This window comes from Melozone crissalis, unplaced genomic scaffold (assembly GCF_028551555.1).
Source record: "Melozone crissalis strain CALT ecotype California unplaced genomic scaffold, PUWL_Pcris_2 ptg000079l_1, whole genome shotgun sequence".
NCBI lineage: Eukaryota > Metazoa > Chordata > Aves > Passeriformes > Passerellidae > Melozone > Melozone crissalis.
In genome coordinates, this window is record NW_026535856.1 from 5,241,409 (window position 1) to 5,382,547 (window position 141,139).

General features: G+C 54.3%; 2 pseudogenes and 12 gene segments (V, D, J or C); 9 read left to right on the forward strand and 5 right to left on the reverse strand.

Annotated features, from left to right (window-relative positions):
- Positions 1–215, forward strand: part of LOC128946322 (immunoglobulin heavy variable 3-64D-like) — a gene marked incomplete at its 5' end in the record, with an annotated part of 336 nt that extends 121 nt beyond the window's left edge. The window contains 1 exon segment of the V gene segment in view: positions 1–215. This exon segment is cut by the window's left edge and continues 121 nt beyond it. Coding sequence covers positions 1–215 — 215 coding nt within the window.
- Positions 216–7,587: 7,372 nt separating this feature from the next.
- Positions 7,588–11,203, forward strand: LOC128946323 (immunoglobulin heavy variable 3-23-like; the record flags this gene model as incomplete). The annotated part of the segment is given in 2 exon segments: positions 7,588–7,924; positions 11,139–11,203. Coding segments are annotated over 2 exon segments (402 nt in total), but the record flags the coding sequence as incomplete, so codon positions are not given.
- A 1,777-nt stretch (positions 11,204–12,980) lies between these two features.
- LOC128946324 (Ig heavy chain V region 914-like) lies at positions 12,981–14,103 on the forward strand (the record flags this gene model as incomplete). The annotated part of the segment is given in 2 exon segments: positions 12,981–13,331; positions 14,020–14,103. Coding segments are annotated over 2 exon segments (435 nt in total), but the record flags the coding sequence as incomplete, so codon positions are not given.
- A 7,909-nt stretch (positions 14,104–22,012) lies between these two features.
- Positions 22,013–25,762, forward strand: LOC128946325 (Ig heavy chain V region 6.96-like). The segment is given in 2 exon segments: positions 22,013–22,361; positions 25,734–25,762. Coding segments are annotated over 2 exon segments (378 nt in total).
- A 2,720-nt stretch (positions 25,763–28,482) lies between these two features.
- LOC128946326 (Ig heavy chain V region 6.96-like) lies at positions 28,483–44,071 on the forward strand. The segment is given in 4 exon segments: positions 28,483–28,545; positions 29,889–29,910; positions 34,058–34,369; positions 44,004–44,071. Coding segments are annotated over 4 exon segments (465 nt in total).
- A 1,545-nt stretch (positions 44,072–45,616) lies between these two features.
- LOC128946327 (Ig heavy chain V region 914-like) lies at positions 45,617–46,262 on the reverse strand (the record flags this gene model as incomplete). The annotated part of the segment is given in 2 exon segments: positions 45,617–45,690; positions 45,941–46,262. Coding segments are annotated over 2 exon segments (396 nt in total), but the record flags the coding sequence as incomplete, so codon positions are not given.
- Positions 46,263–46,478: 216 nt separating this feature from the next.
- LOC128946328 (Ig heavy chain V region 6.96-like) lies at positions 46,479–47,750 on the forward strand (the record flags this gene model as incomplete). The annotated part of the segment is given in 2 exon segments: positions 46,479–46,788; positions 47,695–47,750. Coding segments are annotated over 2 exon segments (366 nt in total), but the record flags the coding sequence as incomplete, so codon positions are not given.
- A 31-nt stretch (positions 47,751–47,781) lies between these two features.
- On the reverse strand, positions 47,782–51,100 carry LOC128946329 (immunoglobulin heavy variable 3-64D-like). The segment is given in 3 exon segments: positions 47,782–47,795; positions 48,801–49,122; positions 50,966–51,100. Coding segments are annotated over 3 exon segments (471 nt in total).
- A 300-nt stretch (positions 51,101–51,400) lies between these two features.
- Positions 51,401–51,975, forward strand: LOC128946330 (Ig heavy chain V region 6.96-like; the record flags this gene model as incomplete). The annotated part of the segment is given in 2 exon segments: positions 51,401–51,743; positions 51,953–51,975. Coding segments are annotated over 2 exon segments (366 nt in total), but the record flags the coding sequence as incomplete, so codon positions are not given.
- A 2,432-nt stretch (positions 51,976–54,407) lies between these two features.
- LOC128946371 (immunoglobulin heavy variable 3-23-like) lies at positions 54,408–54,715 on the forward strand (annotated as a pseudogene).
- A 20,280-nt stretch (positions 54,716–74,995) lies between these two features.
- Positions 74,996–76,359, reverse strand: LOC128946331 (Ig heavy chain V region 6.96-like; annotated as a pseudogene).
- A 1,256-nt stretch (positions 76,360–77,615) lies between these two features.
- Positions 77,616–78,023, reverse strand: LOC128946332 (Ig heavy chain V region 6.96-like; the record flags this gene model as incomplete). The annotated part of the segment is given in 1 exon segment: positions 77,616–78,023. A coding segment is annotated over 1 exon segment (408 nt), but the record flags the coding sequence as incomplete, so codon positions are not given.
- A 9,160-nt stretch (positions 78,024–87,183) lies between these two features.
- Positions 87,184–89,883, reverse strand: LOC128946333 (immunoglobulin heavy variable 3-23-like). The segment is given in 2 exon segments: positions 87,184–87,516; positions 89,740–89,883. Coding segments are annotated over 2 exon segments (477 nt in total).
- Positions 89,884–96,405: 6,522 nt separating this feature from the next.
- Positions 96,406–96,879, forward strand: LOC128946334 (immunoglobulin heavy variable 3-23-like; the record flags this gene model as incomplete). The annotated part of the segment is given in 1 exon segment: positions 96,406–96,879. A coding segment is annotated over 1 exon segment (474 nt), but the record flags the coding sequence as incomplete, so codon positions are not given.
- Between the last annotated feature and the right edge of the window lie 44,260 nt (positions 96,880–141,139).

Genomic DNA, 141,139 nt, shown 5'->3' on the forward strand with positions numbered 1-141,139 from the left:
AGAGACCCGGGCAGGGGCTGGAATACATCGCCAGTATCAGCAGCAGTGGTGGCAGCACCGACTACGCGCCGTCGGCCAAGGGCCGGGCCACAATCCCCAGGGAAAACGGGCAGAGCTCGGTGACGCTGACCATGAACAACCTCAAGGACGAGGATTCCGCCATTTATTTCTGTGCCAAACGTGGTACTAGTGGTTATGGTGGTGGTGCTGCTTAGAGTGACGATGGCCGTGGTGCATCCATCCCCATCTCTGGGTCCTCACCTGTCCCCAAACTGAGACTCTTCCTTTAAATTCTCCCCCAAACCTCAGCCCTTGACCCTTTGTCCAAAATCTCCCCATTTGCACCAATGGTCAGCACTGACCCCAAACCCTCCACTGCTCCTGCCCCAAAACTCAAACATTGACCCCAAACCTTCACCCCTGGCCTCCAGTTCAGGCCTCCTCCAATCAGGGCCCAGGAGCTGAGGGAGATTTGGGTGAAATTGGCAAACCTGGGTGAAAGTCCAGAGTTGGGGCAAAGATGGTGGACATTCGGGGAGAAGGTCAAGAATGGGGTCAAGGGTTGGGATTTGGGGAAGGATTTGGGGATTTTGGGACATTTACGGAGCCAGGGATGGGGGTTTTGGGGCCACCACCAGCATCATCACCATGTCCAGAGCTCCCAGAGAGGATTCCAGCCCAGCCCCAAGGAGCAGCACCAGACACCGAGGCCGCCGAGGGAGAAGTGAAGCTCCAGGAGGGAGGGGGGGAGGGAGGGAGGAGAAGATGCTGCAATTTTGGGGCTCCGCAGCCTCCCCCCACTTCCTCCCCGGCAGCTGCCGGGGCCCAGCCGGGGCAGGAAAGGAAACAGAAAGTTCCTGGTTTTGTTCATGGTGAACATCTGTGTTTGGCAGAGGGCAGCTCAGCCTCGGGGTGCTGGGACAGAGCGCCAGCTGCACAAAAAGCTTTGTGTGCAAAGGGCCCTGGAGCGATCCCCTTCCACACTGAGACGGAGGGGAACTGGGCGAGATTGGGAAAAATGGGCAAAACTGGGGGAAACCAAAAGCTGTGGCAGCAGGGGTGGAATTTAGGGGAAAATGGTCAAGATTTGAGAAACAGGGGTGGAGATTTTGGTGAAGGATCGGAGAATTCTGAGATATTTTGGAACAGAGAGGAGAGGGCTTGGGACCACAACCACTATCAACACCATAAGCAGCACCACCACTACCACAACCACTAGTGTAACTTTTGGCACAGAAATAAACTGCAGAATCGTCGTCCTTGAGGTTGTTCATGGTCAGCGTCACCGAGCTCTGCCCGTTGTCCCTGGAGATCGTGACCCAGCCCTTGACAGAATCCGTGTAGCCGGTCCAACCACCATTGCTGTTGATGCCCGCGACCCATTCCAGCCCCTGCCTGGGTCTCTGGTGCACTTAGTACATGCCATAATTCCCAAAACTAAACCCAGACCCTTGGCAGAGGAGGCGCAGGGACCCCCCAGGGGGGCTGGAGGTCCCCCCCGCACTCCAGCAGGGTCACGGCCGCTTGGAGCCCTGCGGGACAAAGGGGAGATGGGGATGAGGCCAAAGCTCAACCCTTGACCATAATCCTGACCCTTGCCTCCAAATAGGGACCCTTGGAGTTTATGATCTTTCTGCCCGGTGGGTCCTGAACTTTTTTCCAGCTGGCCACACCCACATTAAGGCTCTCAACCAATCAGATTTCTCATCTCCATCTCCCCTCTTTCCCGCAGGGCTCCGATCGGCCGTGACCCTGCTGGAGTGCGGGGGGGACCTCCAGCCCCCCAGGGGTTCCCTGACGTTGCTCTGCCGAGGGTCCGGGTTCAGTTTCAGGGGTCACTCCATGCAATGGATCCGGCAGAGCCCCGGGCAGGGGCTGCAATGGCTTGCGGGGATCCACAGCTCTGGGTGTTTCACTGACTGCTCCCCGTCGGTGAAAAGCCAGGTCAGGATCTCCAGGAACAACGGGCAGAGCTTCACAGCCCTGACCGTGTTTGACCTGGAGGATGAGGATTCCGGATCCTATTTCTGTGCCAAAGCTGCTGGGGCTGGTGGAGATGACCATGATACCAATGCTATTGACTCCACCCCTATTGTTGTGTCCCCAAATGTCCCCAAACCGCAGACCCTCCCACCAAATCGCAGACCTCGTCCCCACTCTCGGTGACTGGATTCGTGTCCCCAGCCCCGGGCCCAGCGCTGACCTTTGGGGCAGAGTTTGGGGGAAGATAAATGGCCAAGGGTTGGGGTTTGGGGCTGGAGAGGGGAAAGGGAAATGGAGAAATGGTCATGGGCTGGGTCAGGGGCTGGGAGCTGGGGAAGGGTCCGCAGGACATAGACAGCTGGGGGTGCAGTGATGAGGGTGAGACCAGGACTTCGCAGGTCCCCATGTGCAACAGCAACAGGACCACCAGTATTGTAAGATTTCCCGAAGAAATAAATGGCGGAATCCTCGTCCTTGAGGTTGTTCATGGTCAGCGTCACCGAGCTCTGCCTGTTGTCCCTGGAGATCCTGAACCAGTCCTTGACTGACGGGGCGTACCAGGTGCTGCCACCATTGCTGGTGATACTTGCCGGCCATTCCAGTGCATTCTTTGGTGTCTGTCGATACCAGCCCATCCCAAAACTGCCGAAACTGAACCTGGACCCTCGGAAGAGGAGGCGCAGGGACCCCCCCGGGGGGCTGGAGGTGCCCCCCGCACTCCAGCAGTGTCACGGCCGCCCGGAGCCCTGCGGGACAAAGGGGAGATGGGGATGGGGCCAAATCTCAACCCTTGACCGAAATTCTGATTATTGGCCCCAAATTCTGACCCCTGGGCCTTCTCATCCTTCTCCAGTGTGGGTCCCGACTCTTTTCCAACTGGCCAAACACACTTTGAAGCCCTGGACCAATCAGGTTTCTCATCCCCATCTCCCCTTTGTCCCGCAGGGCTCCGGGCGGCCGTGACCCTGCTGGAGTGCGGGGGGGACCTCTAGCCCCCCGGGGGGTCCCTGCGCCTCCTCTGCCGATGGTTCGGGTTCTGTTTTGGGGGTTTTGGCAAGCACTGGGTGCGCCAGAGACCCGGGCAGGTGCTGGAATGGCTTGCAGGGATCAGCAGTGGCGCTTACACCGACTACGCGCCATCGGTCAAGGGCCGGTTCAGGATCTCCAGGGACAACGGGCAGAGCTCGGTGACGCTGACCATGAACAACCTCAAGGACGAGGATTCCGGATCCCATTTCTGTGCCAAGGGTTCTGGTGCAACTGCTCCTGATAATGATGCCTATGCTATTGGGCCCGCCCCCATGGCTGTATCACCACATGCCCTCACTTGTCCCAGACCCTTTCTCAAACCCCAGCCGCTGACCCAATTCCTGTCCCCGTGCCCCAACCCTGCCCTGGCTCTGCCCCGCATTCTCAGCTCCTGGCACCACACCTCAGCTCGCGGCCCACTCGGGGCCATTTTGGCTCCTGAGCTCTTCTTTGCCATTCTGACCCTGCCCTCCACGGATGGAACGTTCCAGGTGACTCCACCCTTGCACCCCTCTGCTTCTCTGATCATGGAGCCCCTGGCTCGAGATCAATTTGAAAAATTCAATTTCCCCAAAATTTCATGTGTAATTTGGGTAAAAAAAAGGGGATTTTCTCCAGAGACAGGATTCCAGCCCAGCCCCAAGGAGCAGCACCAGACACCGAGGCCGCTGAGGGAGAAGTGAAGCCCCAGATGGGAGCGAGGGACAAAGGGAGGGAGGAGAAGACGCCGCGATTTTGGGGCTTCGCAGCCTCCCCCCACTTCCTCCCCGGCAGGTGCCAGGGCCCGGCCGGGGCAGGAAAAGAAACAGAAAGTTCCTGGTTTTGGTCACTTTGAACATCTGTGTTTTGCAGAGGGCAGCTCAACCTCGGGGCGCAGCGGCAGAGCGCAGGCTGCACAAAAAGCTTTGTGTGCAAAGGGCCCAGGAGCGATCCCCGTGCCACACTGGGACGGAGGGGAACTGAGGGAGATTGGGGAGAAATTGGCAAAACTGGGGGGAAATTGGGAATTGGGGAAGTGACGGTCGAGTTTGGGGGAAAGTGGTCAAGATTTGAGAAACAGGGGTGGGGATTTTGGGGAAGGATCAGAGAATTCTGAGTTATTTGGGAAGAGAGAGGAGAGGGCTTGGGACCACAACCACCATCAACACCATAAGCATAAGCGCCATTACCACAGCCACTGGTGTAACATTTGGCACAGAAATAGGATCCGGAATCCTCGTCCTTGAGGTTGTTCATGGTCAGCGTCACCGAGCTCTGCCCGTGGTCCCTGGAGATCGTGAGCCGGCCTTTGATCGACGGCGCGTACCAGTCACTGCCACCAGTGTTGATCTCTGCAACGTACTCCTGTGCATTCCTTGGTGTCTGTTCATACCAGCCCATCCCAAAACTTCCGAAACTGAACCAGGACCCTTGGCACAGCAACGTCAGGGACCCCCCGGGAGGCTGGAGGTCCCCCCCGCACTCCAGCAGGGTCACGGCCACCCGGAGCCCTGCGGGAAAAAGGGGAGATGGGGATGAGGCCAAAGCTGAACCCTTGACCCAAACCCTGACTCTGGGCCCGAAACTTGGACCTTTGGACCACCCCATCCTAGTTGTCCTGCTCCGGCTGCCCCTCTAAGCTGGGTCCCACCCGATTTTCCAGTTTTACACAAGCCACTTTGAGGCCCTCAGCCAATCAGGTTTCCCATCCCCATCTCCCCTTTGTCCCGCAGGGCTCTGGGCGGTCGTGACCCTGCTGGAGTGCCGGGCGCACCTCCAGGCCCCCGGGGGGTCCCTGTGCCTCCTCTGCTGAGCGTCCGGGTTCACTTTCGGGAGCTACGACATGAACTGGGTGCGCCACAGACCCGGGCAGGGGCTGGAGTGGGTCGCGGGGATAAACACCGGTGGAGGCACCTGGTACGCGCCATCGTTCAGGGGCAGGTTCAGGATCTCCAGGGACAACTGGCAGAGATCAGTGACGCTGACCATGAACAACCTCAAGGATGAGGATTCCGGATCCTATTTCTGTGCCATATTTGCTGGTGCCAGTAATTAGTGTGCTGCTCCAGTCTATCCTTTTGGCCTTTTCCCCGTTCCCCACACCCTTCCCCCATACCCCAACCCCTGACGCCACTCCTCACTCTCTGTCCCAGCCCTGCTCTGGCTCTGCCCCCAATGTCCCCTCTGGGCCACACTCAGCGCCCTCGATCCCAAAATGTCACCGAAATGCCTGGATTTGGGCCCAAAGTTTAAATCAGGGATCAAGAATTCAAATTTTAGCCCAAAATTCCCCATGTGAGGCCGACGGCGCAGATTTGGGTCGGTGGCTGTGAATCAGTACCTGCAGGGGAGATTTGGGGTAAAACTGGACAAGTCTGGGGGCAGTGGTTGGAATTGGAGAGCCGAGGCTCAGCTCAGAGTGAAACCGGCCCTGATTTGGGGCCAGGAGCTGAGATTTGGGGCCAAGAGCTGAGATTTGGGGCCAGGAGCTGAGATTTGGGGCCAGAGCAGGGCAGAGCTGGGACACGGAGACAGGAATGGGGTCAGGAGCTGGGGTTTGGGCAAAGAATCTGGAAAATGGGGACAAGTGGGAAAACAGCAATGCGGATGGGGACAAAAGGATGCGCAGCAGGAGCCCAACCAGCACCAGCAGATTTGGCACAGAAATAGGATCCGGAATCCTCGTCCTTGAGGCTGTTCATGTTCAGCGTCACCGAGCTCTGCCTGTTGTCCCTGGAGATCGTGAACCGGACCTTGAATGATGACGCGTATCTGGGAGTGGCGACATCACTGGTGACACTCGCCAAAAGCTCCAAACCCTGCCCGGGTCTCTGGCGATGCCAGCCCATCCCAAAATCCCCGAAATGGAACCCGGACCCTCGGCATAGGAGGCGCAGGGACCCCCCGGGGGGCTGGCGGTCCCCCCCCCGACTCCAGCAGGGTCACGGTGGCCCGGAGCCCGGCGGGACAAAGGGAAGATGGGGATGGGAAACCTGATTGGTCGAGGGACTTAAAGCTGGTGTGGCCTGCTGGAAAATGGGGCAGGACCAACCTGGGATGAGGATGATGAACTCCCAGGGTCCCAGTTTGGGGCCAAGGGTCAGGATTTGGGTCAAGGGTTGAGCTTTAGCCTCATCCCCATCTCCCCTTTGTCCCGCAGGGCTCCGGGTGGCTGTGACCCTGCAGGAGTGCGGGGGGCACCTCCAGCCCCCCAGGGGGTCCCTGACGTTTCTGTGCCGAGGGTCCGAGTTCAGTTTGGGGATTTTGCAATGTTCTGGGTGCGCCAGAGACCCGGGCAGGCGCTGGAATTCATCGCCAGCATCAACAGTGATGGTTCAAGCACCAGGTACACAGATTCAGTGCAGGGCCGGTTCAGGAGCTCCAGGGACAACGGGCAGAACTCGGTGACGCTGACCATGAACAGCCTCAAGGACGAGGACTCCGGATCCTATTTCTGTGCCAAATATGCGGTTTGGGCTTTTGCTGCAAATCCTTTTGTCCCCATCCGCATGGGTTTTTCCCCACTTGTCCCCATTTTCCAGATTCTTTCCCCAAACCCAAATCCCTGACCCCATTCCTGTCCCCGTGTCCCAGCTCTGCCCTGCTCTGGCCCCAAATCTCAACTCTTGGCCCCAAATCTCAGCTCCTGCCCCCAAATCTCAGTTCCTGTCCCCAAATCAGGGCCGGTTTCACCCTGAGCTCAGCCTCGTCCCTCCAAACCCGACCACTGCCCCCAGACTTGTCCAGTTTCAACCCAAATCTGCCCTGCGGGCACCGAGTCAGCCACAGACCCAAATCTGGCCCGGCTGGACTCACATTGGGAATTTTGGGCTAAAATTTGAATTCTTGATCCCTGATCTTAACTTTGGGCTCAAATCCAGACATTTCGGTGACATTTGGGAAGCAAGGGCACTGAGTGTGGCTCAGAGGGGACATTTGGGGCAGAGCCAGAGCAGGGCTGGGACAGAGGGACAGGAATGGGGTTTGGGGGAAGGGTCTGGGGCGTGGCGATGCAGAAAGGGACGCAGTGATTAGATCAGTTTAATCAAGATGAGCAGCAGCATTACAACAACCATCAGTACTGGTTTTGGCAAAGAAATAGGATCCGGAATCCTCGTCCTTGAGGTTGTTCACGGTCAGCGTCACCGAGCTCTGCCCGTTGTCGCTCGTCAATGTGAACCGGCCCTTGACCGAATCCGCGTAAAAGATGCTTCCACTTCGTCTGCTGATCCCCGCCACCACATCCAGCCCCTGCCCAGGTCACTGATGGATCCACAGCATTGCAAATTTTTCGAAATCAAACCCAGAGGTGCGGAAGAGGAGGCGCAGGGACCCCCCGGGGGGCTGGCGGTCCCCCCCACACTCCAGCAGGGTCACGGCCCCCCGGAGCCCTGCGGGACAAAGGGGAGATGGGGATGAGAAACCTGATTGGTCGAGGGACTCAAAGCAGGCGTGGCCAGATGGACAAAGATGCAGGACTCTGCTGGGATGACAGTGATGAACTCCAAGGGTCCCAGTTTGGGGCCAAGGGTCAGGATATGGGTCAAGGGTTGAGCTTTGGCCTCATGCCCATCTCCCCTTTGTCTCGCAGGGCTCCGGGCGGCCGTGACCCTGCTGGAGTGCGGGGGGGACCTCCAGCCCCCCGGGGGGTCCCTGACATGGCTGTGCCGAGAGTCCGGGTTCAGTTTCGGTGGTTTCCACATGAGCTGGTATCGCCAGAGACCTGGGAAGGGGCTGGAGTGGCTCACGAGTATCAGCAACGATGGTGGCAGCACCGAGTACGCGGATTCCGTCAAGGGCCGGTTCAGGATCTCCAGGGACAACGGGCAGAGCTCGGTGACGCTGACCATGAACAACCTCAAGGATGAGGATTCCGCATCCTATTTCTGTGGCAGAAGTGTTGTTGGTAGTGCTGGTTGGGGTGCTGCTGCAGGTATTGGTCACTCTAATGTTTCAGTTGCATTTGGCCGTGTTCCTGTTCCCCGGTCCCCACCTATCTCTATTCTCTGGACCCTTCCCCAAAACCCCAAGCCTGGACCCCATTCCTGTCCCCATGTCCTAATCTTGGAGTGGTTCGGCCTGAAATCCGCTCTCTGCACCTTACCACAAAGTTGACTCAAACCTTAACCCTTGGCTTGAAGTATCCACTTTTATAACAAGGTTTTGGGGCACAAAGTGAAGATTTGGGTCAGGAGTTGTGGTTTGGGGTCAACGGGTGAGAACTGGGGCCGAGGCAGAGCAAGGTTGGGATCGATGGTCAAGGGCTGGGTGTGGGCTGGGGGTTTGGGGGAAGGGTCTGGGAAACGGGGACAGGGGGGACACACAGATGGGGATGGGGACAGCAAGGCCATCATCAATAGGATGAGCACTTTCAGCTCAAACAGCACCAGCACTCTTGGCACAGAAATAGGTGGCGGAATCCTCGTCCTTGAGGTTGTTCATGGTCAGCGTCACTGAGCTCTGCCCGTTGTCCCAGGAGATCCTGAAGCGGCCCTTGACCGATGGATTGTAGTAGGTGGTGCCACCAGGGTTGTAGATCCCTGCGACGTATTCCAAACCCTGCCCGGGTCTCTGACGGATCCAGAACATTCCATAACTCCCAAAATCGAGCCCGGACCCTCGGCACAGTAATATCAGGGACCCCCAGGGGGCTGGAAATCCCCCCCGCACTCCAGCAGGTTCACGGCCGCCTGGAGCCCTGCAGGACAGAGGGGAGATGGGGATGAGGGCAAAGCTCAACATTGACCCAAATCCTGACTCTGGGCCCCAAATTGGGATCCTTGTAGTTCATCATCCTCCCAGTAGTGTTTTACCCCTTTGTTCAGATGGCCACGCCCACTTAAAAGCCCTAGACCAATCAGACTTTCGATTTCCATCATCTCTCTTTTGTCTCGCAGGGCTCCGGGCGGCCGTGACCCTGCTGGAGTGCGGGGGGGACCTCCAGCCCCCCGGGGGGGTCCCTGCGCCTCCTCTGCCAAGGGTCCGGGTTCAGTTTCGGATGAACCAGTCTGATGTGGATCCGACAGCGGCCTGGGCAGGGCCTGGAATACATTGCAGGGATTGACTATGATGGAGACACCAGATACTCGTCATCGTTCAGCGGCTGAGTCAGCATCTCCAGGGACAACGGGCAGAGCTCGGTGACGCTGACCATGAACAACCTCAAGGTCGAGGATTCCGGATCCTATTTCTGTGCCAAAACTCCTGAGAGTTATAATGCTGTTGTTGATGATCGTAGTGACGCTGCTGGTGCTGGTTATGGAGCATTTAGCCCCGCCCCCTTTGTTGCATCCCTAATTGTCCTGAAACCCCAGACCCTCCCCCCGGATACCAGCCCTCGTCCCCGCTCTTGGTGGCTGAATTCCTGTCCCCAGCCCCGGGCCCAGCGCTGACTTTTGGGGCAGAGTTTGGGGGAATGTCAATGGCCAAGGGTTGGGGTTTGGGGCTGGAGAGGGGAAAGGGAAATGGAGAAATGGTCACGGGCTGGGTCCGGGGCTGGGAGCTGGGCAAGGGTCTGGGGAATGGGGACAGGTGGGGATACAGTGACGGGGATGGGGTGAAACAGCAGCACCCAAACCAGCACCAACAGTTTTTGTGCAGAAATAGGATCCGGAATCCTCGTCCTTGAGGTTGTTCATGGTCAGCATCACCGAGCTCTGCCCGTTGTCCCTGGAGATCGTGACCCGGCCCTTCACCAATGGTGCATAGTGGGTTCTGGAAAGATCATAGCTGATCTCTGCCACGAACTCCAGCCCCTGCCCGGGTCTCTGGCGGATCCAGTACATGTTCACATTCCTGAAACTGAACCCTGACCCTCGGCAGAGGAGGGGCAGGGACCCCCCGGGGGCTGGAGGTCCCCCCCGCACTCCAGCAGGGTCACGGCCGCCCGGAGCCCTTCGGGACAAAGGGGAGATGATTAAAAATGAGAAATATGATTAGTCTAGATGGGGAAAAGGTGTGCGTGCTCCAGAAAAAAGGGGCGGAGCCCACCTGGGAGGGGCAGCAGGAGCAGCAGGGACAGGAGCCGGAGGGAGCTCAAGGCCAAGGCCGGGATTTGCTGGAGTTGGGGTCCCAGGGGGGTTTGCAGGTTCTTAACGTGGTATTGCGTTTGAAATCAATGTGGAACCCTGAGGAGAAGGTGCCCAATTAATTAATGAGATTGTTTAATTCCAGCTTTTGAGGAACCTCAGGATAACCAAAAAATCTGCTGGAGATTTGGGACCGAACGAGGGGAGTTATGAGTGAAATTGGTGAAGATTTGGAGATGGGCTCCAAGCGGCCGTGACCCTGCTGGAGTGCGGGGGGAACCTCCACTGACGTTGCTGTGCCGAGGGTCCAGGTTCGATTTCGGGAGTTTTGGGATGGGCTGGATGCACCAGAGACCCTGGCAGGGGCTGGAATTTGTCGCAAGGATCAGTGACAGTGGAGGTTACACCGAGTATGTGCCATCGGTCAAGGGCCGGTTGACGATCTCCAGGGACAACGGGCCGAGTTCAGTGACACTGACCATGAACAACCTCAAGGACGATGATTCTGCCGTTTATTTCTATGTGTCCTGGTGGTGGTGGTGCTGCTCCTGCTGATTATATTGACGGTGCTCATGATGTCCCCATCTCCTCGTGACCCCCCCGTCCCCGTTGCCCAGACCCTTCCCCCAAACCCCCCGCCCACACCCAGCCTTTGGCCATTGATCCCAACTATGCTCTGCCTCCGCCCCAATTCTCACCCGCTGACCCCAAACCACAACTCCTGACCCCAAATCTCCTCTTTGTGCCCCAAAACTTGATTCTGAAAGTGGATACTTCTGGTCATGGGTTAAGATTTCGGTCAACTTTGTGATCGAGAGTGGAGAATTTGGGGCAGAGCCAGGACGGGGTTGGGAGATGGGATCAGAAATGGGGTCATAGCAGAGTTTGGGAGAAGGGTCTGGGGAACCGGGACAGGTGGGGACACAGCCATGGGGATGGGGTCAATACCATCAGCAGCAGCACCCGAAGTATCATAGGCAGCTTTCCCGCAGAAATAGGATCCGGAACCCCCATCCTTGAGGTTGTTCATGGTCAGCGTCACCGAGCTCTGCCCATTGTCGCTGGAGATCCTGAACTGGCCCTGCACTGATGGCGCATACCAGGTGTGGGCACCGCTAGCGTCGATCAGCGCCAGCCTTTCCAGCACCTGCCCGCGCCTCTGGCGGGTCCAGGTGATGGAGTGAGCCCCGAAACTGAACCCGGACCCTCAGCAGAGGAGGCGCAGGGACCCCCCAGGGGGCTGGAGGTACCCCCGCACTCGAGCAGAGTCACGGCCGCCCGGAGCCCATCCCCAAACCATCCTGGTTATTGCCAAACTCCCCTGGTTTGCTCCCAAATCTCTACCAGAGATCTCCTGTATAATAAGTTGCCTCAAATCATACAATTCTCCCCTATCCACTTGTTAGTAATTGGAAACCTCCTCCTGATTCTTCTCCACTGATGGTGCAATTTAAAACTCATTAATGACCGCCAAAATCCACCGGGACCCCAACCCCAGCACAACACGGCCACTGCCTCGAGTTCCCTGGAGCTCCTGGCCGTGCAGCTGCTGATGCCCCTCCCAGGTGGGCCCCGCCCATTTTTCCAACAGCCACACCCCTTTCCCCTTCTGGAGCAATCATATTTCTCATTTTTAATCATCTCCCCTTTGTCCCGCAGGGCTCCGTGTGGCCGTGACCCTGCTGGAGTGCGGGGGGGGCCTCCAGCCCCCCGGGGGGGCCCTGACTGTGCAGTGCTGCACCTCTGGGTTCGATTTCGGGTGTCAGCCCATGAGCTGGGTCCGTCAGAGACCCGGGCAGGGGCTGGAGTGGCTCGCGGGGATCAGCACTGGTGGCAGCACATGCTATGCGCCATCGGTCAAGGGCCGGGTCACGATCTCCAGGGACAAAGGGCAGAGCTCGGTGACGCTGACCATGAACAACCTCAAGGACGAGGATTCCGGATCCTATTTCTGTGCCAAACGTGCTACTAGTGGTTGTTGTAGTCCTGGTGCTTACAGTGAAGATGACAGTTGTGGATCCACCCCCCTCTCAGTGTCCCCCCCTGCCCCCAATCTGAGACCTGCCCCCCAAACGTCAGATCTTCACCCTTTGCTCCCATTTTGCCCCAATGATCAGCACTGACCCCAAACCCTCCTCTGCTCCTGCCCCAAAACTCAACCATTGGCCCCAAACCTTCCCCCCTGGGCTCCAGGTCAGGCCTCCTCCAATGAGGGCTTCGGAAACCTGGAGATATTTGCATGAAATGGGCAAAATTGTGAGAAAGCCGAGAGTTGGGGCAGCAGGGGCCAAGTTTAGGGGAAAATATTGAGCATTTGAAGAGAAAAGCTGGGCTCTGGAGGAAGGATCACTGGGAATGGAGACATCTGTTTACCATATTGGAGGGCGGGACCACTGCCGGAATTGTCAATACAAGCAGCAGAACCATAAGTGTAACCACTCTAAGCATGTTTGGCACAGAAATAGGATCCGGAATCCTCATCCTTGAGGTTGTTCATGGACAGCGTCACCGAGCTCTGCCCGTTGTCCCTGGAGATCGTGACCCGGCCCTTGACCGATGGCGCATAGCATGTGCTGCCACCAGTGCTGATCCCCGCGAGCCACTCCAGCCCCTGCCCGGGTCTCTGGCGCACCCAGAGCATGTCGTAGCTCCCAAAACTGAACCCAGACCCTGGGCAGAGGACGCACAGGGACCCCCCGGGGGGCTGGAGGTCCCCCCCGCACTCCAGCAGGGTCACAGGCCGCCCAGAGCCCTGCGGGACAAAAGGGGAGATGGGGATGAGAAACCTGATTGGCTGAGGGCCTCAAAGTGGGCAAGGCCAGCTAGAAAAAGGAGCAGGATCCACCTGTGAGGAGGATGATGAGCTCCATGGGTCCCAATTTCGGGCCCAGAGTCAGGATTTGGGTCAAGGGTTGAGCTTTGGCCTCATCCCCATCTCCCCTTTGTCCTGCAGGGCTCCGGGCGGCCGTGACCCTGCTGGAGTGCGGAGGGGACCTCCAGCCCCCTGGGGGGTCCCTGACTTTGCTGTGCCGCGCATCTGGATTTGATTTCGGGAATTTTGGAATGATCTGGAAACGTCAGAGACCCAGGCAGACACTGGAATACATTGCCAGCATCAGCAGCAGTGGTGGCGGCACCGGCTACGCGCCGTCGGTCAAGGGCCGGTTCACGATCTCCACGGACAATGGGCAGAACTCGGTGATGCTGACCATGAACAACCTCAAGGACGAGGATTCCGCCGTTTATTTCTGCACAAAACGTGCCAGTAGTAGTTACGGTTCTGAGAGTGCTGCTGCTATTGGGAGCAGCACCGTCAGTGTTCCCACCGCCATGGTTTTGACCAACTGTCTCCACAGTGACCCTTCCACCAAAACCCAGCCCCTGACCCCATTCCTTTCCCCGTGCCCCAACCCTGCCCTGGCTCTGCCCCACATTCGCAGCTCCTGGCCCCACACCTCAGCTCCGGGCCTACTCGGGGCCATTTTGGCTTCTTGGCTCGCCCCGGCCCCTCTGCCAGGATCCCTGGGCTGAACTCGCCCAGCTCTGCCCAAATCTGCGCTGCTGGCCCCGAGCAGCCACCACTCACAAAAATCCCCAATTCTGATCCAAATCAGGGCCCTGGGCCTCAAACCCTAAACTTCAGAGCAAAGTTTTGGGGCACATAGAGGAGATTTGGGGTCAGGAGTTGTAGTTTTGGGTCAGCGGGTGAGAACTGGGGCCGAGGCAGAGCAAGGTTGGGATCAATGGTCAAGGGCTGGGTGTGAGCTGGGGGTTTGGGGGAAGGGTCTGGGCAACGGGGACAGGGGGGGCCACGGGGATGGGGACACAACCATCATAACCATCTTAATTAGCAACAGCACCACCATCACCAGTACCAGCAGATTTTCCGCAAAAATAAACGGAGGAATCCTCGTCCTTGAGGTTATTCATGGTCAGCGTCACCGAGCTCTGCCCGTTGTCCCTGGAGATCGTGACCCTGCCGTTCACTGAATCCGCGTAGCCGGAGTTGCCACCATCATTCCTGATCCACGCGAGCCATTCCAAGCCCTGCATGGGTCTCTGGCGCACCGAGAACATGTCGTAGCTTCCGAAACTGAACTGACCCTCGGCAGAGGAGGCGCAGGGACCCCCCGAGGGGCTGGAGATCCCCCCCGCACTCCAGCAGGGTCACAGCTGCCCGGAGCCCTGTGGGACAACGGGGAGATGGGGATGAGGTCAAAGCTCAACCCTTGACCCAAACCCTGACTCTGGGCCTGAAACTGGACCCTTTGGACCACCCCATCCTAGTTGTCCTGCTCCAGCTGCCCCTCTAAGGTGGGTCCTGCCCGATTTTCCAGTTTGACACATCTACTTTGAGGCCCTCAGTCAATCAGGTTTCCCATCCCCATCACTCCTTTGTCCCTCAGGGCTCCGGGCGGCCGTAACCCTGCTGGAGTGCGGGGGGGGCCCTCCAGCCCCCCGGGGGGTCCCTGCTCCTCCTCTGCCGAGAGTCCGGGTTCAGTTTCCGCAGTTTTGAAATGGAATGGGCTCGACAGAGGGCCGGGCAGGGGCTGGAATGGGTCGCGGGGATCAGGTACGATGGTGCTTACACCGAGTACACGCCATCATTCAAGGGCCGGTTCACGGTCTCCAGGGACAACGGGCAGAGCTCGGTGACGCTGACCATGAACAACCTCAAGGACGAGGATTCCGCTGTTTATTTCTGTGCCAAACGCACTTATGGTGATAATTGGGCCTTTGCTGATGCTTATCATTTTGTCCCTGACCCCGTGCCCTTGCTCCCCTCCTGTCCCCATTCCCCTGGCCCTTCCCACAAACCCCAAGCCCTGACCCCGTTCCTGTCCCCTTGTCCCAACCCTGATAAGACCCAGATATCTGATTTGGGCTGATCCCCGAGCCATGCAGGCCAATCTGGATAAATCTTGGAGACAGAGTGCCCCAAAACCCAATCAGCTCAGAGATGCCACCATCTCAGCAAGCTCAGTGATTTCAGCTCTTTAGTGATTCTCAGCTCCCTCAGGATTTCAGCTATTTAGTGATTTCTGCTCTTTCGTGATTATCAACTCTCTCAGGATTTCAGCTCTTTCGTGATTCTCAGCTCTCAGGATTCCAGCTCTTTGCTCATTCGCTGGGGTGCCTTTGGCTGGGACAGAAACAGACGGACAGAGAGGAGCAGGAGAGGTCCTAGTAGTTCCACAGCCATGGTTCATTGAGGGATCTGTGAGGGGTTGCAGTGACAGCTCTTCTCCTGTCAGATGGGCTAAACCAGCCCATTTTATAGGGTACAAGGGGATCCAAACGTGTCCAACAGCGAGGGTCAGGGAGAAGTCACCAATGGGGTTACAGAGAGAAGCTCTAGTGTGAGAGGCAGAAGACAGGAGATCATTTTGCTGTTCCATCATGACTGAGCAGTTCCAGCTGTTACGTCTCAATCCTGCATGGAGCTCTCGCAATCTCTGTGGACCCTGCTAAAGGACATGGGGTCAACACGATAGGCAACAGTCTCCCAGCCAGTACCATCATCAAGAGATTGGCGCAGAAATAGGATCCGGAATCCTCGACCTTGAGGTTGTTCATGGTCAGCGTCACCGAGCTCTGCCCGTGGTCCCTGGAGATCGTGAACCGGCCCTTGACAGACGGCGCGTAGGCAGTGGTGCCACCACTGGTGATCCCTGCGAGCCACTCCAGCGCCTGTCGGAGTCTCTGGCAGATCCAGAGCATGGTGGAACTGCCAAAACTGAACCCGGACCCTCGGCAGAGGAGGCGCAGGGACCCCCCAGGGGGCTGGAGTCCCCCCCTGCACTCCAGCAAGGTCACGGCCACCCGGAGCCCTGCGGGACAAAGGGGAGATGGGAATGGGACACCTGATTGGTCAAGAGTGCCCAAATTTACATGGCATGCTTCAAAAATGGGGCAGGACTCACATGGGTGGAGGATGATGAACTCCATGGTTCCCAGTTTAGGGCCCAGAGTCAGGATTTGGGTCAAGGGTTGAGCTTTGGCCCCATCCCTATCTCCCCTTTGTCCCGCAGTGCTCCGGGCGGCCATGACCCTGCTGGAGTGCAGGGGGGGACCTCCAGCCCCCCGGGAGGTCCCTGATTTTGCTGTGCCGCGCATCTGGGTTTGGTTTTGGCAGTTTTGGGATGTGCTGGATGCGCCAGAGACCCGGGCAGACGCTGGAATACATCGCCCGCATCAGCAACACTGGTGGATGCACCTACTACACGCCATCGGTCAAGGGCCAGTTCAGGATCTCCAGGGACAACGGGCAGATCTCGGTGACGCTGACCATGAACAACCTCAAGGACGAGGATTCCGCCATTTATTTCTGCACCAAATGCGCTAGTAGTAGTTACGGTGGTAGTGTGGCTGCTTTTAGTGACGATTCCAGCAGTGGCCCCAGCCCTAGAATGGTCACCAGATGTCTCCACTCCCAGTGATCCTTCCTCCAGAGCCCAGCTTTTCTCCACAAGTGTTAAAGAGTTTCCCCCAAACTCGGCCCCTGCTGCCTACACCCTACACTTTCCCCCAGTTTTGCCCATTTCACCCAAATCTCCCCCAGCTCCCGGGCCCTGATTGGTGGAGGCCTGAACTGGAGGCCAGGGGTGAAGGTTTGGGGCCAATGGTTGAGTGTTGGGGCAGGAGCAGGGGAGGGTTTGGGGTCAGTGCTGACCATTGGTGCAAATGGGGACAAAGGGTGAAGATCGGAGTCAATGGGTGAGGTTTGGGAGAATGATCAGAGGGTTGGGGACATCTGGGGACCCAACAACAAAGGCCGGCCTGAAACCAGCACCAATACCATAAGCTTCGTAATTACAACCAGGAAAATAACACTTCGCGCAGAAATAGATGGCAGAATCCTCATCCTTGAGGTTGCTCATGGTCAGCGTCACCGAGCTCTGCCCGTTGTCCGTGGAGATCCTGAACCGGCCCTGCACTCATGGCGCATAGTAGGGGTAAGCAGCAGTGCTGATCCCCGCGAGCCACTCCAGCCCCTGCCTGGGACGATGTCAGACTCAGAGCAGGTCAGAACTGCTGAAACTGAACCCGGACCCTCGGCACAGCAACGTCAGGGATCCCCCGGGGGGCTGGAGGTCCCCCCCGCACTCCAGCAGGGTCACGGCCACCTGGAGCCCTGCAGGACAAAGGGGAGATGGGGATGAGGCCAAAGATCAACCCTTGACCCAAATCCTGACCCTTGGCTCCAAACTGTGAACCATGGACCATCCCATCCTGGTTATTTTGCTCCTGCTGCCTCTCCAAGTTGGGTCCCACACGCTTTTTCTGGCATGGCCATGTTCCCTTCGGGTCTGCAGCCAATCAGGATTCCCATCCCCATCTCCCCTTTGTCCTGCAGGGCTCTGGGCAGCCGTGACCCTGCTGGAGTGCAGGGGGGACCTCCAGTCCCCCAGGGGGTCCCTGCGCCTCTTCTGCTGAGGATCCAGGTTCAGTTTCGGCAGTTTTCCATGCAGTGGTTCCGCCAGAGACACGGGCAGGGGCTGGAGTGGGTCGCTGGGTTCAGGAACGATGGTTCAAGCACCGGGTAGGCGGATTCAGTCCAGGGCCGGTTCAGGATCTCCAGGGACAACGGGCAGAGCTCGGTGACGCTGACCGTGAACAACCGCAACGACAAGGATTCCGGATCCTATTTCTGTGCCAAACGTGCTTATGCTGATAATTGGGGCCCTCCTGCTATTTGTAAATGCACCATTGGTGGATCCATCCCCATCGCTGTGTCCCCACCTGTCCCCAAAGGCGAAGACCCTTCCCCCACACCCCCGTCCCATCATCTGACCCTTTGTCCCAGACCTGCCCCATTTCCACCCATGGTGACCAAAGACGCCAAACCCCGTCTGGTGGTGCCTCAAACTCAACTGAGTTGGTGCAAGAATTTGCAAAATTTCACCCAAAATCTCAGCCCTTTGGGCACTTTTGGGGGACCAGGGTGAGATTTGGGGCTGAGAGTTGAGTTTGGGGCCAGAGCCAGGGGAGGGTCTGTGGCCAATGGGCAGCGTTGGGGCAACGGGGGCGAGGTTGGGACAAAGGGTCAGGGTGAAGGTTTGGGGCCAATGGTTGAGTTTTGGGGCAGAAACAGGCGAGGGTTTGGGGTCAGTGCTGACCATTGATGCAAATAGGGACAAAGGGTCAAGATCTGAGACAAGAGGTGAGGTTTGGGACGAAAATCGAAAATTTGGAGATCCAATGATAGGACAGGAGAAAAAACTAGAAGTTTGACGCTATCAACAGCATTGTAACCATGATTAGCAACAGCCCAACAACCGGCACAAAAAGCCCTGGCACAGAAATAGGTTCCGGAATCCTCGTCCTTGAGGTTGTTCATGGTCAGCGTCACCGAGCTCTGCCCGTTGTCCCTGGAGATCGTGACCTGACCCTTGACCGATGGTGCGTAGCCGATGTTTCCACCAGTGTTGGTGATCCCCGCGAGCAACTCCAGCCCCTGCCCGGGTCTCTGGCGGATCCAGCCCAGCCCAAATTGGCCAAAACTGAACCCGGACCCTCGGCAGAGGAGGCGCAGGGACCCTCCGGGGGGCTGGAGGTCCCCCCCGCACTCCAGCAGGGTCACGGCCACCCGGAGCCCTGTGGGACAAAGGGGAGATAGGGATGAGAAACCTGATTGGTAAAGAGTGCCTAACTTTGCATTGCATGCTTCAAAAATAGGACAGGACCCACCTGGCAGGAGGATGATGAACTCCAAGGGTCCCAATTTGGGCCAAGGGTTAGGATTTGGGTCAAGGGTTGAGCTTTGGCCTCATCCCCATCTCCCCTTATTCCCGCAGGGCTCTGGGCGGCCGTGACCCTGCTGGAGTGCGGGGGACATCTCCAGCCCCCCAGGGGGTCCCTGCGCCTCCTCTGCCGAGGGTCCAGGTTCGATTTTGGCAGTTTTCAGATGGGCTGGATGCACCAGAGACCCGGGCAGGGGCTGGAGTGGCTTGCAGGGATCAACAGCAGTGGCAGCACCTACTACGTGCCGTCAGTCAAGGGCCGGTTCACGATCTCGAGGGACAACGGGCAGAGCTCCGTGACGCTGACCATGAACAACCTCAAGGACGAGGATTCCGGATCCTATTTCTGTGCCAAATGTTACAGCAGTAGTTGGGGTGGTCGTCGTGCTGCTTATGGTGTTGATGGTGGTTGTGGCCCCAAGCCTTTTGTTCTGTGTTCTCAAATATCTCAGAATTCTCTGATCCTTCCCCAAAATCCCCACCCCTGTTTTTCAAATCTTGACCATTTCCCCCAAATGCCACCATCACTTCCCCAATTCCCAGTTTCGCCTCAATTTTCCCCATTCCTCCCCAGCCTGTCCCTTCCCCACCGTCCCAGTGCAGAACAGGGATCGCTCCAGGGCCCTTTGCACACAAAGCTTTTTGTGCAGCCAGCGCTCTGCCGCAGTGCCCCGAGGCTGAGCTGCCCTCTGCAAAACACAGATGTTCACAGTGACCAAAAACAGGAACTTTCTGTTTCCTTTCCTGCCCTGGCCGGGCCCCGGCAGCTGCCGGGGAGGAAGTGGGGGGAGGCTGCGGAGCCCCAAAATCGCAGCGTCTGCTCCTCCCTCCCTCCCTCCCTCCGTCGCTCCCACCTGGGGCTTCACTTCTCCCTCAGCGGCCTTGGTGTCTGGTGCTGCTCCTTGGGGCTGGGCTGGAATCCTCTCTGGGAGCTCTGGACATGGTGACGATGCTGGTGGTGGCCCCAAACCCCCATCCCTGGTTCTCCAAATGTCCCAAAATCCCCAGATCCTGCCCCAAATCACAACCCTTGACCCAATTCTTGACCTTCTCCCCCAGTGCCCACCATCTCTGCCCCAACTTTCTACTTTATCCCAATTGTTCCCATTTCACCCAAATCTCCCCCAGCTCCCCGGGCCCTGATTGGAGGAGGCCTGAACTGGAGGCCAGGGGTGAAGGTTTGGGGCCAATGGTTGAGTTTTGGGGCAGGAGCAGGGGAGGGTTTGGGGTCAGTGCTGACCATTGGTGCAAATGGGGGAGATTTGGGAAGAAGGGTCAAGGGCTGAGGTTCGGGGGGAGGGTCTGGGTTTGGGGACTGGGAGGCTCAAAAAAAAAGACTCAGAAAAAAACCACCATGACCAACATCATCCTAATCAATGTCTTTACCAGCAGCAGGACCACAACAACCAGCCCAACTCTTGGCACCGAAATAGGATCCAGAATCCTCGTCCTTGAGGTTGTTCATGGTCAGCGTCACCGAGCTCTGCCCGTTGTCCATGGAGATCCTGAACGGGCCCTTGACCGATGGCACGTAGTAGATGTAAGCACCAGTGTTGCTGATGTAGGCGACCCATTCCAGCCCGTGCCCGGGTCTCTGTCGAACCCAGTTCATGGCAAAATTCCCAAAATCAAACCCGGGCCCTCGGCAGAGGAGGCGCAAGGACCCCCCGGGGGCTGGAAGTTCCCCCCGCACTCCAACAGGGTCACGGCCCCGCGGAGCCCTGCGGGACAAAGGGGAGATGGGGATCAGAAACCTGATTGGTTCAGAAGGGGAAAAGGGGCGGGGCCACCTGGGAGGGGCAGCAGGAGCAGCAGGGCCAGGAGCCGGAGGGAGCTCAAGGCCATGGCCGTGATGTTCCGGGGTTGGGGATGGTTAATGCTGGTTTTAGTATTGAAATCAATGTGGAACATTCAGGTCAAGGTGTGCAATTAATTAATGAGAATATTGAGTTAACTTGTAGGGTTTGAGGGACCTCAGGATTCCAGAAAAATCTGATGGAGATTTGGGACCAAACCAGTGGAGTTATGAGGGAAATTGGTAAAGATTTGGGGATGTGCTCCGGGCAGCCGTGACCCTGCTGGAGTACAGGGGGGACCTTCAGCCCTCCGGGGGGTCCCTGCGCCTCCTCTGCGGAGGGTCCAGGTTCAGTTTTGGACAATTTGCAATGGGCTGGGTGCGCCAGAGACCCGGGCAGGGGCTGGAATTTGTCGCAGGCATTGACAGCAATGGATACACCAGATACCTGTCTGTGTTCAAGGGCCGCGTCACGATCTCCAGGGACAAGGGGCAGAGCTCGGTGACGCTGACCATGAACAACCTCAAGGACGAGCATTCCGGATCCTATTTCTGTGCCAAATGTGCTTCTGCTGGTTGGGGTGCTTATGCTGCTGGTGCTGCTGTTGGACCCCATTCCCGTCCTTGTGTGCCCCCCTACCCCGTTCCCCCGATCCTTCCCTCCAGCCCTTGACCCCATTGGTGACTACCAGAGACAAAATCTGGCCCATTTTCCCCAAATCTCGGCCATTTGCACCCAGGTTTGGAGACCTAGGCTGAGACGTGGAGCCCAGAGGTGAGGTTTGGGGCCAGGAGCTGAGAATGTGGGGCAGAGCCAGTTCAGAGCTGGGACATGGGGACAGGAATGGAGTCAGGGGCTGGGGATTGGGGAAGGGTCTGGGGAATGGGGACAGGGGGGGACACGGCCATGGCAAGACATCAATGCCATAGGCATCATTAACACCACCATTACCATCAGCACCCCTGGCACAGAAATAGGATCCGGAATTCTCATCCTTGAGGTTGTTCATGGTCAGCGTCACCGAGCTCTGCCCGTTCTCCCTGGAGATCCTGAACCGGCCCCTGAACGATGGCGCGTAGTAGGTGCTGCCATCGCTTTGGATCCCTCCGATGTGTTCCAGTCCCTGCCCGGGTCTCTGGTGCATCCAGCCCATCCCAAATTTTCCAAAATCAAACCCAGACCCTCGGCAGAGGAGGTGCAGGGAACCCCCAGGGGGCTGGAGGTCCCCCCCGCACTCCAGCAGGGTCACGGCCGCCTGGAGCCCTGAGGGACAAAGGGGGGATGGGGATGAGGCGATGCAAAACTCAGGCAGAGCTGTCCAAGTAATTAATGGGTGGATTGGGGCTAACTGCAGGGCTGAAGGAACTTTACAATACTGGAAATCTCTGTTGGAGATTTGGGGCAAGAGAAAGGGAATTTGCGGCAAAACCAGTGAAGGTTTGGGCATATGGGAATGGCCGTGACCCTGCTGGAGTGCGGGGGGGACCTCCAGCCCCCCGGGGGGTCCCTGCGCCTCCTCTGCCGAGGGTCCGGGTTCAGTTTCGGGAGTTACCCCATGTACTGGATCCGTCAGAGACCCGGGAAGGGGCTGGAGTGGGTTGCGAGTATCTACAGTGATGGTGCTTACACCGACTACGCGCCGTCGGTCAAGGGCCGGTTCAGGATCTCCAGGGACAACGGGCCGAGCTCGGCGACGCTGACCATGAACAACCTCAAGGACGAGGATTCCGGATCCTATTTCTGTGCCAAGGGTGCTGATGCTTATACCTGGAATGCTGCTGCTTATGGTGAAGACCCCAGTGGTGGATCCATGCCCCCATATCAGTGTCCCCAGCTGTCCCCAAACCCCCAACAATTCCTCCAATCCTCAGCCCTGGGCCCATCCCCGCCCGGGGGTCTCTGTCCCAATCCCCACCGGACCAGGGTTTTGGGGACCCCTCTGGAGCCGTTTGGTTTCCCACCATCGCTCTCCTCACCGGGCTGTGGCAATGGGGAGGTGCCGGCAGCTCACGGCCCTGGCAGCACACACAGAACTCAATGGCGCAGCTCACCGCGAGAGGTTTGTGGCCAATAACACAAAGCAAAGGCAGATTGACACGGTTCGGCCAGATCGGGACATCCCCGTCAGTTTTGGGGAATTGTTTGGGACGTGGAGCCCAGAGCTGAGGTTTGGGGCCAAGAGCTGAGACTAGGCCAGAACCAGTTCAGAGTTGGGACACGGGGACAGGAATGGGGTCAGGGGCTGGGGACTGGGGAAGGCTCTGGGGAACGGGGACATGGGGAAAACAGCCATGGGGATGAGGTCAAAATGACAGGCAACATTCTCCCAACCAACACGATCATCAACACACTTGGCACAGAAATAGGATCCGGAATCCTCGTCCTTGAGGTTGTTCATGGTCAGGGTCACCGAGCTCTGCCCGTTGTCCCTGGAGATCGTGAACCGGCCCTGCACCGATAGCACGTACCCGGTCAAACCAACATTGTAGCTGACACTCGCGAGCCACTACACCGCCTGCCTGGGTCTCTGGCACACCCAGTTCATGTCGTAGCTTCCGAAACTGAACCTGAACCCTCGGCAGAGGAGGCGAAGGGACCCCGCAGGGGGCTGGAGGTCCCCCCCGCACTCCAGCAGGGTCACGGCTGCCCGGAGCCCTGCGGGACAAAGGGGAGATGATGGAAATCAAAACTCTGATTTGTCAAGGGCCTCCAAGTGGGTGTGGCCAGCTGGTCAAAGGGGCAGCACCCACCTGGGAGGAGGATGATGAACTCCAATGGTCCCAATTTGAGGCCAATAGTCAGGATTTGGGTCAAGGGTTGAGCTTTGGCCTCATCCCCATCTCCCCTTTGTCCCGCATGGCTCCGGGCAGCCGTGACCCGGCTGGAGTGTGGAGGGGACCTCCAGCTCCCCGGGGAGTCCCTGCGCCTCCTCTGCCGTGGATCCGGGTTCGATTTCAGGAGTTACCCCATGATCTGGATCTGCCAGAGACCCGGGCAGGGGCTGGAATATTTTGCGGGGATCTGGAGCAGTGGTGCTTACACCTACTACAGTCCATCGGTCAACTGCCGGTTCACGATCTCCAGGGACAACGGGCAGAGCTCGGTGATGCTGACCATGAACAACCTCAAGGACGAGGATTCTGCCATCTATTTCTGTGCCAGGGGTGCTGAAGATAATGGTGCTGTTAATGATGCCTATGGAATTGATGCCTCGCCATGGCTGTGTCCACCCCTGTCCCCGTTCCCCAGACCCTTCCCCAGCTCCCAGCCCCTGACCCAGCCCGTGACAATTTCTCCATTTCCCTTTCCCCTCTCCGGCCCCAAACCCCAACCCTTGGCCATTGATCTTCCCCCAAACTCTGCCCCAAAGTTCAGCACTGGACCCGGGGCTGGGGACACGAATTCAGTCACCGAGAGCGGGGACGAGCGCTGGGATTTGGGGGCAGGGTCTGGGGAGCCGGGACTGGGGGGGACACAGCCATGGGGCGGCAGGTTCAAAACCATAAGCAACATCAGCAGCATGGTACCAAACATTACCAGATTTGGCACAGAAATAGGTGGCAGAATCCTTGTCCTTGAGGTTGTTCATGGTCAGCGTCACCGAGCTCTGCCCGTTGTCTCTGGACATCCTGAACCAGCCCTTGACTGAGGGTGCGTAGCCGGTGCTGGAACCATCACTCTTAATCCCCCCGAGCCACTCTGTCACCTGCCTGGCTCTCTGGCGGACCCACTGCATCCCTAAATTCCCAAAACTGGACCCGGACCCTCGGCAGAGGAGGCGCAGGGACCCCCCGGGGGGCTGGAGGTGCCCCTCAGACTGCAGCAGGGTCACGGAATCTGACTCCATGAGTCAGAATGCTGAACAATTGCTCTATTAAATCTCTACTATATTACATTAATATTATATTTTATTACAATAATAAAATATTATATCTCATTATTACTATTCTACATCTCATTAATAATATATTATATATCATTAATACTATATTACATCTTTTAATTACTATATTACATCTCCTTAATGGTATATTGCATCTCGTTAATGCTATATTATATCTCATAAATACTATATTATATCTCATTAATTCTATATTTTATCCCATTAATACTATATTACATCTCTTTAATGCTATAGAATATCTCATTAATTCTACATAATACCTCAATAATGCTATATCTCATTAATACTATATTATATCTAATTAATGCTATATTACATCTATACTAAAGAGATACTAAAATAATTCCGTACAAAAGACACGAAAAAATCTTAAAGAATCCCCGTGACAGTCTGACAGAGCCAGGTCACGGCGTGGAGCCCATTGGCCAAGGAAACAAAACAATCTGCAGCAGAACCCAAATGATGAATCCCTGGAGGGGAACAATCCCCCGGACACATTCCACACGCGCAGAAACAGCAGGAGCAGCGATGAGAGATGGGAATTGTTTCATCTTCATCTTCTCTCTGTGCTGCTCCAGGAAAAATCCTGTGACAGAAAGAGAGAGACAGAGAGAGAGGGAGAGAGAGAGAGAGAGACAGAGAGAGAGAAGGAATGGTGTCTGACTCTGTGCTGGGAATGAGAATGGCAGAGCTGGGCCTGGTGCCCATCTCCCCTTTGTCCCGCAGGGCTCCGGGCGGCCGTGACCCTGCTGGAGTGCGGGGGGGACCTCCAGCCCCCCGGGGGGTCCCTGCGCCTCCTCTGCCGAGGGTCCGGGTTCGATTCTGGGGGGTTCTCCATGTTCTGGAGGCGTCAGAGACCCGGGCAGGGGCTGGAATTCGTGGCAGGGATCATGGACAAAGGTGGCAGCATCGCCCTCACGCCATCAGTCAAGGGCCGGTTCAGGATCTCCAGGGACAACGGGCAGAACTCGGTGACGCTGACCATGAACAACCTCAAGGACGAGGATTCCGGATCCTATTTCTGTGCCAAATGTGTTGATGGTGGTTGTGCCAATAGTGATGGTACTGTTGGTGTGGCATTTATTGCTGGTTCTGATCTTGGTCCCAAATCCCTCCACTTTGTTTCCAAATATCCCATAGTCCTCTGATCTCTCCACCAAATCTCAGCCCTTTTCATCAAATCTCGGCCATTTTACCCCAAACTCCACCCCTGCTGCCCCAACCCCCGAATTTCCCCCAGTTTTTCCCATTCCACCCAAATCTCCCCCAGCTCCCAAGACCTGGTTGGAGCAGGCCTGAACTGGAGCCCAGGGGTGAAGGTTTGGGGCCAATGGTTGAGTTTTGGGGCAGGAGCAGGGGAGGGTTTGGGGTCAGTGCTGACCATTGTGGCAAATGGAGAAAAAGGGTCAAGGGCTGGGTCAATGGGTGAGGTTTGGGATGAAAAGCAGAACTCTGGGGACTCAATGATGGGAGTGGGATGAAAGGACAGAACTTGAGACCATCCTGGGCAGCGTCACTATTAGCAGCAGCACTATAACCATCAGCAGCCCTGGCACAGAAATAGGATCCGGAGTCCTTGACCTTGAGGTTGTTCATGGTCAGCGTCACCGAGCTCTGCCCGTTGTCCTGGGAGATCGTGAACCAGCCCTTGACCGATGGCGCGTAGTAAGTGGCTCCACCAATGTTTATGTACGCCACGAATTCCAGCCCCTGCCCGTGTCTCTGGCGCAACCAGTTCATGGCAAAATTGCTGAAACTGAACCCGGACCCTCGGCAGAAGAGGTGCAGGGACCCCCTAGGAGGCTGGAGTTCCCCCCCGCACTCCAGCAGGGTCACGGCCGCCCGGAGCCCTGCGGGACAAAGGGGAGATGGGGATGAGGGGATGGATTGGCTGTGCGGTCAAAGTTGGCGCTGCCATTCCAGAAAAAGGGTGTGGGATCCACCCGGGATGACTGGCCGGAGTTGCAGGAGGAAGATGGTGAGGTCCAAGGGTCCCAATTTTTGGGCAACATCAGGACCTGCATGCAAGAATTTGGGTGATGTTTTCCTTCATCCCCATCTCCCCTTTGTCCCGCAGGGCTCTGGGCGGCCATGACCCTGCTGGAGTGCGGGTGGGACCTCCAGCCCCCCAGGGGTTCCCTGTGCCTCCTCTGCCGAGGGTCCGGGTTTGATTTCGGGAGTGTTGACATGTTCTGGATCCGCCAGAGACCCGGGCAGGGGTTGCAATACGTCGCAAGGATCTACTACACTGGAGGTTACACCGACTACGCGCCGTCGGTCAAGGTCCGGTTCAGGATCTCCAGGGACAACGGGCAGAGTTCGGTGACGCTGACCATGAACAACCTCAAGGACAAGGATTCTGCCACCTATTTCTGTGCCAAATGTTACAGTAGTAGTTGTGGTGGTGGTGGTTCTGGTTATGGTGTTGATGGTGGTTGTGGTCCCGAGTCCTTTCTTCTGTGTTCCCAGGTATCACAGAATTCTCTGACCCTTCCCCCTGGTTCCTGCCCTTTTTATCAAATCTTCACCATTTCCTCCAAACTCCTCCCCTGTTGCCGCAATTTTTGGTTTCCCCCCAATTTTGCCCATTCCTCCCCAGTCTGGCCCTTCCCCTCTGTCCCAGTGTGGCACAGGGATCGCTCCAGGGCCCTTTGCACACAAAGCTTTTTGTGCAGCCGGCGCTCTGCCGCAGCGCCCAGAGGCTGAGCTGCCCTCTGCCAAACACAGATGTTCACCATGACCAAAACCAGGAACTTTCTCTTTCCTTTCCTGCCCCGGCTGGGCCCCGGCAGCTGCCGGGGAGGAAGTGGGGGGAGGCTGCGGAGCCCTTAAATCGCGGCGTCTGCTCCTCCCTCCCTCCCTCCCTCGCTCCCACCTGGGGCTTCACTGCTCCCTCAGCGGCCGCGGTGTCTGGGGCTGCTCATTGGGGCTGGGCTGGAATCCTCTCTGGGAGCTCTGGACGTGGTGACGTTGCTGGTGGTGGCCCCAAACCCCCATCCCTGGCTCCCCAAATGTCCCAAAATCCCCAAATCCTGCACCAAATCCCAACCCTTGACGCCATTCTTGACCTTCTCCCCCAGTGTCCACCATCTTTGCCCCAACTCTCGACTTTCCCCCACTTTTACCCATTTAACCCAAATCTCCCCCATTTCCCGTGCCCTGATTGGAGGAGGCCTGAACTGGAGCCCAGGGGTGAAGGTTTGGGGCCAATCGTTGAGTTTTGGGGCAGGATCAGGGGAGGGTTTGGGGTCAGTGCTGACCATTGGTGCAGAAGGGGACAAAGGGTCAAGGGCTGAGTCAATGGGTGAGGTTTGGGGGAAGGGTCTCGGTTTGGGGACAGGGGGAGACACTGAGAGGGGGCTGGATCCACCACTGTCACCTTCACTATAAGCACCAGGACTGCAACAACCATTATCAGCATGTTTGGCACAGAAATAGGATCCGGAATCCTCATCCTTGAGGTTGTTCATGGTCAGCGTCACCGAGCTCTGCCCGTTGTCCTTGGAGATCGTGACCCGGCCCTTGACCGATGGCGCGCAGCCGGTGTAGACACCATTGCTGGTGTTCCATGCCACCCATTCCAGCGCATGCCCGGGTCTCTGGCGCATACAGCACATGTCAAAACTGCCAAAATCGAACCCGGACCCTCGGCAGAGGAAGCGCAGGGACCCCCCGGGGGGCTGGAGGTCCCCCCAGCACTCCAGCAGGGTCACGGCCATTCCCACATGCCCAAACCTTCACCGCTTTTGCCCCAAAATCCCTTTTTCTGGCTTTAAATATCTAACAGAGGTTTCCTGTATGGAGAAGTGCCTTCAACACTGCAATTAGCCCCAATCCACCCATTAATTAATTGGGCAGTTCTGCCTCAGTTTTGCATCGCCTCATCCCCATCTCCCCTTTGTCCCGCAGGGCTCCAGGCGGCTGTGACGCTGCTGGAGTGCGGGGGGGACCTCCAGCCCCCCGGGGGGTCCCTCTGCCTCCTCTGCCGAGGGTCCGGGTTCAGTTTTGGAAGCTACAACATGAACTGGATCCGCCAGAGACCCGGGCAGGCGCTGGAGAAGGTTGCGAGTATCAGCTACCGGGTACGCGCCGTCGTTCAAGGGTCGGTTCAGGATCTCCAGGGACAACGGGCAGAGCTCGGTGACGCTGACCATGAACAACCTCAAGGACGAGGATTCTGGATCCTATTTCTGTGCCAAACACACTGGTGCTGGTGCTGCTCCTTATGCTGCTGATGTTTGACCTTTCGGCCCCATCCCTGTGTCCCCTCCCGTCCCCGTTCCCCAGACTCTTCCCCAGAACCCCAGCCCCTGACCCCACTCCTGTCCCCGTGTCCCAACCCTGCCCTGCTCTGGCCCCAAATCTTAGCTCCTGGCCCCAAATCTTAGCTCCTGGCCCCAAATCTCAGCTCTTGGCCCCAAATCTCAGCTCCTGGCCCCAAATCCGGGCGGGTTTCACCCTGAGCTCAGCCTCGTCCCTCCAATCCCAACCACTGCCCCCAGACTTGTCCAGTTTCACCCCAAATCTCCCCTGTGGACACAAAGTCACAGCCACCGACCCAAATCTGCGCCATTGGCCTCAGATCAGGAATTTTAAGCCAAATTTGAATTCTTAAGATCCCTGATCTTAACTTTGGGCCAAATCCTGACATTTCGGTGACATTTGAGGAACGAGGGCACTGAGTGTGGCCCAGAGGGGACATTTGGGGCAGAGCCAGAGCAGGGCTGGGACAGAGGGACAGGAATGGGGTCAGGGGTTGGGATTTGGGGAAGGGTCTGGGAACGGGGATGCAGACAGGGACCCAGTGATTGCATCAGTTTGATCAGGAGCAGCAGCAGCTGCACAACAAGTATCACCACTCCTTTTGGCACAGAAATTGCATCCGGAATCCTCGTCCTTGAGGTTGTTCATGGTCAGCGTCAGCGAGCTCTGCCCGTTGTCACTCGGCAATGTGAACCGGCCCTTGACCGAGTCCGTGTAAAAGATGCTTCCACTTCTTCTGCTGATCCCCGCCACCCATTCCAGCCCCTGCCCGGGTCTCTGGCGGATCCACAGCATTGCAAATTTTTCGAAATCAAACCCAGAGGTGCGGCAGAGGAGGCGCAGGGACCCCCCGGGTGGCAGGGACCCCCCCACACTCCAGCAGGGTCACCGCCGCCCAGAGCCCATCCCCAAACCTTCACCCATTTCTCTCATAACTCCCCTTGTTTAGCCCCAAAACCCTACCAGAGTTTTCCATATCTCAACATGTCTCAAATCCTGCAATAAACCCCAATCCATTCTTTAATTACTTAGACACCTCATCCTGAGCATTCTGCATTGATTACACAGTTAATACACTGTTAACGACCCCCAATTCCCCCTGGGATCCCAACCTGGGCACATCCCGGTCTTGGCCTCGAGCTCCCTCCGGCTCCTGGCCCTGCTGATCCTGGTGCCCCTCCCAGGTGGCCCCGCCCCTTTTGCCTGGAAGTCACGCCCCTTTTCCCCTTCTGGACCAATCAGGTTTCCCATCCCCATCTCCCCTTTGTCCCGCAGGGCTCCGGGCGGCCGTGACCCTGCTGGAGTGCGGGGGGGACCTCCAGCCCCCCGGGGATCCCTGACGTTGCTGTGCCGAGGGTCCGGGTTCAGTTTCGGGAGTGTTGCCATGAGCTGGGTCCAACAGAGACCGGGGCAGGGGCTGGAATTCGTCGCCTACATCCGCAGCGGTGGCAGCACCTGGTACGCGGTTTCAGTCAAGGGCCGGTTCACGATCGCCAGGGACAACGGGCAGAGTCTGATGACGCTGACCACGAACAACCTCAAGGACGAGGATTCCGCCGTTTATTTCTGTGCCAAGGATGGGGATGATTGTTGCGACACTGCTGCTGGTGACGATATTGATTGTGGTGATGTTGGTCATGGTGGTTTGTTCTGAGTCCCCATCTTTGAGTACCCCCCCCTGTCCCAAACACCAGACCCTTACTCCCAAACCTCAGCCCTTGACCCTTTGTCCCAAATCTCCTCCATTTTCACCCATGGTCAGCACCTTCCCCAACCCTAACTGGTTCTGCCCCAAAACTCAATCATTGGGCCCAAAACTTCGCCCGCGACTTCCAATTCGCCTCCTCCCAGTGAGGACCCCAGGAGCTGGAGGATATTTGGGTGAAATGGGCAAATTTCGGGGAACGTTGAGAGTTGGGGCAGCAGGAGCAGAGTTTGGGGAAGACCGGTGGAGATTTGATAAAAAGGGCTGAGGTTTGGGGGAAGGATCAGAGAATTCTGTGATATTTGAAAATAGAGAGGGGAGGGTTTCGGACCAAAACTCCCATCAATACCAGAAGCAGAAGCAGGGTAAGCATAACCACCGCTGTAACATTTGGCACAGAAATAGGTGGCGGAATCCTCGTCCTTGAGGTTGTTCATGGTCAGCGTCACCGAGCTCTGCCCGTTGTCCCTGGAGATCATGAACCGGCCCTTGACCGCTGGAGTGTAGCCAATGTTGCCACCGTTGTTGCTGATTCCTGCCACGAATTCCAGCCCCTTCCCAGGTCTGTGACGCATCCAGCCCATGTTGAAACTCCCGAAACTGAACCCGGACCCTCGGCAGAGGAGGCGCAGGGACCCCCCGGGGGGCTGGAGGTCCCCCCCACACTCCAGCAGGGTCACGGCTGCCCGGAGCCCTGAGAGACAAAGGGGAGATGGGGATGAGGAACCTGATTGGTACAGCGCCGCAAAGCGGGTGTGGCAAACTGGAAAAAGGGATGGAATGCACCTGGGAAGAGGATGATGAACTCCAAGGGTCCCAATTTGTGGCCAAGACTCAGGATTTGGGTCAATGTTGAGCTTTGGCCTCATCCCCATCTCCCCTTTGTCCCGCAGCGCTCCGGGCGGCAGTGACCCTGCTGGAGTGCGGGGAGGAATTCCCGCCCCCCGGGGGGTCCCTGCACCTCCTCTGCCGAGGATCCGGGTTCAGTTTTGGGAGTTTTGGGATTGGCTGGTATCGACAGAGACCCGGGCAGGGGCTGGAATTCCTTGCTGAGATCTGGAGCAGTGGCAGGATCAACTACGCGGAATCAGTCAAGGGCCGGTTCACGATCTCCAGGGACAACGGGCAGAGCTTGGTGACGCTGACCATGAACAACCTCAAGGACGCGGATTCCGGATCCTATTTCTGTGCCAAATGTTTTAATGAATATAATCCAAGTTCTGCATTTGGTGACGATGGCATTGGTGGTGCCAGCTCCATCTCTGAGCCCCAAGCTGTCCCCAGCTGTCCCCAGACCCTTCCCCAAACCCCCCTGACCCACCCCTGATCCTTTGTCCAAGCCCCGCCCCCTTTGCCCCAGCGCTGCCCATTGCCCCCAAACCCTGCCCTGGGTCTGCCCCCAAACTCAACTCTCAGCCCCAAATCTCATCCTCGACCCCCAAAAGTACCCCGAGGGCTGAGATTTGGGGGCAGCGGGTGAGGTTTGGGTCAGCGGCTGTGGCTGGGAACCCAGAGTGGGAATTTGGGCCAGAATTGGGCGAGTTTTGGGGCCAAAGCAGGAAGGTTTGGGGCAGAACCAGTTTGGGGGTTTGGGGTCTTTGGTGGAAATGGGGCAGATCTGGGCAAATGGGTCAAGAATGGAGTCAAGGGCTGAGATTTGGGTAAAGGTTCTGAGATTTGGGGACAAGAGAGTCTCAGGCCTTGGGGCGCTGCCACCACCGGCACGGTCAATATAAGTAGCAGCATCCCAAGCAGCACCAGAAATTTCGGCGCAGAAATAGGATCCGGAATCCTCGTCCTTGAGGTTGTTCCTGGTCAGTGTCACCGAGCTCTGCCCATTGTCCATGCAGATCGTGACCCGGCCCTTGACTGATGGCGCGTACCTGGTGCTGGAACCATCGCTCCTGATCCACGCGATGAATTCTGGCGCCTGCCCGGGTCTCTGTCAGACCCAGTTCAGGGCAAAACTGCTGAAACTGAACCCAGACCCTCGGCAGAGGAGGCGCAGGGACCCCCTGTGGAGCTGGAGGTCCCCCCTGCACTCCAGCAGGGTCACGGCCTCCCGGAGCCCTGTGGGACAAACGGGAGATGCGGATGAGAAACCTGATTGGTCAAGGGCCTCATAGTGGGTGTGGCCTGTTAGAAAAAGTTATAAGACCCTCCTGGGAGGAGGATGATGAACTCCAAGGGTCCCAATTTTTGGGCAAGGGTCAGGATGTGGGTCAAGGGTTGAGCTTTGCCCTCATCCCCATCTCCCCTTTGTCCCGCAGGGCTCCGGGTGGCCGTGACCCTGCTGGAGTGTGGGGGGGACCTCCAGCCACCCGGGGGGTCCCTGCGCCCCCTCTGCCAAGGGTCCGGGTTCCATTTCGGTGGTTCTGATCTGCACTGGATCCGCCAGAGCCCCGGGCAGGGGCTGCAGTGGGTGGCCGCTATCGACAGCTATGGTGGCACCTACTACGCACCGTCACTGTGGGGCCGGGTCAGGATCTCCAGGGACAACGGGCAGAGCTCCATGTCCCTGACTGAGAACAACCTCAGGGACGAGGATTCCGGATCCTATTTCTGCGCCAAGGAGTCCAGCACTAACATTGCTGCTTGTGCCCTTGAATCTATTGACCCGTGCCCATCCCCAGGTCCCCACCTGTCCCCATTCCCCAGACCATTCCCTGCAAACCTTGACCCCATCCCTGACCCCCACCAACCCAAGTCTGGCCCATTTTCCTCAAATCTCGACCATTTGCACCCAGGTTTGGGGACCTCGGTTAAGACTTGGAGCCAAGAACTGAGGTTTGGGTCCAGGAGCTCAGATTTGGGGCAGAACCAGCTGAGTTTGGGGCCAATGGTCACAAGTGAACCCCACTGAGATCTGGGGACCAAAGGGCAGAGTTTTAGGCATGAACAGTTGAGATTTGGGTCAATTGCCTAAAGCTGCAAGAGAAATGTGAGAGGTGAGACAATGATGGTGGAGATTCGGGAAAACTGTCACGGTTTAGAGACAAGGGCAAAGATTTGATGGAAGAAAGTAGGAGTTTTTGGGATGTCTGTGAGCCCAGTGTCAGGTGATGGGGCCATCACCGGCATTCTAAATATAATTAGCACCAGCACCACCAGTACCAGGAGATTTGGCACAGAAATAGGTGGTGGAATTGTCGTCCTTGAGGTTGTTCATGGTCAGCGTCAGCGAGCTCTGCCCGTTGTCCCTGGAGATCGTGAACACGCCCTTGAACGATGGCGCGTACTCGAGGTAACCAACATTGTTGTTGACATTCGCGACGTATTCCAGTGCCTGCCCGGGTCTCTGTCGATACCAACCCATCCCATATTGTCCAAAACTGAACCTGGACCCTCAGCAGAGGAGGCACAGGGACCCCCCGGGGCGGCTGGAGGTCTCTCCGCACTCCAGCGGGGTCACGGCCGCCCGGAGCCCTGCGGGACAAAGGAGAGATGGGGATGAGGCCAAAGCTCAACCCTTGACCCAAACCCTGAAACTTGGCCCCAAATTGGGAACCTTGGAATTCATCATCCTCCGCCTACAGGGGTCCCACCCCTTTTTCAATCATGCAATGCCAACTTGGGCACTCTTCACCACTCAGGTTTCTCATCCCCATCTCCCCTTTTTCCCGCAGGGCTCCGGGCGGCCGTGACCCTGCTGGAGTGCGGGGGGGACCTCCAGCCCCCCGGGGCGTCCCTGCGCCTCCTCTGCCGAGCATCCGGGTTCGATTTTGGAGGTTTTGGGATGCACTGGGTGCGCCAGAGACCCGGGCAGGGGCTGCAATGGCTCGCAGGGATCACCAGCAATGGTGCTTACACCGCGTACGCGCCATCGGTCAAGGGCCGGTTCACGATCTCCAGGGACAAAGGGCAGAGCTCGGTGACGCTGACCATGATCAACTTCAAGGACGAGGATTCCGCCACCTATTTCTGTGCCAAATATGCTGGTAGTGGTTGTTGTAGTCCTGGTGCTTATAGTGAAGATGACAGTTGTGGATCCACCCCCCTCTCAGTGTCCCCCCCGTCTCCAATCCCAGACCCTCCCCCCAAACCCCAGCCCTTGACCCTTTGTCCCAAATCTCCCCCATTTGCACCAATGGTCAGCACTGACCCCAAACCCTCCCCTGCTCCTGCCCCAAAACTCAACCAATTGCCCCAAACCTTCACCCCTGGGCTCCAGCTAAGGCTCCTCCAATAAGGGCCCAGGAGCTGGGGGAGATTTGTGTGAAATGGGAATAATTAGGAGAAAGTCGGAAGTTGGGGCAAAGATGGTAGACACAAGGTGAAGGTCAAGAAGGGGATCAAGGGTTGGGATTTGGGGCAGGATTTGGGGATTTTGGGACATTTGGGGAGCCAGGGATGGGGGTTTGGGGCCACCATCAGCATCGTCGCCATGTCCTGAGCTCCCAGAGAGGATTCCAGCCCAGCCCCAAGGAGCAGCCCCAGACACCAAGACCACTGGGGGAGAAGTGAAGCCCCAGGTGGGAGCGAGGCAGGGAGGGAGAGAGGAGCAGACGCCGCGATTTTGGGGCTCCGCAGCCTCCCCCCACTTCCTCCCCGGCAGCTGCCGGGGCCCGGCCGGGGAAGTAAAGGAAACAGAAAGTTCCTGGTTTTGGTCATTGTGAACATCTGTGTTTGGCAGAGGGCAGCTCAGCCTCGGGGCGCTGTGGCAGAGCACCGGCTGCACAAAAAGCTTTGTGTGCAAAGGGCCCTGGAGCGATCCCCGTTCCGCACTGGGAAGGAGGGGAACTGGGGGAGATTGGGGAGGAATGGGCAAAATTGGGGGGAAATTGGGAATTGGGGAAGTGATGGTGGACTTTGGGGGAAATGGCCAAGATTTTAGAAACCCGGCTGGGATTTTGGGGGAGTATCTCTGGGATTGGAAACATTTTTTGACCATCATGGTCACTACCAGACGTGACGCCAAAACCGGCGTCAATAGCATTGCCAGCGTAACCATTGCAGAGTTTGACACAGAAATAAACAGCGGAATCCTCGTCCTTGAGGTTGTTCATGGTCAGCATCACCGTGCTCTGCCCGTTGTCTGTGGAGATCGTGAACCGGCCCTTGAATGACGGCGCGTATCTGGGAGTGGCGCCATCACTGGTGACACTCGCGACAAACTCCAGCCCCTGCCTGGGTCTCTGCCGTATCCAGCCCATCCCAAAATTGCCAAAATCGAACCCGGACCCTCGGCAGAGGAGGCGCAGGGAACCCCCGAGGGGCTGGAGGTCCCCCCCACACTCCAGCAGGGTCACGGCTGTCCGGAGCCCTGCGGGACAAAGGGGAGATGGGGATGAGAAACCTCATTGGTTGAGGGCCTCAAAGCAGGTGTGGCCAGCTGGAAAAAGGGACTGGACAAACCTGGGACGAGGATGATGAACTCCAAGGGACCCAATGTGGGACCAAGAGTCAGGATTTGGGTCAAGGGTTGAGCTTTTCGAATCCCCTTTGTCCCGCAGGGCTCCAGGCGACCGTGACCCTGCTGGAGTGCAGGGGGGACCTCCAGCCCCCCGGGGGGTCCCTGACGTTGCTGTGCCACGCATCTGGGTTCAATTTTGGGACTTTTGGAATGTTCTGCGTTTGCCAGAGACCGGGGCAGGGACTGCAATTCGTGGCATACATATACAGTGGTGGCACCATCACCTGCTCAAAGTCGGTCAAGGGCCGGTTCACGATCTCCAGGGACAACGGGCAGAGCTCGGTGACCCTGACAATGAACAACCTCAAGGTCGAGGATTCTGGATCCTATCTCTGTGCCAAACGTTCCAGTGATTACGCTGGCAATGGTAATGCTGCTGGTTTTGGCATCAATCCTGGTAGTGACCAGGGTGGTTTCCAAATTTCCCCAATCCTGGCAATCCTTCCCCCAAATCCCAGCCCTTCTCCTCAAAACTGTCGGTGGAAGGAGACCCAGACACCAGTGTGTTCATCCAAGTCCAATTTATTGATCGAATACGGCGGGTTAAATATAGTTCTTAATAAGCTTCATACATATTGCAAAAGTTGAGCTCAGGATTGGTTAGTTACATATCAGCGACTACACCTACTTCTACATTCTTGTGCTTATTCTTCTGTTACATTCTGCAGATATTCAGGACTAATCTCACCTCCCTTTCCTCATGTTGCAGCAAGGCCATCCGGCATTCTTGCTTGTCAGCAGTCACTGAATCAGAGACTGCTGATCTCCCTCTTTCAGCTTAACCAGTGGCATTATGTCAGTATGGCTTTTCTCACTAACCAACTCTTAATAAAATCCTCCACATTTCCCCCGTTTTCTTCTTGAGCAAGAAGACTAGTCTGCATTTTTGCTATCATACGACTGACCATGTTTTGAATACAATTAAAGACACAAGGCAAAATAAGCAAAAACAGTAAAACTACACCCAGTAGTCCTATAGCATAGATCACAGGGTTCCTCAGCCATGGCCCAAGTCCTAAGTTTTTAAGCCATTCGTCAATTCCTAAACCTTCTTCTTCTTTGAGATTGTGAAGTCCCTGTTGTAGTTCTTTTATCTTAGTGTGAATGGACACCGAATGATCAGACAAATTCATGCAACACATTCCCTCAAACTCTTCACATCCATGCCCTTGTGCTAAGAGCAAAAAATCTACAGCAGCTCTATTTTGTAAGACAGCATGGTTAACACTCTGCACATCTGCAGTTAACATGTCTAGAATTTGGGATGTCTTGTTTAGCTCATTTCTTGTCCAGCACCCTAACTGCTTTGCTAAATTCATAGCCTTATTGGCAGATCCTCCTGGCAATATAGTGGAAACTACTACTTGTTTGAATGTACCCCAAAACTTTGGATCTCCTATCTGGCTGCAGTCCAAGTCATGTATACTACGCTTTTTCCTGTTTGATGTTTGACTGAGCTGCATTAGCAAGGATACATTAGGGTGAAACAAGGACAATTTTCCCAAATAACAGGGTCCACCCTATGGCTTAGCTGGTACACCATTCCACGCCCTGTCTCCACAAATTAAAAATATTCCTGTAGGTAATTTCATTGGTGCCGTGATTTTTGTACTGTTACATTGACTGTAATACTGTGGAGAGAATTCACTCAAATTCAGGGATGAATCTAAGGTGGCCCATGTGTCTTTAGGTTGATTTCAATTTTGAACATCCAAGGGTTTGAAACTAAACTATCCTCCAGCTGTAGTGTTAGGCATACTGGCATTTGCACTTCCAAAAAGATCCAGTTCCTCAGGAGGAGAATGCAAAGAAGTGTTAAGTGATTGGATTAGTAAGCATTGGCGATAGCCATCACTCTGACCTGCAGTATACCCTTGCTGCACTGGCAATGTGATGTTTGACATGTTAGACATACATAAGGTTCGATTATTTATCAAACCACAAAATTCTCCTGGAGACCACACCGGAAGTCCTACCAGGCATGTTCGAAATGGGTTAGTAATTCCTCCAAGACTAAGACAAAGCGATGATTGGTTAATCTGTTTAGCAAGTGTTACCCATAGATTTTCTCTTGGCTGACTGAAACGTGTTATCCCTATCGCTTCACTTACTACAGCATTGAGCAGTATAAAAACAAACTTCATTCTTCTTTCTGCTTTCTCTGTTTTTCCTTTCTTCGTTGTCTTTTCCCTGGTTTGTTAGAATGTCTATTGTGAGGCTGAGTCAATTTCTGAATACACTGATCTAATTCCAAATCAGCATCTTTGCTTACAGGTATAGCGTGAGGTAAGTTTAAAAGCAAATCAGCTTTACAGCGAGCTGCTATGATGCGTGAGGATGTAGTAATTTCAAGCTCTCTAAGTACTTGCTGTAATTTCCACCTTATATATGCTATGGCCACTTGTTCTGCACTCTCATAAAGTTGTAATCCTGACCTTCCTGGTAGACCAGTACTTTGCTCAAGAGCTCTATACCAGGAAGAATATCGAATCCACTTCCCAAAACAAGGGTGACACCATAAAATTCCTACTGTCCTCTGTGAATACCAGTAAACCTTATTGCAATCAGCACAATGCAAAGCTACCCAAGCATAGCACTTATCATTATCCTTTTTGCAAACATAACAAGGAAGTGTATATAGGAAAGGATCAGTATTAAAATTTGTCTGTGTGATCCAATCCAACCAGTTCAATGGTGGTGATTGCAAAGCCTCTTCAGCTTTCTTACTATATACGGCTACCAATTCAAGCTCCTTCTTTAATACAAAATGTATCTTATCTCGTAATCGCTGTTCTTGTTCTTCAACACCTATAGCATGCCACGAAGCAGGGTCCCATGGAGCTAGAGCATCCCACAAGGCAGGGTCCCATAGATGTGAAATTGCCCTAATCATAGAAAACTAATTAGCAATCACTAATAGCCTTATTTAGATGAGGTTGTTCCCCATCTTACCTTCTTTTTCTTATCTGTTTTCAGTTTTGCTGCTCCTAATTTCACTGGTCCCGTCACTTTCAAACTTAATTTTTGTAATTTTTCAATGCAATGATGCAATGCTCTTTCAGGATTCCCCCTGAAGGGCCCTACAATAGAATGTTGTGTTAAAGGTACTAATTTTCTACACCTTACAGAAATTATACGTGATTTACTTTGAACCTTAATTCTACTTACAACACATTGTACTTCCCAACGATAATAAGCAAGAATTTTCTGTTCAGGAGACTCATAAAGATTTAAAGCTACATATGCATTTAGCCCCGTTTGTCTCCTTAATTCATCTTGCCAGTTTTTACCCCATGTGTGCTCATGCTCACAAGTGTGACACCATAAATCCCATAATAATGATTGTTCTATCCAAAAAGTTCTATCACAACCCCCACAACGTAGAGCTATCCAGGCAGCACAATGTGGATCATAACAGTCAAGGCAATGTTCCTTTGCTGGATTTGTTAAACGAAAAGTTGATAATGAGTCAATAAAACCAATCAGCTCCTGGGCCGTCCGATAGTGACGTGTCAGTGCTCTGTCCAACACTTTTGAGTGTCCCTTCAACTATAACAGTAGTGGTCGTAGGACTAGAAACAGTTTCTTCCCCAGTAGCTCCTTGTCCTCCTCCGTGAGGCAGTCCACCAGAGGCTGCATCAAAAACAGGTTTAGTCCACTTAGCAGGCACCCACAAAGGTCCTGTAGGTGAGGAAACACAGAGATATCCCTGACCCCAGTATAATACTTTTGCAGGTTTTTCCCATAATCCTGTAGTCGAGTTTTAATTTCCTGACCTGACCTCGGATGATGTTTAATTGCAGGAGGGATATCGCCTTCCCCAAAAATACATAAATGATTGATCACATACAGAACCTTAGCTAAACATGATTGTGGGTCCTTTATATCTTGATGCTTTTCAATATACTGCTTAAGGGTACCATTTGCTCTTTCCACTATTGCCTATCCAGTAGGAGAGTGTGGAATACCTGTCACATGCTTAACAGACCACTGATTCAAGAATTTCTGGACCCTAGCACTCACATAAGCTCGACCATTATCCGTTTTGATACTCTTTGGGACTCCCATGACAGCAAAACAACTTAACAGGTGCCTGATAACATGTGTAGCTTTTTCTCCTGCCTGAGCCGTAGCCCATATGTAATGACTATATGTATCTATAGTGACATGCACACACTTAACTTTACCAAATCTAGCGATATGTGTAACATCCATTTGCCATTTCTCATTTATTTCTAAACCTCGAGGATTAACTCCAAAGTCTAAACCTATTCCACCATTATGATAACTACATGTTGGACATGCTCTAACAATAGCCTTAGCTTCTGATAAACTCAGCTCAAAGTGCTTTGCTAATCCTTTTGCATTTTGATGATATTTACTATGTGCTTCTCTGGCCAATGTATGCTTATCAATAGGACAAGAGTTATCAATGGGTAAGGTAACCAATTTATCTGCACGTTCATTCCCTTCTCCTAAACCTTCAGACCATTTATGGCTCTTAATATGAATCACAGAATACGCTGCATTTCTTTCTCGTAAAGCTTTCCTTAATTGTATCAATAGCTCATACAATCGTTTATTATTCACTTCCTTAATTGCTGCTTCCTCTATTCGTCTGGCTACTCCGGCAACATCCATAGAGTCTGTGACCACATTTAAAGGCTCCTGTAAGTTGGACACTGCCCATACTACTGCCAACAATTCCAAAGTTTGTAAGCTATCTGCAGGATCTGCTGTAAGAAGTTGATGCTTCCATTGTCCTTTTTCTTGCCAGGTGACAGCAGCACGCCTTGATTTCTTTCCTGCATCTGTAAAAGCAGTAATAGTTCCTGTATCCAATAATCCATAAAGGGTTATGCTTTGATGCCCATGGGTAATTTCCACTTTTTGTTTTGGTCTATTTTGTAAATCCACAGTTAAAAGTGTAACACCAGTAGAGCCAAAACCCTTTTCATCCCGCGTTTGTCCAGTAAATGATGGTATACCAGATGTCATTTGTGATAGTGGTATTAATTGTGCAATGCGTTGTCCTTTTGTTATTCTAATAGGAGGATTAAGGGTGTAAACCATAATTTGTATTTCCCCTGTATAATCCGCATCGATAACACCAGGCAATACAAATAATCCCAGCATAGTTATTGAAGAACGTCCTAATAACCATGCTCCACATCTTTATCGATTTAATATAAGAGGACCCTTTACTCCAGTTTGTATCCTCTCAGGCTGGTTCGTCATTAGTGTGACGTCTACTGCTGCTGATAAGTCCAAGCCGAGGCTCCCTGCTGTGGCTGGTTGCAGACAGGAGGTGACAGCGATGTTGCGTCGGCAGCTGGTGTCTCCGATGTCACGGCGGCAACTTGTGTCTGGGCGCGTATGTCCCTCATTGCCGCATCAGTAACACTCGATGAATGGTCTCGAGCTCTGCGTGTCTGCCAGTGAGCCGCTTCGGAGAGGAGCAAGAGCAGCTAACACCTGATTCTGAGCAGCTAACACCTGACTTTGAGTAGACTCTGCTTGCTTTTGTAACCCTAATCCTAATTCCTTTAAAGTTTCTGCTAGAAATGCCTGTGAAGCTGTTGGCATTAATGCCATTCGCTCTAATGCTTCCTCAATAGTCCAATTTGCCCCTAAAGTAGCTAACACTCTTGCATTTGCCTAACAGGTTCACTTTTTTACTCCAAACTGACTAACCGTAGAACGTAACTGGGCTAACAACTTCCAATCTAAGGGACTATATGCCGCTATATTATGTGTAAGGTTCCCCTGTGCATCATACTGTGGTGTGTATGTAACCGGACATGCAAGATTAGAAGCTACTTCCACCGCCTCGCCATCCCCCATCTGCATTACTTCTTTTGCCACAGCAGCCCAAGCTTCCCTCCTCTGTTTAGCCATCTCCCCCCATAGGTCACTGTGTGCCCCCGGGATGGGATCTGACTCTTTAAGGGTGCTATGCTGCTGGCACTTCGGTACCGAGACCGAGTTCTAGCACGGGGAAGGCGGTGGAGCAGGAGCTGACTCGCGCGGGGGAAGCGGCCCCCCTGCTGAGGCGGGCTCGCGTGGGGCAAGCGGCCCCCCCGCTGCTGGAGCTGACAGTGAAACCGGAGACGACTCGCGGGGGGGAAGTGGCCCCCCGGGAGTCGGCCCGCTCAGGGGAAGCGGCGGAGGCAAAGGTGGCGGCGGCGGCGAAGCTGGCTTGCTCCCACTTTAACCATCCGACCCGCCTGAAGCTGGCGGCGGAGGCAAAGCTGGCTTGCTCTTACCTCCACCATCCAACTCGCCTGAAGCTGGCGGCGGAGGCAAAGCTGGCTTGCTCTTACCTCCACCATCCAACTCGACCTCCCCCTCTGACAGGAAGGGTGCAGATGGTTCCACTGTATCTAAGGGAAAATTTTCCACACCATTTTGCTGGGGACCCTTAAGCATAAGTATCTGAGTTACAGAAGGTGCTAAGGGATCATCCTCACGACCATACCCTATATTCCTCTTATGAGCTTCTGTCGCCCTTTCTGCTGCCTTTCTCTCAGAGACCTGCTGAAGTAACGTATTATACACCACCCGCCATAACTTGCCAAATTTCTTTGCTGACTTATCATCATCTAACACTGCATCCCACAGGATATCCCCAAACTTTTTCCACTCTGCTATCTCATGAACTGTATGTGGGTTAGCAAAAATTCCTTTAGAATGACCATAAGCTAATAACCCTGGTAATTCCTTTTTTAAATCTATCCCTTTTACTCCTCGCCTTTCTAAATATGAGGAGAAGGAATCGTATGTCGTTTGCCTATCCATACCTATATATCAGCGCGTGCTGTTGCAGCCCTTCCAGGCTCCTGCGACACGTAGAGACTTGAGATACCTTTTGTAATCCTCAAGGGTGCTTTTAAAATCCGGCACCGTCCCGGCTGCAAGGACTCTCACCCAACTTCCCCGACCGTGGCGAATTTATAATCCAAGAGAGCGAACGTTCAGAGTGCTGCCTTTGCCCGCATTCTCCAGCATTTGTCGGAGGAAGGAGACCCAGACACCAGTTGGTTCATCCAAGTCCAATTTATTGATCGAATACGGCGGGTTAAATATAGTTCTTAATAAGCTTCATACATATTGCAAAAGTTGAGCTCAGGATTGGTTAGTTACGTATCAACAACTACACCTACTTCTACATTCTTGTGCTTATTCTTCTGTTACATTCTGCAGATATTCAGGACTAATCTCACCTCCCTTTCCTCATGTTGCAGCAAGGCCATCCGGCATTCTTGCTTGTCAGCAGTCACTGAATCAGAGACTGCTGATCTCCCTCTTTCAGCTTAACCAGTGGCATTATGTCAGTATGGCTTTTCTCACTAACCAACTCTTAATAAAATCCTCCACACAAAACTTCACCATTTTCCCCCAAACTCCACCCCTGCTGACCCAAGTCTGGACTTTCCCCCAATTTTTCCCATTTCCCCCAAATCTCGCCCTTCACCTCACCCTGGGGCTGTTTGCCCAGAACCATCCCCCAAACCTCAGCCATTCACCCCAGATTTCCGCTCCCTTCCATTGTGACCACGGGCCTGAAAATCCCTCTGGGGCAGCCCCAAATCTGCACCCCTGGCCCCAAACCCGCACTGGGGGCACCGAATCCTGAGGGTTTGGCACAAAAATTTCATAGAGTCAAGATGTGGGTCCGAGAGTAAAGAATTTGGGGGAAAATGGGGGAGATTTGGGGCAGAGCCAGATCAGAGCTGGGACACGGGGACAGGAATGGGGTCTGGGGTTGGGGATTGGGGGAAGGGTCTGGGGAACGGGGACAGGGGGGGACACAGGGACGGAGACGGGATCAAATGATAAGCAGCAGCCTGATTTTGGTAACCATTATAAGCAGCCTTGGCACAGAAATAGGATCCGGAATCCTTGACCTTGAGGTTGTTCATGGTCAGCGTCACCGAGCTCTGCCCGTTGTCCCTGGAGATCGTGAACCGGCCCTGCACCGATGGCGCGTAGTAGGTGCTGGAACCATCCTTGTAGATTCCTGCGAGCCACTCCAGCCCCTGCCCAGGTCTCTGGCGGACCCAGTTCATGGCAACACTCCCGAAACTGAACCCAGACCCTCGGCAGAGGAGGTGCAGGGAACCCCCGGGGGGCTGGAGGTCCTCCCCACACTCCACCAGGGTCACGGCCGCTCGGAGCCCTGCGGGACAAAGGGGAGGTGATGGAAATGAAAAACCTGATCGCTTGAATGTCTCATAGTGCATGTGGTCTGCTGGAAAACGTGATGGGACCTGCTGGGAGGTGGATGATGAACTCCAAGGGTCCCAGTTTGGGGCCCAGAGTAAGGATTTTGGTCAAGGGTTGAGCTTTGGCCTCATCCCCATCTCCCCTTTGTCCCGCAGGGCTCCGGGCGGCCGTGACCCTGCTGGAGTGCGGGGGGGACCTCCAGCCCCCTGGGGGGTCCCTGCGCCTCCTCTGACGAGGGTCCGGGTTCGATTTTGGCCGTTTTGGCGTGGGCTGGTATCGACAGAGACCAACAAAGGCACTGGAATGGCTTGCAAGTATCACCAGCAGTGGTGGCAGCACCAGGTACGCACCATCCGTCAAGGGCCGGTTCACGATCTCCAGGGACAACGGGCAGAGCTCGGTGATGCTGACCATGAACAACCTTAAGGACGAGGATTCCGCCACCTATTTCTGTGCCAAAGAGAGTGGTGCTGGTGGTAATGCTGCTGCTTATATTGACCATTCCGGTGGTGGCACCACCCCTGTCTGAGCCCCCCCTGTCCCCAACCCCAGACTCTTCCCCCAAACCTCAGCCCTTGACCCTTTGTCCCAAATCTCCCCCATTTGCACCAATGGTCAGCACTGACCCCAAACCCTGCCCTGCTCCTGCCCCTAAACTCAACCATTGACCCCAAACAATCAAACACGTCCCCCAATTCAGGCCTTGCTCTCCAAGAGTTCCCATTTTTGACTGTGCCCAATCAGCCAATCAGAGTTCAGGGAGCTGGGGGAGATTTGAGTGAAATGGGCAAAATTGGGGAAACTCCAGTGCTGCGGGAACAGGGGCAGAGATTGGGGGAATATAGCCAAGATTTGAGGAGAAGGGTTGGGATTTTGGGGAAGAATCTGTGGCGATTGGAGACATTTAGAGACCATCAAGGGCATGGGATCGCTGAGAGCATCGGCAATAAAAACAAAATCAGCGCCCCAATATTTGTGATGTCTGGCACAGAAATAGGATCCGGAATCGTCGTCCTTGAGGTTGTTCATGGTCAGCGTCACCGAGCTCTGCCCGTTGTCCCTGGAGATTGTGAACCCGCCCTGCACCGATGGACTGTAGATGGTGTAACCTCCACTGCAGGTGATGTGGGCGACCAACTGCAGCCCCTGCCCGGGTCTCCGGCGGATCCAGAACATGTCGTGATTGGCCAGAGTGAAGCCAGAGCCGATGCAGAGCAACGTCAGGGACCCCCCGGGGGGCTGGAGTTCCCCCCCGCACTCCAGCAGGGTCACGGCCGCCCGGAGCCCTGCGGGACAAAGGGGAGATGGGGATGAGAAACCTCATTGGCTGTGGGCTCAAAGCGGGTGTGGTCTGCTGGAAAAAGGGGCAGGACCCATACGGGAGAAGGATGATGAAATCCAAGGGTCCCAATTTGGTGCCAAGAGTCAGGATTTGGGTCAGGGGTTGAGCTTTTGTCTCATCCCACCTCATCAGCGTCATTCTCACCCGCTGACCCCAAACCACAACTCCTGACCCCAAATCTCCTCTTTGTGCCCCAAACTTTGCTCAGAGGGTCGGGGTTTGAGGCCCAGGGTCCCGATTTGGGGACAAAGGTTGAGGACTCGTTTCAGTGGCTGTGGCTGGGAGCACAAAGTGGGGATTTCGGGAAGAATCGGGGGAGTATTGTTGCCAAGTTAGTTGGGTTTGGGGCAGAACCAGTTTGGGGGTTTTTGCTTCCTGGTTGGTGGTGTTGGTAATGGGGGAGATCTGGGACAAAGGGTCAAGAATGGGGTCAAGGGCTGAGATTTGGGGGAAGGGTCTGGGAATTGGGGACAGGAGGGGACACTGAGATGGGGAGGAATCCAGCATGGGCGTCCTGAGCAGAAGCACCAGGACTCCAATTATCAGCATAAGCACGTTTGGCACAGAAATAGGATCCGGAATCGTCGTCCTTGAGGTTGTTCATGGTCAGCGTCACCGAGCTCTGCCCGTTGTCCCTGGAGATCCTGAACCGGCCCTTGACCGAATCTGCATAGTAGGCGCTGCCACTGCTGGTGATACTTGCGACTGCTTCCAGCCCCTGTCCGGGTCTCTGTCGATACCAGCCCATCCCAAAACTGCTGAAACTGAACCTGGACCCTTGGCAGAGGAGGCGCAGGGACCCCCCGGGGGGCTGGAGGTGCCCCCCGCACTCCAGCAGGGTCACGGCCGCCCGGAGCCCTGCGGGACAAAGGGGAGATGGGGATGAGAAACCTGATTCGTCAAGGGACTCAAAGTGGGCAAAGCCAGCTGGAAATAGGGACAGGACCCACCTGGGAGCAGGATGAAGAACTCCAAGGGTCCCATTTTGGGGCCAAGTTTCAGGGTTTGGGTGAAGGGTTGAGCTTTGCCCTCATCCCCATGTCCCCTTTGTCCCTCAGGGCTCCGGGCGGCCGTGACCCTGCTGGAGTGCGGGGGGCACCTCCAGCCCCCCGGAGGGTCCCTGACGTTGCTGTGCCGCACATCTGAGTTCAATTTTGGGAGTTTTGACATGTTTTGGATCCGTCAGAGACCCGGGCAGGCGCTGGAATGGGTCGCAGGGATCAACACTGGTGGAGGCACCACCTACTACGCGCCATCGGTCAAGGGCCGGTTCAGGATCTCCAGGAACAACGGGAAGAGCTCGGTGACGCTGACCATGAACAACCTCAAGGATGAGGATTCCGGATCCTATTTCTGTGCCAAATTTTCTGGTGCCGGTAATTGGGGTGCTGCTCCAGTTTATCCTTTTGGCCTCTTTCCTGTTCCCCAGACCCTTCCCCCAATCCCCAGCACCTGACCCCATTTCCTCACCCTCAGTCGCAGCTCTGCTCTGGCTCTGCCCTAAATGTCCCCTCTGGGCCACACTCAGCACCCTCGTTCCCCAAATGTCACCGAAATGTCTGGATTTGGGCCCAAAGTTAAGATCAGGGATCAAGAATTCAAATTTGGCCCAAAATTCCCATTCTGAGGCCAAGGGGCAGATTTGGGTCAGTGGCTGTGACTCGGGGCCCGCAGGGGAGATTTGGGGTGAAACTGGACAAGTCTGGGGGCAATGGTTGGGATTAGAGGGACGAGGTCGAGCTCAGGGTGAAATCGGCCCTGATTTGGGGCAGGAGCAGAGATTTGGGGCAGAGTTAGTTCAGAGCTGTTACACGGGGACAGGAATGGGGTGACAGGTTGGGGTTTGGGGAAAGAATCTGGAAAATGGGGACAAGTGGGGAAACAGCAATGCGAATGGGGACAAAAGGATTCACAGCAACAGCCCAAACCGCATATTTGGCACAGAAATAGGTGGCGGAATCCTCGTCCTTGAGGTTGTTCATGGTCAGCGTCACCGAGCTCTGCCCGTTGTCCCTGGAGATCGTGAACCGGCCCTGCAGAGACGGCGCGTAGTAGATGGCACCACTGCTCCAGATCCCTGCGATCCACTCCAGTCCCTGCCCGGGTCTCTGTCCATACCAGCCCATCCAAAAACTGCAAAAACTGAACCCGGACCCTCGGCAGAGGAGGCGCAGGGACCACCCGGGGGGCTGGAGGTGCCCCCCGCACTCCAGCAGGGTCACAGCCACCCAGAGCCCATCCCCAAATCTTCACCCATTTCTCTCATAACTCCCCTTGTTTAGCCCCAAAACCCTACCAGAGTTTTCCATATCTCAACATGCCTGAAAACTGCAATTAACCCCAATCAATTATTTAATTAATTACATACCTCATCCTGAGCATTCTGCATTGATTACACAGTTAATACACTGTTAACAACACCCAAAACCCCCCGGGATCCCAACCCAGGCACATCCCGGCCACGGCCTCGAGCTCCCTCTGGCTCCTGGCCCTGCTGATCCTGCTGGACCTCCCAGGCGGGCCCCGCCCTTTTTTCCTGGAAGTCACGCCCCTTTTCCCCTTCTGGACCAATCAGGTTTCTCATCCCCATCTCCCCTTTGTCCCACAGGGCTCCGGGCGGCCGTGACCCTGCTGGAGTGCGGGGGGGACATCCAACGCCCCGGGGCGTCCCTGCGCCTCCTCTGCCGAGGGTCCGGGTTCAGTTTTTGCAGTTTTGGGATGGGCTGGTATCGACAGCGACCCGGGCAGGGGCTGGAATTCATTGCACAGATCAGCAAAGGTGGCAGTACCGACTACGCGGATTCGGTGCAGGGCCAGTTTAGGATCTCCAGGGACAACGGGCAGAGCTCGGTGACGCTGACCATGAACAACCTCAAGGACGAGGATTCCGGATCCTTTTTCTGTGGGAAAGCTTCGTGCTCTGGTTGTGTTCCTAGTGCTGGTTATGTTGACGATGCCCGTTATGGCCTCCAGCTCCTGGTTCCGATACCTCTCCCAGCACTGAGTCCCAAGAGTTCTGATTTTCGTCCCAAATCTCACCTCTTCACCCAGCCCTTGGCCCTTTGTCCCCATGTGCCCAAATGGTCAGCACTGACCCCAAACCCTCCCCTGCTCCGGCCCCAAGTCTCAGCCATTGGCCCCAAACCTTCACCCCTGGCCTCCAGTTCAGGGCTCCTCCAATCAGGGCCTGGGACTTGGTAGAGATTAGGGAGAAATGGGCAAAATTGGAGGAAAGCACAGAGTTCAGGCAACAATGGCAGAGTTTGGGGGAAAATGGTCGAGGCTGTAGAAGGGCTGCAACTTGGGGGAAGCATTGCTGGGATTGGGGAAATTTCACGACCCTCATGGTCACTACCAAAAGTGAAGGCAAAAACAGCAGCAGCATTACCACCAGCATAACCATTGTCACGTTTGGCACAGAAATAGGACCCGGAATCCTCGTCCTTGAGGTTGTTCATGGTCAGCGTCACCGAGCTCTGCCCGTTGTCCCTGGCGATCGTGAACCGACCCTTGACCGATGGCACGTAGTTGGTGCTGCCACCATTGTCACTGATCCCTGCGAGCCACTCCAGCCCCTGCCCGGGTCTCTGGCGGATCCAGTGCATGCCAAAATTGCCGAAACTGAAGCCGGACCCTCGGCAGAGGAGGCGCAGGGACCCCCCGGGGGGCTGGAGGTCCTCCCCGCACTCTAGCAGGGTCACGGCCACCCGGAGCCCTGTGGGACAAAGGGGAGATGGGGATGAGAAACCTGATTGGTCCAGTGCATCTGAGTGGGCTTACCCAGGTGGAAAAAGGGGCGGGACCCACTGGGGAGGAGGATGATGAAATCCAAGGATCCCAATGTGGGGCCAAGGGTCAGGATGTGGGTCAAGGGTTGAGCTTTGGCCTCATCCCCATCTCCCCTTTGTCCCACAGGGCTCCGGGCTGTAGTGACCCTGTTGGATTGCAGGGGGCACCTCCAGCCCCCCGGGGGGTCCCTGCACCTCCTCTGCCGAGGGTCCGGGTTCAGTTTCGGGAGTGTTGCCCTGCAATGGCTCCGACAGAGACCCTGGCAGGGGCTGGAGTGGGTCGGGAGCATCAGGAGCCATGGTTCTGGCACCAACCTCGCGCCATCCTTCAAGGATCGAGTCAGGATCTCCAGGGACAACGGGCAGAGCTCGGTGACTCCGACCGTGAGCAACCTCAAGGACGAGGATTCCGCCGTTTATTTCTGTGCCAAAGAACCACGCACTGGTGGTTGGAATGATGCTGCTGGTTGTCCTTTCAGCTTCGTTCTTCTCCCCTTGCCCCAGACCCTTCCCTCCAACCCCTGATCCCACTCCTGACCCTTTGTCCCAACCTTGCCCTGCTCTTGCCCCAGATCTCAGCTCCTGGCCCCAAATCAGGGCCGGTTTCACGCTGAGCTCACCTTCGTCCATCCAATCCCAACCATTTTTGCCCAACTGGACCCGTTCTGTCCCAAAACTGCAGTGGTGGAACTGAGTCACAGCCACGGAAAAAAATCTGGCCCATTTTCCCTAAATCTCGACCATGTGCACCCAGGTTTGGGGACCTTGGTAGAGCCTTGGAGCCAAGAGCTGAGATTTGGTGGCAAGAGGTGAGATTGGGGCAGAGCCAGTTCAGAGCTGGGACAGGGCGACAGGAATGGAGGAAGAGTCTGGGAAATGGGGACGGATGGGGACCCGATGATGGGATCAGATGGATCAAGAGGAGCACCAGCACTGCAGAAATTATTATCAATATTTTTGGCACAGAAATAGGATCCGGAATCCTCGTCCTTGAGGCTGTTCATGGTCAGCGTCACCGAGCTCTGCCCGTTGTCCCCGGAGATCGTGAACCAGCCCTTGACTGATGGCGCATAGCAGGCGCTGCCACCATTGCTTTACCTCCCTGCGAGCCACTCCAGCGCCTTCCCGGGTCTCTATTGGACCCAGTTCAGGGCAAAACTGCCGAAACTGAACCCGGACCCTTGGCAGAGGAGGTGCAGGGAACCCCCGGGGGCCTGGAGGTCCCCCCCGCACTCCAGCAGGGTCACGGCCGCCCGGAGCCCTGCGGGACAAAGGGGAGATGGGGATGAGGCCAAAGCTCAACCCTTGACTCAAATCCTGACCCTTGGCCCCAAACTGTGACCCTTGGAGTTCTTCATCCTCCTCCCAGGCAGGTCCTGCCCCTTTTACCAGCAGTCCACACCCAGTTTGGGGCCTTCAACCAATGAGGTTTCTCAGAACCCTGGGCCTCAAATCCCGACCGTCTGAGCAAAGTTTTGGGGCACAAAGAGGAGATTTGGGGTCAGGAGTTGTGGCTTGGGGTCAGCGGGTGAGAATTGGGGCCGAGGCAGAGCAAGGTTGGGATCAATGGTCAAGGGCTGGGTGTGGGCTGGGGGCTTGGGGGAAGGGTCTGGGAAACGGGGACAGAGGGGGACACGGAGATGGGGACACGACCATCATCAACACCCTAATTAGCAAGAGCACCACCATCACCAGTACCAGCAGATTTTCCGCAAAAATAAACGGTGGAATCCTCGTCCTTGAGGTTGTTCATGGTCAGCGTCACCGAGCTCTGCCCGTTGTCCCTGGGGATCGTGACCAGGCCCTCGACCCATGGCGCGTAGTAGGTGTAGGCACTATTGGAGTAGATGCTTGCGACATATTCCAAACCCTGCTCGGGTCTCTGGCGGATCCAGAACATTCCATAATCCCGAAAACTGAACCCGGACCCTTGGCACAGGAGGCGCAGGGACCCCCCGGGGGGGCTGGAGGTCCCCCCCGCACTCCAGCAGGGTCACGGCCGCCCGGAGCCCTGCGGGACAAAGGGGAGATGGAGATGAGGCGATGCAAATTCGGGTGGTGCTGTCCAATTAATTAATGGGTGGATTGGGGCTAATTGCAGGGTTGAAGGCACTTTACAATACTGGAAATCTCTGTTGGAGATTTAGGGCCAGACAAAGGGAATTTGGGGCAAAACTGATCAAGGTTTGGGGATGGGGAAGCGGCCGTGACCCTGCTGGAGTGTGGGGGGGAACTCCAGCCCCCCGGGGGGTCCCTGCGCCTCCTCTGCCGAGGGTCCGGGTTCGATTTTGGGGATTATGGAATGTACTGGATCTGCCAGAGACCCGGGCAGGGGCTGGAATTTGTAGCAAGTATCTACAACAATGGTGGCAGCACCGAGTACGCGCCCTCGGTCAAGGGCCGGTTCACGATCTCCAGGGACAACGGGCAGAGCTCGGTGACGCTGACCATGAACAACCTCAAGGACGAGGATTCCGGATCCTATTTCTGTGCCAAAGATGCTTATGGTGGTGGTTCTAGTAGTGCTGGTTATATTTACGATGGTTATGATGGCCCCACCCTGCCTTTGATCTCACAGACATCCCTAATTTCCCACATTCTACCCTCAAATCTTTACTCTTAAAACTGAATCTTGACCCTTTTCCCTCAATCTCTACCATCACTGCCTTACCTCTCCCACTTCTCTGCACCTTGCAGCCTTTCACCCAAATCTCAAATGTTCATGCCCAAAACTCTGCCCTTTGTGCCCCAGATCTCAGCGGGGATCACTTCTGACCGTTGGCCCCAAACTCAGCCGGTTCTGCCCCAAACCTCAGCTCTTGGCACCGAGTCTCAGCCAAGGTCCCCAAACCTGGGTGCAAATGGTTGAGATTTGGGGAAAACGGGCCGGATTTGGGTCTGTGGGGGTCACCAATGGGGTCAAGGGTTGGAGGGAAGGACCTGGGGAATGGGGACAGGTGGGGACCCAGGGATGGGGTCAAGTCAATAGATTCGAGGGCACCAGCAGCAATGTTACTGCTGGACTCCTTGGCGCAGAAATAGGATCCGGAATCCTCGTCCTTGAGGTTGTTCATGGTCAGGGACATGGAGCTCTGCCCGTTGTCCCTGGAGATCGTGACCAGGCCCCGCAATGATGGCGCATAGTTTGTGCCACTTTGGCTGTCGATGGCGGCCACCCACTGCAGCCCCTGCCCAGGGCTCTGGTGCATCAAGTGCAGATCAGAATGACCGAAATGGAACCCGGACCCTCGGCAGAGACAGCGCAGGGACCCGCCGGGTGGCTGGAGGTCCCCCCCGCACTCCAGCTGGGTCACGGCTGCCCGGAGCCCAGCGGGACAAAGGGGAGATGGGGATGGGAAACCTGATTGGTCCAGAAGGGGAAAAGGGGCGTGACTTTCAGGAAAAAGTTGTGGGACCCACCTGGGAGGGGCAGCAGGAGCAGGAGGGCCAGGAGCCGGAGGGAGCTCAAGGCCGTGGCCGGGATGTGCCAAGGTTGGGAATGGTTAATGGTGGTATTAGTTTTGAAATCAATGTAGAACACTCAGGGCAATGTGTCCAATTAATTACTGAGAATATGGAGTTAACTTGCAGGATTTGAGGAACCTTAGGATACCAGAAAAATGTGATGGAGATTTGGGACCTAATCAGTGGAGTTATGAGTGCGATTGGTGAAGATTTGGGGATGGGCTCTGGGCGGCCGTGACCCTGCTGGAGTGCGGGGGGACCTCCAGCCCCCCAGGGGGACCCTGGGCCTCCTCTGCCGAGGGTCCGGGTTCAGTTTCGGCAGCTCTGACATGTTCTGGATCCGCCAGGGACCCGGGCAGGGGCTGGAATTTGTCGTGTGGATCAGGAGCGATGGTTCCAGCACCATCTACACGCCGTCGGTCAACGACCGGTACACGATCTCCAGGGACAACGGGCAGAGCTCGGTGACGCTGACCATGAACAGCCTCAAGGACGAGGATTCCGGATCCTATTTCTGTGCCAAAGCTGCTGGTGCTGCTTGGGCTGCTGCTGCTTACATTGACCCTGCCGGTGGTGGCAGCGCCCGTGCCTGAGCTCCTCTGGTCCGCAAATCTCAGAACCTTTACCCAAATCTCAGCCCTTGACCTCATTCTTGCACCTTCTCCCAGGTCTCCCCTATTTCCCCCAATGCTGACCAAAGACCCCAAACCCCCAAACTGGTTCTGCCCCAAACCGTCCTGCGTTGGCCGCAAAACTCGCCCGATTCTGCCCCAAATCCCCACTCTAGGCTCCCAGCCACAGCCGCTGACCCAAACCTCACCCGCTGCCCCTAAATCTCTACCCTTGGGGCACTTTTGGGGCACGAGGGGGAGATTTGGGGCCGAGAGTTGAGTTTGGGGCCAGACCCAGGGGAGGGTTTGGGGCCAATAAGCAGCGTTGGGGCAAAGGGGGCGGGGCTGGGACAAAGGGTCAGGGAGAAGGTTTGGGGCCAGTGGTTGAGTTTTGGGGCAGAAACAGGCGAGGGTTTGGGGTCAGTGCTGACCATTGATGCAAATGGGGACAAAGGGTCAAGATCTGAGACAAGAGGTGAGGTTTGGGATGAAAATCGAAGATGTGGAGATGCAATGATAGGACAGGAGCAAAATCTAGAAGTTTAACGCTATCAACAGCATTGTCACCATGATTAGCAACAGCCCAACAACCAGCACAAAAAGCCCTGGCACAGAAATAGCATCCGGAATCCTCGTCCTTGAGGTTGTTCATGGTCAGCGTCACCGAGCTCTGCCCGTTGTCCCTGGAGATCTTGAACCGGCCCTTTACCTATGGCGCGTAGCTGGTGCTGCCACCAGTGTTGGTGATCCCCACGAGCCATTCCAGTCCCTGCCTGGGTCTCTGGCGCATCCAGCCCATCCCAAATTTTCTGAAACTTAACCCGGACCCTCGGCAGAGGAGGCGCAGGGACCCCCCGGGGGGGCTGGAGGTCCCCCCCACACTCCAGCAGGGTCACGGCCGCCCGGAGCCCTGCGGGACAAAGGGGAGATGGGGATGAGGCCAAAGCTCAACCCTTGACCCAAATCCTGAATCTTGTCCCAAAACTGGGACCCTTGGAGTTCATCATCCTCCTCCCAGGTGGGTCCTGACCCTTTTTTCCAGATGGTCATGCCCACCTCGAGGTCCTCAACCAATCAGGTTTATGATTTCCATCATCTCCCCATTTTCCCACAGGGCTCTGGGTGGCCGTGACCCTGCTGGAGTGCGGGGGGGACCTCCAGCCCCCCGGGGGGTCCCTGCGCCTCCTCTGCCGAGGGTCCGGGTTCAGTTTCAGCAGTTTTGGGATGGGATGGGCTGGGTTCGTCAGAGTCCCGGGCAGGGTTTGGAATTCGTCGCGGGGATCAACGGTGATGGTTCCACCCCCAGATACGCGCCGTCGGTGAAGGGCCGGTTCAGCATCTCCAGCGACAACGGGCAGAGCTTGGTGACGCTGACCATGAACAACCTCAAGGACGAGGATTCCGGATCCTATTTCTGTGCCAAAAACGCCTATGATGGTTGGGGTTGGGAGGCTCATGCTGCTGGTTCTAATTTTGGTCCCGTCCCCATCCCCGTTCCCCAGGTCCTTTTCTCAAACCCTTGACCCCATTGTTGACCCCCACGGACCCAAATCTGGCCCGTTTGCCCCAAATCTCGACCATTTGCACCCAGGTTTGTGGACCTTGGTTGAGCCTTGGAGCCAAGAACTGAGGTTTGGGGCCAGGAGCTGAGATTTGGGGCAAAAGGTTGAGATTTGGGGCCAAGAATGAAGATTTGGGTCCAGGAGCTGAGATTTGGGACCAAGAGCTGAGATTTGGGGCCAAGAATGAGGATTTGGGGCCAGAAGTGAAGATTTGGGGCCGAGATTGAGGATTTGGAGCCAAGAGGCAAGATTTGGGGCCCAGAACGAAGATTTGGGGCCCAGAACGAAGATTTGGGGACCAGAATGAAGATTTGGGGCCGGGAGTGGAGATTTGGGGCCGGGAGTGGAGATTTGGGGCCCAGAACAAAAATCTGGGGCCAAGAACGAAGATTTGGGGCTAAGAACAAAGATTTGGGGCCAGGAATGAAGATTTGGGGCCACAGGCTGAGATTTGGGGCTACGAGTGCAGATTTGGGGCCAGGAGCTGAGATTTGGGACCAGGAGTGGGGATTTGGGGCCAAGAACGAAGATTTGGGGCGGGAGTTGAGATTTGGGGTGTAAGGTTGAGATTTGGGGTGAAGAAGCAAGATTTGGGGCAAAGAGCTGAGATTTGGGGCCAAGAATGAGGATTTGGGGTGAAGAATTTTAATTTAATTTAATTTTATTTTATTTAATTTTATTTTATTATTTATTTTATTATTTTATTTTATTTTATTTTATTTCGTTTTATTATTTTATTTTATTTTATTTTAATTTCTTTTCTTTTATTTTATTTTAATATATTATTTTATATTATTTTCATTTATTATTTGATTTTATTTTCCTTTATTTTATTTTATTTTATTTTATTTTATTTTATTTTATTTAACTTTATTTTATTTCATTTTATTTAATTTTATTTTATTATTTTATTTTATTTTATCTGATTTTATTTTATTTTTTTTTTATTCCTCTTTTATTTTAATTAAATTTTTATTTTATTTTAATATTTTATTTTATTTCATTTTAATTCATTATTTTATTTTATTTTTCTTTTTTTATTCCTATTTTAGTTTCATTTAATTTTATTTTTCTTTTATTTGTTTTTTCTTTTATTTTCTTTTTCTTTTTTTATTCTCATTTAAGTTTGATTTCATTTTATTTTTATTTTATTTCCATTTTCTAACTTAATTTTATAGTGATTTTATTTCTCAATGTAGTTTAAAATTTAATTTCAATATAATTTTATTTCTATTCGTAATTTTTATTTTGGATTTTCATTTTAAACGCATTTGAACTTTTTTAAATTTTAATTACAATTGAAAGTATAATTTTATTCTTTAATTTCATATTAAATTTATTTCTCTTTTCATTTTCTTGTTCTTTTCCAATTAAATTTCAATTAAATTGAAATTTCAATTAAATTGAAATGAAATAATCATTTTATTTTAATGAATATTTTATTTGGAATTTTAATTTTTACTATAATTCACTTTGCATTTTTTTCATATTTTTAATATCAATTTTAATTTTCTTTTTTCTCTTCATTTTAATTTCTTATTGCATTTTCCATTATAATTTTATTTCTAAATTTATTTGAAGTTAATTTCCTTTTTCCTATTCACATCATTTTAATTTTATTTTTTTATTGTGTTTTCAATTTTATCTTAATTTCAAAAGGGAATTTCAGCCTCAATTTTACCTTTAAGTTCCTTTTTAATTTATATATTTATTTTATCTTGTTTAATTTTATTTTACTTTAATTTTATTTTTATTTCTTTTTTATTTTTAATTGATTTTCGATTTTGATTTATTTCACTTTAATTTAAAATGATATGTTTATTGATAACTTTAATTTTATTTAAAAATTTATATTTTTATTTCCATTTTTAATTAAGTCATATAGTAAATTTTGTCGGTAAGTTTATTTTTATTTAATTTCATTTAAAGTTTAATTTTAATTTTAATTTTCCTTTTAATTTTTTTTTTTATTGAATTTTAATTCTTGCCAATTTTGGAACTTTTAATTCCGATTTTTGTGATTTTCTGGTTTTGGTTTCCAGGTGAATTTTTTAATTTAATTACGATTTTATTTAATTTAACTTAATTTAATTAATTTTAGTTTAATTTAGATTATTTCTATTTTATTTTATTTTAATTGAGTTTATTTTCGTTTAATTTAATTGATTTGAAGTTTTATTTTGTTTTATTTCCTTTTTGTTTAACAAAGTTTAAGTAAATTAAATTATTATAAATTTAAATGAATTTCAATTTAAAGCAAATTTATTTTATTTTATTTCTTATTTAATTTTATTTTATTTTTATTGAGTTTATTTTAGTATAATTTTATTTATTTGAGGTCTTCTTTTGTTTTATTTCCTTCTTATTTTACAAAGTTTCGGTAAATTAAATTGTTTTAAATTTAAATGAATTTAAATTAAATTTATTTCATTTTATATCTTATTTTAGTTTATTTTATCTTTATTGAGCTTATTTTTGTTTAATTGATTTGAAGTTTTATTTTGTTTTATTTCCTTTTTATTTAACATAGTTGAAGCAAATTAAATTATTTTAAATTTAAATGAATTTCAATTTAAAAGAAATTTATTTTATTTTATTTTTTTTTTTATTTTATTTTTATTGAGTTTATTTTAGTTTAATTTAATTGATTTGAGGTCTTATTTTGTTTTATTTCCTTTTTATTTAGCAAAGTTTCAGTAAATTAAATTATTTTTAATTGAAATGAATTTGAATTTAAAGTCAATTTATTTTTTTTTATTCAATTTTAATTAATTACTTCCATCATTAATTTGTTAACTTTGTTTATTTGAGGTTTATTAATGACAATATTTTTAATTTATATTTTTATTTTTATAATAATAACAGTAATAGTAATAAAAACAACAACAATTATAACATTCAAAATAATACTAATAATAGTAATAATAAAAAAATAATAATTATATTAATAATAATATAATACTAAAACAATAAAATATTTATTTTATTTTATTATATTTTTATTTTTTTAAATTCTATTTTTAATTAATTACTTCCATCATTAACTTGTTAACTTTGTTTATATGAGGTTTATGAATGGCAATATTTTTAATCTATATTTTTATTTTGGTAATAATATTAATAATAATAATAATAATAATAATAATAATAATAATAATAATAATAATAATAAATTAATAAAATATAATAATAATAGTAGTAACAATAATAATGAAATACAATAATAATAATAATAATAAATAATTATAATAATAAATATAGTAATAAATATAATAATAGTAAATATTATAATAATAATAATAACACAGTAAAATATTATTTTTTATTTTATTTTTTTATTTTTATTGTTTTTATTTCTATTTTTTTTTATTTCTTATTCTAATATTTTGCCAGGTTCCTTCCTCGCTAACATTTATTAACATCGATTAAAGTCAATGACCGTTTATTAATGGCTATTAATTAATATTATTTCAATCAAAAATTAAAGAATTCCATTTTCTTCTGGGTTTTCTTCGTTCTTTTCGTTTTTTCCCTTTGGGGATCAATGAAAGAAAATGGAATTAACGGGAATAAAAGAATTGTAATCAAATAAATGGAACATTGAAAAAAAAATCAAAATTAAATAGAAAATTCAGTGAAATAAAATAAAATAATTCAATGTAATTGATGTTGTTTTTATTTTATTTTACTTTATTTTATTACAAGCTATTCGTTTATCATTATTCGCATTTTGATTTAATTGATTTTATTAAGATTTATTTTTATTATTTTCATTAATCACAAAGAATTTATTTTATTTATATTTGTTTTTATTCATTACAGCGTATTCTTTATACGCGTTTATGCGAATGGATTTTTAAAATATTGAAATTAAAATGAATTTGAATTAAAATTAAAATGAAATCATTAATTTAAATTTTAAAAATTTTGAATTTTAAATGGACCAAAATTGAATCTAGAATTAATTTTAAATGAAATTAAAATGAATAAAAAAAATAGAATAGAATAGAATAGAATAGAATAGAATAGAATAGAATAAAACAATGTAAAATAAAATAAAATAAAGTTAAAAAAAAATTAAAATAAAATAAAATAAAATAATGAAATAAAAATATAATACAATAAATTATAAAAAAAAATAAAATAGAATAACGTAAAAAAAATAAAATAATAAATTAAAATAAAATAAAATAAAAAAAATAAAATAATATAAAATAAAATAAAATAGAATAAATGAAAATAAAATAAAATAATAAATTAAAATAAAATAAAATAAAATAAAATAAAGTAAAATAAGATAAGATAAAGTAAAATAAAATAAAATTATACATTAAAATAAAATAATATCTTAAAATAAAATAAAATAAAATAAAATAAAATAAAATAAAATACGATTAAAAATAAATGGGAGAAAACAAAGTAATCAGAAAAAAACAATGAAATAAAAATGAAAAAAAAGAAATCTAATAGGAAATAAACAGAATAAGTGGAATTAATAATTTGTATTTTTAAAATAAAAAATTGAATTCAATCTGAAAGAAAGGGCGAGATTAGGAATTGAAAAAAGGGAATGAAAATAAATTTATAAAAATAGAAAATGGCAAAAACAGAGGCAGGAAATTGATGCAAATTAGGGAGGAAATGGGGGGAAAAGAGAAATAAAAATCAATTAAAGCAGAGGAATTAAAAACAAATAAAGGAGATTAATTGAAATCAATTTGATAAAATAAAATTTATTCAAGGAAGGGATGAAAATCCAGGAATTAAATCCCAAAATTCGATAAAATACAAGAATAGGAATTTAATTTAATTTAATTTAATTTAATTTAATTTAATTCGATTTTATTTTTTAAATAAATTTTAATCTTATCAGTGATTTATTATTATAAAAAATTAAAAATCAATTTATAGGAAATTGAATTATTAGAAAATTGATATTGAGAGAAATTAATTTATAACAATATTTAGATTTTTAAAAAATGAAAATACAAATTTATATTGGTAGAATTTATTAATTTATGATAATCGGAATAAATAGAATAAATTGGTATATCCTTATTAATTTAAAATTTTATAGTTTTTATTTAAAAAATGTATCAACTTATATTAATGGAAATTAATGCAATAAATTAATTGGCTTTAGTAATTGAAGTAAATTTTTAATTCAAACATTTATAAATGTATATTAATTTGAAACAATAAAATACATTTATAGGTTTTTATTGATCGAGAAAATTTATAATTGTTTATTCATAAAATTAATGCATTTTTATTTTTTTAAACGTATAAAACATATTAATAGGCTTTCATTAATTGAAATAATATTTTATTGGAAAAATTATAAATTGATATTAATTGAAATAAATAGTTAGAAAAATTAAAATTTGTCTTAATTAACAATAAGTTTATATTACTTGAAATTAATTTAATTACACTAAACAAACCCCAATTAAACGAAATAAAACTGCAGTTGATTCCAATTAAACTAAACAAACCAAACGCCAAAAAAAGGAATCAAAATAGCGATAAAATCCCAAATCAATTAATTATAATTTAAAAATTAATTAAAATAAACCCAAATCCGCAGTTTCCCGCCTCCTCCTCACCAGCGGCAGCTGATTGGTCGAGAGAAAAGGGCGGAGACCAATCAGCGCCGTGCGCGGGAAGAGCGCCCTTCGGGGGGAAAATCTGCCCAGCGACGGCTTCTGATTGGTCCGGAGGCGCCCCGGGGAACCAATCAGAGGCAGGGATCCCCGAGACACGGCCGCCAATTCACTGAGGGCGCCCCCAAACCCCCCGAAAATCGCCCCAAAATCCCTTTTAGGACCCTTAAAATCCCCTCACAACTCACAAAATCGCCCCAAAATCTCTTCCAGGAGCCCAAAATTTCCCTCAGAGTCCCAAATTCCCCTTAAAAATCCCTTCAGAAACCCCAAAATTCGCCCAAAATGCTCTCAGAGCTCCAAAATCCCCTAAGAAATCCGAAATCCCCTAAAATCCCTTCAGAGCTCCCAAATCGCCCCAAAATCCCCTCAGAGACCACCCAAAAAAAAATCCCCGAATCACTTCCTGGACTCCAAAATCCCCCCAGAAACCTCAAATGACAAAAAAATTCCTTTCAAGACCCCAAAATCCACTCAGAACACCCAAATTTGCCCCAAATTCCCCTCAGAGACCCCAAATCGCCCCAAAATGCCCCCAAAAATTCCCTCAGAGACCCCAAAACCGCCCCAAAATCCCTTCCATGACCCCAAAATCCCAAAATCCCTTTCAGGACCCCCCAAAATCCCACTCAGAACCCACAAAATCCACCCAAAATCCTCCTGGGACCCCCTCAAAATCCCCAAACCTCCCCAAAATCTTCTGGGCCCCCCCAAAACAATCCCCCAAAATCACCCAAAAACTGCTCGGGACCCCAAATCTGCCCAAAATCCCCCGAAATTCCCCCTGAAGGCACCCCAAAACCCTCCTGGGACCCCCTAAAAATCTCCAAATCTCCCCCATAAATCCCAAAACGCTCCAAAAAAACCCCAAACGCCCCCCAAAACCCCCTCCCAAATGCCCCCAAAATTCAAAACCCCCCCAATATCCCAAATTTCCCCCCAAATTCCCCCCCCCCAAAAAAATTGGGAAAAATCCCAAATCCCCCCCAAAATTCGCTAAAATGCCCCCCAAAATCACCAAATTCCCCCAAATTTTCCCCCAAAATCCCCCTCAAAAAATCCCAAATCCCCCCCCCAAAATTCGCTAAAATCCCCCCCAAAATCACCAAATTCCCCCAAATTTCCCCAAAATCCCCCCAAAATCCCCCCGAAAAATCCCAATTCCCCCAAAATTCGCTAAAATCCCCCCCAAAATCACCAAATTCCCCCAAATTTCCCCAAAATCCCCCCCAGAATTCCCCCCGAAAAATCCCAAATACCCCCCAAAATTCGCTAAAATCCCCCCCAAAATCACCAAATTCCACCAAATTTCCCCCCAAAATCCCCCCAAAATCCCCCCAAAAAATCCCAAATTCCCCCCAAAATTTGCAAAAATCCCCCCAAAATCACCAAATTTCCCCCCAAAATCCCCCCAAAATTTCCCCCGAAAAATCCCAATTCTCCCCCCAAAATTGGCTAAAATCCCCCCAAAATCACCAAATTCCCCCAAAATCCCTGCCCCCCAATTCTCCAAAATGCCCCAAATCCCCCCAAAACCCGCGGATTTCCCCCCAAAATTCCCGGAATCCCCCTCAAATCCCCCTTACACATTTCCCTCTATCTCATGTCTGTGTGGTTTGATGTACGGACAACAGCAGCAACACCCAAGGAACGGTGACATTTCCAAATCATTCTCACCCCACAATCAGATCTCCCTGAACAACAACACCGTGTTGTTCCATCTTTTTGCATTACCCACCACGTGCAACCGGTTTGCTGAGCAAAGACAACCCCACCAATGGGTTTGTCTGTATTTGAGGCAGGATTGATCCAAACTGTCTTCCCTAACAAACCTCTGACATGAACCACCGGTGTGGGATCTCAGCGCCTCAGGACTGGGGTGCAGAGTGACCGAGACCACCCTTGGGGGGCTCGGGGGTCCTGGAATGTCGCCAGAAGCGTCTGGTGGCTGGACTTTGATCCTGCACGGGAGACGACGCCTGTGTGAGGACGGGAGGATCTCACCGGGGTAAATGGGGAAGGGATGAGTTAATTAGAGTGTAAAACACAGGGTTTAGGATTTCTGTACAGGGGGGTCTGGAGAAGTAAGATGGAGGAATTGGGGCGTGTCCTGTCCTTCTTCTTCTTCTTCTTCTTGGCCTCCATCTTCTGTGGTGGCGGTGGCACTTTGGGATTGGTTCTTACTAAAAGTGCACCGGTCAATAAGGGTGAAAGGTATTGGAAAGAAGAGGTAAATATTGTATACGTAATTTTGAGCATAAAGATAAGTGACCGCCCCGGGGGCTCGCGGTGTGCACCCGTATGAGGATGGGAGGATTTCACGGGGATAAATGGTGAAGGGATAAGTTAATTAGAGTAGTGTGCACCTGTATGAGGAGGGGAGGATTTGAGTAATTTTGAGTATAAAGATAAATGACCGCCCCGGGGGCTCGCAGTGTGCCCGTGGCCGGCTTGCTGTGCGGACCTCTGTCAGGCAGAGAGAAAAATCTTTTAGATAAACAACCAATAAACACTGAAGTCCGAGAAAGACCTGAAGCCTCTTCTCGTCCTTTGGAGCGCGGGCTGCCCAAGGCCATCTCTGAGCCTTTCTAGGCCATAAAACAGCCGAGGAAGGGACAACTGGGACTTTGTCTCCTTCTATTCCATCCAGGGACTCAGACTGGGCAGGACCTGCTCGGTTGGTTGAACCTCGGGTGTTGACTAACCAGGCGGCCTTTGCCAAATGCTGCTCCCAATTTTTGAAAGATCCCCCACCCAAAGCTTTTAGTAGTCCATTGTACCTCTCCACTTTCCCTGCAGCTGGTGCATGGTAGGGGATATGGTACACCCACCCAATGCCGTGTTCCCTAGCCCAGGTGTTGGTAAGGCTGTTCTTGAAATGAGTCCCGTTGTCCGACTCGATCCTCTCAGGGGCGCCATGTCTCCACGGAACTCGCTTTTCCAGGCCCGGGATGGTGTTCCGGGCTGTGGCATTGTTGGAAAAGAAAATGAAATTTAGCAAAATGCGTAGTTATAGTTTAGTTATGAGTTGTGTGTGAATCGGTTCGTTAAAAGCAGTTTTGTAGCCGTTGATAGTGTGTGTGTGTTGGGTTTGTGTGTAACCCAGCAGGTAGTCTTAGGAATTTAATAAATATTTGAACTAGTGCAGGAACTCTTAGGGATTTAATAAATATTTAAACTAGTGCAGGAACTCTTAGGAATTTAATAAATATTTTAACTAGTGCAGGAAATCTTAGGGATTTAATAAATATTTACACTAGTGCAGGAAATCTTAGGAATTTAATAAATATTTTAACTAGTGCAGGAAATCTTAGGAATTTAATAAATAATTAAACTAGTGCAGGAAATCTTAGGGATTTAATAAATATTTTAACTAGTGCAGGTAGTCTTAGGAATTTAATAAATATTTAAACTAGTGCAGGAAATCTTAGGGATTTAATAAATATTTAAACTGGTGCAGGAAAGTAAGAATGCTAACCTGTCTGGGGGCAGCGTACAATGCTCTTAGAATGAGATAAGCAGAAGATTTATGATTTTGTTTGTGAACTAAGGAATGTATCGCAAGGGGACTGTGGCTACGCAAGGGGAAGGGGAACTGTTTTTTGGAGACCCTGTTGTGAATCGCATGTATAAGATGGAAGCACCCATACGTGAAATCGGGGGCTCGGGTTTTTGGGACGTCAGTCCCCCAGTTCCCCGGGCCCGTAATAAAGCACCCACAAAACTTGTCCGAGTTTTGTGTCATTTACCAATCGGGCTGCAGCATGAGACACAGGGTGGGTTTCCAACCATCCGGTGGCGGCTTCCACCATGGTCAGCACGTAGCGCTTGCCCTGGTGTTGCGGTGTGCTGTAATGTCCCATTTTAGACTTCCAAGTCACCTCCCAGGTGTGCCTGTACCTCTCTCCCTTCCCCCTCGCCCCCTTGCTGAGTGAGTCCTGTCAATCAGGCTTAACATTCCAGCAAGACGTTGTGTGGTTGGTCAAGTTCAAAGGATGCCCCTCAGGCCTGGGGGTCATTGGCCTGTCTAGGTGTCATCCCCCCCCTGAGACCCCGCCCCTCTCACCTGGTTGGGTGGCTCACCTGTTCCCTCCCCTCCCCCTGTCCCTGAGCTTAAAAAGGTAATCAGTCCATGCGGTCGTGATTCTGTTGGAGCAGTTGCCCCCGTTCAGACCTCTGTAACCATGGAATAAACCTCTGGACATCAAACCCTCCAGCAGAATCCATCTCCTTTTTCTCTTCACCATCGCCTGAAGCTCTTCCTCCTGAGGTAAACGGAGTTCCTGACAAGCCTGGACTTTTTCAGTGCCCAGCTGCAACCTCCAGCAGCCAAGGTATCTTTGGGGTGATTTACACCACGGCTGCTGCCTTTGGCCCAGCAGCAAGGGACAGACTGGCCCAGGCACTAACTGGTAATATTGGGATTCGTATTCCAATACCCTGGCGTGTCTGGGGCAGTGTGATGGAGTCAATCTGCCAGGCCTCCCCATACTTGTACTTGGACCACCGCCCACCGTACCACAGGGGCTTCACTCGCTCGGCCTGCTTGATGGCAGCACGCGTCTCACAGTCATGGATAACCTGAGAAATGCTGTCCATGGTTAAATCCACCCCTTGGTCTCGTGCCCATTTATAGGTGGCATCTCTGCCCTGGTGGCCTGAGGCATCATGGGCCCATCTAGCTAGGAATAACTCTCCCTTATGTTCCCAATCTAGGTCTATGTTGGACACCCCTATCTTTGCAGCTTGGTCTACCTGCTCATTGTTCTGGTGCCCCTCATTGGCCCTGCTCTTGGGGACATGGGCATCTACATGGCAGACTTTCACAGGTAGCCTCCCTACCCTGGTAGCAATGTCTTTCCACTCATCAGCAGCCCAAATTGGTTTCCCTCTACATTGCCAGTTGGCCTCTTTCCACCTCTCCAGCCATCCCCACAGAGCATTGGCCACCATCCAGGAATCAGTGTAGAGGCAGAGCTTTGGCCACTTCTCTCTCTCAGCAATGTCCAGGGCCAGTTGTGTCGGAGAGTGACTTAAAGAAAAGGCCATGAGACATACAATTGAGAGAAAAGTATAAGGGAAATGTAAAGCAGTTCTCAGCCTTCTGATTTCTATAAACAACTCGACTCTCTTTATAAACAATAAAGTTCTCGGACTGTCTTCCCATAATAAGCAGAACACCGTCTCTGGGAAAAGCTGGCACCCTGGGAACAGATGCAGAAGTTTGGGAACACTGGTTCTGTTTTTGATAAACAATTGTAGGTATTCTAAAACAAAAGTAGTGGTTAGAGTTTTCTCTCTTAGCCTATCATGAACTTGGATTGCAGAATATGCACGAAGTTCGTTAACTTTGTTATTTAAAGTGACTGATTGATCAATAAACCTGAGTTCGATGCATTAAAGGATGGTCGTTCTCCCTTCATTCTCTAACACCTACCCTGGTAGCGATGTCTTTCCGCTCTTGAGCAGCCCAAATTGGTTTCCCTCTACATTGCCAGTTTGCCTCTTTCCACCTCTCCAGCCATCCCCACAGAGCATTGGCTACCATCCAGGAATCAGTGTAGAGGCAGAGCTTTGGCCACTTCTCTCTCTCAGCAATGTCCAGGGCCAGCTGAACAGCTTTGAGTTCAGCCAGTTGGCTCCATCCACCTTCTCCTTCGGCAGCTTGCGCAACCTGTCCTGCGGGGCTCCATACGGCTGCTTTCCACTTCCGGTTCATCCCTACGATGCGACAGGAGCCGTTGTCGAGGGATGGGCAGTTATAAGTCCAATTGTGTCAGGAACTCACGTCTTAAAAAGGAACTCGCTAGGCCGCGGCGAAATATTTAGTATGGATAACATTGCAACTGGACCAGCGAAGAGATTTTTGCTCTTATTTCCAGCACGTCAGTCTCAGAACGCAAAAAGGAGACATGAACAGCTCACTGATCCGCCCCAAAATGTCTCCTCTAAGAGGGCTCATACAGCAACACATGAAATCATCTCAGTCTGCGTTTTCAGCCAATCACACAGAGAAAACACATATTGACGAGCATTCTATCTAATCTTATAAAACACACGTAATGGTAGCTAAAACAAAGACTGGTTCATAAGAGACGAAGAACAGAGTTCTATTCATGCTAACCTTCTGAAGATATATATGAAATAACTTTGCTGCCATCTTAAAGCCAATTCTACAGAGGCCTGTTGTTGTTTGTCACGTCTACTGCTTGGGAAACTGTTTTGCTTGCATGACAAACTTTTCTGCAGTGCTAACAAAACTCCAATCTAAAACCCACATACCTTTCTTTAACCACTTCTTAAAAATCCTCTAACCTTATAAATTCCAACGACCGTCAGTGAAAAGAGCGCAGCGCGTTTCCTCCGGGAAAGCTTGGTTATACGGAGGAGCTTCTTCGGTCCGTGTCGCCGGTCTCGTTCTCCATCTGTGACGCCAAAATTTTCACCTTCGGGCCAATTTGTGATGACCTCCAAAACCCCAGGGCTGTTCAGTTTACCTGTCTCTGTTACAGTGTCTCTGTCCCTCTGGGAGCCTCTCAGGCACCCCCAGCCAGTCCCGAGTTGGCAACCCCGACGCGGCCGACGGCGGGGAGACGCTGTCCCAAGCCCCAAGGGTATGGTGGTCACCTTTGCAGCAGGAGAGACGCCAGAGACATGGTGTCCTGGTTTAGGGCAGATTTGTTAAAGGATCTTGAAAGGAGGGGGCCCCTCCAGAAAGCAAAACCCACACGGCCCCTCCGCCCAACCGGTTCGGGAAAAAATTCCTTGGAGAGAGGTGAAAAGAACCTGTTTATTTCAGGCGCAGCACCCCCCCGCAAGCAAAATGAACAATACCCGATGACACCGCTCTGAGAAAGATGGCAAAATCAGAAAGTCTCTTTCGGGGGTGGTCGCTCTGTTCTCAGTCCCTCCGGCGCTGGGCCAGCTGCTGCAGCCGAACCTTCGGTGTTCCCAGGTCCCAGTGCGGAGCAGGTTCGAGATGGTCACAGGAACAGGAGAGGAGAAACAGTCCGGGAAGGGATTTGGACTGTTTAGCTGAACCAGCTAATGAGCAGAAGCAGAAGCGAGAGCAGAAAAGGGGGCGAGCAAAGCAGCAAGCTGAAAGCAAGAAGTGAAAACAGCCGCAAGTACTGCTCGTCTCTGTGTCCCTGATAAGAGAAACCCAAACAAAACTTCCACTCTTCAGAGCCGCTCTTGAAGGCACAGAACAGATGGATGGGGATACGAGCATCGTGACGTCACCCCAGGACAATCTGAAAATGAGGGCCCCCCTCCAGAAAGCAAAACCCACACGGCCCCACCGCCCAACCGGTGCGGGAAAAAATTCCTCGGAGAGAGGTGGAAAGAACCTGTTTATTTCAGGCACAGCACCCCCCAGCACACAAAATGAACAATACCCGATGACACTGTGTCGCAGACGCTTTTCCACAGAAATCCTTTCTTTCAGATTTCTGCATTTTCTGGGAAGCTGAGGGCCCCCAGAAAGAGAATGTAAACAATTGTTATCAGCTGCTGTGAAATGCAATGGGATGCACCTGTGATTGGCTCATGTTCCCGTGTTTATAATTAATGGCCAATCACAGGAGCAAGCTGGGGACAGAGTCCCTGGACACAACTTTGTTATGTTTTCTTTCTTGCTATTCTTAGCTTAGCAAGCATCTGCAAACCTCCCTTTTTATTCTTTTTAGTACAGTCATAATGTATTATGTATCACATATCAATAAATCCAGCCTTCCGATCAAGAAACAAGATTCTCGTCTTTCTCTCGCCGTGGAGACCTTCAACAGGTTCGCTGTAATAACGCCGCTCTGAGAAAGATGACAAAATTGGAAAGTCTCTTCTGGGGGTAGTCGCTCTGTTCTCAGTCCCTCCGGCGCTGGGGCAGCTGCTGCAGCCGAACCTTCGGTGTTCCCGGGTCCCAGTGCGGAGCAGGTTCGATGTGGAGAGTTTAGTTCAAGAATCGCTTAAAGAAAAAGGCCATGAGAGATACGATTGAGAGAAAAGTAAAAGGGAAAAGTAAAGCAGTTCCTAACGCAGTTCTCAGCCTTCTGATTTCTATAAACAATTCGACTCTCTTTATAAACAATAAAGTTCTCAGGCGGTCTTCCCATAACAAGCAGAAGACCTGCTCTGGGAAAAGCTGGCACCCTGGGAACCGATGTGGAAGTTTTGGGAACCCTTCATATCACAGTGGGAACGTTGGTTCTGTTTTTAATAAACAATTGTAGGTATTCTAAAACAAAAGGAGTGGTTAGAGTTTTCTCTGTCAGCCTATCATGAACTTGGATTACAGAATACGCATGAAATTCGTTAACACTGTTATTTAAGGGGATTGATTGATCAATAAATCGGAGTTCGATGCATCAATCGGATGGTCCTTCTCCCTTCACTTCAATAGTTCGAGATGGTCACAGGAACAGGAGAGGAGAAACAGTCCAGGAAGGAATTTGGACTGTTTAGCTGAACTAGCTAATAAGCAGAAGCAAAAGCGAGAGCAGAAAAGGGAGCATGCAAAGCAGCAAGCTGAAAGCAAGAAGTGAAAAACAGCCCCAAGTACTGCTCGTCTCTGTGTCCCTGATAAGAGAAACCCAAACAAAACTTCCACTCTTCAGAGCCGCTCTTAAAGGCACAGAACAGATGAATGGGGATATGAGCATCATCACGTCACCCCAGGACACCTGCGAAAGTCCGCCATGCAGATGCCCATGCCCCCAAGAGCAGGGCCAATGAGGAGCAGCAGAACCATGAGCAGGTGGACCAAGCCGCAAAGATAGGGGTGTCCAACATGGACTGAAGAAGCTCCTCCATATAACCAAGTTTTCCCAGAGGAATTGTGCTACGCTCTTTTCACCGACGGTTCCTGTCGCATCGTAGGGATGAACCAGAAGTGGAAAGCAGCCATATGGAGCCCCGCAGGACAGGTTGCACAAGCTGCCGAAGGAGAAGGTGGATCGAGCCAACTTGCTGAACTCAAAGCTGTTCAACTGGCCCTGGACATTGCTGAGAGAGAGAAGTGGCCAAAGCTCTGCCTCTACACTGATTCCTGGATGGTAGCCAATGCTCTGTGGGGATGGCTGGAGAGGTGGAAAGAGGCCAACTGGCAACGTAGAGCGAAAACCAATTTGGGCTGCTGATGAGTGGAAAGACATTGCTACCAGGGTAGGGAGGCTACCTGTGAAAGTCTGCCATGTAGATGCCCATGTACCCAAGAATAGGGCCAATGAGGAGCACCAGAACAATGAGCAGGTAGACCAAGCTGCAAAGATAGGGGTGTCCAACATAGACCTAGAGTGGGAACATAAGGGACAGTTATTCCTAGCTAGATGGGCCCATGATGCCTCAGGCCACCAGGGCAGAGATGCCACCTATAAATGGGCACGAGACCGAGCGGTGGATCTAACCATGGACAGTATTTCTCAGGTTATCCATGACTGTGAGACGTGTGCTGCCATCAAGCAGGCCGAGCGAGTGAAGCCTCTGTGGTACGGTGGGTGGTGGTCCAAGTACAAGTATGGGGAGGCCTGGCAGATTGACTCCAACACACTGCCCCAGACACGCCAGGGCAAGCGCTACGTGCTGACCATGGTGGAAACCACCACTGGATGGTTGGAAACCTACCCTGTGTCTCATGCCACAGCCCGGAACACCATCCTGGGCCTGGAAAAGCAAGTCCTGTGGAGACATGGCACCCCTGAGAGGATCGAGTCAGACAACGGGACTCATTTCAAGAACAGCCTTATCAACACCTGAGCTAGGGAACATGGCATTGAGTGGGTGTACCATATCCCCTACCATGCACCAGCTGCAGGGAAAGTGGAGAGGTACAATGGACTACTAAAAACCCAGTTGAAAGCCTTGGGTGGGGGATCTTTCAAGAATTGGGAGCAGCATTTATCAAAGGCCACCTGGTTAGTCAACACCCGAGGTTCCACCAGCCGAGCAGGTCCTGCCCAGTCTGAGTCCCTGAATGTAATAGAAGGAGACAAAGTCCCAGTGGTACATATCAGAGGTTTGTTAGGGAAGACTGTGTGGATCAACTCTGCCTCGAGTAGAGACAAACCCATTCGTGGGGTTGTCTTTGCTCAGGGACCAGGTTGCACGTGGTGGATAATGCAAAGAGATGGAACAACACGATGTGTACCTCAGGGAGATCTGATTGTGGGGTAAGAATGATGTGCAATATCACTGTTCATTGGATGTTACTGCCATTGTCTGTACATTAAACCATACAGACATGAGATAGAAGGAAATGTGTAAGAGTTGAAGGTCTGGGCAAGTGGAAGATGGAGAAGGAAATGTGTAAGTGTCGAAGGTCTGAGCAAGTGATAGATGGAGCTTAAAGTTACTAAAGTGAAAAGGGGGAATCCTGCAGCTCTGTAATATAGGGCCTGGATTCAGTGGTCCAGTGTGGGGATGTGATGAAGGCATGATGGGTATTGCTTGTAATTTTGGGGAAACAGATGGAAATTTTGTATGAATAATGCATGATGTGTTGTAGTATGTTGATGATATGGGGATAACGGGTGGAATGTCCTGGGGTGACGTTATGATGCTTGTATCCCCATTCATCTGTTCTGTGCCTTTAAGACTGGCTCTGAAAAGTGGAAGTTTGTTTGGGTTTCCCTTATCAGGGACACGGAGACAAGGCAGTACATAGGGCTGCTTTTCCCCTTCTAGTTGGCAGCTTGTTGCTTTTGCTTGCTTGCTTTTCTGCTCTTGCTTCTGCTCTCACTTTTGCTTCTGCTTATTAGCTAGTTTAGCTAAACAGTCCAAATTCCTTCCCGGACTGTTTCTTCTCTCCTGTTCCTGTGACCATCTCGAACCTGCTCCGGACTGGGACCCGGGAACACCAAAGGTTTGGCTGCAGCAGCTGGCCCAGCGCCGGAGGGACTGAGAACAGAGCAACCACCCCCGAAAGAGACTTTCTGATTTTGTCATCTTTCTCAGAGCGGTGTCAGCTGGTATTGTTCATTTTGTGTGCGGGGGGTGCTGTGCCAGTCAAATAAACAGGTTCTTACCACTTCTGTCCGAGGAATTTTTTCCCGAACCGGTTGGGCGGAGGGGCCGTGTGGGTTTTGCTTCCTGGAGGGGCCCTCCTTTGCAGATTCTTTAACAAATTTGCCCTAAACCAGTACAGAGGCTCATCCGGCTGGTTCTAATTTTGGTCCCATCCCCATCCCTGTTGCCCAGGTCCTTCCCTCCTACCCTTGACACCATTGTTGACGCCCACACACCCAAATCTGGACCATTTTTCCCAAATCTTGACCATTTGAACCCAGGGTTGAGAGCCTTGATTGAGCCTTGGAGCCAAGAGCTGAGGTGTGGCGCCAAGAGCCGAGATTTGGGGCAGAACCAGCTGAGTTTGGAGCCAATGGTCACAAGTAGACCCCGCTGAGATCTGGGGCACAAAGGGCAGGGTTTTGGGGATGAACCTTTGAGAATTATTTAAAATTATGAAAGCACCATGGAAATGAGTGGGGTGAGACAATGATGGGGAGATTGGGGAAAATGGTCAAGATTTGTGGCCAAAGCTAAAGATTTGGGGGTAGAATGTGGGGTTTTGGGGTGTTTGTGGGCACAGTATCGAGGAGGGGCCACCACTGGCATCGTCATCATAACCAGCATCAATATTAGGACCACAACCACTGCTGTAACATTTGGCGCAGAAATAGGATTCGGAATCCTCGTCCTTGAGGTTGTTCATGGTCAGCGTCACCAAGCTCTGCCCGTTGTCCCTGGAGATCGTGACCGGCCCTTGACTGAATCCGCGTAGGTGGAGTTTCCACCATCGTTGCTGATCCACGCGACCCTCTCAAGCCCCTGCCCAGGTCTCTGGCGCACCCAGTTCATGTCGTAGCTCCTGAAACTGAACCTGGACCCTCGGCAGAGAAGGCGCAGGGATCCCCCGGGGGGCTGGAGGTCCCCCCCCGCACTCCAGAAGGGTCCCGGCCACCCGGAGCCCTGTGGGAAAAAGGGGAGAGGATGGAAATTAAAAGTCTGATTGGTCAAGGGCCTCCAAGTGGGTTTGGACAGCTGAAAAAAGGGGCAGGACCCACCAGGGAAGAGGATGATGAACTCCAAGGGTCCCAATTTGGGGCCAAGAGTCAGGATTTGTGTCAAGGGTTGAGCTTTGGCCTCATCCCCATCTCCCCTTTGTCCCGCAGTGCTCTGGGTGGCCGTGACCCTGCTGGAGTGCGGGGGGACCTCCAGCCCCCCGGGGGGTCCCTGCGCCTCCTCTGCCGAGGGTCCGAGTTCAGTTTTGGAAATGTCGACATGAGCTGGGTCCACCAGAGACCCGGGCAGGGGCTGGAAGGGGTTGGAGTGGTCAACAAGGGTGGTTCCAGCACCTTCTACGCACCATCGTTCAAGGGCCGGGTCGCGATCTCCAGGGACCACGGGCAGAGCTCGGTGACGCTGACCATGACCAACCTCAAGGACGAGGATTACGGATCCTATTTCTGTGTGAAACATGCTGCTGGGAGTTCGGGTACTCTTACTGGGTTTGGTGTTGTTGATACTGACCCTGATCTCATCTCTGTGTCCCCACCCATTCCCAAAACCCCAATCCCTGACCCCGTGTCCCAACCCTGGAGTGGCTCTGCCCAAAATTCTCACACTGATTTTGGCTACAAGGTTCAAACAAACCTTAAACCTTGGCCTGAAATATCCGCATTCAGTATAAAGTTTTTGGGCACACAGAGGAGATTCGAAGTCTGGAGGTATGGTTGGGGGTCAGTAGATGAGAACTGGGATCAAGGCAGAGCAAGTTTGGGATCACTGGTCAGGGGCTGGGGACGGGTGGGGACTTCAACAAGGGAGTAGGGCTGCTCTGTTGTCATTGTCACCATGGCCAGCACTGTTACCTCAACTGCCATCAGCAGATCTGGTGCAGAAATAGGATCCGGAATCCTCGTCCCTGCGGTTGTTCATGGTCAGCGTCACTGAGCTCTGCTTGTTGTCCCTGGAGATCGTGATCCGGCCCTTGACCGATGGCGCATAGAATGTGCTGCCACCAGTGCTGATCCCCGCGAGCCCCTCCAGCCCCTGCCCAGGTCTCTGATGGACCCAGCTTATGGACTGACTCCCAAAATCAAACCCAGAGGCGCAGCACAGCAAAGTCAGGGACCCCCCGGGGGGCTGGAGGTGCCCCCCGCACTCCAGCAGGGTCACGGCCACCCGGAGCCCTGCGGGAAAAAGGGGAGATGGGCATGAGGCCAAAGCTCAACCCTTGACCCAAATCCTGACTCTTGGCCCCGAACTGGGACCCTTTGTCATTCTCTTCCTGATCCTGGTCACCCTCCAGAATGGATCCTTTACAATTTTTCAACTGGACAGGATGACTTGGGGACTCTCAACCAATCAGGTTTCTCATCCCCATCTCCCCTTTGTCCCGCAGGGCTCCGGGCGGCCGTGACCCTGCTGGAGTGCGGGGGGGACATCCAGCCCCCCGGGGGGTCCCTGTGCCTCCTCTGCCGAGGGTCCGGGTTTGATTTCGTGAGTTTCTCCATGTTCTGGATGCGCCAGAGACGCGGGCAGGCTTTGGAATACGTCGCAAGCATCTACTACAATGGTGCCAACACATACTACGCGCCATCGGTGCAGGGCCGGTTCAGGATCTCCAGGGACAACGGGCAGAGTTCGATGATGCTGACCATGAACAACCTCAAGGACAAGGATTCTGCCGTTTATTTCTGCGCCAAACGTAGCAGTAATGCTTATGGTTCTGCTGGTCCTGCTAGTATTGACAATTCCTGCAGTAGCCCCAGGCCCATTGCAGTCCCACATACCCACAATCGCCAGAGATCTTTCCCTGACTCCCGGCTCTGTTACTCAAATCTTCACCTGTTCCTTCCACACCCTGCCTCTGCTGCCCCAACTCTCGGCTTTCCCCCAGTTTTGCCCATTTCACCCAAATCTCCCCCAGCTCCCCGGGCCCTGATTGGAGGAGGCCTGAACTGGAGCCCAGGGGTGAAGGTTTGGGGCCAATGATTGAGTTTTGAGGCAGTAGCAGGGGAGGGTTTGGGTTCAGTGCTGACCATTGGTGCAAATGGGGGAGATTTGGGACAAAGGGTCAAGGGCTGAGGTTTGGGGGACAATTTGAAGGAATGGTCTGGGTTTGGGGACAGGTGAAGACACTGAGATGGGGATGGATCCACCACAGCCATCGTCACTATAAGCAGCAGCACCAGCACCATAACCACTTGTAGCACGTTTGCACAGAAATAGGATCCGGAATCGTCGTCCTTGAGGTTGTTCATGGTCAGCGTCACCGAGCTCTGCCCGTTGTCCCTGGAGATCGTGACCCGGCCCTTGAAGGATGGATTGTAGTAGGTGTTCCCACTCCTGGCGATCCCCGCGAGCCACTCCAGAGTCTGTCCAGGTCTCTGGCGCATCCACATCCTCCCAAAACTGCCCAAACTGAACCCGGACCCTCGGCAGAGGAGGCGCAGGTACCCCCCGGCGAGCTGGAGGCCCCGCCCACACTCCAGCAGGGTCACGACCACCTGGAGCTCTGCGGGACAAGCTCCCCGGCGGATCCCTGCGCCTCCTCTGCCGAGGGTCTGGGTTCAATTTCGGACAAACCAGTTTTACTTGGGTTCGCCAGAGGCCTGGACAGGGGCTGGAATGGATTGCGAGCATTGACTACGATGGAGACACCTTCTATGGGGATTCGGTGCAGGGCCGGTTCACGATCCCCAGGGGCAACGGGCAGAGCTCGGTGACGCTGACCATGAACAACCTCAAGGATGAGGATTCCGCCACCTATTTCTGTGGAAAAGCTCCAGAAGGAAAATATGCTCAAGCTGCTGTTTATGGTTTTGACCCCTTTCACATGCCTGTGTCCCCCCATGTCCCCGTTCCCCAGACCCTTCACCAATCCCCAGCCCCTGGCTCCATTCCTGTCCCCGTGTCCCAGCTCTGAACTGGCTCTGCCCCAAATCTCAGCTCCTGGCCCCAAACCTCAGCTCTTGGCCCCACGTCCCGACCACATTCCCCAAAACTGACGGGGATGTCCCAGATCCGGCCCCACCGTGTCAATCTGCCTTTGCTTTGTTTGATTGGCCACAAACCTCTTGCGGTGAGCGGCGCCATTGAGTTCTGTGTGTGCTGCCGGGGCCGTGAGCCGCCGGCACCTCCCCATTGCAACAGCCCGGTGAGGAGAGCGATAGTGGGAAACCAAACGGCTCCAGAGGGGTCCCCACAACCCCGTCCCGGTGGGGATTGGGACAGAGACCCCCGGGCGGGGATAAATCCCTCTGGGGAACCCCCAAATTCGCACGCCTGGCTTTAAACCTGTCCTGGGGGCACCGAATCCTGAGGGTTTGGCACAAAAATTGGCACCAAGGGTGAAGGGGTGGGGCCGTGAGTTGGGAATCTGTGGGGAAAATGGGGGAGATTTGGGGCAGAGCCAGTTCAGGGCTGGGACACGGGGACAGGAATGGGGTCAGGGGCTGGGGACTGGGGGAAGGGTCTGGGGAATGGGGGTAAGGGGGAAAAAGTGATTGGGATGAGGTCAAAACTACAGGCAACATTCTCACAACCAGCACGATCATCAACACAGTTGGCGCAGAAATAGGATCCGGAATCCTCGTCCTTGAGGTTTTTCATGGTCAGCGTCACCGAGCTCTGCCCGTTGTCCCTGGAGATCCTGAACCGGCCCTTGACCGATGGCGCGTAGTAGATGCTGGAACCATCTAAACTGATCCCCGCCAGCCACTCCAGCCCCTGCCCGGGTCTCTGGCGGATCCAGTACTTGGAGGAACCCCCGAAACTGAACCCAGACCCTCGGCAGTGGAGGCGCAGGGACCCTCCGGGGGCCTGGAGGCCTCCCCCCCACTCCAGCAGGGTCACGGCCGCCCGGAGCCCTGCGGGACAAAGGGGAGATGGGGATGAGGGGATGCAAAAGTCAGGTGGAGCTGTCGAATTAATTTATGGATGGATTGCAGCTAATTGTAGGGTTTAGGGAACTTTTCCATACAGGAAATTTCTGTTGGATATTTGAGGCCAGGCAAAGGGAATTTGGGGTAAAACCAGTGAAGGTTTACGAATGTGGGAGCGGCCGTGACCCTGCTGGTGTGCGGGGGGGACCTCCAGCCCCCCGGGGGGTCCCTGCGCCTCCTCTGCCGAGGGTCCAGGTTCGATGTCGGGAGTTACCCCATGTTCTGAATGCGCCAGAAACCCGGGCAGGGGCTGGAATGTGTGGCAGCGATCTGGAGTGATGGTGGCACCATATACGCCTCATCGGTGCAGGGCCGGTTCACAATCTCCAGGGACAACGGGCAGAGCTCGGTGACGCTGACCACGAACAACCTCAAGGACGAGGATTCCGCCGTTTATTTCTGTGCCAAATTTTATTCCAGTGGTTGTGGTGGTGGTGCTGCTGCTCATGGTGTTGATGGTGGTTGTGGTCCCAAGCCCTCTCCTCTCTCTTCCCACATATCTCAGAATTCTCTCATCCTTCCCCAACATCCTGGCTCTTTTTCTCACATCTCAGATATTTTCCCGCAAACTCCACCGTCACTTCCCCAATTCCAAGTTTCCCCCCAATTATGCCCATTTCTCCCCAGTCTGGCCCTTCCCCTCAGTCCCAGTGCGGAACGGGGATCGCTCCAGCGCCCTTTGCACACAAAGCTTTTTGTGCAGCCGGCGCTCTGCCGCAGCGCCCCGAGGCTGAGCTGCCCTCTGCCAAACACAGATGTTCACAATGACCAAAACCAGGAACTTTCTGTTTCCTTTCCTGCCCCGGCCGGGCCACGACAGCTGCCGGGGAGGAAGTGGGGGGAGGCTGGGGACCCCAAAATCACGGCGTCTTCTCCTCCCTCCCTCCCTCGCTCCCACCTGGGGCTTCACTTCTCCCTCAGCGGCCTCGGTGTCTGGTGCTGCTCCTTGGGGCTGGGCTGGAATCCTCTCAGCGAGCTCTGGAGAAAAAACCCTTTTTTTTTTACCCAAAAACACCTGAAAGTTAGGGGAGATGAAACTGTTGAAATTGATCTCGAGCCAAGGGCTCCAAGCTGAGAGAAGCAGATGGGTCCAAGGGTGGATTCACCTGGAACGTTCCATCGGTCAAGGGCAGGGTCACCACGGCCAGGGACAGCGGGCTGAGCTCGCTGACGCTAGCCAGGTGTGATCACAGGGTAAAAAGGTCTGGGGACAGCTGAGGACACGGGGATGGGGACAGGCCCAAAAGCACCGGCAGTGTCAGCATTTCCACTAGAAATATGCTTGGCACAGAAATGGGATCCAGAATCCTCGTCCTGGAGGCTGTTCATGGTCAGCGTCACCGAGCTCTGCCCTTTGTCCCTGGAGATTGTGAACCGGCCCTTGACTGACAGCGCGTAGAAGGTGTTGACACCATCAGCGTTGATCCCAGCAATGAATTCAGGCGCCTGCCCGGGTCTCTGGCGGATCCAGTACATTCCATAATCCCCAAAAGTGAACCCGGACCCTCTGCAGAGGAGGCGCAGGGAACCCCCGGGGGGCTGGAGTTCCCCCCCGCTCTCCAGCAGGGTCACGGCCGCCTGGAGCCCTGCGGGACAAAGGGGAGATGGGCAGAAGAAGCTGGATTGGCTGCGTACCCAAAGTGGGCACCGCCATGCCAGAAGAAGTGTGCGGGATCCACCTGGGAGGATTGGCAGGTGCTGCAGGATGAGGATGGTGAGGCCAAGTGTCCAAATTTAGGGCCAGTATCAGGATCTGCATGCAAGAATCAATATCTGGGTTGATTTTTTTCCCCATCTCCATCTCCCCTTTGTCCCGCAGGGCTCCGGGCGGCCGTGGCCCTGTTGGAGTGCGGGGAGGACCTCCAGCCCCCCGGGGGGTCCCTGACGTTGCTGTGCTGAGTGTCCAGGTTCAGTTTTGGTAGTTTTGCCCTACAATGGGTCCGACAGAGACCCAGGCAGGGGCTGGAATTCATCGCTTACATCAGCAACACTCGTGGAACCATCTAATACGTGCCGTCAGTCCAGGGTCAGTTCAGGATCTCCAGGGACAACGGGCAGAGCTCGGTGCCGCTGACCATGTACAACATCAAGGATGAGGATTCCGGATCCTACTTCTGTGCCAAAGCTGCTGCTGATGGTTGGGCTGCTCCTGATCATTTTGACCCCACCCTTATCGCTGTGTCCCCCCTGTCCCCGTTCCGCAGCCCCTTCCCCCAATCCCCAGCCCCTGACCCCATTCCTGTCCCCGTGCCCCAACCCTGCTCTGGCCCTGCCCCACATTCTCAGCTCCTGGCCCCACACCTCAGCTCGGGACCCACTCGGGGCCATTTTGGCTTCGGGGCTAGCCCTGGCCCCTCTGCCAGGATCCCTGGGCTGAACTCGCCCGACTCTGCCCAAATCTGCGCTGCTGCCCCAGAGCAGCCACCACTGACACAAATCCCCAATTCTCACCCAAATCGAGGCTCCGGGCCTCAAACCCCGACCGTCAGAGCAAAGTTTTGGGTCACAAAGAGGAGATTTGGGGTCAGGAGTTGTGGTTTGGGGTCAGCGGGTGAGAACTGGGGCCGAGGCAGAGCAAGGTTGGGATCAATGGTCAAGGGCTGGGTGTGGGCTGGGGGATTGGGGGAAGGGTCTGGGCAACAGGGGCGGGGAGGGGACACGGGGATGGGGACACAACCATCATCATCACCTCAATTAGCAGCAGCACTACCAACACCTATACCAGAAGATTTCCCGCAAAAATGAATGGCGGAATCCTCGTCCTTGAGGTTGTTCATGGTCAGCGTCACCGAGCTCTTCCCGTTGTCCCTGGAGATCGTGAACCGACCATTGATTGATGGTGCGTGGTGGGTGGTGCCAACACCATTGATACTTGCAGGGTATTCCAGTGTCTTCCCAGATTTCTGGCGAATCGAGAACATTCCATAATTTCCGAAATCGAACCCGGACCCTCGGCAGAGGAGGCGTAGGGACCCCCTGGGGGGCTGGAGGTCCCCCCCGCACTCCAGAAGGGTCACGGCTGCCCGGAGCCCGGCGGGACAAAGGGTAGATGGGGATGAGGCCAAAGCTCAACATTGACCCAAATCCTGACTCTTGACCCCAAACTGGGACCTTTGGACCACACCATTCTTGTTGTCCTGCTCCTGCTGCCCCTCTCAGGTCCGTCCCGCCCCATTTTCCAGTTTGACACACCCACTTTGAGGCCCACAGCCAATCAGGTTTCTAATCCCCATCTCCCGTTTGTCCCGCAGGGCTCTGGGCGGCCATGACCCTGCTGGAGTGCGAGGGGGACCTCCAGCCCCCCGGGGGGTCCCTGATGTTGCTCTGCCGAGGGTCCGGGTTCGATTTTGGGAATTATGGAATGTACTGGATCAGCCAGAGACCCGGGCAGGCACCCGAATTCATTGCTGGGATCATCGCTGATGGTGCCAACACATTCTACGCGCCGTCGGTCAAGGGCCGGTTCACGATCTCCAGGTACAACGGGCAGAGCTCGGTGACGCTGAGCATGAACAGCCTCCAGGACGAGGATTCTGGATCCTATTTCTGTGCCAAGTGTATTTCTGGTTGCAATGCTGATATTGCCAGTGCTTTTGGCCGGGTCCCTATCCCCGTGTCCTCAGCGGTCCCCAGACCTTTCCCCTGTGATCACACATGGCCAGCGTCACCGAGCTCATCCCGCTGTCTGTGGCCCTGCTGACCCGGCCCTCGACCGATGGAACGTTCCAGGTGACTGCACCCTTGCACCCATCTGCTTCTCTTAGCATGGAGCCCTTGGCTCGAGATCAATTTAAACAGTTTCATCTCCCCTAACTTTCAGGTGTTTTTGGGTAAAAAAAAGGGTTTTCTCTCCAGAGCTCCCAGAGAGGATTCCAGCCCAGCCCCAAGGAGCAGCACCAGACACCGAGGCCGCTGAGGGAGAAGTGAAGCCCCAGGTGGGAGCGAGGGAGGGAGGGAGGAGGAGAAGACGCCGCGATTTTGGGGCTCCGCAGCCTCCCCCAACTTCCTCCCCGGCAGGTGCCGGGGCCCGGCTGGGGCGGGAAAGGAAACAGAAAGTTCCTGGTTTTGGTCATTGTGAACATCTGTGTTTGGCAGAGGGCAGCTCAGCCTCGGGGCGCTGCGGCAGAGCACCGGCTGCACAAAAAGCTTTGTGTGCAAAGGGCGCTGGAGCGATCCCCGTTCCGCACTGGGACGGAGGGGAAGGGCCAGACTGGGGAGAGATGGGCAAAATTTGGGGGAAACTTGGAATTGGGGAAGTGATGGTGGAGTTTGCGGGAAAATATCTGAGATGTGAGAAAAAGAGCCGGGATTTTTTGGAAGGATCAGAGAATTCTGTGATTTGTGGGAACATAGAAGAAAGGGCTTGAGGCCACAACCACCATCAACACCATGCGCATAAGCAGCATTACCACAGCCAGTGCTGTAACATTTGGCACAGAAATAGGATCCGGAATCCTCGTCCTTGAGGTTGTTCATGGTCAGCGTCATCGAGCTCTGCCCGTTGTCCCTGGAGATCCTGAACCGGCCCTGCACCGATGGCGCGTACCAGGTGCTGCCACTGCTGCTGATAGCTGCGATGTATTCCAGTGTCTGCCCGGGTCTCTGGCACACCCAGCTCATCCCAACACTGCCAAAACTGAACCCAGATCCTCGGCAGAGGAGGCGCAGGGACTCCCCGGGGGGCTGGAGGTCCCCCCCCCCGCACTCCAGCAGGGTCACGGCCGCCCGGAGCCCTGCGGGACAAAGGGGAGATGGGGATGAGAAACCTGATTGGCTGAGGGCCTGCAGTGGGTGTGGCCAGCTGGAAAAAGGGATGAGATCCACCTGGGAGGGTGACCAGGAGCAGGAGGAGAATGAACAAATTGTCACAACCAGGGGCCAATAATTGGGATTTTGGCGTGAAGGGTTGAGCTTTGGCCTCATCCCCATCTCCCCTTTATCCCGCAGGACTCCGTGGTGCCGTGACCCTGCTGGAGTCCGGGGGGGACCTCCAGGCCCCCGGGGGTCCCTGCGCCTCATCTGCCAAGGGTCCGGTTTCAGTTTCAGGAGCTACGACATGTTCTGTGTGCGCCAGAGACCCGGGCAGGGGCTGGAGTGGCTCGCGATGATCAGGAACGATGGTGGAAACTCCACCTACGCACATTCAGTCAAGGGCCGGGTCACGATCTCCCGGGACAACGGGCAGAGCTTGGTGACGCTGACCATGAACAACCTCAAGGACGAGGATTCCGGATCCTATTTCTTCGCCAAATGTTACAGCAGTGGTTGTGGTCCTAATTTTGATGCTGGTTATGATGACGATGCCAGTGGTGGCCCCTCCTCGTTGCTGTGCCCACAAACATCCCAAAACCCCACATTTTACACCCAAATCTTTAGTGTTGGCCAAAAATCTTGACCATTTTCCCCAGTCTCCCCAATCATTGTCTCAGCTCACACATTTCCATGGGGCTTTCAGAATTTGAAATAATTCTCAAAGGTTCATCCCCAAAACCCTGCCCTTTGTGCCATCTCAGCAGGGTTCACTTGTGACCATTGGCTCCAAACTCAGCTGGTTCTGCCCCAAATCTCAGCTCTGGGCCCCAGACCTCAGCTCTTGGCTCCAAGGCTCAACCAAGGCTCTCAATCCTTGGTGCAAATGGTCAAGATTTGGGAAAAATGGTCCAGATTTGGGTCTGTGGGCGTCAACAATTGGGTCAAGTGTAGGAGGGAAGGACCTGGGGAACAGGGGTGGGGATGGGACCAAAATTAGAACCAGCAGGATGAGCCTCCCAACCCCAACCATCATAGGCGTTTTTGGCACAGAAATAGGATCCGGAATCCTCCTCCTTGAGGTTGTTCATGGTCAGCGTCCCCGAGCTCTGCCTGTTGTCCCTGCAGATCCGGAACCGGCCCTTGACCGATGGCGCATATCTGCAGGTGGAACCATCACCCTTGATGCCCGCGACGTATTCCAGCCCCTGCCCGGGTCTCTGGTGCATCCAGAACATTGCAGATTTTGTGAAATTGAAGCCAGATGTTTGGCACAGCAACGTCAGGGGCCTCCCCGGGGGGCTGGAGGTCCCCCCCGCACTCCAGCAGGGTCACGGCGCCCCGGAGCCCTGCAGGACAAAGGGGAGATGGGGATGAGGGCATGGATTTGTTTTGGACCCAAAGTGGGCACCGCCATGCCAGAAAAAGGGTGTGGGATCCACCTGGGAGGGCCAGCAGGTGCTGCATGAGGAGGATGGGGAGGTCCAAGGGTCCCAATTTGAGGCCAACATCAGGATCTGCTTGCAAGAATTAAAATTCAGTTAGTTTTTTTCATTCCTCACCATCTCCCCTTTGTCCCGAAGGGCTCCGGGCGACCGTGACCGTGCTGGAGTGCGGGGGGGACCTCCAGCCCCCCGAGGGGTCCCTGACGTTTCTGGGCCGTGCCTCTGGGTTCAGTTTTGGGAGTTATGGAATGTTCTGGATGTGCCTGAGACCCGGGCAGACTCTGGAATTCATCGCCAGTATCAGCAGCAGTGCTGGCAGCACCGGCTACGCGCCATCGGTCATGGGCCGGGTCACGATCTCCAGGGACAATGGGCAGAGCTCGGTGACGCTGACCATGAACAACCTCAAGGACGGGGATTCCAACTTTTTTTTCTGTGCCAAACGTTCTACTAGCGGTCATGGTGGTGCTGCTGCTTGTAGTGACGATGGCCGTGGTGAATTCACCCCATCTCTGTGTCATCACCTGTCCCCAAACCCAGACCCTTCCTTCAAATTATCCCCCACACCTCAGCCCTTGACCCTTTGTCCCAAATCTCCCCTATCTGCACCAATGATCAGCACTGACCCCAAACCCTCCACTGCTCCTGCCCCAAAACTAAACCATTGGCCCCAAACCTTCACCCCTGGCCTCCAGTTAGGGCCTCCTCCAATCAGGGCCTGGGAGCTGGGGGAGATTTGGGTGAAATGGGCAAAACTGGGGAAACATCAGGAATTCAGACTGCAATAGTGGAAACTGGGGAGTAAGGTCAAGAATGGGATCAAGGGTTGGGATTTGGGAGAAGTAATTTGGGAAATTTTGGGAACTTGGGCTGCAGCCTTGGAGCGATGCTGAGGATTGCCACCTTAAGAAACAGCAGCTCCATTCCAACCACCATCACTGCATCTGGCACAGAAATAGGATCCGGAATCCTCGTCCTCTAGGTTGTTCATGGTCAGCGTCACCGAGCTCTGCCCGTTGTCCCTGGAGATCGTGACCCGGCCCCTGAACGATGGCGCATAGTAGGTGCTGCCATCACTTTGGATCCCTACGATGTGTTCCAGCCCCTGTCCGAGACTCTGGCGCATCCAGCCCATCCCAAATTTTCCAAAATCAAACCCAGACCCTCAGCAGAAGAGGCGCAGGGACCCCCCGGGGGGCTGGAGGTCCCCTCCGCACTCCAGCAGGGTCAAGGCCGCTCCCCCATCCCCAAACCTTCACTGTGTTTCTGCCCCTAACTCCCTTTGTCTGGCCTCAAAACTCCAACAGAGATTTCCAGTATCGTAAAGTGCCTTCAAATCTGCAATTAGCCCCAGTCCACCCATTTTTTAATTGGGAAGCTGTGCCTGACTTTTGCATCTCCTCATCCCCATCTCCCCTTTGTCCCGCGGGGCTCCGGGCGGCCGTGGCCCTGCTGGAGTGCGGGGGGACCTCCAGCCCCCCGGGGGCTCCCTGCGCCTCCTCTGCCGAGGATCCGGGTTCATTTTCAGCGGTTTTGACATGCTCTGGATCCGCCAGAGACCCAGGCAGGGCCTGGAGTGGCTCGCGGTGATCTACAGCAGTGGTTCCAGCACCAGATACGCACCCTCGGTTCAGGGCCGGTTCAGGATCTCCAGGGACAACGGGCAGAGCTCGGTGATGCTGAACATGAACAACCTCAAGGACGAGGATTCTGCCACCTATTTCTGTGCGAAAACTTCTGGTAGTGGTTACTATAATCACGCTGCTGCATATCGTGTAGCCCTGCCCATGCCCCCAGGTTCCCCCCCGTCCCCGTTCCCCAGACCCTTCCCCCAAACCCCAGCCCCTGACTCCTTTCCTGTCCCTGTGCCGCAACCCTGCCCTGGCTCTGCCCCACATTCTCAGCTCCTGGCCCCAAACCTCAGCTCGGGGCCCACTCGGGGCCATTTTGGCTCCTGAGCTCTCCTTAGCCATTCTGACCCTGCCCTTCACCGATGGAATGTTTCAGGTGACTCCACCCTTGCACCCCTCTACTTGTCTCAGCATGGAGCCCTTGGCTCGATATCAATTTGAAAAATTCAATTTCCCCAAAATGTCATGTGTTTTTGTGTAAAAAAAAGGGTTTTTTCTCCATAGCTCCCAGAGAGGATTCCAGCCCAGCCCCAAGGAGCAGCACCAGACACCGCGGCCGCTGAGGGAGAAGTGAAGCCCCAGGTGGGAGCGAGGGAGGGAGGGAGGGAGGAGAAGACGTCACGATTTTGGGGCTCCGCAGCCTCCCCCCACTTCCTCCCCAGCAGCTGCCGGGGCCCAGCCGGGGCAGGAAAGGAAACAGAAAGTTCCTGGTTTTGGTCGTTATGAACATCTGTGTTTGGCAGAGGGCAGCTCAGCCTCGGGGCGCTGCGGCAGAGCGCCGGCTGCACAAAAAGCTTTGTGTGCAAAGGGCCCTGGAGCGATCCCCGTGCCACACTGGGACGGAGGGTATCTGGGGGAGATTGGGGAGAAATGGGGGAAATTGGGGGGAAACCAAAAGCTGTGGCAGCAGGGGTGGAGTTTAGGGGGAAATGGTCAAGATTTGAGAAACAGGGGTGGGGATTTTGGGGAAGGATCGGAGAATTCTGAGATATTTGGGAACAGAGAGGAGAGGGCTTGGGACCACAACCACCATCAACACCATATGTAGCACCACCACTAACACAACCACTAGTGTAACATTTGCCACAGAAATAAAGGGCGGAATCGTCGTCCTTGAGGTTGTTCATGGTCAGCGTCACCGAGCTCTGCCTGTTGTCCCTGGAGATCGTGAACTGGCCCTTGACAGAATCCGCGTAGCCGGTCCAACCAGCATTGCTGTTGATCCTCGCGAGCCATTCCAGCCCCTGCCCGGGTCTCTGGTGGATCCATTGCATGGCGTGACCCCCGAAACTGATCCCGGACCCTCGGCACAGCACCGTCAGGGACCCCCCGGGGGGCTGGAGTAACCCCCCACACTCCAGCAGGGTCACGGCCGCCCGGAGCTCTGCGGGAAAAAGGGGAGATGGGGATCAGGGAAAGAATCCACTCAAATGTTGATTCTTGTAGGCAGATCCTGATGTTGGCCCCAAATTGTGGCACTTTCTCGTCATCCCGATCCTGCTGGCCCTCCCAGGTGGGTCGAGGTCCCTTTTTGGATCTGGTCACCCCCAGCCCAGCCCACGCCCGGATCCGGGGCCCCATCCCCATCCCCATCTGCCCTTTGTCCCGCAGGGCTCCGGGCGGCCGTGACCCTGCTGGAGTGTGGGGGGGACCTCCAGCCCCACGGGGGGTCCCTGCGCCTCCTCTGCCGAGGGTCCGGGTTAAGTTTCGGCAGTTTTGGGATGGGCTGGATGTGCCAGAGACCTGGGCAGGGGCTGGAGTTTTTGGCAAGTGTCAACAGTGATGGCGCTAGTCCCAGTACGCGCCGTTCCAAGGGTCAGTTCACAACCTCCAGGGACAACGGGCAGAGCTCAGTGACGCTGACCATGAACAACCTCAAGGACGAGGATTCCGCCATTTATTTCTGTGTCAAACTTTGCAATGTTTACGCTGGCAATGCTATTGACGCCGGTTTTGGCATCAATCCTGGCAGTGACCATGATGGTCAACAAATGTCTCAAATCCCAGAGATCCTTCCCCAAAATCCTGGCTCTTTTTCTCACATCTCAGATATTTTCCCGCAAACTCCACCGTCACTTCCCCATCTCTCCGTTTCCCCCCAATTTTCCCCATTCCTCCCCAGTCTGGCCCTTCCCCTCCATCCCAGTGCGGAACGGGGATCGCTCCAGGGCCCTTTGCACACAAAGCTTTTTGTGCAGCAGCCGCTCTGTCGCAGCGCCCAGAGGCTGAGCTGCCCTCTGCCAAACACAGATGTTCACCATGAACAAAACCAGGAACTTTCTGTTTCCTTTCCTGCCCCGGCCGGGCCCCGGCAGCTGCCGGGGAGGAAGTGGGGGGAGGCTGCGGAGCCCCAAAATCACGGCATCTTCTCCTCCCTCCCTCCCTCGCTCCCACCTGGGGCTTCACTGCTCCCTCAGCGGCCTCGGTGTCTGGTGCTGTTCCTTGGGGCTGGGCTGGAATCCTCTCTGAGAGCTATGGACATGGTGACGATGCTGGTGGTAGCCCCAAAACCCCCATCCCTGGCTCCCTAAATGTCCCAAAATCCCCAAATCCTGCCCCAAATCCCAACCCTTGACCCCATTCTTGACCTTCTACCCGAATGTCCACCATCTTTGCTCCAACTCTGGACTGTAACCCATTTTTGCCCATTTCACCCAAATCTCCCCCAGCTCCTGGGCCCTGATTGGAGGAGGCCTGAACTGGAGGCCAGGGGTGAAGGTTTGGGGCCAATGGTTGAGATTTGGGGCAGGAGCAGTGGAGGGTTTCGGGTCAGTGCTGACCATTGGTGCAAATGGGGGAGATTTGGGACAAAGGGTCAAGGGCTGAGGCTTGGGGGATAATTTGAAGGAGGAGTCTCAGTTTGGGGAGACGTGAGGACCCAGAGATGGGGATGGATGCACTACGGCCATCGTCACTCTAAGCAGCAGCACCACCATAACCACTAGTACCACGTTTGGCACAGAAATAAACAGCCGAATCCTCGTCCTTGAGGTTGTTCACGGTCAGCATCACCGAGCTCTGCCCGTTGTCCCTGGAGATCGTGGCCCGGCCCTTGGCCGACAGCGCGTAGTCGGTGCTACCACCACTGCTGCTGATACTGGCAATGTATTCCAGCCCCTGCCCGGGTCTCTGGTGCACCCATTGCATGCCAAAACTCCCGAAATCAAACTCGGACCCTCGGCAGATGAGGCGCAGGGAACCCCCGGGGGGCTGGAGGTCCCCCCCGCACTCCAGCAGGGTCACGGCTGCCCGGAGCCCTGCGGGACAAAGGGGAGATGGGCACGGGGCCTGGCTGTGCCATTCCCGTTCCCTGCACAAAGTCAGACACCATTGTCTCTCTCCCTCTCTCTCCCTCTCTCCCTCTCTCCCTCTCTCCCTCTCTCTCTCTCTCTCTCCCTCTCTCTCTGTCTCTCTCTCTCATTATTTTTCCTGGAGCAGCACAGGGAGAAGAAGAAGATGAAACAATTCCCATCTCTCATCGCTGCTCCTGCTGTTTCTGCACATGTGGAACGTGTCGGGGGGATTGTTCCCCTCCAGGCATTTACCAGTTGTGTTCTGCTGATTGATTCTTATTCTTTTTCAATTTAATTGCTCACAGGTTTTCTATAGGATATTTTAGTGTCTTTTGTACTGAATTCTTTTAGTATCTCTTTAGTGGAGTGGTAATATAGCAGAAATGAAATAGAATATGTTATTAATGAGATATAATAAAGTATTAAGTAGATATAGAATTAATGTAATATAGTACAGATTGAATGCCGCAATTGTGCAGCATTCTGAGTCATGGGGTCAGATGCCAATCAATTCTAGTTTCCAAAATAAACTGGGCGTAGCCAGATCTGGAGGTGGGCGGAACCCACCTGGGAACGCCAGCAGGAGGAGGAGCTGGAGGATGGGGAGGTCCAAGGGTCCCAATTTGGGGCCAAGAGTCAGGATTTGGCTCAAGGGCTGGGGTTTTCCCTCACCCCCTTCTCCCCTTTTTCCCGCAGGTCTCCGGGCGGCCGTGACTCTGTGGGAGTGCGGGGGGGACCGCCAGCCCCCCGGGAGGTCCCTGTGCCTCCTCTGACGAGGGGCCGGGTTCGATTTTGGACAATTTGGGATGGGCTGGATGCGCCAGAGGCCCGGGCAGGGGCTGGAACACGTTGCGAGTGTCAACAACAATGGAGGTTACACCGAGTACACGCCATCAGTCCAGGGCCGGTTCAGGATCTCCAGGGAGAACAGACAGAGCTCGGTGACGCTGACCATGAACAACCTCAAGGACGAGGATTCCGGATCCTAATTCTGTGGGAAATCTGCTAATGCTGGTTGGCCTGCTGCTCCTACTCATATTGACCATGCCAGTTTTGGCATCACCCCTGTCTGAGCCCCCCGTCCCCAAACCCAGACCCTTCCCCCCAAACCTCAGCCCTTGACCCCTTGTCCCAAATCTCCCCCATTTGCGTCAATGGTCAGCACTGACCCCAAACCCTCCCCTGCTCCTGCCCCAAAACTCAACCATTGGCCCCAAACCTTCACCCCTGGGCTCCAGTTCAGGCCTCCTCCAATCAGGGCCCGGGACTTGGAAGAGATTAGGGAGAAATGGGCAAAAATGGAGGAAAGCACAGAGTTGGGGCACAATGGCAGGGTTTGGGGGAAAATGGTTGAGGTTTTAGAAAGGCCGAAACTTGGTGGAAGCATCACTGGGATTGGAGAAATTTCACGACCATCGTGGTCACCACCAGAAGTGAAGGCAAAAAGAGCAGCAGCATCACCACCAGCATAACCATTGTCACATTTGGCACAGAAATAGGATCCGGAATCCTCGTCCTTGAGGTTGTTCATGGTCAGCATCACCAAGCTCTGCCCATTGTCCCTGGAGATCCTGAACAGGCCCTTAACTGACGGCGTGTAGTACGTGCTTGAACCATTTCCGCTGATCCCTGCAAGCCACTCCAGGCCCTGCCCAGGTCTCTGTCGGACCCATTGCATGGAAAAACTCCAAAAATCAAACCCGGACCCTCGGCAGAGGAGGCGCAGGGACCCCCCGGGGGGCTGGAGGTCCCCCCTGCACGCCAGAAGGGTCATGGCCGCCCGGAGCGCTGCGGGACAAAGGGGAGATGAGGATGAGGCCAAAGATCGACCCTTGACCCAAATCCTGACTCTTGGCCCCAAATTGGGATCTTTAGAGTTCATCATCCTCCCGCCAGGAGCATTCTACTCCTTTGTCCAGCTGGCCACAACCACTTGGAGGCCCTTGACAAATCAGAGTTTTGATTTCCCTCATCTCCCCTTTGTCCTGCAGGGCTACGGGCGGCCGTGACCCTGCTGGAGTGTGGGGGGCATCTCCAGCCCACCGGGGGGTCCCTGACATTGCTGTGCCGAGGGTCCAGGTTCAGTTTCGGGGGTCACTCCAAGCAATGGATCTGCCAGAGCCCCGGGCAGGGGCTGGAATGGCTCGCGGGGATCCACAGCTCTGAGGGTTACACCCACAACGCCCCGTCGGTCACGGGACAGGTCAGGATCTCCAGGGACAACGTGCAGAGCGACACTGCCCTGACCATGATCGACCTGCAGGACGAGGATTCCGGATCCAATTTCTGTGCCAAAGCCGCTGGGGCGGATGGCGATGACCATGATGCCAATGCTATTGACTCCACCCACATCGTCGTGTCCCCAAATGACCCCATTCCCCAGACCCTCCCCCAAATCCCAGCCCTCGTCCCCACTCTCGGTGACTGAATTCGTGTCCCCAGCCCCAGGCCCAGCGCTGACCTTTGGGGCAGAGTTAGGGGGAAGATCAACGGCCAAGGGTTGGGGTTTGGGGCCGGAGAGGGAAAAGGGAAATGGAGAAATGGTCACGGGCGGGGTCAGGGGCTGGGAGCTGGGGAAGGGTCTGGGGAATGGGGACAGGTGGGGGTGCTGTGTTTGGTGTGGGGCAATCACTGGGAAGGTCCCCATGAGCAACAGCAACAGGAGCACCAGTATTGACAGATTTCCCACAGAAATAGATGGCGGAATCCTCGTCCTTGAGGTTGTTCATGGTCAGCGTCACTGAGCTCTGCCCGTTGTCCCTGGAGATCGTGAACCGGCCCTTGACGGATGGCGCATACCAGGTGCTGCCACCATTACTGATATCTGCAATGTCCTCCAGCCCCTGCCCGGGTCTCTGGCGATACCAGCCCATCCCAAAACTGCCAGAATCGAACCCGGACCCTCGGCAGAGGAGGCGCAGGGATCCCCCGGGGGGCTGGAGGTCCCCCCTGCACTCCAGCAGGGTCACGGCCGCCCGGAGCCCTGCGGGACAAAGGGGAGATGGGGATGGGAAACCTGATTGGTGAAGAGTGCCCAACTTCGCATAGCATGCTTCAAAAATGGGGCAGGACCCACCTGTGAGCAGGGTGATGAACTCCAATGGTCCCAATTTGAGGCCAATAGTCAGGATTTAGGTCAAGGGTTGAGCTTTTCCCTCATCCCCATCTCCCCTTTGTCCCGCAGGGCTCCGGGCAGCCGTGACCCTGCTGGAGTGCGGGGGGCCACCTCCAGCCCCCCGGGGGGTCCCTGCGCCTCCTCTGCTGAAGGTCCGGGTTCAATTTTGGACAATTTGGGATGGGCTGGTGTCGTCAGAGGTCCGGGCAGGCCCTGGAATGCGTCGTGAGTGTGAACAACAATGGTGGTTACCCCAAATACGCGCTGTCGGTCAAGGACTGGTTCACGATCTCCAGGGACAACGGGCAGAGCTCGATCACGCTGACCATGAACAACCTCAAGGACGAGGATTCTGGATCCTATTTCTTTGTGAAATCTGTCAATACTGGTAACCCTGTTGCTGCCTATATTGACCATTCCGGTGGTTGCACCACCCCATCAGAGCCCCCCTTGTCCCCAAACCCAGACTCTTCCTCCCCAAACCTCAGCCCTTGACCCTTTGTCCCAAATCTCCCCCATTTGCCCCAACGGTAAGCACTGACCCCAAACCCTCCCCTGCTCTTGCCTAAAAACTCAACCATTCGCCCCAAAACTTCACCCCTGGGCTCCAGTTCAGGCCTCCTACAAACAGGACCTTGGACTGGGTTGAGGTTATGGAGAAATGGGCAAAATTGGAGAAACGTACAGAGTTGGGGACACAATGGTAGAGTTTTGGAGAAAATGGTTGAGGTTTTAGAAGGGCTGAAACTTGGGGGACGCATCGCTGGGATTGGAGAAATTTCATGACCCTCATGGTCATTAGCATAAGTGAAGGAAAAAGAGCATCAGCATTACCACCAGCATAACCATTGTCACGTTTGGCACAGAAATGGGATCCAAAATCCTCGTCCTTGAGGTTGTTCATGGTCAGCGTCACCGAGCTCTTCCCGTTGTCCCTGGAGATCCTGAACAGGCCCTTGGCCGATGGCACATAGTTGGTGGTGCCACCATTTTCACTGATCCCTGCGAGCCACTCCAAGCCCTGCCCGGGTTTCTGGCGGATCCACTGCATGCCGAAACTGCCAAAACTGAACCCGGACCCTCGGCAGAGGAGGCGCAGGGAACCCCCGGGAGGCTGGAGGTACCCCCCCCGCACTCCAGCAGGGTCACGGCTGCCCGGAGCCCTGCGGGACAAAGGGGAGATGGGGATGAGAAACCTGATTGGTCCAGAGCCTCCTAGTGGGCAAGGCCAGCTGTAAAAAGAGGCGGGACCCACCTGGGAGGAGGAGGATGAACTTCAAGGGTCCAAGTTTGGGGACAATAATCAGGACTTGGGTCAAGGGTTGAGCTTTGGGCTCATCCCCATCTCCGCTTTGTCCCACAGGGCTCCGGGCGGCCGTGACCCTGCTGGAGTGTGGGGGGCACCTCCAGCCCCCCGGGGGATCCCTGCGCCTTTTCTGCCGAGGGTCCGGGTTCAGTTTTGGGAGTTATGAAATGTTCTGGATCCGCCAGAGGCCCGGGCAGGGTTTGGAATACGTCGCAGGGATCTACAATCCTGATGGCACCACCTACTACAATCCATCGGTCACGGCCCGGTTCAGGATCTCCAGGGACAACGGGCAGATCTCGGTGACGCTGCCCATGAACAACCTCAAGGATGAGGATTCCGGATCCTATTTCTGTGCCGAGAGTGCTGGTGCTGGTTGGGCTGAAAGTGCTCATCTTATTGACGATGGCCTTGCTGTCCCCATCCCCATCTCCGTGTCCCCGCCCTGTCCCCGTTGCCCAGACCCTTCCCCCACAGCCCCAGCCCACACCCAGCCCTTGACCATTGATCCCAACCTTTCTCTGCCTCAGCCCCACTTCTCACCTGCTGACCCCAAACCACAACTCCTGACCCCAAATCACCTCTTTGTGACCCAAACCTTTGCTCTGAAGGTCAGGGATTGAGGCCCAGGGTCCTGATTTGGGGCCAAAAGTTTAGGATTCGTGTCAGCGGCTGTGGCTGAGAGCGCAAAGTGGGATTTTGGGGCAGAATCGGGCGTTTTTGGTGCAAACTTAGTTGGATTTGGGGCAGAACCAGTTTGGGGGTTTGGCTCCATGGTTGGTGTCGTGCAACTGGGGGAGATCTGGGACAAAGGGTCAAGAATGCGGTGAAGGGCTGAGACCCAGGGGAAGGGTCTGGGGATTGGGGACAGGAAAGGACACTGAGATGGGGGCTTGGATCCACCATGGATGTCACCTAAATTAGCACCAGGACCCACATAACCAGCATAAGCACTTTTGGCACAGAAATAAGATCCGGAATCCTCGTCCTTGAGGTTGTTCATGGTCAGCGTCAACGAGCTCTGCCCGTTGTCCCTGGAGATCCTGGACTGGCCCTTGACTGATGGCGCGTAGAAGGTGCCGGAACCATCCCAGCTGATCCCTGCAAGCCACTCCAGGCCCTGCCCGGGTCTCTGGCGGATCCAGTTCATGTCGTAGCTCCCGAAACTGAACCCGGACCCTGGGCAGAGGAGGCGCAGGGACCCCCCGGGGGTCTGGAGGTCCCCCCCGCACTCCAGCAGGGTCACGGCTGCCCGGAGCCCTGCGGGACAAAGGGGAGATGGGGATGGGGCCAAAGCTCAACCCTTGAACAAAATTCTGATTATTGGCCCCAAATTCTGACCCCTGGGCCTTCTCATCTTCCTCCAAAGTGGGTCCCGACTCTTTTCCAGCTGGCCAAACCCACTTTGAAGCCCTGGACCAATCAGGTTTCTCATCCCCATCTCCCCTTTGTCCCGCAGGGCTCCTGGCGGCCGTGACCCTGCTGGAGTGCGGGGGGGACCTCCAGCCCCCCGGGGGGTCCCTGCGCCTCATCTGCCGAGGGTTCTGGTTCTTCTTTGGGGGTTTTGGCATGCACTGGGTGCGCCACAGACCCGGGCTGGGGCTGGAATGCCTTGCAGGGATCAGCAGTGGTGCTTACACCGACTACGCGCCATTGGCGCAGGGCCGGTTCAGGATCTCCTGGGACAACGGGCAGAGCTCGGTGACGCTGACCATGAAAAACCTCAAGGACGAGGATTCCGGATCCTATTTCTGTGCCAAGGTTGCTGGTGCTACTGCTCCATATAATGATGCCTATGCTATTGGGCCCGCACCCATCGCTGTGTCACCACTTGCCCTCACCTGTCCCAGACCCTTCCCCAAACCCCAGCCCCTGACCCCATTCCTTTCCCCATGCCCCAACCTCAAGGACGAGGATTCTGGATCCTATTTCTGCGCCAGGGTTGCTGATGGTTATTGTGCTGGTTGGGGTGCTGCAAATATTGTTTATGTGTTTTTCCCTCTCTCTGTGCCCCAAGCCTTCCCTCCACTCCTGACCCTTTGTCCCAACCCTGCCCTGCTCTGGCCCCAAATCTCAGCTCCTGGCCCTAAATCAGTGCCGGTTTCACCCTGAGCTTGGCCTCAGCCGTAAAATCCCAACCATTGCCCCCAGACTGGACCCATTCTGGCCCAGAAATTCAGTGGTGGATCTGAGTCAAAGACACAGACCAAATCTGGCCCATTTTCCCCAAATCTTGACCATTTGCACCCAGTTTTGGAGACCTAGGCTGAGACTTGGAGCCCAGAGCTGAGGTTTCGGGCCAAGAATTGAGAATGTGGGGCAGAGCCAGCCCAGAGCTGGGACACGGGGACAGGAGTGGGGTCAGGGGCTGGGGATTGGGGAAGGGGATGGGGAATGGGGACAGGTGGGGACACAGCGATAGGGATGAGGTGAACACCATCCATACCAGCAGCAGCACCCCAATTATTATAGGCAGCTTTGGCACAGAAATAGGATCCACAATCCTCGTCCTTGAGGTTGTTCATGGTCAGCGTCACCGAACTCTGCCCGGTGTCCCTGGAGATCCTGAACGGACCCTGGGCGGATGGCGCGTAGTTGGTGCTGCCACCACCACTGCTGATACTTCCAACCCCTTCCAGCCCCTGCCAGGGTCTCTGGCGGATCCAGCACATTTCAAAACTTCCAAAATCAAACCCGGAACCTCGGCAGAGGAGGCATAGGGACCCCCCGGGGGGCTGGAGGTCCCCCCCGCACTCCAGCAGGGTCACGGCCGCCCGGAGCCCTGCGGGACAAAGGGGAGATGGGGATGAGGGCAAAGCTCAACCCTTGACCCAAATCCTGACCCGTGGCCCAAACTGGGACCCTTGGAGTTCATCATCCTCCTGCCAGGTGGGTCCTGTCTGATTTTTGAAGCATGCCATGCAAAGTTGGGCACTCTTTACCAATCAGGTTTCTCAATCCCATCTCCCCTTTGTCCCGCAGGGCTCCGGGCGGCCGTGACCCTGCTGGAGTGCGAGGGGCACCTCCAGCCCCCCGAGGGGTCCCTGCGCCTCCTCTGCCGAGGGTCCGGGTTCGATTTTGGCCAATTTGGGGTGGGCTGGATCCGCCAGAGACCCGGGCAGGCGCTGGAGTGGCTCGCGGAGATCACCAACACTGGTGGAAACATCGGCTACGCGCCATCGGTCAAGGGTCGGTTCACGATTTCCAGGGACAACGGGCAGAGCTCGGTGACGCTGACCATGAACAACCTCAAGGACGAGGATTCCGGATCCTATTTCTGTGCCAGGGCTTTTTGTGCTGGTTGTTGGGCTGTTGCTAATCATGGTGACAATGCTGTTGATAGCGTCTAACTTCTAGTTTTTGCTCCTGTCCTACCATTGCATCTCCAAATTTTCGATTTTCCTCCCAAACCTCACCTCTTGTCTCAGATCTTGACCCTTTGTCCCTATTTGCATCAATGATCAGCACTGACCCCAAATCCTCTCCTGTTTCGGCCCCAAAACTCAGCCATTGGCCCTAAACCGTCACCCTGACCCTTTGTCCAAGCATCGCCCTCTTTGCCCCAACGCTGCCCAATTGGCCCCAAACCCTGCCCTGGGTCTGGCCCCAAACTCAACTCTTGGCCCCAAATCTCATCCTCGACCCCCGAAAGATCCCAAAGGGCCAAGATTTGGGGTGAAATTGGGCAAATTTTTGCACCAACTCAGTTGGGTTTGGGGCAGAACCAGTCAGGGTTTGGGGTCTTTGGTCACCATGGGTGGAAATGGGGGAGATATTGGACAAACGGTCAAGAGCGAAGATTATGGAGAAGGACCTGGGGGTTGAGGACAGGAGGGGACACTGAGATGGGGGTGGATCCAACTCAGGTCTCTTCATAATTAGCACCAGGACTGCAATCATCACCAGCAGATTTGGCGCAGAAATAGGATCCGGAATCCTCGTCCTTGAGGTTGTTCATGGTCAGCGTCACCGAGCTCTGCCCGGTGTCCCTGGAGATCCTGAACCGGCCATGGACTGATGGCACGTACTCGGTGTTGCCACGGCTGTGCCACTCGCTGCGAGCCACTCCAGCCCCTGCCAGGGTCTCTGGCGCGCCCATTGCATGGCATCACTGCCGAAACTGAACCCGGACCCTCGGCAGAGGAGGTGCAGGGACCCCCCGGGGGCTGGAGGTCCCCCCCGCACTCCAGCAGGGTCACGGCCGCCCGGAGCCCTGTGGGACAAAGGGGAGATGGGAATGAGGTCAAAGCTGAACCCTTGACCCAAATCCTGACCCTTGGCCCCAAACTGGGATCTTTAGAGTTCATCATCCTCCTCAGAGGTGGATTCCACCACTTTTTCCAGCTGGCCACACAAACTTAGGGGCCCTTGACCAATCAGGTTTCTCATTTCCATCATCTCCCCATTTTCCCGCGGGGCTCCGGGCGGCCGTGACCCTGCAGGAGTGCGGGGGGGACCTCTCGCCCCCCGGGGGCTCCCTGCGCCTCCTCTGCCGAGGGTCCAGGTTCAGTTTCAGCAGTTTTGAAATGGAATGGGCTCGCCAGAGGCCCGGGCAGGGGCTGGAGTGGGTCACGGTGATCAGGAACGATGGTGCTGACACCTACTATGCGCCATCATTCAAGGGCCGGTTCACGATCTCCAGGGACAACGGGCAGAGCTCGGTGATGCTGACCATGAACAACCTCAAGGACAAGTATTCCGTCGTTTATTTCTGTGCCAAACGTGCTTATGGTGATTATTGGGCTTATGCTGATGCTTATCAGTTTTTCCCCATCCCCGTGCCCTTGCTCCCCTCCTGTCCCCATTCCCCAGGCCCCTCCCCCAAACCCCAAGCCCTGACCCCGTTCCTGTCTCCTTGTCCCAACCCTGATAAGACCCAGATATCTGATTTGGGCTGATCCCTGAGCCATGCAGGCCAATCTGGATAAATCTTGGAGACAGAGAGCCCCAACACCCAATCAGCTCAGAGATGCCACCATCTCAGCAAGCTCAGTGATTTCAGCTCTTTAGTGATTCTCAGCTCCTTGAGGATTTCAGCTATTTAGTGATTTCAGCTCTTTCGTGATTATCAACTCTCTCAGGATTTCAGCTCTTTCGTGATTCTCAGCTCTCAGGATTCCAGCTCTTTGCTCATCCGCTGGGGCGCCTTTGGCTGGGGCAGAATCAGACAGACAGAGAGGAGCAGGAGAGGTCCTGGTGGTTCCACAGCCATGGTTCATTGAGGGATCTGTGAGGGGTTGCAGTGACAGCTCTTCTCCTGTCAGATGGGCTAAACCAGCCCCTTTTCTAGGGTACAGGGGGATCCAAACGTGTCCAACAGTGAGGGTCAGGGAGAAGTCACCAATGGGGTTACAGAGAGAAGCTCTGGTGTGAGAGGCAGAAGACAGGAGATTATTTTGCTGTTCCATCATGACTGACCAGTTCCAGCTGTTACATCTCAATCCTGCATGGAGCTCTCGCAATCTCTGTGGACTCTGCTAAAGGACATGGGGTCAACACGATAGGCAACAGTCTCCCAGCCAGTACCAACGTCAACAGATTTGGCGCAGAAATAGGATCCGGAATCCTCGTCCTTGAGGTTGTTCATGGTCAGCGGAACCGAGCTCTGCCCGTTGTCCCTGGACATCCTGAACCGGCCCTTGACAGACGGCGCGTAGGCGGTGGTGCCACCACTGGTGATCCCCACGAGCCATTCCAGGGCCTGTCGGGGTCTCTGGCGGATCCAGAGCATGGTTGAACTGCCAAAACTTTACCCGGACCATCGGCAGAGGAGGTGCGGGGACCCCCCGGGGGGCTGGAGGTCCCCCCCGCACTCCAGCAGAGTCACGGCCACCCGGAGCCCTGCGGGACAAAGGAGAGATGGGGACGGGAAACCTGATTGGTCAAGAGTGCCCAACTTCACATGGCATGCTTCAAAAATGGAGCAGGACTCACATGGGTGGAGGATGATGAACTCCATGGTTCCCAGTTTGGGGCCCAGAGTCAGGATTTGGGTCAAGGGTTGAGCTTTGGCCCCATCCCCATCTCCCCTTTGTCCCGCAGGGCTCCGGGCGGCCGTGACCCTGCTGGAGTGCGGGGGGACCTGCAGCCCCCCAGGGGGTCCCTGACGTTTCTGTGCCGCGCATCTGAGTTTTATTTTGGCAGTTTTGGGATGGGCTGGATGCGCCAGAGACCCGGGCAGACGCTGGAATACATCGCCAGTATCAGCAACACTGGTGGTTGCACCTACTACACGCCATCGGTCAAGGGCCGGTTCAGAATCTCCAGGGACAATGGGCAGAGCTCGGTGACGCTGACCATGAACAACCTCAAGGACGAGGATTCCACCATTTATTTCTGCACCAAATGCGCTAGTAGTAGTTATGGTGGTGGTGTTGCTGCTTTTAGTGACAATTCCGGCAGTGGCCCCAGCCCTAGGATGGTCACCCGATGTCTCCACTCCCAGTGATCCTTCCTCCAGAGCCCAGCTTTTCTCCTCAAGTGTTAAAGAGTTTCCCCCAAACTCCACCCCTGCTGCCTCAACCCTACACTTTCCCCCAGTTTTGCCCATTTCACCCAAATCTCCCCGAGCTCCCTGGGCCCTGATTGGAGGAGGCCTGAACTGGAGGCCAGGGGTGAATGTTTGGGGCCAATGGTTGACATTTGGGGCAGGAGCAGGGGAGGGTTTGGGGTCAGTGCTGACCATTGGTGCAAATGAGGACAAAGGGTGAAGATCTGAGTCAATGGGTGAGGTTTGGGAGAATGGTCAGAGGGTTGGGGACATCGGGGGACCCAACAACAAAGGCCGGCCTGAAACCGGCACCAATACCATAAGCTTCATAATTACAACCAGCAAAATAACACTTCGCGCAGAAATAGATGGCAGAATCCTCGTCCTTGAGGTTGTTCATGGTGAGCATCACTGAGCTCTGCCCGTTGTCCATGGAGATCGTGACCCGGCCCTGCACTCACGGCGCATAGTAGGGGTAAGCAGCAGTGCTGATCACCGCGAGCAACTCCAGCCCCTGCCTGGGTCTCTGTCAGACTCAGAGCAGGTCAGAACTGCTGAAACTGAACCCGGACCCTCGGCACAGCAATGTCAGGGACCCCCTGGGGGGCTGGAGGTCTCCCCCGCACTCAAGCAGGTTCACGGCCCCCCGGAGCCCTGCAGGACAAAGGGGAGATGGGGATGAGGCCAAAGATCAACCCTTGACCCTAATGTCCCAACTATCGGCCTCAGGATGTGACAATTTGTTTTTCTCCTCCTGCTCCTGGTCACCCTCCCAGGTGGGTCCCGTCCCTTTCTCCAGCTGGCCACACCCACTTTGGGTCCTCAGCCAATCAGGTTTCTCATCCCCATCTCCCCTTTGTCCCGCAGGGCTCTGGGCGGCCGTGACCCTGCTAGAGTGTGGGGGGGACCTCCAGCCACCCGGGGGGGTCCCTGCGCCTCCTCTGCCGAGGGTCCGGGTTCGATTTTGGGAGTTTTGGGATGGGCTGGTATCGACAGACACCAAAGAATGCACTGGAATGGCTCGCAAGTATCACCAGCAATGGTGGCAGCACCTGGTACGCGCCATCGGTGCAGGGCCGGTTCAGGATCTCCAGGGACAACGGGCAGAGCTCAGTGACACTGACCATGAATAACCTCAAGGACGAGGATTCCGCCGTCTATTTCTGCGGGAAATCTTACAATACTGGTGGTCCTGGTGCTGCTGCTCATGGGGACCTGCGAAGTCCTGGTCTCACCCTCATCACTGCATCCCCCCCTGTCCCCATTCCCCAGACCCTTGCCCAGCTCCCAGCCCATGACCCAGCCCATGACAATTTCTCCATTTCCCTTTCCCCTCTCCAGCCCCAAACCCCAACCCTTGGCCGTTGATCTTCCCCCAAACTCTGCCCCAAAGGTCAGCGTTGGGCCGGGGCTGGGGACACGAATTCAGTCACCGAGAACGGGGACGAGGGCTGGTATCATGGGGGAGGGACTGGGGTTTCAGGACAATTAGGGATGCAACAAAGGGGGCGGGGCTAAATGCTCCATAACCAGCACCAACAGAGTCAGTACGATCAGCAACAACAGCATTATAACCCTCAGGAGTTTTGGCACAGAAATAGGATCCGGAATCCTCATCCTTGTGGTTGTTCATGGTCAGCGTCACCGAGCTCTGCCCGTTGTCCCTGGAGATGCTGACTCGGCCGCTGAACGATGACGGGTATCTGGTGTCTCCATCATAGTCAATCCCTGCAATGTATTCCAGGCCCTGCCCAGGTCTCTGGCGGATCCACATCAGACTGGTTCGTCCAAAACTGAACCCGGACCGTTGGCAGAGGAGGCGCAGGGACCCCCCGGGGGGCTGGAGGTCTGCCCCGCACTCCACCAGGGTCTCAGCCGGCCGGAGCCCGGTGGGACAAAAGGGAGATGATGGAAATCGAAAGTCTGATTGGTGTAGGGCTTTTAAGTGGGCGTGGCCAGCTGGACAAAGGGGTAGAACACTCCTGGGAGGAGGATGATGAACTCCAAGAATCCCAATATGGGGCCCAGAGTCAGGACTTGGGTCAATGCTGAGCTATGCTCTCATCCCCATCTCCCCTCTGTCCCGCAGGGCTCCGGGCGGCCGTGACCCTGCTGGAGGGCAGGGGGGACCACCAGCCCCCCGGGGGGTCCCTGACGTTGCTGTGCTGAGGGTCCGGGTTAAATTTTGGGAGTTATGGAATGTACTGGATCTGCCAGAGACCCAGGCAGGGTTTGGAATATGTTGCAGGCATCTACAACACTGGTGGCACCACATTCTACAATCCATCGGTCAAGGGCCAGTTCAGGATCTCCAGGGACAACGGGCAGAGCTCGGTGACGCTGACCATGAACAACCTCAAGGACGAGGATTCCGCCACCTATGTCTGTACCAAGAGTGCTGGTGCTGCTTGGGCTGAAAGTGCTCATCCTATTGACGATGGCCTTGCTGTCCCCATCCCCCTCTCTGTGTCCCCCCTGTCTCCGTTGCCCAGACCCTTCCCCCAAACCCCCAGCCCACATCCAGCCCTTGGCCATTGATCCCAACCTTGCTCTGCCTCGGCCCCAGTTCTCACCCGCTGACCCCAAACCACAACTCCTGACCCAAATCTCCACTTTGTGCCCCAAAACATTGTTATAAAAGTGGATACTTCAAGCCAAGGGTTAAGGTTTGAGTCAACTTTGTGGTAAGGTGCGGAGAGCGGATTTCAGGCCGAACCACTCCAAGATTAGGACATGGGGACAGCAATGGGGTCCAGGCTTGGGGTTTTGGGGAAGGGTCCAGGGAATGGAGATAGGTGGGGACCAGGGAACAGGAACACAGCCAAATGCAACCGAAACATGAAAGTGACCAATACCTGCAGCAGCGTTCCAACCAGCACTACCAACAACACTTCTGCCACAGAAATAGTATCCGGAATCCTCATCCTTGAGGTTGTTCATGGTCAGCGTCACCGAGCTCTGCCCGTTGTCCCTGGAGATTGTGAACAGGCCCTTGACTGAATCCGCGTACCTGGTGCTGCCACCATCGTTGCTGACACTTGCGACTGCTTCCAGCCCCTGCCCGGGTCTCTTCCGATACCAGCTCATGTGAAAACCACCGAAACTGAACCCGGACCCTCGGCAGAGGAGGCGCAGGGACCCCCGGGGGGGCTGGAGGTCCCCCCCGCACTCCAGCAGGGTCACGGCCGCCCAGAGCCCTGTGGGACAAAGGGGAGAAGTGTGGAGAGCTTTGTGGACAGCTGGTTGGCTGTTAAAGGTCACGTCGACATAATGCCGCTGGTTAAGCTTGAAAGGGACAAGTACAGGAGCCAGCAGCCAGTGTCCAATGACAGGCAAGGACATTGTGCCCTTGGTGCCACAGCAGGATAGGGGACAGCATCTTTGGAAGGAATACGAAGAGAAGTTTAAATAAAATATCCACAAGAATGCAGAAGGAGGCGCAGTTGGCTGATGAGTAACCGACCAATGGTGAGCTTGCCTTTGCAATATGCATGAGCCTCATTAACACCAATATAAAGATGCGTGCCTACCAATAAAGATTTGAGACTTGCTGATCACTCATATCGCGTGCCGCATTTCTCCAACCCATCCAGACAGAGATGGGGATGGCCAAAGCTCAACCCTTGGCCCCAAAGTCCCAGTTGTTGGGCCCAGGTTGTGACAATTTGTTCTTCTCCTCCTGCTCCTGGTCACCCTCCCAGGTGGGTGTCATCCCTTTTTCCAGCTGGCCACACCCACTGCAGGCCCACAGCCAATCAGGTTTCTCATCCCGATCTCCCCTTTGTCCCGCAGGGCTCCGGGTGGCCGTGACCCTGCTGGAGTGCGGGGGGCACCTCCAGCCCCCCGGGGGTTCCCTGCGCCTCCTCTGCCGAGGCTCCGGGTTCAGTTTTGGGAGTTACCCCATGTACTGGGTGCGCCAGAGACCGGGCCAGGGGCTGGAATGGTTCACGCGCATCTACAGCAATGGTGGCTACACCTATGACGCGCCATCGGTCAAAGGCCAGGTCACAATCTCCAGGGACAACGGGCAGAGCTCGGTGACGCTGACCAAGAACAACCTCAAGGACGAGGATTCCAGATCCTATTTCTGTGCCAAGGGTGCTGATGCTTATACCTGGAATGCTGCTGCTTATGGTGAAGACCCCAGTGGTGGATCCACTCACCCATCTCAGTGTCCCCACCTCTCCCCAAACCCCCAACAATTCACCTAAACCTCAGCTGTGGGCCCATCCCCGCCCGGGGGTCGCTGTCCCAATCCCCACCGGGACGGGGCTGTGGGGACCCCTCTGGAGCCGTTTGGTTTCCCACCATCGCTCTCCTAACCGGGCTGTGGCCATGGGGTGGTGCCGGCGGCTCACGGCCCCGGCAGCACACACAGAATTCAATGGCGCAGCTCACCGCGAGAGGTTTGTGGCCAATCACACAAAGCAAAGGCAGATTGACACGGTGGGCCCGGATCTGGGACATCCTCGTCAGTTTTGGGGAATTTGGTTGGGACGTGGAGCCCAGAGCTGAGGTTTGGGGCCAAGAGCTGAGATTGGGGCAAAACCAGTTCAGAGCTGGGACACGGGGAAAGGAATGGGGTCAGGGGCTGGGGACTGGGGGAAGGGTCTGGGGAATGGGGACATGAGGGAAACAGCCATGGGGATGGGGACAAAACGACAGGCAACATTCTCCCAACCAGCACGATCATCAACACACTTGGCACAGAAATAAACGGCGGAATCCTCGTCCTTGAGGTTGTTCATGGTCAGCGTCACCGAGCTCTGCCCGTTGTCCCTGGAGATCCTGAACCGGCCCTGCACCGATGGCACGTACCCGGTCAAACCAACATTGTAGCTGATACTCGCGAGCCACTACAGCGCCTGCCTGGGTCTCTGGCACACCCAGTTCATGTCGTAGCTTCCGAAATTGAACCTGGACCCTCGGCAGAGGAGGCGAAGGGACCCCGCAGGGGGCTGGAGTTCCCCCCAGCACTCCAGCAGGGTCACGGCCGCCCGGAGCCCTGCGGGACAAAGGAAAGATGGGGATTGGGAACCTGATTAGTCGAGGGCCTCAAAGTGGGCAAGGCCAGCTAGAAAAAGGGGCAGGACCCATCTGGGAGGAGGATGATGAACTCCAAAGGTCCCAATTTGGGGCCCAGAGTCAGGATTTGGGTCAAGGGTTGAGCTTTGGCCTCATCCCCATCTGCCCTTCGTCCCGCAGGGCTCCTGGCGGCCGTGACCCTGCTGGAGTGCTGGGGGGACCTCCAGCCCCCCGGGGGGTCCCTGCACCTCCTCTGCCGAGGGTTTAGGATGAGTTTTGGGGATTATGGAATGTTTTGGATCCCCCAGAGACCCGGGCAGGATCTGGAGCGGCTCGCGAGTGTCCACAGCAGTGGCAGTACTTTCTATGCATCATCATTCAAGGGCCGGTTCACGATCTGCAGGCACATCGGGCAGAGCTCGGTGACGCTGACCATGAACAACCTCAAGGACGAGGATTCCAGATCCTATTGCTGCGCCAAGGGTTTTGCTACTTATGCTGGTGATAACGATGCCTGCTGTATTGACCCCTTCCCCATCACTGTGTCCCTACCTGTCCCCGTTCCCCAGACCCTTCCCCAGCTCCCAGCCCCTGACCCAGCCCGTGACCATTTCTCCATTTCCCTTTCCCCTCTCCGGCCCCAAACCCCAACCCTTGGCCATTGATCTTCCCCGAAACTCTGCCCCAAAGGTCAGCACTGGACCCGGGGCTGGGGACACGAATTCAGTCACCGAGAGCGGGGACGAGCGCTGGGATTTGGGGGCAGGGTCTGGGGATCCGGGACTGGGGGGGACACAGCCATGGGGCGGCAGGTTCAAAACCATAAGCAACATCAGCAGCATCGTACCAAACATTAGCAGATTTGGCACAGAAATAGGTGGCAGAATCCTCGTCCTTGAGGTTGTTCATGGTCAGCGTCACCGAGCTCTGCCCGTTGTCCCTGGAGATCCTGAACTGGCCCTTGACTGAGGGTGCGTAGCCGGTGCTGGAACCATCGCTCTTAATCCCCCCCAGCCATTTCGTCACCTGCCCGGCTCTCTGGCGGACCCACTGCATCCCAAAATTCCCAAAACTGAGCCCGGACCCTCGGCAGAGGCGGCGCACGGAACCCCCGGGGGGCTGGAGGTGCCCCCCGCACTCCAGCAGGGTCACGGCATCTGACTCCAGGAGTCAGAATGCTGAACGATTGCTCTATTAAATCTCTACTATATTACATTATTATTCTATTTTATTACATTAATACAATATTATATCTCATTATTACTATATTACATCTCATTAGTAATATATTATATCTCATTAATACTATATTACATCTCTTTAATACTATATTACATCTCCTTAATGGTATATTACATCTCATTAATGCTATATTATATCTCATTAATATTATATTATATCTCATTTATTCTATATTATATCCCATTATTACTATATTACATCTCATTAATGCTATATTATATCTCATTATTCTATATAACATCTCATTAATGCAATATTATATCTCATAAATACTATATTATATCTCATTAATGCTATATTACATCCATACTAAAGAGATACTAAAAGAATTCCGTACAAAAGACATGAAAAATCTTAAAGAATTCCCGCGAGAGTTTGACAGAGCCAGGTCATGGCTTGGAGCCCATTGGCCAAGGAAACAAAACAATCTGCAGCAGAACCATAATGATGAATCCCTGCAGGGGAACAATCCCCCCGACACATTCCAACATGCGCAGAAACAACAGGAGCAGCGAGGAGAGATGGGAATTGTTTCCTCTTCATCTTCTCCCTGTGCTGCTCCAGGAAAAATCCTGTGACAGAAAGAGAGAAACAGAGAGAGAGAGGGAGAGAGAGAGACACAGAGAGAGAGAGGGAATGGTGTCTGACTCTGTGCTGGGAATGAGAATGGCACAGCTGGGCCTGGTGCCCATCTCCCCTTTGTCCCGCAGGGCTCCGGGCGGCCGTGACCCTGCTGGAGTGTGGGGGGGACCTCCAGCCCCCCGGGGGGTCCCTGCTCCTCCTCTGCCGAGGGTCCGGGTTAAATTTCGGGAGTTTCTCCATGTTCTGGGTGCGCCAGAGACCTGGGCAGAGGCTGGAATTCGTGGCAGGGATCAAGGACAATGGTGGCAGCATTGCCTATACACCATCGTTCAAGGGCCGGTTCAGGATCTCCAGGGACAACGGGCAGAGCTCGGTGACGCTGACCATGAACAACCTCAAGGACGAGGATTCCGGATCCTATTTCTGTGCCAAATGCGTTGATGGTGGTTGTGCCTATAGTGATGGTACTCTTGGTGTGGCATTTATTGCTGGTTCTGGTCTTGGTCCCAAATACCTCCACTTTGTTCCCAAATATCCCATATTCCTCTGATCTCTATACCAAATCTCAGCCCTTTTCATCAAATCTCGGCCATTTTACCCCAAACTCTGCCCCTGCTGCCCCAACCCCCGAATTTCTCCCAGTTTTTCCCATTCCACCCAAATCTCCCCCAGCTCCCAAGACCTGGTTGGAGCAGGCCTGAACTGGAGCCCAGGGGTGAAGGTTTGGGGCCAATGGTTGAGTTTTGGGGCAGGAGCAGGGGAGGGTTTCGGGTCAGTGCTGACCATTGTGGCAAATGGAGACAAAGGGTCAAGGGCTGGGTCAATGGGTGAGGTTTGGGATGAAAAGCAGAACTCTGGGGACTCAATGATGGGAGTGGGATAAAAGGCAAGAACTTGAGACCATCCTGGGCAGCGTCACTATTAGCAGCAGCACCATAACCATCAGCAGCCCTGGCACAGAAAAAGGATCCGGAGTCGTTGACCTTGAGGTTGTTCATGGTCAGCGTCACCGAGCTCTGCCCGTTGTCCTGGTAGATCGTGAACCGGCCCTTGACCGATGGCGCGTAGTAAGTGGCTCCACCAATGTTTATGTACGTCACGAATTCCAGCCCCTGCCCGTGGCTCTGGCGCACCCAGTTCATGGCAAAATTGCTGAAACTGAACCCGGACCCTCGGCAGAAGAGGTGCAGGGACCCCCCGCGAGGCTGGAGTTCCCCCCCGCACTCCAGCAGGGTCACGGCCGCCCGGAGCCCTGCGGGACAAAGGGGAGATGGGGATGAGGGGATGGATTGGCTGTACGGTCAAAGTTGGCGCTGCCATTCCAGAAAAAGGGTGTGGGATCCACCCGGGATGACTGGCCGGAGTTGCAGGAGGAAGATGGTGAGGTCCAAGGGTCCCAATTTTTGGGCAACATCAGGATCTGCATGCAAGAATTTGGGTGATGTTTTCCTTCATCCCCATCTCCCCTTTGTCCTGCAGGGCTCTGGGCGGCCATGACCCTGCTGGAGTGCGGGTGGGACCTCCAGCCCCCCGGGGGGTCCCTGCACCTCCTCTGCCGAGCGTCCGGGTTTGATTTCGGGAGTGTTGACATGTTCTGGATCCGCCAGAGACCCGGGCAGGGGTTGCAATACATCGCAAGGATCTACTACACTGGAGGTTACACCGACTACGCGCCCTCGGTCAAGGTCCGGTTGAGGATCTCCAGGGACAACGGGCAGAGCTCGGTGACGCTGACCATGAACAACCTCAAGGACAAGGATTCCGCCACCTATTTCTGTGCCAAATGTTACAGTAGTAGTTGTGGTGGTGGTGGTGCTGCTTATGGTATTGATGGCGGTTGTGGTCCCGAGTCCTTTCTTCTGTGTTCCCAGGTATCACAGAATTCTCTGACCCTTCCCCCTGGTTCCTGCCCTTTTTATCAAATCTTGACCATTTCCTCCAAACTCCTCCCCTGTTGCCGCAATTTTTGGTTTCCCCCCAATTTTCCCCATTTCTCCCCAGTCTGGCCCTTCCCCTCCGTCCCAGTGTGGCACAGGGATCGCTCCAGGGCCCTTTGCACACAAAGCTTTTTGTGCAGCCGGCGCTCTGCCGCAGCGCCCCGAGGCTGAGCTGCCCTCTGCCAAACACAGATGTTCACAATGACCAAAACCAGGAACCTTCTGTTTCCTTTCCTGCCCCGGCCGGGCCCTGGTAGCTGCCGGGGAGGAAGTGGAGGGAGGGTGCGAAGCCCCAAAATCGCGGCGTCTGCTTCTCCCTCCCTCCCTCGCTCCCACCTGGGGCTTCACTTCTCCCTCAGCGGCCGCGGTGTCTGGGGCTGCTCATTGGGGCTGGGCTGGAATCCTCTCTGGGAGCTCTGGACGTGGTGACGATGCTGGTGGTGGCCCCAAACCCCCATCCCTGGCTCCCCAAATGTCCCAAAATCCCCAAATCCTGCCCCAAATCCCAACCCTTGACCCCATTCTTGACCTTCTCCCCCAGTGTCCACCACCTTTGCCCACACTTTCGACTTTCCCGCAGTTTTGCCCATTTCACCCAAATCTCCCCCAGCTCCCCGGGCCCTGATTGGAGGAGGCCTGAACTGGAGGCTTGGGGTGAAGGTTTGGGGCCAATAGTTTAGTTCTGGGGCAGGAGCAGGGCAGGGTTTGGGGTCAGTGTTGACCGTTGGTGCAAATGGGGGAGATTTGGAACAAAGGGTCAAAGGCAGAGGTTTGGGGAGGGAGAGTCTGGGCTTGGGGACAGAGCGGGACATGGGGACGGGACTCGATCCACAACTGTCATCTTCACTAAAAGCACCAAGACTGCAACAACCACTATCAGCATATTTGGCACAGAAATAGGATGCGGAATCCTCGTCCTTGAGGTTGTTCATGGTCAGAGTCACCGAGCTCTGCCCGTTGTCCCTGGAGATCCTGAACCGGCCCTTGAACAATGGCGCGTAGCTGGTGCAACCACTAGGGTTTATGCTGGACATGTATTCCACTCCCTGCCCGAGTGTCTGGCGCACCCAGTGAATGGTGTAACTCCTGAAACTGAACCCAGACCCTCAGCAGAGGAGGCGCAGGGACCCCCCGGGGGGCTGGAGGTCCCCCCGCACTCCAGCAGGGTCATGGCCGCCCGGAGCCCTGCGGGACAACAGGGAGATGGGGATGGGAAACCTGGTTGGCTGTGGCTCAAGGTTCACATGTTGAGATCCAGACGTGGGTGGGACCCACCTGGGAGGTCCAGCAGGAGAAGAAGGAGGAGGATGATGAACTCCAAGGGTCCCAGTTGGGGGCCAAGAGTCAGGATTTGGGTCAAGGGTTGAGTTTTGGCCTCATCCCCATCTCCCCTCTGTCCCACAGGGCTCCAAGCGGCCATGACCCTGCTGGAGTGCGGGGGGGACCTCCAGCCCCTCGGGGGGTCTCTGCGCCTTCTCTGCCCAGGGTTCGTGTTCAGTTTCCGCAGTTTTGGGATTATCTGGGTCCGCCAGAGACCTGGGCAATGTTTGGAATGGGTCACGGGCATCTACAGCGATGGTTCCTACATCTACTACGCGCCATCAGTGAAGGGCCGGTTCACGATCTCCAGGGACAATGGGCAGAGCTCGGTGACTCTGACCATGAAAAATCTCAAGGACGAGGATTCTGGATCCTATTTCTGTGCCAATGGTGCTTATCGGGGTTGGTTGGATGGTTCTGGTGTTGAACATTTTGACCCCACCCCCATCTCCTCATCCCCCCTGTCCCAGTTGCCCAGACCCTTCCCCCAAACCCCCAGCTCACACCCAGCCCTTGACCATTGATCCCAACCTTGCTCTGCCTCGGCCCCAATTCGCACCTGCTGACCCCAAACCACAACTCCTGACCCCAAATCTCCTCTCTGTGCCCCAAACTTTGCTCTGAAGGTCGGGGTTTGAGGCCCAGGGCCCCAATTTGGGTTGGAATTGGGGATTTGTTTCAGTGGTGGCAGCTCAGGGCCAGCAGCGCAGATTTGGGCAGAGTCGGGCGAGTTCAGCCCAGCGGTCCTGGCAGAGGGTCCGGGGCCAGCCCAGGAGCCAAAATGGCCCTGAGTGGCCCCCGAGCTGAGGTTTGGGGCGCAGAGCTGAGAATGTGGGGCAGGTCCAGGGCAGGGTTGTGGCCCGGGGACCGGAATGGGGTGAGATGCTGGGGATTGGGCAAAGGGGATGGGGCAGATGGGGACAAGTGGGGACACAATTGTGCGTGTGGGGCCAAAACCATGGGTGTCATTATCACTAGCAGTGCCACCAGCGCCCATGGCACAGAAATAGCATCCGGAACCCTCGTCCTTGAGGTTGTTCATGGTCAGCGTCACTGAGTTCTGCCCATTGTCCCTGGACGCTGTGAAGCGTCCCCTGACTGATGGCGCGTAGAAGGCGCCGCCACCACTCCAAATCCCCACAAGCCCTTCCAGTCCTTGCCCTGGTCTCTGGCGGATCCAGTACATGGCAACATTCCTGAAATCAAACCCGGAACCGCGGCACAGCAACGTCAGGGACCCCCCGGGGGGCTGGAGGTTCCCCCCCGCACTCCAGCAGGGTCACGGCCACCCGGAGCCCTGCGGGACAAAGGGGAGATCATCAAAAATGAGAAATATGATTGCTCCAGAAGGGGGAAAGGGGTGTGGCTTTTGGAAAAATGGGCGGGGCCCACCTGGGCGGGGCAGCAGGAGCAGCAGGGCCAGGAGCCGGAGGGAATTCAAGGAATTGGCCGTGTTGTGCTGGGGTGGGGTCCCGGGGGATTTTGGCAGTCATTAATGAGTTTCTAATTGCACCATCAGTGGAGAAGAATCAGGAGGAGGTTTCCAATTACTAACAAGTGGATACGGGAGAATTGCACGATTTGAGGCAACTTATTATATAGGAGATCTCTGGTAGAAATTTGGGAGCAAACCAGGGCAGTTTGGTAATAACTGGGAAGGATTGGGGATGGGCTCCGGGCTGCCGTGACCCTGCTGGAGTGCGGGGGGTACCTCCAGCCACCCACAGGGTCCCTGTGCCTCCTCTGCCGAGGGGCCGGGTTCAGTTTCGGGGCTCACTCCATCACCTGGACCCGCCAGAGGCCCGAGCAGGGGCTGGAATGGCTGGCGCTGATCGACGTTAGCGGTGCCCACGCCTGGTACGCGCCGTTGGTGCAGGGCCGGTTCAGCATCTCCAGGGACAGCGGGCAGAGCTTGGTGACGCTGACCATGAACAACCTCAAGGACAAGGATTCTGGATTTTATTTCTGTGCCAGGGGTGCTGATGACGACGCCGATGATATTGATGCCTGTGGGATTGGCACCACCACCATGGCTGTGTCCTCAAATGTCCCCATTCCCCAGACCCTCCCCACATTCCCAGCCCTCGTCCCCGCACTCGGTGACTGAATTCGTGTCCCCAGCCCCGGGCCCAGTGCTGACCTTTGGGGCAGAGTTAGGGGGAAGATCAAGGGCCAAGGGTTGAGGTTTGGGGTTCAAAGAGGGGAAAGGGAAATGGAGAAATGGTCACGGGCAGGGTCCGGGGCTGGGAGCTGGGGAAGGGTCTGTGGAACAGGGACAGGTGGGGATGCAGTGACGGGGAAGGGGCCAATACAGCAGGCATCATTATCAGCAGCATAACCAGCAAAACCCTTGGCACAGAAATAGGATCCGGAATCCTCGTCCTTGAAGTTGTTCATGGTCAGTGTCACCGAGCTCTGCCCATTGTCCTGGGAGATCGTGAACCAGCCCTTGACCGATGGCGTGTAGGCAGTGCTGGAACCACTGCTGTAGATCCCTGCGACGTATTCCAGCACCTGCCTGGGTCTGTGGCGGATCCAGAGCATGTCAGAGGTGCCAAAACTGAACCCGGACCCTCGGCAGAGGAGGCGCAGGGACCCCCTGGGGGGCTGGAGGTTCCCCCCACACTCCAGAAGGGTCACGGCCGCCTGGAGCCCTGCGGGACAAAGGGGAGATGGGGATGGGTCCAAAGCTCAACCCTACACCCAAATCCTGACTCTTGGCCCCAAACTGGGACCCTTGGAGTTCATCATCCTCCTCCCAGGTTGGTCCCGCCACTTTTTGAAGCATGCCAGGCCAACTAGGGCTCTCTTCACCAATCAGGTTTCTCATCACCATATCCCCTTTATCCCACAGGGCTCCGGGCGGCCGTGACCCTGCTGGAGTGCGGGGGGGACCTACAGTCCCCCGGGGGGTCCCTGCGCCTCCTCTGCCGAGGGTCTGGGTTAAACTTTGGGAGTTTTGAAATGGAATGGGCTTAACAGCGTCCCGGGCAGGGGCTGGAGTGGGTCGTGGGGATCAGGTACGATGGTGCTGACACCTACTATGCGCCATCATTCAAGGGCCGGTTCACGATCTCCAGGGACATCGGGCAGAGCTCAATGACGCTGACCATGGACAACCTCAAGGACGAGGATTCCGCCGTTTATTTCTGTGACAAACGTGCTTATGGTGATAATTGGGCATATGCTGATGCTTATCAGTTTGTCCCCGTCCCCGTGCCCTTGCTCCCCTCCTGTCCCCATTCCCCAGGCCCCTCCCCCAAACCCCAAGCCCTGACCCCGTTCCTGTCCCTTTGTCCCAACCCTGATAAGACCCAGATATCTGATTTAGGCTGATCCCCAAGCCATGCTGGCCGATCTGGATAACTCTGGGCGACAGAGTGCCCGAACAGCCAATCAGCTCAGAGATGCCACCATATCAGCAAGCTCAGTGATTTCAGCTCTTTAGTGATTCTCAGCTCTCAGGATTCCAGCTCTTTTATTGATTATCAACTCTCTCAGGATTCCAGCTCTTTTATGGATTATCAGCTCTCAGGATTTCAGCTCGTTAGGGATTCTCAGCTCTCAGGATTCCAGCTCTTTGCTCACTCTCTGGGGCACTTTTGGCTGGGGCAGAACCAGATGGACAGAGAGGACAAGGAGAGGTCCTGGCGGTTCCACAGCCATGGTTCATTGAGAGATCTGTGAGGGGTTCCAGCAACAGCTCTTCTCCTGTCAGATGGGCTAAACCAGCCCCTTTTTATAGGGTACAGGGGGATCAAAACGTGTCCAACAGTGAGGGTCAGGGAGAAGTCACAAATGGGGTTACAGAGAGAAGATGTGGGGCGCTGGGCAAAAGACAGGAGATTATTTTGCTGTTCCATCATGACTGAGCAGTTCCTGCTGTTACGTCTCAATCCTGCATGGAGCTCTCGCAATCTCTGTGTACTCTGCTAAAGGACATGGGGTCAACACGATAGGCAACAGTCTCCCAGCCAGTACCATCATCAACAGATTTGGCACAAAAATCGCATCCGGAATCCTCGTCCCTGAGGTTGTTCACGGTCAGCGTCACCGAGCTCTGCCCGTTGTCCCTGGACATCATGACCCGGCCCTTGACAGACGACGTGTAGGCGGTGGTGCCACCACTGGTGATCCCCGCCAGCCACTCCAGCCCCTGTCGTGGTCTCTGGAGGATCCAGTACATGGTGGAACTGCCAAAACTGAACCCGGACCCTCGGCAGAGGAGGCGCAGGGACCCCCCGGGGGTGTGGAGTTTCCCCCCGCACTCCAGCAGGTTCACGGCCCCTCCCCATCCCCAAACCTTCAGTGGTTTCGCCGTTTTGCCACCAATTCCCTTTGTTTGTCCCCAGACATCCAACAAAGGTATCCTGAATGGTAAAGTGCCTTCACCCCTGCAATTAGCCCCAATTCATCCATTAATTATTCTGACAGCTCTTCTGACTTTTGCATCTACTCAGCCCCATCTCCCCTTTGTCCCGCAGGGCTCCGGGCGGCCGTGACCCTCCTGGAGTGCGGGGGGGGACCTCCAGCCTCGCAGGGGGTCCCTGCGCCTCCTCTGCCAAGGGTCCGGGTTCAGTTTCGGGGCTCACTCCATCACCTGGACTAGCCAGAGGCCCGGGCAGGGGCTGGAATGGCTGGCGCTGATCGACGCTAGAGGTGCTCACGCCTGGTACGCGCCGTCGGTGCAGGGCCGGTTCAGGATCTCCAGCGACAACGGGCAGAGCTCGGTGACACTGACCATGAACAACCTCAAGGACAAGGATTCCGAATCCTCTTGCTGTGCCAGGGGTGCTGATGATGACGCCAATGATATTGACGCCTGTGGGATTGGCACCACCACCATGGCTGTGTCCGCAAATATCCCCATTCCCCAGACCCTCCACCAAATCGCGGCCCTCGTCTCCGCTCTCGGTGACTGAATTCATGTCCCCAGCCCCGGGCCCAGCGCTGACATTTGGGGGAAGATCAACGGCCAAGGGTTGGGGTTTGGGGCCGGAGAGGGTAAAGGGAAATGGAGAAATGGTCACGGGCCGGGTCATGGGCTGGGAGCTGGGCAAGGGGCTGGAGAACGGGGACAGGTGGGGGTGCTGTGTTTGGTGTGGGGCAATCACTGGGAAGGTCCCCATGAGCAACAGCAACAGGAGCACCAGTACTGACAGATTTCCCACAGAAATAGATGGCGGAATCCTCGACCTTGAGGTTGTTCACGGTCAGCGTCACCGAGCTCTGCCCGTTGTCCCTGGAGATCGTGAACCGGCCCTTGACCGATGGCGCGTATAAGGTGCTGCGACCATTTCTGATATCTGCAAAGTCCTCCAGCCCCTGCCCGGGTCTCTGGCGATACCAGCCCATCCCAAAACTGCCAAAATCGAACCCAGACCCTTGGCAGAGGAGGCACAGGGAACCCCCGGGGGGCTGCAGATCCCCCCCGCACTCCAGCAGGGTCCCGGCCGCCCAGAGCCCTGCGGGACAAAGGGGAGATGGGGAGAGAAACCTGATTGGTCAAGAGTGCCCAAGTTGGACTAGCACGCTTGAAAAAGGGGTTGGACCCACCTGGGAGGAGGATGATGAACTCCAATGGTCCCAGCTTGGGGTCAATAGTCAGGATTTGGGTCAAGGGTTGAGCTTTGGCCTCATCCCCATCTCCCATTTGTCCCGCAGGGCTCCGGGTGGCCGTGACCCTGCTGGAGTGCGGGGGGGACCCCCAGCCCTCCGGTGGGTCCCTTCGCCTCCTGTGCCGAGGGTCCGGGTTCGATTTCGGGAGTTACCCCATGATCTGTATCCGTCAGAGACCCGGGCAGGCGCTGGAATACGTTGCGGGGATCTGGAGCAGTGGTGCTTACACCTACTACAGTCCATCGTTCAATGGCCGGTTCAGGATCTCCAGGTACAATGGGCAGAGCTCGGTGATGCTGACCATGAACAACCTCAAGGATGAGGATTCCGCCATCTATTTCTGTGCCAGGGGTGCTGATGATAATGGTGCTGTTTATGATGCCTATGGAATTGATGCATCGCCATGGCCGTGTCCGCCCCTGTTCCCCTTCCCCAGACCCTTCCCCAGCTCCCAGCCCCTGACCCGGCCCGTGACCATTTCTCCGTTTCCCTTTCCCCTCTCCGGCCCCAAACCCCAACCCTTGGCCATTGATCTTCCCCGAAACTCTGCCCCAAAGTTCAGCGCTGGGCCAGGGCTGGGGACACGAATTCAGTCACCGAGAGTGGGGACGAGGGCTGGGATTTGGGGGGAAGGTCTGGGGAGCTGGGACTGGGGGGGACCCAGCCATGGGGCGGCACATTCAAAACCATAAACAACACCAGCAGCATCATACCAAACATTAGCAGATTTGGCACAGAAATAGGTGGCGGAATCCTCATCCTTGAGGTTGTTCATGGTCAGCGTCACCGAGCTCTGCCCATTGTCCCTGGAGATCCTGAACCGGCCCTTGACTGAGGGTGCGTAGCCGGTGCTGGAACCATCGCTCTTAATCCCCCCGAGCCACTCTGTCACCTGCCCGGCTCTCTGGCGGACCCACTGCATCCAAAAATTCCCGAAACTGAACCCGGACTCTCGGCAGAGGAGGCGCAGAGACCCTCCGGGGGGCTGGAGGTGCCCCCCGCACTCCAGCAGGGTCACAGCATCTGACTCCATTATGCAGAATGCTGAACAATTGCTCTATTAAATCTCTACTATATTACATTAATATTATATTTTATTACATTAATACAATATTATATCTGATTATTACTATATTACATCTCATTAATAATATATTATATCTCATTAATACTATATCTCATTAATTCTATATTATAACTCATTAATACTATATTATATCTATAATACTGTATTATATCTCATTAATGCTATATTACATCTATACTAAAGAGATACTAAAAGAATTCCGTACAAAAGACACGAAAAAACCCGAAAGAATCCCCGTGAGAGTCTGAAAGAGCCAGGTCATGGCTTGGAGCCCATTGACCAAGGAAACAAAACAATCTGCAGCAGAACCCAAATGATGAATCCCTGGAGGGGAACAATCCCCCGGACACATTCCACACGTGCAGAAACAGCAGGAGCAGTGAGGAGAGATGGGAATTGTTTCATCTTCATCTTCTCTCTGTGCTACTCCAGGAAAAATCCTGTGACAGAAAGAGAGAGACAGAGAGAGAGAGGGAGAGAGAGAGAGGGAGAGAGAGAGAGGGAATGGTGTCTGACTCTGTGCTGGGAATGAGAACGGCACAGCTGGGCTGGGTGCCCATCTCCCCTTTGTCCTGCAGGGCTCCGGGCGGCCGTGACCCTGCTGGAGTGCAGGGGGGGACCTCCAGCCCCCCGGGGGGTCCCTGCGCCTCCTCTGCCAAGGGTCCGGGTTCAGTTTCGGGAGCTACGACATGTTCTGTGTGCGCCAGAGACCCGGGCAGGGTCTGGAGTGGCTCACGTGGATCAGGAACGATGGTGGCAACTCCGCCTACGCGGATTCAGTCAAGGGCCGGGTCACGATCTCCAGGGACAACGGGCAGAGCTCGGTGACGCTGACCATGAACAACCTCAAGGACGACGATTCCGGATCCTATTTCTGCGCCAAATGTTACAGCAGTGGTTGTGGTCCTAACATTGCTGCTGGTTATGATGACGATGCCAGTGGTGGCCCCTCCTCGATACTGTGCCCACAAACATCCCAAAACCCCACATTTTACCCCCAAATCTTTAGTGTTGGCCAAAAATCTTGACCATTTTCCCCAGTCTCCCCAATCATTGTCTCAGCTCACACATTTCCATGGGACTTTCAGAATTTGAAATAATTCTCAAAGGTTCATCCCCAAAACCCTGCCCTTTGTGCCATCTCAGCGGGGTTCACTTGTGACCATTGGCTCCAAACTCAGCTGGTTCTGCCCCAAATCTCAGCTTTTGGCCCCAGACCTCAGCTCTTGGCTCCAAGGCTCAACCAAGGCTCTCAATCCTTGGTGCAAATGGTCAAGATTTGGGAAAAATGGTCCAGATTTGGGTCTGTGGGCGTCAACAATTGGGTCAAGTGTAGGAGGGAAGGACCTGGGGAACAGGGGTGGGGATGGGACCAAAATTAGAATCAGCAGGATGAGCCTCCCAACCCCAACCATCATAGGCATTTTTGGCACAGCAATAGGATCCGGAATCCTCCTCCTTGAGGTTGTACATGGTCAGCGTCACCGAGCTCTGCCTGTTGTCCCTGGAGATCCTGAACCGGCTCTTGACCGATGGCGCGTATCTGCGGGTGGAACCATCACCGTTGATCCCCACGACGTATTCCAGCCCCTGTCCGCGTCTCTGGTACATCCAGAACATTGCAGATTTTGTGAAATTGAAGCCAGATGTTTTGCACAGCAACGTCAGGGACCTCCCAGGGGGCTGGAAGTCCCCCCCGCACTCCAGCAGGGTCACGGCCGCCCAGAGCCCTGCGGGACAAAGGGGAGATTGGGATGAGAGCATGGATTTGTTTTGGACCCAAAGTGGGCACCGCCATGCCAGAAAAAGGGTGTGGGATCCACCTGGGAGGGCCAGCAGGTGCTGCAGGAGGAGGATGGTGAGGTCCAAGGGTCCTAATTTGAGGCCAACATAAGGATCTCCTTGCAAGAATTAAAATTCGGTTAGTTTTTTCCATTCCTCACCACCTCCCCTTTGACCCGCAGGGCTCCAGGCGGCCGTGACCCTGCTGGAGTGCAGGGGGGACCTCCAGCCCCCCGAGGGGTCCCTGACGTTTCTGTGCAGCGCATCTTGGTTCAGTTTTGGGAGTTATGGAATGTTCTGGATGCGCCAGAGACCCGGGCAGACGCTGGAATTCATCGCCAGTATAAGCAGCAGTGCTGGCAACACCGGCTACGCGCCATCGGTCATGGGCCGGGTCACGATCTCCAGGGACAATGGGCAGAGCTCGGTGACGCTGACCATGAACAACCTCAAGGACGGGGATTCCGACTTTTTTTTCTGTGCCAAACGTGGTACTAGCGGTTATGGTAGTGCTGCTGCTTGTAGTGACGATGGCCGTGGTGAATTCACCCCATCTCTGTGTCATCATCTGTCCCCAAACCCAGACCCTTCCTTCAAATTGTCCCCCACACCTCAGCCCTTGACCCTTTGTCCCAAATCTCCCCCATCTGCACCAATGGTCAGCACTGACCTCAAACCCTCCCCTGTTCCTCGCCCAAAACTCAACCTTTGGCCCCAAACCTTCACCCCTGGCCTCCAGTTAGGGCCTCCTCCAATCCGGGCCTGGGAGCTGGGGGAGATTTGGGTGAAATGGGCAAAACTGGGGAAACATCAGGAATTCAGACAGCAATCGAGGAAACTGGGGAGTAAGGTCAAGAATGGGGTCAAGGGTTGGGAATTGGCAGAAGTAATTTGGGAAATTTTGGGAACTCGGGCTGCAGCCTTGGAGCGATGCTGAGGATTGTCACCATAAGAAACAGCAGCTCCATTCCAACCACCATCACTGCATCTGGCACAGAAATAGGAGCCGGAATCCTCGTCCTTGAGGTTGTTCATGGTCAGCGTCACCGTGCTCTGCCCGTTGTCCCTGGAGATCGTGACCCGGCCCCTGAACGATGGCGCATAGTAGGTGCTGAGATCACTTTGTATCCCTCCGATGTGTTCCAGCCCCTGTCCGAGCCTCTGGCGCATCCAGCCAATCCCAAATTTTCCAAAATCAAGCCCAGATCCTCAGCAGAGGAGGGGCAGGGACCCCCAGGGGGGCTGGAGGTCCCCTCCGCACTCCAGCAGGGTCACGGCCGCTCCCCATCCCCAAACCTTCACTGTGTTTCTGCCCCTAACTCCCTTTGTCTGGCCTCAAAACTCCAACAGAGATTTCCAGTATCGTAAAGTGCCTTCAAATCTGCAATTAGTCCCAATCCACCCATTTTTTAATTGGGAAGCTGTGCCTGACTTTTGCATCTCTTCATCCCCATCTCCCCTCTGTCCCTCAGGACTCCGGGCGGCCGTGACCCTTCTGGAGTGTGGGGGGGACCTCCAGCCCCCCGGGTGGTCCCTGTGCCTCCTCTGCTGAGGGTCCGGGTTCATTTTCAGCGGTTTTGACATTCTCTGGATCCGCCAGAGACCCGGGCAGGGCCTGGAGTGGCTCGCGGTGATCTACAGCAGTGGTTCCAGCACCAGATGCGCGCCCTCGGTTCAGGGCCGGTTCAGGATCTCCAGGGACAACGGGCAGAGCTCGGTGATGCTGACCATGAACAACCTCAAGGACGAGGATTCTGCCACCTATTTCTGTGCCAAGGCTTCTGGTAGTGGTTACTATAATCACATTGCTGCATATCGTGTAGCCCTGCCCATGCCCCCAGGTTCCCCCCCTGTCTCCGTTCCCCAGACCCTTCCCCCAAACGCCAGCCCCTGACTCCTTTCCTGTCCCCGTGCCACAACCCTGCCCTGGCTCTGCCCCACATTCTCAGCTCCTGGCCCCACACCTCAGCTCGGGGCCCACTCGGGGCCATTTTGGCTCCTGAGCTCTCCTTGCCCATTCTGACCCTGCCCTTCACCAATGGAACGTTTCAGGTGACTCCACCCTTGCACCCCTCTGCTTCTCTCAGCACGGATCCCTTGGCTTGATATCAATTTGAAAAATTCAATTTCCCCAAAATGTCATGTGTTTTTGTGTAAAAAAAAGGATTTTTTCTCCATAGCTCCCAGAGAGGATTCCAGCCCAGCCCCAAGGACCAGCCCCAGACACCGCGGCCGCTGAGGGAGAAGTGAAGCCCCAGGTGGGAGCGAGGGAGGGAGGGAGGGAGGGAGGAGAAGACGCAGCGATTTTGGGGCTCCGCAGCCTCCCCCCACTTCCTCCCCGGCAGCTGCCGGGGCCCAGCCGGGGCAGGAAAGGAAACAGAAAGTTCCTGGTTTTGGTCGTCATGAACATCTGTGTTTGGCAGAGGGCAGCTCAGCCTCGGGGCGCTGCGGCAGAGCGCCGGCTGCACAAAAAGCTTTGTGTGCAAAAGGGCCTGGAGCGATCCCCGTGCCACACTGGGACGGAGGGTATCTGGGGGAGATTGGGGAGAAATGGGCAAAATTGGGGGAAACCAAAAGCTGTGGCAGCAGGGGTGGAGTTTAGGGGGAAATGGTCAAGATTTGAGAAACAGGGGTGGGGATTTTGGGGAAGGATCAGAGAATTCTGAGATATTTGGGAAGAGAGAGGACAGGGCTTGGGACCACAACCACCATCAACACCATATGTAGCACCACCACTATCACAACCACTAGTGTAACATTTGCCACAGAAATAAAGGGCGGAATCGTCGTCCTTGAGGTTGTTCATGGTCAGCGTCACCGAGCTCTGCCTGTTGTCCCGGGAGATCGTGAACCGGCCCTTGACAGAATCCACGTAGCCGGTCCAACCAGCATTTTCCCAGACCACCGCGATGAATTACAGCCCCTTCCCGTGTCTCTGGCACATGCAGCCCATGGCAAAATTCCTGAAATTTAACCCGGACCCTTGGCAGAGGAGGCGCAGGGACCCCCCGGGGGGCTGGAGTTGCCCCCCTCACTCCAGCAGGGTCACGGCCCCCCGGAGCTCTGCGGGACAAATGGGAGATGGGCACGTGGCCCGGCTGTGCCATTCTCGTACCCTGCACAGAGTCAGACACCATCCTCTCTCCCTCTCTCTCTCTCTCTCTGTGTCTCTCTCTCTCATTGTTTTTCCTGGAGCAGCACAGGAAGAAGAAGAAGATGAAACGATTCCCATCTCTCCTTGCTGCTCCTGCTGTTTCTGCACGTCTGGAATGTGTCTGGGGGATTGTTCCACTCCAGGGATTCACCCGCTGTGTGCTGCTGAGGATTGTTTTGCTTCCTTGCCCAAAGGGCTCCAGGCCGTGACCTGGCTCTGTCAGACACTCGCGGGGTTTCTTCAGGATATTTTAGGGTCATTTGTACAGAATTCTTTAATATCTCCTTAGTATAGGTGTAATATCGCATAAATGAGATATAATAGAGAATTAAAGAGATATGATTTAGAATTAATGAGATGTAATCCAGTATTAATGAGACATAGTATAGTAATACTGAGATATAATATAGAATTATTGTGATATAATACAGTATTAAAGAGATATATTATTAACGAGATGTAATATAGAAATATTGAGATATAATGCAGTATTAATGTAATAAAATATAATATTAGTGTAATATAGTAGAGATTTATTTGCAATTGTTCAGCATTCTGAATCATGGAGTCAGACGCCGTGACCCTGCTGGAGTGCGGGGGGATCTCCACCCCCCCGGGGGGTCCCTGCGCCTCCTCTGCCGAGGGTCCGGGTTCAGTTTTGGCAATTTTGGGATGGGCTGGATGTGCCAGAGACCCAGGCAGGGGCAGGAGCGGGTCGCATCGATCTGGAGCAATGGTGCCACCTACTACGCGCCGTCTCTGCAGGGTCTGTTCAGGATCTCCAGGGATAACAGGAAGAGCTCGGTGACGCTGACCATGACCAACCTCAAGGATGAGGATTCTGCCATCTATTTCTGTGCCAAAGAGATTGGTGCTGGTGATAATGCTGCTGCTGCTTATATTGACTATGCCGGTGGAGGCACCACCCCTGTCTGAACCCCCCTGTCCCCAGTCCCAGACCCTCCCCCCAAACCTCAGCCCTTGACCCTTTGTCCCAAATCTCCCCCATTTGCACCAATCTCCCCCATTTGCACTGAGCCCAAACCCTCCCCTGCTCCTGCCCCAAAACTCAACCATTGGCCCCAAACCTTTCCCCCTGGCCTCCAGTTCAGGCCTCCTCCAATCAGGGCCCGGCAACAGGGGGAGATTTGGGTGAAATGGGCAAAACTGGGTGAAAGTCCAGAGTTGGGGCAAAGATGGTGGACATTCGGGGAGAAGGTCAAGAATGGGGTCAAGGGTTGGGATTTGGGGATTTTGGGACATTTGGGGAGCGAGGGGTTTGGGGCCACCACCAGCATCGTCGCCATGTCCAGAGCTCTCAGAGAGGATTCCAGCCCAGCCCCAAGGAGCAGCACCAGATACCGCGGCCGCTGAGGGAGCAGTGAAGCCCCAGGTGGGACAAAGGGAGGGAGAGAGGAGAAGACGCTGCGATTTTGGGGCTCCGCAGCCTCGCCCCACTTCCTCCCCGGCAGCTGCCGGGGCCCGGCCGGGGCAGGAAAGGAAACAGAAAGTTCCTGGTTTTGGTCGTTATGAACATCTGTGTTTGGCAGAGGGCAGCTCAGCCTCGGGGCGCTGCGGCAGAGCGCCGGCTGCACAAAAAGCTTTGTGTGCAAAGGACCCTGGAGCGATCCCCGTTCCGCACTGGGACGGAGGGGAACTGGGGAAGATTGGTGAGAAATGGGGAAAATTGGGTGAAAACCAAAATTTGGGGCAACAGGGGAGGAGTTTGGAGAAAATGGTCAAGATTTGATAAAAAGGGCTGGAACCAGGGGGAAGGATCAGAGAATTCTGTGATACCTGGGAACACAGAAGAAGGGGCTTGGGACCACAACCAACATCAAAACCATAACCAGCAGTAGCATTACCACAACCACTGCTGTAACATTTGGCACAGAAATAGGTGGGGGAATCCTCGTCCTTGAGGTTGTTCATGGTCAGCGTCACCGAGCTCTGCCCGTTGTCCCTGGAGATCGTGAACCGGCCCTTAACCGACGGCGCGTAGTAGGTGCTGCCACCAGTGTAGTAGATCCTTGCCACGTATTCCAGCACCTGCCTGGGCCTCTGGCGGATCCAGAGCATGTCAACACTCCCGACATTGAACCCAGACCCTCGGCAGAGGAGGCGCTCGGAACCCTCGGGGGGCTGGAGGTCGCCCCCGCACTCCAGCATGGTCATGGCGGCCCGGAGCCCTGCGGGACAAAGGGGAGATGGGGATGATGGGATGGATTGTCTGTAGACACAAAGTGGGCACTGCCATGCCTGAAAAAGGGTGTGGGATCAACCTGGGAGGGCCAGCAGGTGCTGCAGGAGGAGGTAATGGAGGCCCAATGGTCCCAATTCGGGGCCAACATCAGGATCTGCAGGCAAGAATCAACATTTGGGTGGATTCGTTCCCACATCCCCATCTCCCCTTTGTCCCGCAGGGCTTTGGTTGGCTGTAACCCTGCTGGAGTGCAGGGGGCACCTCCAGCCCCCCGGGGGGTCCCTGCGCCTCCTCTGCCGAGGGTCCAGGTTCAGTTTCGGCAGTTTTGGGATGGGCTGGATCCGCCAGAGACCTGGGCAGGGGCTGGAGATTTTGCCAAGTGACAACGGTTATGGCGCTACTCCCAGATACGCGCCGTCATTCAAGGGCCAGTTCACAACCTCCAGGGATAACGGGCAGAGCTCGGTGACGCTGACCATGAACAACCTCAAGGACGAGGATTCCGCCGTTTATTTCTGTGTCAAACTTTTCAATGTTTATGCTGGCAATGCTATTGACGCTGGTTTTGGCATCAATCCTGGCAGTGACCATGATGGTCAACAAATGTCTCAAATCCCAGAGATCCTTCCCCAAAATCCTGGCTCTTTTTCTCACATCTCAGATATTTTCCCCCAAACTCCACCGTCACTTCCCCAATTCCAAGTTTTGCCCCAATTTTGGCCATTTCTCCCCAGTCTGGCCCTTCCCCTCAGTCCCAGTGCGGAACGGGGATCGCTCCAGCGCCCTTTGCACACAAAGCTTTTTGTGCAGCCGGCGCTCTGCCGCAGCGCCCCGAGGCTGAGCTGCCCTCTGCCAAACACAGATGTTCACAATGAACAAAACCAGGAACCTTCTGTTTCCTTTCCTGCCCTGTCCGGGCCCCGGCAGCTGCTGGGGAGGAAGTGAGGGGAGGCTGCGGAGCCCCAAAATCACGGCATCTTCTCCTCCCTCCCTCCCTCGCTCCCACCTGGAGCTTCACTTCTCCCTCAGCGGCCGCGGTATCTGGTGCTGCTCCTTGGCGCTGGGCTGGAATCCTCTCTGAGAGCTCTGGACATGGTGACGATGCTGGTGGTGGCCCCAAAACCCCCATCCCTGGCTCCCTAAATGTCCCAAAATCCCGAAATCCTGCCCCAAATCCCAACCCTTGACCCCATTCTTGACCTTCTACCCGAATGTCCACCATCTTTGCTCCAACTCTGGACTGTAACCCATTTTTGCCCATTTCGCCCAAATCTCCCCCAGCTCCTGGGCCCTGATTGGAGGAGGCCTGAACTGGAGGCCAGGGCTGAGGGTTTGGGGCCAATGGTGGAGATTTGGGGCAGGAGCAGAGAGGGTTTGGGGTCAGTGCTGACAATTGGTGCAAATGGGGGAATTTGGGACAAAGGGTCAAGGGCTGAGGTTTGGGGGATAATTTGAAGGAGGAGTCTCAGTTTGGGGACAGGTGAGGACCCAGAGATGGGGATGGATGCACCACGGCCATCGTCACTCTAAGCAGCAGCACCACCATAACGACTAGTACCACGTTTGGCACAGAAATAAATGGCGGAATCGTCATCCTTGAGGTTGTTCATTGTCAGCGTCACCAAACTCTGCCCGTTTTCCCTGGAGATTGTGACCTGGCCCTTGGCCGACGGCGCATAGTCGCTGCTGCCAGCGCTGCTGCTGATACTGGCAATGTATTCCAGCCCCTGCCCGGGTCTCTGGCGCACCCATTGCATGCCAAAACTCCCGAAATCAAACTCGGACCCTCGGCAGATGAGGCGCAGGGAACCCCCGGGGGGCTGGAGGTCCCCCCTGCACTCCAGCAGGGTCACGGCTGCCCGGAGCCCTGCGGGACAAAGGGGAGATGGGCACGGGGCCTGGCTGTGCCATTCCCGTTCCCTGCACAAAGTCAGACACCATTGTCTCTCTCCCTCTCTCTCCCTCTCTCCCTCTCTCCCTCTCTCCCTCTCTCTCTCTCTCTCTCCCTCTCTCTCTGTCTCTCTCTCTCACTATTTTTCCTGGAGCAGCACAGGGAGAAGAAGAAGATGAAACAATTCCCATCTCTCATCGCTGCTCCTGCTGTTTCTGCACATGTGGAACGTGTCGGGGGGATTTTTCCCCTCCAGGCATTTACCAGTTGTGTTCTGCTGATTGATTCTTATTCTTTTTCAATTTAATTGCTCACAGGTTTTCTATAGGATATTTTAGTGTCTTTTGTACTGAATTCTTTTAGTATCTCTTTAGTGGAGTGGTAATATAGCAGAAATGAAATAGAATATGTTATTAATGAGATATAATAAAGTATTAAGTAGATATAGAATTAATGTAATATAGTACAGATTGAATGCCGCAATTGTGCAGCATTCTGAGTCATGGGGTCAGATGCCAATCAATTCTAGTTTCCAAAATAAACTGGGCGTAGCCAGATCTGGAGGTGGGCGGAACCCACCTGGGAACGCCAGCAGGAGGAGGAGCTGGAGGATGGGGAGGTCCAAGGGTCCCAATTTGGGGCCAAGAGTCAGGATTTGGCTCAAGGGCTGGGGTTTTCCCTCACCCCCTTCTCCCCTTTTTCCCGCAGGTCTCCGGGCGGCCGTGACTCTGTGGGAGTGCGGGGGGGACCGCCAGCCCCCCGGGAGGTCCCTGCGCCTCCTCTGCCGAGGGGCCGGGTTCGATTTTGGACAATTTGGGATGGGCTGGATGCGCCAGAGACCCGGGCAGGGGCTGGAATACGTCGCGAGTGTCAACAACAATGGAGGTTACACCGAGTACGCGCCATCAGTCCAGGGCCGGTTCAGGATCTCCAGCGACAACGGGCAGAGCTCGGTGACGCTGACCATGAACAACCTCAAGGACGAGGATTCCAGATCCTATTTCTGTGCCAAATCTGCTAATGCTGGTTGGCCTGCTGCTGCTACTCATATTGACCATGCCAGTTTTGGCTTCACCCTGTCTGAGCCCCCAGTCCCCAAACCCAGACCCTTCCCCCCAAACCTCAGCCCTTGACCCCTTCTCCCAAATCTCCCCCATTTGTGCCAATGGTCAGCACTGACCCCAAACCCTGCCCTGCTCCTGCCCCAGAACTCAACCATTGGCCCCAAACCTTCACCCCTGGGCTCCAGGTCAGGCCTCCTCCAATCAGGGCCTGGGAATTGGTAGAGATTAGGGAGAAATGGGCAAAATTGGAGGAAAGCGCAGGGTTGGGGCAACAATGGCAGAGTTTGGGGGAAAATGGTTGAGGTTTTAGAAGGGCTGAAACTTGGTGGAAGCATCACTGGGATTGGAGAAATTTCACGACCATCATGGTCACCACCAGAAGTGAAGGCAAAAACAGCAGCAGCATCACCACCAGCATAACCATTGTCACGTTTGGCTCAGAAATAGGATGCGGAATCCTCGTCCTTGAGGTTGTTCATGGTCAGCGTCACCGAGCTCTGCCCGTTGTCCCTGGAGATCCTGAACCGGCCCTTGACCGACGGTGTGTAGAAGGTGCTGGAACCACTGCCGCTGATCCCTGTGAGACACTCCAGCCCCTGCCCAGGTCTCTGACGGACCCATTGCATGGCAAAACTCCCAAAATAGAACCCGGACCCTCGGCAGAGGATACGCAGGGAACCCCCGGGGGGCTGGAGGCCCCCCCCGCACTCCAGCAGGGTTACGGCCGCCCGGAGCCCTGCGGGACTAAGGGGACATGAGGATGAGGGGATGGATTAGCTGTGCGGTCAAACTGGGCGCTGTCATTCCAGAAAAAGGGTGTGGGATCCACCTGGGATGACTGGCAGGAGTTGCAGGAGGAAGATGGTGAGGTTCAAGGGTCCCAAATTTTTTGCAACATCAGGGTCTGTATGCAAGAATCAACACTTGGGTGGATTTGTTCCCTCATCCCCATCTCCCCTTTGTCCCACAGGGCTCCGGGCGGCCGTGACTCTGCTGGAGGGGGGGGGGGGGACCTCCAGCCCCCTGGGGGGTCCCTGCGCCTCCTCTGCCGAGGGTCTGGGTTCAGTTTCGGCAGTTTTTCCATGCAATGGATCCGCCAGAGACCCGGGCAGGGTCTGGAGTGGGTGGCGGGTATCAGGAAAGATGGTGCTTACACCAGCTCCACGCCATCCTTCAAGGGCCGGTTCAGTATCTCCAGGGACAACGGGCAGAGCTCGGTGATGCTGACCATGAACAACCTCAAGGACGAGGATTCGGGATCCTATTTCTGTTCCAAATCTGCTGCTGCTGGCAATTGGGGCGATGCTGCTGCCTATGTTGAAGACACCAGTTGTGGATCCACCCCCGTCTCCATGTCCCCCCTGTCCCCAATCCCAGACCCTTGCCCCTCAAACCTCACTCATGGACCCTTTGTCCCAAATCTCCCCCATTGGCATGAATGGTCAGCACTGACCCCAAATCCTCCCCTGCTCCTGCCCAAAAACTCAACCATTGCCCCAAAACCTTCAGCCCTGGCCTCCAGTTCAGGCCTCCTCCAATCAGGGCCCAGGGAGCTGGGGGAGATTTGGTTAGAATGGGAAAAACTGGGAGAAAGTCGGAAATTGGGGCAGTCATGCCAGAGTTTGGGGGTAAGTGGTGAACATCTGAGGAGAAGGTCTGGGATATTGGGAAAGGATCTGCGGGGATCGGAGACATTTGGTGACCATCATGGCAGGTGGGACCATTGCCAGAACTGTCACTAAGAGCAGCACTATCATAACCGTAACTACTACCAGTAGCACGTTTGGCACAGAAATAGGATCCGGAATCCTCGTCCTTGAGGTTGTTCATGGTCAGGGACATGGAGCTCTGCCCGTTGTCCCTGGAGATCGTGACCCGGCCCTTGACCGACGGCGCTTAGTCGCTGTAAGCACCACTGCTGATACTCGTAATGTATTCCAGCGTCTTCCCAGATTTCTGTCGGATCCAGATCATTCCAAAATCCCCAAAATCGAACCCGGACCCTCGGCAGAGGAGGCGCAGGGACCCCCCGGGGGGCTGGAGGTCCCCCCCGCACTCCAGCAGGGTCACGGCTGCCTGGAGCCCTGCGGGACAAAGGGGAGATGGGGATGAGGCCCCGGATCCGGCCGTGGGCTGGGTGTGACCAGATCCAAAAAGGGACCTCGACCAACCTGGGAGGGGCAGCAGGATCAGGAGGCGGAGAAAGTTCCACAATTTGGGGTCAACATCAGGATCTGCATGCAGGAATCAACATTTGGGTGGATTTTTTCCCTCATCCCCATCTCCCCTTTGTCCTGCAGGGGTCCGGGCGGCCGTGACCCTGCTGGAGTTCGGGGGGGGACCTCCAGCCCCCCGGGGGGTCCTTGCGCCTCCTCTGCCAAGGGTCCAGGTTCAGTTTCGGACAATTTGGGAGGGGCTGGTTGGGCTGGAGACCCAGGCAGGGGCTGGAATACATTGCCAGTATCAGCAGCTGTGGCAGCACCTATTACCCGCCGTCGTTCAAGGGCCGGGTCACGATCTCCAGGGACAACGGGCAGAGCTCGGTGACGCTGACCATGAACAACCTCAAGGACGAGGATTCCGGATCCTATTTCTGCATGAAATCTTCTTGTACCGGTTGTTGGCCTACTGGTGCTTATAGTGACAGTGCTGGCCATGGCCTGGAGCTCTGGTATTTGATCCGCACTCATCATTGTGTCCCCAAACTCTCGAGTTTTGCCCCAAAGCTTGGCCTTTGGTCCAGTTGTTGACTCCTTGTTGTCCTAGGGTTTCATTAGGTTGCTTGCATCCCGAGTAATTTTTCTTCTTATGCTGGATATTATGGTCTGTGACTTCAAGAATTGCTCTAAGAGAGAATATTTTGTTTTGATTTGTTTTGGTTTTGTTTTCTTTTATTTTATTATCAACTTTTCACTCCCCCAGCAGTCGGTGGCACACAGAGACGGGGCAGTATGCAGGGCTTATTTTGCTCTTGATTTTTGCTCCTGCTCTTTAGTTAGTTCAACCTGGCAATCAGAATTTTCCCTGGACTGTTTCTCCTTTCCCTTTTTTGGACCTGCTCTGTACTAGGACCTGGGAAACACCGAGAGTTTGCACCTTGTACCTGCAGCAGCTGCCCCAGCACTGGAGGGACTGATAACAGAGCGACCACCCCTGAGGGAGACTTTCTGAATTTGTCATCTTTTTCAGAGCAATGAAGGAGTGGCGTCATCTGTGTTGTTTATTTTCTCTGCTGGGGGTTGCTGTGCCTGTGAAATAAAGAGGTGCTTACAACTCATTTCTGAAGAATCCCTCCCGAACCGGTTGGGAGGAGCAGGTGTGTGCTCCTGCCCCTGCTGGCCCTCCGAGGTGGGTCCCACACCATTTTCTATATGGCCACGCCTGGTTTGAGGTCCTCGACCAATCAGGTTCCTCATCCCCATCTCCCCTTTGTCCCGCAGGGCTCCGGGCGGCCGTGACCCTGCTGGAGTGTGGGGGGGACATCCAGCCCCCCGGGGGGTCCCTGAGCCTCATCTGCCGAGGGTCCGGGTTCAGTTTCGGGAGTGTTGCCATGCAATGGGTCCGCCAGAGACCCAGGAAGGGGCTGGAATGGGTCAGGAGCATCAGGAGAGATGGTTCCGGCACCAACCTCGCGCCATCGTTCAACGATCACGTCAGGATCTCCAGGGACAACGGGCAGAGCTCGGTGATGCTGACCATGAACAACCTCACGGACGAGGATTCTGCCGCCTATTTCTGTGCTAAAGGACCTGGCACTGGTGCTTGGAATGCTGCTGCTGGTTGTCCTTTCAGCTCCGTCCCTGTCCCCATTCCCCAGACCCTTCCCTCCAACCCTTGACCCCATTCCTGACCCTTTGTCTGAAGCCTGCCCTGCTCTGGCCCCAGATCTCAGCTCTGTCCCCAAATCAGGGCTGGTTTCACCCTTACCTCGGCCTCGTCCATGAAATCCCAATCATCGTTCCCAGACTGGACCCATTGTGTGCCAAAATCCCAGTGGTGGAACTGAGTCACAGCCAAGGACCTAATCTTGCCCATTTTCCCCAAATCTCGACCATTTGCACCCAGATTTGGGTACCTTGGTTGAGCCTTGGAGCCCAGAGCTGAGGTGTGGGGCTGGGAGCTGAGATTGGGGCAGAGCCAGCTCAGAGCTGGGACACGGGGACAGGAATGGATTCAGGGGCTGGGGATTGGGGGAAGGGTCTGGGGAACAGGGACGGGACGGGGACACAGCCATGGGAATGGGGTCAACATTATAAGCATTATTCCCCGAATAATTATCAGCAGATTTGGCGCAGAAATAGGATCCGGAATCCTCGTCCTTGAGGTTGTTCATGGTCAGCGTCACCGAGCTCTGCCCGTTGTCCCTGGAGATCGTCACGCGCTCCTTGAATGACGCCCCGTACTGGGCGCTGGAACCGTCCCTCCTGATCCCCACGAGCCACTCCAGCCACTGCCCGAGTCTCTGACACATCCAGAACATTCCATTGCTCCTGAAATCAGACCCGGACCAGCGGCAGAGGAGGCGCAGGGACCCCCCAGAGGGCTGGAGGTCCCCCCCCGCACTCCAGCAGGGTCACGGCCGCCCGGAGCCCTGCGGGACAAAGGGGAGATGGGGATGAGGAACCTGATTGTTTCAGGGCCAAAAACTGGGAGGGGAAAGCTTGATAAAGGATTGCGACACACCAGGGAGGAGGATGATGAACTCCAAGGGTCCCAGTTTGGGGCCAAGAGTTAGGATTTGGGTCAATGTTGAGCTTTGGCCTTATGCCCATCTCCCCTTTGTCCCGCAGGGCTCTGGGCGGCCGTGACCCTGCTGGAGTGCGGGGGTGACCTCCAGCCCCCCGGGGGGTCTCTGCACCTCCTCTGCTGAGGGTCCGGGTTCAGTTTTGGGAATTTTGTAATGGGCTGGGTCCGCCAGAGACCCGGGCAGGGGCTGGAATTCATCGCCAGCATCAACAGCGACGGTTCCAGCACCAGGTACACAGATTTGGTCCAGGGCCGGTTCATGATCTCCAGGGACAACGGGCAGAGCTCTGTGACGCTGACCATGAACAACCTCAAGGACGAGGATTCCGGATCCTATTTCTGTGCCAAATGTTACAGCAGTGCTTGTGGTGCTAATATTGATGCTGGTTATGATGACGATGCCAGTTGTGGCCCCCTCCTCGATACTGTGCCCACAAACACCCCAAAACCCCACATTCTACCCCCAAATCTTTAGTGTTGGCCAAAAATCTTGACCATTTTCCCCAATTTCCCTAATCATTGTCTCACCTCACACATTTTCAAGGGGCTTTCAGAATTTGAAATAATTCTCAAAGGTTCATCCCCTCAACTCTGCCCTGTGTGCTCCGGATCTAAGCGGGGTTCACTTGTGACCATTGGCCCCAAACTGAGCTGGTTCTGCCCCAAATCTCGGCTCTTGTCATCAATCCTCAGCTCTTGGCTCCAAGTCTCAACCAAGGTCCCCAAACATGGGTGCAAGTGGTCGAGATTGGGGAAAAACAGGCCAGATTTGGGTCTGTGGGGGGCAACAATGGGGTCAAGGGTTGGAGGGAAGGACCTGGGGAAAGGGGACAGGTGGGGATGTGGTGATGGTGACGGGACCAAAATTAGAACCAGCAGCATGAGCCTCCCAACCCCAACCATCATAGGCGTTTTTGTCACAGAAATAGGATCCGGAATCCTCGTCCTTGAAGTTGTTCATGGTCAGCGTCACAGAGCTCTGCCCGTTGTCCCTGGAGATCGTGACACGGCCCTGCACCAATGGCGCGTAGTAGGCGCTGCCACCATTGCTGATACTTGCGACTGCTTCCAGCCACTGTCCTGGCCTCTGGCGATGCCAGCCCATCCCAAAACTGCCAAAATTGAACCCGGACCCTCGGCAGAGGAGGCGCAGGGAGGCCCCGGGGGGCTGGAGGTCCACCCCGCACTCCAGCAGGGTCAGGGCTGCCCGGAGCCCTGCGGGACAAAGGGGAGATGGGGATGAGGAACCTGATTGGTCCATGGCCTCAAAGTGGGCGTGCCCCGCTTTAAAAAGGGGCGGGACCCTCCTGGGAGGAGGATGATGAACTCCAAGGGTCCCAATTTGGGGTCAAGAGTCAGGATTACGGTCAATGTTGAGCTTTGGCCTCATCCCCATCTCCCCTTTGTTCCGCAGGGCTCTGGGCAGCCGTGACCCTGCTGGAGTGCGGGGGGGACCTCCAGGCCCCCAGGGGGTCCCTGCGCCTCCTCTGCCAAAGGGTCTGGGTTTAATTTCGGACAGTTTGGGTTGTACTGGTTTCGCCAGAGACCGGGGCAGGGCTTGGAATACATAGCCAGTATCAACAGCAATGGTGGCTCCACCAACTACGCGCCATCGGTCAAGTGCTGGTTCACGATCTCCAGGGACAACGGGCAGAGCTCTGTGACGCTGACCATGAACAACCTTAAGGACGAGGATTCCGCATCCTATTTCTGTGCCAAACGTGACAATGGTTTTACTGGTGGTGATGCCGCTGCTGTTTTTGCCTTGACTTCCGGCACTGACCATGCGGGTCGTGAAATTTGTCCAGTCCCAGCGATGCTTCGCCCAAGTTTTAGCCCTTCTAAAGCCTCGACCATTTTCCCCCAAACTCTGCCATTGTTGCCCCAACTCTGTGCTTTCCTCCAATTTTGCCCATTTCTCCCTAATCTCTACCCATTCCCCAGCCCTGATTGGAGGAGGCCTGATCTGGAGCCCAGGGGTGCAGGTTTGGGGCCAATGGTTAAGATTTGGGGCAGGAGCAGGGGAGGGTTTGGGGTCAGTGCTGATCCTTGGGGCAAATGGGGGAGATTTGGGACAAGGGGTCAAGTGCTGAGATTTGGGGGGAGGGTGTGGTATAGGGGACAGGGGGCTCAGACAGGGTGAAGCCAAAACTGGCATGGTCAATATGAGTAGCAGCAGCAGGCCAACCAGCATTAGCAGATTTCCCACAGAAATAGGATCCGGAATCATTGTCCTTGAGGTTGTTCATGGTCAGCATCACCGAGCTCTGCCCGTTGTCCCCGGAGATCGTGACCCGGCCGTTGACTGACGGCACGTATCTGGGAGTGGCGCCATCACTGGTGACACTTGCCACAAACTCCAACCCCTGCCCGGGTCTCTGGCGCATCCAGCCCATCCCAAAATTGCCGAAATGGAACACGGACCATTGGCAGAGGAGGCGCTGGGACCCTCCAGGGGGCTGGAGGTCCCCCCCGCACTCCAGCAGAGTCATGGCCACCCGGAGCCCTGCGGGACAAAGGGGAGATGGGTATGGGAAACCTGATTGGTAGAGGGACTTAAAGCTGGTGTGGCCATGTGGAAAATGGGGCAGGACCCACCTGGGAGGAGGATGATGAACTCCAAGGGTCCCAAGTTGGGACCAAGGGTCAGGATTTGGGTCAAGGGTTGAGCTTTGGGCTCATCCCCATCTCCCCTTTGTACCGCAGGGCTCTGGGCAGCCGTGACCCTGCTGGAGTGCGGGGTGGACCTCCAGCCCACCGGGGGGTCCCTGCGCCTCCTCTGCCGAGGGTCCGGGTTCAGCTTTGTCAGTTTTGGGCTTGGCTGGCACCGACAGAGACCCGGGTAGAGGCTGGAAATCATCGCCAGCATCAACAGCGATGGTTCCAGGACCAGGTACGCGGATTCAGTCCAGGGCCGGTTCAGGATCTCCAGGGACAATGGGCAGAGCTCGGTCACGCTGAACATGAACAGCCTCAAGGACAAGGACTCCGGATCCTATTTCTGTGCCAAATATGCGGTTTGGGCTGTTGCTGCAGGTCCTTTTGTCCCCATCCGCATTGCTCTTTCCCCACTTTTCCTCATTTTCCAGATTATTTCCCCAAACCCCAACTCCTGACCCCATTCCTGTCCCTGTGTCCCAGCTCTGAAATGGTTCTGCCCCAAATCTCAGCTCCTGGCCCCTATTCTCAGCTCCTGGCCCCAAATCTCAGCTCCTGGCCCCTAATCTCAGCTTCTGGCTCCAAATCTCAGCTCCGGCCCCAAATCAGGGCCGGTTTCACCCTGAGCTCAGCCTCGTCCCTCCAATCCCAACCATTGCCACCAGACTTGTCCAGTTTCACCCCAAATCTCCCCTTCAAGCAGTGAGTCACAGACCCAAGTCTGCGCCGTTGGCCTCACATCAGGAATTTTGGGCTAAAATTTGAATTCTTGATTCCTGATCTTAACTTTGGGCCGAAATCCAGGCATTTCGGGGACATTTGGAGAACGAAGGAACTGAGTGTGGCCCAGAGGGGACATTTAAGGCAGAGCCAGAGCAGGGCTGGGACAGAGAGTGAGGAAATGGGGTCAGGGGCTGGGGATTGGGGAAGGGTCTGGGGAACGGGGACAGCGGGGGATGCAGAGATGGGCACGGGGCCAATAGCATAACCAGGATTAACATTTCCAGAAGCAGTGGTTTTGGCACAGAAATAGGATCCGGAATCCTCCTCCTTGAGGTTTTTCATGGTCAGCGCCACCGAGCTCTGCCCGTTGTCCCTGGACATCCTGAACCGGCCCTTGAACGATGGTGCGTAACAGGTGCCACCTCTGCTGATGATACTTCTGACCCACTCCAGCCCCTTTCCAGGTCTCTGTCGAACCCATTCCTGTTCAAAACTCCCGAAATCAAACCCGGACCCTTGGCACAGCAACGTCAGGGACCGCCCGGGGGACTGGAGGCCCCCCCCACACTCCAGCAGGGTCACGGCCGCCCGGAGCCTTGCGGGACAAAGCGGGGATGGGGATGAGGCGATGCAAAAGTCAGGCAGAGGTGTCCAATTGATCAGTGGGTGGATTGGGACTAATTGCAGGGTTTAAGGCACTTTACCATTCAGGATACCTCTGTTGGAGGTTTGAGGCCAGACAAAGGGAATTTGGGGCAAAACTCCTGTGAAGGTTTGGGGATGGGGGAGCGGCGTGACCCTGCTGGAGTGCGAGGGGGACCTCCAGCCCCCCGGGAGGTCCCTGCGCCTCCTCTGCCGAGGGTCCGGGTTCGATTTTTTGAATTTTGGGATGCAGTGGGTGCGCCAGAAACCCGGGCAGGTGACGGAGTGGCTCAGGGGGATAAAGAACGATGGTTCCAGCACCGGCTATGCACCCTCAGTCAAGGGCCGGTTCAGGATCTCCAGGGACAACGGGCAGAGCTTGGTGACGCTGATCATGAACAACCTCAATGACGAGGATTCTGCCACCTATTTCTGTGCCAAATCTGTTAATGTTTGGTATGATCCTTCTGGTGCTGTGTATGGTTTTGACCGTGCCCCCCATCCCCATGTCCGCCCCCTGTCCCCGTTGCCCAGACCCTTCCCCAAACCCCCAGCCCACACCCAGCCCTTGACCACTGATCCCAACCTTGCTCTGCCTCGGCCCCAATTCACACCCGCTGACACCAAACCACAACTCCTGACCCCAAATCTCCACTTTGTGCCCCAAAACTTGATTCTGAAAGTGGATACTTCTGGTCAAGGGTAAAGATTTCGGTCAATTTTGTGGTCGAGAGTGGAGAATTTGGGGCAGAGCCAAGGCAGGGTAGGGAGATGGGGTCAGGAATGGGGTCAGGGCCAGAGTTTGGGAGAAGGGTCTGGGGAACTGGGACAGGTGGGGACACAGCCACGGGGATGGGGTTAATACAATCAGAAGCAGCACCCCAAGTATTATAGGCAAATTTCCCACAGAAATAGGATCCAGAATCCTCGTCCTTGAGGTTATTCATGGTCAGCATCACCGTGCTCTGCCCGTTGTGTCTGGAGATCGTGAACCGACCCTTGACCGATGGCGCCAAGTAAATGTTGGAAACATCACTCCTGATGTAGGCGACGAATTCCAGCCCCTATCCGAGTCTCTGGCGGACCCAGTTCATGGCAAAACTGCCAAAACTGAACCCGGACCCTCGGCAGAGGAGACGCAGGGACGCCCTGGGGGGCTGGAGGTCTCCCCAACACTCCAGCAGGGTCACGGCCGCCCGGAGCCCTGCGGGACAAAGGGGAGATGGGGATGAGGCCAAAGCTCAACCCTTGACACAAATTCTGACTCTAGGCCCCAAACTGGGATCTTTAGAGTTCTTTTGAATGCTCTTCCCAGGAGGATTCTACTCCTTTGTCCAGCTGGCCACCCCTACTTGGAGGCCCTTGACATATCAGAGTTTTGATTTCTATCATCTCCCCTTTGTCCCGCAGGGCTCCGGTCAGCCGTGACCCTGCTGGAGTGCGGGGGGGACCTCCAGCCCCCTGGGGGGTCCCTGCGCCTCCTCTGCCGAGGAGCCGGGTTCAGTTTTGGCAGTTTTGGGATGGGCTGGTATCGACAGAGACCTGGGCAGGGTTTGGAGTTCGTAGCACAGATCAACACTGGTGGCTCCACACACTATGGAGATTCAGTCAAGGGCCGGTTAACGATCTCCAGGGACAATGGGCAGAGCTCGGTGACGCTGACCATGAACAACCTCAAGGACGAGGATTCCGGATCCTATTTCTGTGCCAAGGATTCCTTTGGTGGCTGGAATGCTGCCCATGCCATTGGTTTCACTCCCGGTGGTTGGGTTGGTGTTTGGGGTCCTGTCCCCGTCCCTGTCCCCAGCTGTCCCCAGACCCTTCTCCAAACCCCCTGTCCCACCCCTGACCCTTTGCCCCAACCCTGCCGCCTTTGCCCCAACACTGCCCATTGGCCCCAAACCCTGCCCTGGGTCTGGCCCCAAATTAAACTGTCAGCCCCAAATCTCCCCCTGGACCCCCAAAATTTCCCCAAGGGTTGAGATTTGGGGACAGTGGGTGAGGTTTGGGTCAGCGGCTGCTGGGAGCCCATAGTGGGGATTTGGGGCAGAATCGGGTGAGTTTTGGGGTCAAAGCAGGAGGTCTTTGGGCAGAACCAATTTGGGGGTTTTGGCTCAGTGCTTGGTGTTGGACTAGGGCATGGTTCTGGGCAAACTGTCTGAGGGTGAGGAGGAGAAGGCTGAGATTGGGGAAAAATGGTAAAAACTGGGGGGGAAGTGCAGAGCTGGGGCAGCAATGGCAGATTTTAGGTGAAAATGACGGAGATTTGGGGAAAAGGGCTGGGATTTTGGGAGGGGTCAGAGAATTCTGTGATACTTGGGCACAGAGAGGAGAGGGCTTGGGACCACGGCCACCAACACCATGATCACCAAAACCAGCAGCATCATAATCACAACTACTGCCGGAACATTTGGGGAAGAAATAGGATCCGGAATCCTTGTCCTTGAGGTTGCTCATGGTCAGCCTCACAGAGCTCTGCCCGTTTTCCCTGGAGATTGTAACCCGGCCCTGCACCAATGGCGCGTACCAGGTGCCGGAACCATCACTCCTGATGTAGGTGACGAATTCCAGCCCAGGCTGGGGTCTCTATCGGACCCATTGCATGGCAAAACTCCCAAAACTGAACCCGGACCCCCGGCAGAGGAGGCGCAGGGAACCCCAGGGGGGCTGGAGGTCCCCCCCGCACTCCAGCAGGGTCACGGCCGCCCGGAGCCCTGCGGGACAAAGGGGAGATGGGGATAAGGCCAAAGCTAAACATTGACCCAAATCCTGACTCTGGGCCCTAAATTGGGACCCTTGGAGTTCATCATCCTCCTCCCAGGTGGGTCCCGTTCCTTTTTCCAGCTGACCACGCTCATTATTAACCTTCTGCTCCAATCAGGTTCCTCATCCCCATCTCCCCTTTGTCCCGCAGGCCTCCAGGCGGCCGTGACCCTGCTGGAGTGTGGGGGGGACCTCCAGCCCCCCGGGGGGTCCCTGCGCCTCCTCTGCCGAGGGTCCGGGTCCAGTTTTTGGGGTTTTGAGATGGATTGGGTTTGACAGAGACCCGGGCAGGGACGGGAGTGGGTTGGAAGCATCAACAGTGGTGGCCGCACCTGGTACGCGCCATCGGTGCAGGGCCGGGTCACGATCTCCAGGGACAACGGGCAGAGCTCAGTGACGCTGACCATGACCAACCTCAAGGACGAGGTTTCTCCACCTATTTCTGTGCCAAAATCACTGTTACTGGAAATGTTGCTCGTGCTGATGCTTTTGACCCCGTCCCCTTAACCGATTCCCGCCCTGTCCCCGTTCCACAGACCCTTCCCCAAATCCCAGCCCCTGACCCCATTCCTGTCCCCGTGCCCCAACCCTGCCATGGCTCTGCCCCACATTCTCAGCTCCTGGCCCCACACCTCAGCTCGGGGCCCACTCGGGGCCATTTTGGCTCCTGAGCTCTCCTTGGCCATTCTGACCCGGCCCTTCACCGATGGAACGTTCCAGGTGACTCCACCCTTGGACCCATCTGCTTCTCTCAGCATGGAGCCCTTGGCTCGAGATCAATTTGAAAAATTCAATTTCCCCAAAATTTCATGAGATTTTGGGTAAAAAACACGGTTTTTTCGCCATACCTCCCAGAGAGGATTCCAGCCCAACCCCAAGGAGCAGCCCCAGACACCGAGGCCGCTGAGGGAGAAGTGAAGCCCCAGGAGGGACAAAGGGAGGGAGGTAAGAGAAGACGCAATGATTTTGGGGCTCCGCAGCCTACCTCCACTTCCTCCCCGGCAGCTGCCGGGGCCTGGCCGGGGCAGGAAAGGAAACAGAAAGTTGCTGGTTTTGTTCATGGTGAACATCTGTGTTTCGCAGAGGGCAGCTCAGCCTCTGGGCGCTGCGGCAGTGCGCCGGCTGCACAAAAAGCTTTGTGTGCAAAGGGGCCTGGAGCGATCCCCGTTCCACACTGGGACGGAGGGGAAGTGCCAGATTGGGGAGAAATGGGGAAAACTGGGGGAAATTTTGAATTGGGGAAGTGACGGTTGAGTTTGGGGGAAATGGTAAAGATTTGATAAAAAGAGCCAGGATTTTGGGGAAGGATCTCTGGGATTGGGGGCATTTGGTGACCATCATGGTCACTACCAGAAGCGACATCATTACCAGCATCAATAGCATTACCAGCGTAATCATTGCAAAGTTTGACACAGAAATAAACGGCGGAATCCTCGTCCTTTATGTTGTTTATTGTCAGCGTCACCGAGCTCTGCCCGTTGTCCCTGGAGATCGTGAACCGGCCCTTGAATGATGGCGAGTATCTGGGAGTGGCGCCATCACTGGTGACACTCCCCACAAATTCCAGCCCCTGCCCGAGTCTCTGTCGTGTCCAGCCCATCCCAAATTTCCCAAAATCAAACCCGGACCCTCGGCAGACGAGGCGCAGGGACCCCCCGGAAGGCTGGAGGTGCCCCCCGCACTCCAGCAGGGTCACGGCCGCCCGGAGCCCTGCGGGACAGAGGGGAGATGGGGATGAGGAACCTGATTGGCTGTGGGCATAAAGTGGGTGTGGCCAACTGGAGAAAGGGACCTTGACCCACTTGGGAGGGCCAACAGGGCCAGGAGCCGGAGGGAGCTCGAGGCCGTGGCCAGGATGTGCCGGGGAGCGGGTCCCGGAGGGTTTTGGGGGTGGTTACGAAGATGTTAATTTGGCAATTAATGCAGAGGTTTCAGGACGAGCTGTCCAAGTAATAATGAGCGGACAGGGGTTAATTGTAGGGTTTGAGGCACCCTCGATTATGGAAAACTCTGGTGTAGATTTGGGAGCAAACCAGGGGAGTCTGGTGAAAACCGGTGAAGGTTTGGAGATGGGGGAACGGCGTGACCCTGCTGGAATGCGGGGGGGACCTCCAGCCCCCTGGGAGGTCCCTGCGCCTCCTCTGCCGAGGGTCTGGGTTCGATTTTGGGAAATTTGCAATGCTCTGGATCCGCCAGAGACCCGGAAAGGGACTGGAGTCGCTTGCGGGGATCAGTGACAATGGTGGCAGCACCAACTACGCGCCATCGGTCAAGGGCCGGATCACGATCTCCAGGGACAACGGGCAGAGTTCGGTGACGCTGACCATGAACAACCTCAAGGACGAGGATTCCGGATCCTATTTCTGTGCCAAACGCCCTGGTGCTGGTGTTGCTCCTTATGCTGCTGATGTTTGATGTTTCGGCCCAATCTCCGTGTCCCACCTGCCCCCAGTGCCAGACTCTTCTCCCAAACCCAACCCCTGACCCCTCTCCTGTCCCCATGTCCCAACCTTGCCCTGCTCTGGCCCAGAATCTCAGCTCTTGGCCCCAAACCTCAGCTCCTGGCCCCAAATCAGTGCTGGTTTCACCCTGAGCTCGGCCTCGGCCCTCCAATCCCAACCACTTCCCCCAGACTTGTCCAGTTTTTCCCCAAATCTCCCCTGCGGGCACTGTGTCACAGGCACTGACCCAAATCTGGCACTTTTGGACTCACATTGGGAATTTTGGGTGAAAATTTGAATTCTTGACCCCACAGCTCAGCCTTGGGCCCAAATCAAGACATTTTGGTGACATTTGGGGAACGAGGGCACTGAGTATGGCCCAGAGGGGACATTTGGGGCAGAGCCAGAGCAGGGCTGGGGCAGAGGGTCAGTATTGCAGTGACTTGATGAAGGTTCCTCAGGGTGAGAGAGATGGACGAGAATCTTGGTTCATGATCAGAAGGCTGGATTGAATAATATATGATATACAATACATTATGATTATAAAAAAAGGAGTAGAGGGACAAGTTGCAGAAGCTGCTAAGGTAAGAATAGCATAGGAAAGAACAAAATAACAAAGTTCAGTGTCCAGCAGAAAGCAAGGACAAACTCTGCCGTGAGTGGTCAGCAAATCCAAACACTCACAGAGGACCAATCACAGATGCACCTGTTACATTCCACACCAGCAGATAATTATTGTTAACATTTTATTCTGAGGCCCCAGATTCCTAAAAAAGACAAATCCTAAAAGAAAGGATTTTAAGAAAAAAGTCTGTGACAGGTCAGGAGTGGGGTCAGGGGCTGGAGTTTGGGGGAAGGCTCTGGGGAATTGGAACAGGTGGGGACAGGGGGCAGGCAATGCCATCTAAACATTCAACAGCAGCAGGAGCATCAATCCAACCACCATAAGCACATTTGGCACAGAAATAGGATCCAGAATCCTGGTCCTTGAAGTTGTTCATGGTCAGCGTCATCGAGCTCTGCCCGTTGTCCCTGGAGATCGTGGCCTGGCCTTTGAACGCGGGTGGGTACCAGTTGTATCCATCACTGTCTATCGCTGTGACCCACTCCAGCCCCTGCCCGGGTCTCTGGCAAACCCAGCTGAGCCCGAATTTCCCAAAATCGAACCCGGACCCTCGGCAGAGGAGGCGCAGGGAACCCCCGGGGGGCTGGAGGTACCCCCCGCACTCCAGCAGGGTCACGGCCGCCCGGAGCCCTGCGGGACAAAGGGGAGAAGGGGATGAGGCCAAAGCTCAACCCTTGACCCAAATCCTGACTCTTGGCCCCAAATTGGGACCCTTGGAGTTCATCATACTCTTCCCAGGTGGGTCCCGTCCCTTTTTCAAGCTGACACTGCCACCCATTCATGCCCTCAGCCAATCAGGTTTCCCTATCCCCATCTCCCCTTTGTCCCGCAGGGCTCTGGGTGGCCGTGACCCTGCTGGAGTGCGGGGGGGGACCTCCAGCCCCCCGGGGATTCCCTGCGCATCCTCTGCTGAGGGTCCGGGTTCAGTTTTGGCAGTTTTGGATTCAGTTGCTTTTTCCAGAGACCTGGGCAAACTGTGGAGTTGCTCGCAGCGATGAAAAGCAATGGCCGCACCTACTATACACCGTCGGCGCAGGGCCAGTTCAGGATCTCCAGGGACAACGGGCAGAGCTCGGTGACACTGACCATGAACAACCTCAAGCACGAGGATTCCGCCGTTTATTTCTGCGGGAAATCTGCTGATACTTGTGCTGGTGGCACTGC